Raw genomic sequence first — 144,179 nt, forward strand, 5'->3', positions numbered from 1 at the left:
GGCCTGTAGTTTGCAGCGTCTTACCTATCACCCTGGCTGAAAATAGGAACTGCTATCGAGGATCACCAGGAGATCGAAATAGTCCCTGTTTTTTTTTATCTCAATGAAGTGGGTATGCAAAATGTGGGCCCATTTATCAGTGTTTTTCTTCAAAGTGATATTGTTTATTCCATCAGGGGCTGCTGCATTAGAATTACTTGCTGCTTTAATTAGTGTCTCTATGGCCTCTCTATCCATTGGAAATGACCAGCCTCCTTTCATCTTACCCTGGTTAGATGTTCTCTCTTTATCTGATGTTAAAGAACACTAAAGTGTTTTATCCATGCACCCTCTGTAACAGCACTAGGAATGATAGATGCCTCAGAAACTATTTGATTGTTGAATAGTCTCCACATTTCTGATGTATTCTTTGCTGCAACTATTTTCAGCATTTGTTCGACGTCCCACTGGTGCATTAGCCACTTGTGACCTTTCAACCAATTTTTGTATCGATGGTTCAGTGTTTTCCTTGCGAGTAAGTTGTTAGGATCGTTATATAGGAACTCCTTTATTTGCTTTTTCAGTTCCTTCTTGTTAAGGAAAACCGTCATGTCAAAAGAGTGTAATTTTATAAAAGATGGGTGTGGGCCCTCCGCCCCCCCCTTCTTTAAACATGAGAATATTTGATTGAACTTTTAAGTTGCCAATGTGTGAGTCCCTGCGTTGAGTGCTAATAGGCACACTCTTAGAGATTTGAAGTCTGTTGCGCTCTTAATTCACAGTAAGCTTGGACAGTGTCTTCTTTTTATACGTCCTCCTCCTTCCCTTAAAGGTAACATGATCCATGCCATGATCACTAGCTTTGAGCTGCTTCACTGTCAAGCCAGAAATCATCTTCCCGGATGCAAAGATGTAATCTAGTCTTTTTGTCATCCCCTCTCCTCCATGAATCGAAGCAGGGATGTCTCCTTTCGTCTGGCCATTGGCCACATAAATATTCCTGTCCTCCAAGTCGCCCCTCCAGGTCTTGCCCCTAATTTCCTGTACAGTAGAGGAGTTGGAGCAGTCTGATATGGGCTTGGCACTTGTATCGAAACAGTGTATATTTAGGTCGCCACAGATTAGAATATCCAAGGTCGCCTAGGACCCCATTGCCTCTTCAATTAGAGACAGAACAGAACCAACAAATCCCTCTGTGGCTGGAGAGGTGGCATTCCAGTAGAGATTTAATAAAAGGAGTGGCCGCACAAGTCTTCCTTCAGTCACCCTTGGAATTATTAGAAATACTTGAATAAAGGGGATGGACACTTTTCTATAACTCTCATTGCAGAGGTATTTTTCAGTGCTATAAGAAGGCCTGCCATAGGACGGCCAGAAGATCCCTTGATGGCAGGGTTTACATATACAGTGAAGTCCTCTATGAGTGGTTTGTCTCTAAGCCATGTCTCCTGGAGAAACACAGTATCATGGTCTTCACAGTTCAGCTCACACCCATTGAAGAGGTGGGTAAAGCCTCTTGTGCCCCAGGAGACTATAAAAATTTCACAAGGCGGTTCTTCCTTGGAGATATCAGCATTGCTAGATGGCAGCGATAGACTGATTGTTGATTATCTACCAACGCCCCTGTCAACCATGTCCAAGGTGGTTCTTCATAGCCTCTCCTTAAGATGTCCCTTCCCTGATGTAAGTGCCTCAAGGGCCAGGTATTTTCAACTGTGATTTGCAGGTTGCCTTTCTGAGCCTTATGGTTTTGGTTCCACTGATCTCTGAGGCTCGGCGATTTCTGGACCACCGACATCAGGTTTGCCATGTTGTGCTTGTTCACTCTTTTCCGTCTGTGATCTTGGCAATTCTCTGTCTTGAGTTCAGACAAGTTGTGCCCCCTATCGTAATTTGACAGGGGGAATCCCAGAAGCAGTAGTCTTTTTCCCTCTCGCATTAGAAGATTTTTATTCTGTAGTGTAGAAATGTACAGAACAACCTTATCGAGTCGTTCCTCCTCTGGAAAATTGATCAAGTAAAAGTCTGATGATTTTAGACATTTTAAAGGATGTACACAATGCAGGAGGTGTAGTTTATTTGCCCTGTTTAAAATCAGTTCATCCTTAAATAGCATGAATCTTCGGAGGAGCAGACAGTGGACAGTGAGGTCTTTAAATTCTTCCCCTTGAATTCTCAGCCTTCTACCATCCATCCTATGACCTTTTTGGGCTGATCCAGTCTCATGATTTCCACAAGAACCTTTAATGCTGTTTCTTTTTTGCTCTAATGTTTGAAAGCGGAGAGTCAGTGTTCTAGCAGACCTTGAGCACTTTAACGGAATAAAGGGGCAAGGTTGTTCATCGACATCATCTTTAGTAGCCAACAGCAGATGCCTCCTTTGTTTTCCTTGTGCTGCCGGTGAGTGATCAAACTCAATGATTTTCCTTTTATTTCCTTTTAGGGGTGCCCCTTCTGGAGGTGACCCTTTCGACTGGTGATGGGTCTTCCTCTTCCACTAAACTCTCCTCCATTCCTACATATTTGGTTTGTTCATCCTTATGGAGGTGGTAGTCGTTTTGCAAATATCTACATCCACACTACTTGCATCACTTTCCGCGAGGGTATATGTCGAAAGATTGGTCAAGTCTTCCGTATCGTCTTCAGCGTTGGTGTGCTCGGTCAGGGGCTGATGATTGAGATGATGGACCTCCCAGGCTTCAGCCTGTTCGGTAGGACCTTCATCCAAGCCTCTAGCCTGCTATAGCAGGCCACCTGCGTTGGGAGCCAAGATATTTATGATTACTAGTCTGGGCTTGCCTGCACTTTTTATCTGCCCCCTTTTACATGGTGGTTTCAGTGTTTTATGTTGCTTATAGTGCTTGGTCACGGCCCCTTTTAGAAGTGTTCTTTTGGTTTGGGGTGAATGTTCCTTGTTTGCTTCCGGTCCCAATTTGAAGAAGATCTCGTATTTCTTCTGAGGATCACATGAGCATGTGACCTTCCCACATGACCTGCACCAATTCATTATTTTTAGAGACAGGTGAGGGAAGAGCTGACATGACAGTATCCTTATTTGCACTGTCGCCCTACTGGGGTACGGTATCCAAGATCAGTGGCAGTACAACTTCTCCCTCCTCTAGTGCATCAATGGACAGATGCCCTTTCTCTTCTTGAGCATTGTGAGTCCTTGTTTCTTTGAAGTTTAATTGCTCCTTCACCAGCATACTCGGGTCCGAAAACTGACCTATTGCAGTGTCTACTTCTTTTGCCACTTGTCGCAGCTTTTCCAGGTTGGCCTGTCTCTTTATTTTATCTCGAATGATTGGGTCTATAATGCTATGAAGGCTCTCTTTAATATGTTCTGTGTTTCAACTTTTCCAAGTTGCCCTGTCTCTTTATTTTTTCTCAAATGATTGGGTCTATAATGCTATGAAGGCTCTCTTTAATATGTTCTGTGTTTTTGTCTAAATTGGATTGTATAGCAGTTACAAAGCCTTCTAGGAACACCATCTTGGAGTTAATCATCATGAGGAGTGTTGATTGGTCCCTGATTTGATCATTTAGGGACTCTATATCGGGAGAGTGTTAACGTAAGAGTCGCTATTAAGTTAGTATCAACCTGTGCCTTACTAGATGCCTGGTCCTCCATTTGTGAGGCAGCCATGTCCATTAAAAGATCTTCACCAGTTAAAGGTTTTTCCCACTGTTGGATTAGGGATCGGTTTGTGGGATTTTGCAGATTTTCATTTGTCTTTGGACACATCGAGCTCACTGGCTGCTCTTGTTGTGAGCTATTGTCTTCCTCATGGATTCCCCTATCAATATTTCTCATGGTCCTCCCACTTTGAATAGTTATATTTTCCCTCCTTCCTGACATCAAAAATCAAAGTATCCAAGCCGCTTCTAGTTGTTCTCGAGGTTGGCTCTCGTCTCTCAGTCATATCTTCTTATGGACTCCGTGGGAAGGTATCATCTGTCCTCTGGTAAAATAACCTTTGATTGGAGACCAAGGATGCTGGAGTGAGACATGGGGGTTTGCAGATAGATGTAATTGAGGGTTGGTTCGACTTTTCATTTGACAGATCTTGATGGGGTTTGCCAAACCTGTAAATTGTGTGAGATCTGGTAGAGAGGGATTTGTCCAACCCCTATTAATTGAAATATTTTCTCCCCCAACCCCCCTCCCCTCCACTTCTTTTCCCATGCCGTTCTTCGTGCCTTCGGTAGGTGTGGGGTAGGCAGCATCTGGTCTTGCCCCTGTACCCCTTTGAAGATTGCAGTGTCAGTTTGATCCACAAGAGGGGTGAGCTGTGGGTCGGGTTGAGGATATTATCCGACTGCAGTATATTTTCAGAGGAGGATGCTGTGCGACCTATTTTCACCACTATAGCAATATTAGGAATCACTGCCTTTATTGCCTCCAATGGCCTCCAAGCCGAAACAGCTCCTTCTATAAAGCAGTCTGAGCCTAAAGGCTCGTCATTTGTGGCTGCCTCCCAACCCCCATGTGATGAGATATCTATGTCCTCACCCTACCTTGATGACATTTCCCCAATGCTTGCATCTCTTTTTACCAAGATTCAACCAATGTTTCTCGAGGCCCTTGGTTCACGTGGCAAAGAGTAGAGTTTCCAAGCAGCAATTGGAGATGCCAATTAACGCCACAGCCTTCCTGTCCGTGATGGTAGTGCCAAGTTGTTTTAGTATCCTGAGTGAGTGTACGTTTCTTTTCTGACCCCAAAGTTGGGAACGCTGCAGCTAGAATCAAAGAAGTTCACTCCCGCACTCTTACAGCAGTCTTCCAGCAGGTTGTCTTACACCAACAGTATCACATATCTCGTACACTTACTTGCATGTCAATGGACCGGGGGCAGGTGCTCCAATGGTTTGTAAACACACAATGGGCCTCATTACGAGGTAGGTGGTAAAGGATTACTGGCACCGGAAAGGACACCGGTGCCGGTAATCCCTTACCACCCTATTCCGAGGTGCCTTAGCGGGTCAATTCCTTAATGCCTGGTTTTACCAGGCGTTATGGAAGGGACCCGTTAAGGGACTTCAGAGCTAATAACGGTACCGTTATTAGTTCCATCCCCATTCCCATTGAGCCCTATGGGGGCTCGAATGGGAATGGGGAATGGTTCCCGGAATGGGGATTTATCGGGTCCTCCAAGGTTGGAATGGCCCAGTAAGTCCCTATTTCGGGACCCCGGACCCGGAATGCAGTAAGGGGGTAGCCATGGTGCTAATAGCACCATGGCTACCTCCTACCTCGTAATGAGGCCCAATGACTCCCTGGAAGGCTCCTAACATCACGCTGACACCTGTTGATAACAACGTGGAGGGCCCTTGAGGGCTCCCAAACACGATCTCTGGCAAAGTCCAACAAGGCCCTTGCGCGAGGCGGGTGCCACAAAAAGAACTTCTCCCTTCGTGTATAGGTTTTTGATTTGACTGATTTAACTGCAGTAACTGCTCCCACTTAGCCAGCCACTTAGCCAGCCACTTCACGGGTGCTTCGCGGAGTGGCTGCAGCTGAGTATGGGAGGTAGGGGGTGGATCACGTCCGCTCGACACTTCGCCCCTTTGCTTTTTTTCCCCTTAAAGTGATATCGGTCTTTTCACTGAATCAAGCCCGATCACACTGATGTGAGCAGTAATGGAATTGGCTCCCACTTAGCCAGCAACTCACTGGTAAATCACACTGAGCTGCACATCAACAGGACAGAATAATGTTGCAACTGCAACACTGTGACCACACAATGTACATGTGACATACAAATGAAATGCAATGCAACAACCGTATCATTCTGCCCATGTGCCATTGCAATGGTTTTAAAGCGCTGTACGTGAATACCTGTGCAGGCCCCACATGTGAGAAATCACAAATTGTACTGAGTCACATGTAATGCATCTCTGCATAGTAGCCCGTACAAAGGAATGAAGTCAGTGAGATAGGCATTCAGGGGTGGCAAAGACCCTGCAAGTGACACATGTTCAACTGGCATGTGGCTGAGTGATGTGAAGGCTGTCTGAGAATGTGCAAGTCAAAAAGATGGATAATATACACTGGAAGACCAAACAACAAATAATCACTGAATCCTGCATTTCAGTGGCTGATGTGCAGCATGAGGTAAGACCACGTAGTTTGTGATTGCAGATGTGTCTGTGTGTTGTCTATGCCTTGTGCGGTATAGAGCTACTGAAGAATGAGTGCACACGCGATGAGTGCAGCACATACATCTACAGTGAGTCCCCAAACCACATGACAGTCATAGTTGAAATGCAATACAAGATCATAGTAAAGGTAATTTGGCACATAGACAGAAAGAGACTGCAATAAGTGTGTGATCATGAAACATAAATCTGTATTACCAAATGCACACAACAAAAACAAAACATAGGGAACAGTGAAATGTCCAGGGCTGAAACTAAATTTAAAATCCAAAATGAAACCTCACACTAAGAACCATGTACACAGGCAGTGGGCATACATGTCCTTTAGTGCATCCTCAAGGTCAGAGTCAGACTCAGCATATTCCTCCTGGAGGTGGGCCTCAGTTCTTTCCTGGAGGTCTTGCAGGCCCTCCATCATCCTCCTCTCCTCCTGCCAAATGTATCCCTGCAAGCTGCCTACAGTATGGCAGCCCACCCCAATACCTGCCCCTCTGACACCTTTGCACTGGCCCTTGCAATCTTTGCTTCCCTAGCCCGCTGCCTCTCTGCCATCAGCTGCCTATAGTAAGTTGACTTTACGCACACCAGATTACAGTGCTGCCTATTCTCCTCCTGCCATATGCCAATCATGTCTTGCCCCAATTGCTTCTTCTGTGCAGATTTGACCTAAATGGAGTGCCTCTGAACACTGCTTATTTGCTGATGCCTGGCTGTGTGTAAGCTGCACAGGTACCCCTGCCGTCTGGAGGACACATGTCGGGTGGTACATTGCCAGCACGGGCCTGAAGTGCCAGCTGTCCAACCACTGCCTGTCTCGTGTTGGTGCCTGGGCAGGCACACTGACCACCTCATCTGTCACACATGGGACTTCCAACCAGAGGCAGGGACGTACTCACCACCAGACCAGGCAGTGGGGTTGGGATTGGTGACATGGTGCTGTATTGGAATGCGGCAAGGAAGGCTTCCTGGGGATGGTTAAGGCACAGATGAGGAAGTGGAGGAGGGGGCAATTCAATGTGCCAGTGTGCATAGATCACCTGAGAATAGTGTTCTTTCCAGCTGGCCCAGGTTTTGGTTCATCGACTTGTGATGCTTTGCCAGGTCCTCACGTGTATCTGACATAGAATCACAAATCGTTACTGTCTGTCTCACCAGACCAGTCAGCTGGGCCCGCACCAAAATTCTGGTGATCTCCTCTAGCACAAGGGGGACTCAGTCTTGGTGAAGGCATCCACAAAGGCAGTCACTGCCACAGCAGATGGGCCAGGGACAAGATGTTAGGCAGCAGCCTCCATGGTGCACTGCATATCCTCATGTCCCTGGGCCAAGGGTGTGGACTGGACTCTCTCCTGGATGCCCCCACCAGACCATGGGCCTCATTACAACCCAGGCGCTAATGGGTTAACAGCGCCATAAAAGGCTGCGGCGCCGTTAACCTATTAGCGCCTAATTACGAGGTCCCTTTGCGGGACCCGACCGTAACGGCTGGTGTAGACCAGCCGTTAAAGTAGGGACCCGCAAAGGGACCTTGGTGCTAATTACGGTGCCGCAATTTGCATGAGGCAGCATTATGCTGCATCTCACACCTGCAAATATGCTGCATACAGAATGGGACACCCACAATCATGCATGTCATATATACACTGTAGAGCAGTGCTCCACATGAGTACACATCAGCAGCTTCCAGATGTCCTCTCCATGCACATATCTGGACGTGAAGGTCTGGGTAAAACTTCAAGGACCCACAGCTGGTCCTGCAGCAACAAGTGGCAGCCTGATTGGTACTCCTCCACAGTGGGCTCCATGCTGAGGGTAGCCTCTGCCTTAATATGGCTATGGGACTTGAAGTTATTCCATCTCTTCCTGACGGACTCCATCGGACGGTCTGCCACCCCCACCGTGTTTATGGCAGCGTGATGGCATCCCAGGGCTGCTGATGTGTGTCAAGACCCAGCTCTGTAGCAAGGTTGAAGAGAACAGCATAGGCACCCTAGAACCGATGTACCAGGATGCCAACTTCTGTGGGGGTGAATTTGACAGTCCTCTGCCTCGCTTATGTTGGGGTGCCGGTCTCTCCCGAAGAGGTTGATGGTCCCAACATGGCAACACCCGAGGCAGATATGCCTTCTCTGGATTCTGGATAGGTGCTGTGGAGGTTTTGGTAGGAAGAGGTGGAAGTCCCCAATTACAGATGAGGTGGTCACAAGCCCAACACAGGACTACAGACAGCTAGGAGAGCTGGCATTCCAAGACAGTGCTGGCAGCAAGCAGCAAGAAGGCAGTCACACTTAGACAGCAGCAGATATGGAGTGTATGAGTCAATGCAGGGCCGGAGGAGGAAAAGCAATGGCAAGCAGGCAGGAGGAACTTTGGTGCGTGTCACCCATCTGAGCAGCAGAAAACCGAGTAAAGGATCTTAGCACATACGTTACGTGCCACGCACTGGAAGGAGCTCACTATGCAGCTCACAGCAATGATGCGTTTGGGGGTGCTACGCAAACCGTTTCCTTCATGTGACGCGTGCCACATTTTTCTTTTTGGGGGTTGTCTCTGCACATATGTGCATGTTTTAGTCCATTTTGTGGCCTATGGTCTATAGCATACACAATGTTTGTTTTTGGAGTGCCTCTGCACATCTCATACTGCTTATTTCAAATTTGCAAAGCTTTCCGGGTATCACATGTACAATTTCTGTTTTTTGGGTACTTCTGCATATCACGTAGCAATTATTATAGCTTTTGGAAGCCTTTCTGGGATTGCATACTCACTTTTTGTTGTTGGGGTGCCTCTGCATATCGTGTAGTGGATATTTTTGATTTTGGAGCCTTGCTGGACCATGTATCTGCGTAGAACATCACGTAGACTTTTCCCTTCCTCAAATTGCCCAGAACAATACATTGGTGTGCATTCCATTCATCCATAAACAAAAATGTGAGGGGTGAAAGGTTTTGAATTAATCTGAACCACTGGCATTGCTCTGGGCAACCTTCCCACCAATGTTTTAGCTTGTCTGCGCCATTGCAAAAGGGGTCCAGCCAAATGAAAATCAGCCAGGTCCTGCCACCAATGGGAGCAGCCCTGCCTAAACTGCTAGGCCAGGCTCTCTCTGCATGGAAACACAAGCAACCCCAGACATGTTTCGGCCTTGTTGGGCCTCCTCAGTGAGGTGCAACCTGGTTCCCCATGGTGCAGCGAGCAAGGGACCCACATCTGGGCATACCCTCTCTTCAGTCACTTATCAGCAGTTTAACTTCACTTGCTTCTCTTATCTCACGCGTTTTAACAAATCTTAATTCCAGCACTGTATGGGCATTTACAGTTGTTAACGTCACTGCAGAGGGCCCAACTACATTAGCATCAGGCCCCAATTGTTAGACAATCCTGGCTATGCCTCTGGCTGCTTGCAACCTTGGCTTCAACAAAGACCAGTCTTGTATCAGTCTCCCCAATTTACCGGCTGTGTTGATTTCACAGAAGCGGCTTTGTTCTTGGAGCCAAGGACAGTACCACAGTGGCTGGTGATTCTCCCCACCTTGATTATTGACGTGGGTGGGCCCGGGTATCTCTGACACACAATGCAGGATTATTCAGCCTGTTTTCTTAGTTTTATGCATTCCAATTTCAATCTTTCTTCTCTCGTTAAACTGCCATCTTGCAACTGCTGTTTCCTCATCAATTTTGCCTCGTTCAGATTGTGCTCTTGTGCTCCACCTATTATCCGTGTTGGGAAGTGTAATGGGAGTCAGGTGCGAGTGATTGTCGATAATTGCCTGACCGCGCCTGACCATAGTATTTGGACATGTCAGGCACATGACTCGGGTGTTAGTCTGTTTTACCTTAGAGAAGGCTGTCAGAGAGAAAGTGTTTGTATTTTAAAAGGGGGGTACAGTTCCTCAATATCCTACCAGGAGGATGGGGTAAAGGTGTTACAAGTAAGGGGATACTTGGTCTCACCATCCGGTGTGCCACTCCTTGAAGACCCCTCACCCAGGTGATTCTCCCGCACTGGTCAACCCACAGGAACTGGATCCAAAAATGATGGCCGTGTCCTAGCCACCTGGATGAAAGATCCCTGGGGACTAGTGGGTGAGACACATTCTGGTTTCTCACATAGTACAGCTGGCTGCAGTTGTTAGCCGTCCTTGGGCAATGCATGTTTGCTACCATGTAGACTTCTGTCACATGGCCTGCGTTCAGGGATGTAGCTGTGTGGTTCTCATGTGTGGAACATGTTAGTGTGACAGTACACATCACTGTCTTCTGGCCTTCCTGGCTGTGCCAGTATTTGCATGCAAGGTTTCAATGTCCAAATTATGTGCATTTTTCAAGACCCAATGATGTGCACCCCTGACAGACAACCACAAGGGAAACCTCTGTGACCCGCCACAAAATGCCACATCCCCATGTATTGATCTTTGTCACATTCTTGTGGACTATCATTTTGCATTGTACATGAGGTACATGCAATATATGTTGAACACATACATCCTTTGCTGCTGAGTTGCATGTTTGGACTGTCACCTGCTCTTACGGGATGCCATGTCAGAATGCATTTCCAAGCTGCCTGCCATGACACACAGTGGTGTGACCAGCCTTCTGGGGCATTAGTATCCACAGACCACTGACCTTTGTAGAAGGCATTCTGTAGATGCAACCTAACTTGTATATTCGAAGGGCCAACAGATGAAACATAGTGAAAAACAGGTAATTGTGGGCCATCATGCCAAGGTTGCCAGTCTGGTACACTCCAATTGAAATGTCTGTATACAGCCCATGCAGAAAAGTTACAGCCATAAATAATGCCAATGAGTGCCAGTCTGCATTGCATGTCATATATGTAATACAGTTCATATTAGAATAACCAGTCTGACATGGCCTGTATGTGTTCATCGGTCGATGCATGACAGACACATGCCTTCTTCCACGTATCATTGTGCATGACACTTGTGCGAACATTAGTCTATCTGTGTACTTGAGATGTGCATACTTATCCAGACATGTGTAATCTGTTTGAAATGTGACATGGCAGCTACAATGCCCACTCATGTGTGGCATGAAGGCGCTGCTGCTCCTTGTGTCATTGGATTTTTAGATGAGGAGGTGCTGGGTCTCCATGCATGCCCGGTCAAATATACCGACACATCAGTGTAGGATGAAGCTCATAGACAGGGACTGATGCCCCAACAAAATCAACTATACAGGAGGCCTAAATGTAGGAAATGATTGTTGAATCTGCGTACTACTCCCAGATCGCAAATTACCTTTACCAGTATGCATGACAAAGGTGGCTCAGGATATGTTGTATGGGGTCCACAATCACACAGACATAGCCTCCTCACCATCAGGTATGCCTCATGGGTGAATCGTGCACAAAAGAGCAGGGTCACGCTACGACTGACAGCGCTGGCATTAGCGTCTCCACTCAGCGCTGGTCTGCAGCAAGTGAACACCTAGTTGAGGTGGTGTGGCAAGGTGGTTTTGTTCTTTGGAGTACAGAAATTGAGGAGTATCCTGTGATTGATCCATGTGATTGAGTTTGAGTTCAGCATGGCACATTCATAGTAGATGCATATGTCAGCGTTCCTAGTGCACTATTGAATGTGCAAGTGGGAAAGAGTTGGCACAAGGGACTACCAAGATGTGCGGTCACACAGGGCAAGGGCGTTTATAGTGCAGATCAAACACACACAGTGAGCAGTGCCATGTTGCATTGTGTGAGTTGACAGAGCCCGTTACATGACAGTGTCATACAAAGAGACAGTAAATGACTGTCAGTCACTCACTCATGGCCAGTCATCGCCTGCCAATTCACATGACATTGTCATGTGAATGGCACTGTCATCACACACAATGTGGTTTGACAATGCATATCCATGAATTGTATTAGGCATACAGCAGGGGATTCACAGCCACTTGAATCCACACATAGGATGCTGGAAGATCTGGTGCCATCATTGATGTGACACACCAGATGGGAACAATCATATGTGTAGTCGCATTTTGGCACAGCACAGGGAGGCATTCACTGAGAGGGTTGTGAATTGACCTGTGCACACATCATTGATTTGCACATATCACAGCACTGAATTTACATGTACTACACTCTGCACAATGATGGAGTCGACTGTGCTCTCGTGATCAGGGTGCAGAGTCACATTTAGGCAAAATGTGGTAGTGGTTGGCATGTTGGGTGGATGGTGAAGATGCCCATGGTTAGCGAGTGCATGTTGGCCATGTCCCAATGCATCCAGGGGAACACATTGGCAAGGGAATCACTGTTTGGCTTCTCAGACATGCAGCATATGTAGGAATGGAGAGAAATGGATGATCAGTCTACATATGTGACTTTACATGACACGGTTATCAAGTACAAATTTGTATTCATTTATTGTATGTCATATTTTGATCTTGGTAGTATCTGTGAATTCAGCTGACTAACTGATGCCATGTGCCATGTGCCATGTGCTGGCCTTCAGCATTGCAATGTGCCATGTAGATTATGTGTTCCTTAGTTGTGTGATGAAATGCTTGTTGCATGACAAATCAGTCATTGGGTATGCCACCTTTGCACCTCTATGTGTCACTAATGGCATGGACAGGACCAGGGGTTGGGGTGGCATGCATCTTTGGCTTACAGCTCACAGTGTGTCAAGTCACAATGTTGGATGTATGGGTGTCCAACCATTTCGTGTCCGTTTTCACTTTGATGCACATGTGCATGTTTTCCAGGAAACACATGACTTAAAATGTCGTTCTGTGTCCATGTGCGGGTGATGATTCAGTGGGTATAGAGGAGGAGGAAGAAGAAGAGCTGGGAATGTCAGTCCACTAGTGGGGGCTGTGTTGTTCTTCGCTACTGGCAATTATCAGTCATGCTCCTGCCCCTTCAGGCTCTTCTTACTCTGCTTATTCCAGAAGTAGATGACTCGCTGAGGGAGGTTAGTGCTCCAAAAGGGCAGATCAGATGGGGTCATTGAGTGTGCAGTGGTAGAGCTGGCTTCACATGGCCAGTCAGTGGGGAGCCCCACGTCTGCAGTGGTTATGGCTACAAGACCTCCCTCACATGAGTCGCGGTCAGGTTTTGTGGCTGATGTCCAATGGAGGGTTGCAGAGCTGCAACCAACGACCGAGGGCCCGCAGCAACAGGCCTGGTCCCTTGCATAACACGCCTGTGGGCCCTGCACATGTGGTGCACGTGTACAAGCTGGAGAGACAGTTTGGGAGCAGCAAATGTTGCGTACCGCCATCTGGCATGGTGATGTTTTGAGTTGCATTGCAGAGGGCATGGATCGCCAGGTCGAGAACTTGTCCACACCAGCGGCCCGGGATGCGCAACAGCAACAAATCATGTGGTCCTCCAACCGTTCCCACAGACTGGCCGTTGAGGTCAACATCAAGGGCCGACTTGCTGATCTGAAGTGTCTGATGAACTCCCTGCATTCAGATGCTAAGTCACACAGAGAGGCCCTGAGGTGGGTTTGTTGGCATCTCATAGATCCAATCTCTGTGAGATGGAGAGCTTGAGGGCTTCACTGCACTATGAACTCTCAGCCACAAGGACACAGCTCCACAAAGAGATGGATGCTTTGAGGCAGATGCTGTCCCAACAACTTTAGGCATCACTAGTGAGCAAACATACAGACTCTGTTGCCATTCAGGATGAAGCTCATTGTGACCTCACCACCTTTGGGATGACGGTGCATGTATCTGTGTCATGGCTGGCCCTAGTAAGTGAAGACCAGGCTTTGGGACTGCGTGGACTGGATCTACCACCACCCACACAGCCACCCAAGGATCCACCGCATGTCACCTCAATCACCTCTGCCGTTATGTCCATGAGCCTATGGAAGGTTTTTAAATGTTTTCATTTTTTTTTGCTGGTTGATTTGTTTGGTCCACTCATGTGGATATGGACATGCACCCTCACTCTACCCCCTCTAGGGTAAATTATTTTTAGCCCCAGTCCAGGATGGACATTATTTTTTTGTTTCGAACATGGCCAACGGGGTTTGATTTTTAGGTTTTTTTGTACCCTTGATCGAGATGGGCACATTCTTCTGATTTTCTATACACCTGTCTGGGATGTAGTGTGAGAAACCTGAGGGTATTCTTACTCCTACTCCCCCTGGATCCTCTCCTCAGGAGGCCAGGGAAGGCCATCGCTCTTGTATCCTGACCCTGGTAGTGAGAAACGAGTGCGGATCACCTGGGTGTTGGGTCCTTGGGGATTGGGAGTGGGATGCTCAAAGGTGAGATATGATATCCCCCTTTCCCTATTGAAGACCAACATAACACTCCCCCGGCATTATAGGCTACTGTAAGACCTCTCCTGTCTTTTCCCCATCTTTCACCTCTGACAGTACTAGGATGAGGAAGAGGCAACTAGGAGTGATGAACACTAACACTGCATTTCACCACTCGGGTACTGGGAGGAAAAAGATGCCTAGAGAGTGTCTTAAATGTTAGGCATGTCCTTTTTATTATTGCCAGGCAAGGCTGATTGAAAATCTACTCCAGCAACCTGTCAAAAGCTTGCAGTTGTATAAAAAGAGACCAAAAGTGCAGCAGAGAGAGCAACAGGGTGTCTGATGGGGCAGAGACCAGCAAGGGACCCGTGTCATGAGGAATCAGCCATGATGGGACCTGAGAGGAAGCCAGGATGCTGGCAGAGATCCAAGAGGTCCTGCGGAGACCAGGCCATGCTGACCTGGAAGCTACCCCAGGCGTGGGAGCCTCCGTGTGGGAGAGACAGCAGCTGGAGCTGAGAATCAGACTGGAGTAAGAGAGGGCGCCATCTGCTTTCAAGCCGGGGCAGCAGGGCAGCCGGCGTGTGGAGGACGTCATCCAGAATGCGCGAGGAACTGAATGCAACTTTGATATAAGGTTGAATAACATTTATTGAAACTTTAAAAACAAAGCTGAAATACATTTATTGAAAGCCGAATTGAATGAAACTTTGAAACATAATTGTGACTCAATCACTGATCAATCACTCTCCGACACCGAAGGAACTGGAGCCTCACCTCCAGCATATTTCAAGGGTGGCCCCCTGGGCTTGCTAGATCCCTTTCCAAGCCCGCGCATACCCGCCGAATTAATGCAGCTTTTCATCCTAACGCACGACTTCTACTACGATCCACAAGAAATTGCCACTTCACAGCAGCATCCCTCCAGACACCAGCGCGACCCCCTTTGCTGTGTACTGGGGCTGCCTTTCCAAGATGGCCACCCGCCATGGCCAAGTTTTACTCTCACTGGTATGAGACCACCCAGGCTACCAGCAGCGCCCTCATTGGCCTTGCCTGTCACTGTCACTGCCTGATCACCTGGCCCCTGCCCGAAACGCTGCTTGTGCCCTACACGGACTATAATCCAAAAGGTACTGTACTAAATGCAAACACACTCTTTCTGACCCCCGCCCTGGTACCATATAGCCTTAGCCATACTACCTGCTCCTACGTGTAGGCTCACTTAACCATAGAATGCCGAGGGAAACTGCGATCCGACTCGTGGCTAAGGTAGACTTGCAATGATCATCATCCAACCCATACAGGCATACACGCCTACACTAATCCATAGCGTGGCTCCCATGAAGCACACGAAATCTCGTTATGTATCCTGCATAATGTCGTTACTGCCAATCCCAGTATGTGCTTATCTTGCTTTGACCATGCCTTTGGCGCCTGCTGCATAACTGTACTTAAACCAGCGCATCCTAGGCTGCCGTAAGCTCTCAATATAACTATCACAATTGTCTTGTCCACCCTACCCACAGCACAGTGCCTAAATATTAATTGTTGTGATTGGTTGGATTGCCCTATGGTCGCTCCCAGACCACTTTTTAATTGTGTTGTGCCTTAGGGTCCCTCCCAGAACACATTTGAATTGTGTTGTGCCTTATGGTCACCCTCAGACCACATTTTAATTGTGTTGTGCCCTCTGGTCACCCTCAGACCACATTTTAATTGTGTCGTGCCCTCTGGTCACCCCAGACCACATTTGAATTGTGTTGTGCCTCATGGTCACCCTCAGACCACATTTGAATTGTGTTGTGCCTTATGGTCGCCCTCAGACCACATTTGAATTGTGTTGTGCCTTATGGTCGCCCTCAGACCACATTTGAATTGTGCTGTGCCTTATGGACACCCTCAAACCACATTTGAATTGTGGTGTGCCGTATGATCGCCCCCAGACCACATTTGAATTGTGTTGTGCCCTTTGGCCGCTCCCAGACCACATTTGAATTGTATTGTGCCTTATGGTCACTCATCAGTGATCCTCCTGGTGCCTCTTGCTGCGCGTAAGCCTCTCTGATACCTCCTAGTACCCCAGGATGCCCTTTAGCCCACTCTGAACCTATCCACTGCCTACCTCAGGCTAGGTCCACCCCACCCAACCTGACAGTGCCCTCCTCCACAAACAGCCCCTCCCAGCATACATCATGCGCACAGCGTCCTGCAAGCTTGCCACTGCCACCACCACACTGCTCACCCTCCTGGCAACACTCACTGCCCTCCAACTCTATACACCTATTAATCCCCCCATACCCACATGACCTAGCCCACTCCCCTACCCAAAGCATCTCGCTACCCCGGATACCCCACAAAGACAGCCACCTCGCACACCCTGCGCTGCAATTATGCAGAGACTAGAATGACTTAGAGCTCGCAAACAGACCACAGAACTCAGCACACAACCGCCGCCCACTGTATACAGAAAGTATAGACTGAGTTCCCACCACAGCCCACAATACCACCACACAGAACATATCAGATACGACCTCCACTCGCACCGCCACAAACAAACCACACACACCTCACATCAAATGTGCCCTCCTCAATGTCCGATCACTCCCAGCTCATGCTTCAGATATTCATGACCTCATAACCAACAATAACATTGACATACTAGCCATCACAGAAACATGGTTACACGAAGCATCAGGCCCTGCCATTGCACTTGCACTTCCACCTGGCTTCACCTTACTCAGACAAGACAGGCCAGATCGAATAGGAGGCGGAGTAGCCTTCATTTAAAAGGAGAACCTCCAGCTCCGACCTGTCAGTCACCCCTCTACCAACAACGCTGACCTCCTATCAGCTAAACTCACACTGTCTCCCAACAGCACCATCAACATTCACCTACTATACCGCCCCCGGGCATCACCCCAGACTCCCAGGAAAACATTGTTCACATGCTCAGCAATAATATCAAAAGCTCCACTAAAACCCTTCTACAAGGAGACCTCAACCTCGGATTCAATGATACTAAAGACAAATCCGTAGTCACCCTCACTAATGAACTTAATGACCTGGGCTTCACCCAAAAAGTAGAAAGTCCCACTCAAGCCAAAGGCCGCATTCTTGATTGGATTGCGGAACATAATTGCCTCTCCACTATCACCTCTAACTCCTCACTGCCTTGGACTAACCACAACTGTATCGAGTTCACTATTCCCATCACCAAAAACTTCAAAACTCTGACCCCTGCTATCGCTGCACTAGTCAGAAGCTGTAAAAAACTCACAGAGGATAACCTGCGCCCATACCTCAATACCCCCCAGTTAGCACCCCCATTTGCTAATGACCCCAAAACCCTAGCAGACATCTACTAAGATGCCATCACCAAAGCTATCAATGAAATAGCAGCACTCGAATGGAAAAAAGAGAAGAAATCTCTACACACCAACTCATGGTTTACTGAAGAACTGCACTCAATGCGATCCCGCAAAAGAGTAGGACTAAAAAACTGGCAATCTGACCCCTGCATCAGTACCAAAAACAAATTCAATTTAATTTCCTGCCAATACAAGATATCTATCACTGATGCCAAAGCCAATGCTTTCAACACTTGAATCTCTAATGCCAAATCACAGTCTAAAGAGATCTTCGCCATCTTTAACAAGCTCATCTCCCCCCCAAATACACCGGATGAAATAATCAAAGATGAAGCCTGGTGTACCAGCATTCAAGCTGCCGTGCTACACAAAATTGACCTTCTCCAAAAGAAAATAAAAGACCACTGCAAAGCACTTCCTCAACAGACAGGAACCAAGCCTACCAACGCCCCACCCACCTCGTCCAAGCCCGCCATCCCTGACTTCTTCTTCAGGGACGTCACCGAATCAGAAGTTATCAACCTACTAAAAAACCTCAAACCCTCCCCTTGTAAAGACGGCATCTGCCCGCCTAAACTCGTCAAAGATTGCGCAGACTGCTTTGCGCCGCTCTTTACGGCATTCATCAATGCGTCCTTCAAAACAGGCATCATCCCAGCTAAGCTCAAAGAGGCCTGGGTCCTAACAAAAACCTACTTGCGACCCCTCACAACCCAACAACTACAGACCAACAACCACGGTGCCATTCCTCCTGAAATTACTGGACAAAGCCACACATTGCCAAATCCAACACTTTCTAGAAACCCACTCTATCCTCAGGACCAGGCAATTAGGCTTCCGGAAAGGACATGGCAGAGAAACAGCCCTGGTGGAGCTGAAGAGTCAGATCACCCAAATCATGGGCAAAGGCAAGTCTGCTCTTCTTCTCCTTCTAGATCTCTCAGCCTCTTTCGATCTGGTTGACCTCAAGACTCTCACTTCACACCTCACACACTCAGCCAACTTCTCCAAAGAATCAGCTCTCTGGGTCACATCCTTCCTAGAGGGAAGAGCAATGAAAGTCTTCTCAGACATCGGCAATGCCACTCCCATGACAATCCACTGCGGGGTCCCTCAAGGATCATGCACTGCACTCACACTCTACAACTTGTTCACTAATCCCCTCTTTGACAAACTGGACTCATACGGTATCACATACACGAACTACGTGGACGACACACAAGTACCTTTACCCCTCTCAGGATCATACAACGAAGACGCCAAGGCACTCCACACAATTTACTCCATCATCAAGGCCTGGATGGCAGTTAACGGCCTCTGCCTCAATGGAGACAAGATCGAAATCATGATATTAGGTCAACAGAACACCCTAGACAAACTTGACAAACTGTACCCTAACTTCTCCATTGACAACTCCATCATCCCCATATCCACAGCTGTAAAAACATTGGGAGTATACCTAGACTTCTCACTATCTATGACGAGACAAGTCAGCGCAATCACGTCCTCATCTGCGCATACCACCAAACTCATAAACACCATCAAGCCTTACCTCTCTAAACCCAACTGCCTCTCTATAGCTAGAGCAACCATTGGAGCCAAACTGGGCTACTGCAATGCCCTCCTAGCAGGAACTTCAACCAAAAACCTAAACAGACTCCAAGTCACGCAGAACAATGCTCTCTGGGCCGCTCTTAGCATCCCAAGAAGAGAGCATATCTCACCAGCCAGGCAATCAGCCCAGTGGCTTCCCGTCAAAGAGCGGATCACCCTCAAAATCCTCACACACAAATGCCTCTCTCTCTCTGCCCCGTCCTATCTGTCAGAGACCATCCTCAAACCACCCTCTTCCCGTCCCTCTAGGATGCAAGACTCCAACCTACTCTACATCCCACGCATCAAAAAAGCCAAAGCCGGAGGTCTAAGTTTCCCCTACATTGCAGCCAAGACCTGGAATGCTCTTCCTACAGACATTAGAGCGGAAAACTCACTCCCGATTTTTCACAGGAAACTGAAAACCTCATTCCTCACAAACTAATAGGAAACTCTCAGGATTCTATGTAAATATACTGCATTGTAAATTGGGACAAACGTCCATGGTTAATGTAAATAATGCACTTGTATGTAAATATTGTATCCTATGTAACTAAGATATTGTCTGTAACAAGCGCCACGATGCCCCCGGGCTGACGTGCGCTCTACAAATCTGAATAAATCAATAAATACTCAGATATCGAATATCAAACTTAATGAAAACATTAAAACTGAGCTAAAGTAAGCTTATTGCATACAGAACTGAATAACACATTATGGGCAAAGTTAACAACAAATGATAACCAAAAGGGAAAGTGCCCATTTACAAGTAACTTTTTGAAAAGAGTAAATTTGTGAACGAATACCACAGAAAGGTGGGGTAGGGAAAAGACTGCCATAAAGTTAACTTTCTAAATGAATATAATACGGCAGGGCCAAATGCTGGCAAGAAGTGTGTAACACGTGGTGACAAAGCCAAGAGGCTAACTAGGAGAAATTAGGACAGTGTTAAATGGCAAACAGAGTCCAAAAGGCAGGTAAAGAGAAACAAAGTGAATGTGAATCTGTACACAGCGACCAGTGCAGAAGAACCTGTGGAGGCTGGAGAGCCAAGGGTTCTTGGCTGCAATGTGGACCGTGTGGTCTGACAGCTGTGCCTAGACCACTGAGCCCTACATATTTTCAAGGCAAAAGACATTGGGCCTCATTCCGAGTATGGCGGTAAGGGATAGCGGCCACCGGTAACGAGACCGGTGGTGGTAATCCCTTACCGCCATACTCCGAGTTCCCTTAGCGCCCTCACCCTTAACGCCTGCTTTGAGCAGGTGTTAAAGTCGAGGGCGCAAAGAGGCCTCCAAGCCAATAACGGTGACAGTAATGAACGGTCACCGTTATTTGCATCTTCCCCATTCCCATTGAGCCCTATGGGGGCTCATTTGGGAATGGGGAAGAGCCTTGGTGAATGGGGAATTACCGCCCCGCCAACCTTGGAATGGGGCGGTAATTCCGCCAACCACCAAGGCGCTGCCGGTCCGGGTACGGCGGCAACCAAGGCGTTAATAGCGCCATTGGTTAGCGCCGTACTCGGAATGAGGCCCATTGTGAAATAAACCAAGGAGCACTGTGAGTGAACCAATTAAGTCAACCAGAAGCATGGTCAAGTGAACTTATTTCGTGTTGAACATTGAAAGATTGAAACAAGTGTGAGTGCTACATTGAAATCTTGGGGGGGGGCTAACCTGAGATTTGAGAAACTACAAATACTGTCTTGAGGACCGAGCCTCAAGACACTTCTTTTGTGTGAACTTAGTTACATTGAACTTGCGGAAGGGAACCCTGATGATTCTGTGGAACTGTATTACCTTGAACTGGGAAAAGGTAATCCTGAGACTTTTCTGAAAGTTCTTGAGCTTGGCGAAGGGGAGCTGAAGAGAAAGCTAAGAGTTGGAAGAAGCTCAGAATTGTATGTTGATCACTATTTCTTAAATGATTGACATCCCTATACACTGTTTAGCTTTAGTTGTGAGGGCAAGGATAGGTTTTGGACAAATACAGGCTTTAAGTCAAACTCTTTGACTCAGACTTTGCTTAGTTTTGTTAAGGTAGGAAATACCACTTTTGTTGAACTGTATTCATATAATACCGCCTTGTTATGAATATTGGCATGAGCCCATTCGCGTTGCACAGAAAACCGCGTTTGAAATTCTCCAATTTCTTATCAACTTTGCAGCCATTTTAAGAACTATCTGCCATATTGATTTTAACTCTTGCTTTGTGTCCTAAAATAGTGCAATGTGTTTTCAACTGCAGCCGAGCCGAACAACCTTTGAGTTGTGTCAACATTCAGGCTGACTGAGAGCAGACTGTTCTGTGCAAAGAAACCTTGTGACTCGTATGAAATGCAATCCAAGTGTTGTCTGGGCTCACAAGCCTCATCCTCATCTAAACAGTGGAACAATGTAGAGCAAACTCAATTTGTGTGCTCTGGTTGTAATATATTGTGTTCTTTCTTGAAACTAGGCTTACTATGAGCCGGAGACCCAATACTGCCATTGTAACTTCATGGACATGTAAACTTGTTCAATGTGTTAAACAATATTCTCATATTTGTCATGTGATCTGGGTACGAACCCTAGTATGTAAATTATTAGTTTGGAGAGGGGATGGACAATAATCAGGTAAATGTATAAAACAGCTTGCATTAAGATGTCCAGCACCCTCACCCCTCACTGTGTCTGCTGGTACACACTGTGAGATGTTGGGAGCCAGATAGCTATCTGTTTTACTTTGAATTCTGTACAGAAATAAAGATACTTCATATCCTTCGACACATGATTGGCGAATTTCATTTTGTGGTACAAAGTCTCGATATTTCTTTGGTCTTTCAGATGGTGCCTGAATAGGGACCCTCAAGATTGATGTTTCCTCGCTGAAAAGAAGACGCGGCTATCGGGCTGGGATCGGAGAGTGAGAAAAAGGGGGTCCTTTGTATGAGACGGGACATTTCGACAGTACTGCACGATCCAATCCCTGGACGGTGAGCAAGAGTTTCAAAGGGCATCTTGAGAAGGGTCTCCATGTTGAGGCAGGCTCATTGCTGAAATCGCCACCCATGAGGATTCTTTTTAATCCGATCGGACCTCCTTAGTCTTTGAAATCAGGTGAGTCGTACCCCGATTCCTAAGAATCCGAGATTGGATGCAGCTTTGCACTCGCGAGTACAAACAAAGCCAGGTAAAACCAGTAATCTGACATGCCTGGAAAATTGTCTGCCTGTTTCAGGGGTTTATTCCACAGAGACAGACAATCTTTCGGACAAGGTCAACTGGAGCCACCTGTTGGCTCACTGGCTTGTTTAATGTACTGTAAGTACGGCCGCAATAGTATTGTATTTAACAATATTTGGCACATACAATCTAGACATGTTTCCAAATTTCAGTGGTCAGTTCATGGTAGTTTAAAATTTCCTGTATAGAATATTTAGAGTCTAAATTGTTGAAGAAAAAGGCTAGGCCTGCAGCATTTGATGAAATTAAAGATTTGAGAAAGGAAGCTATGCAGCAACTTAAGAGTAAAGAGAAACACGTACGTTGACATATGTACAACTCTGAAAACGCATTATTATATTATCAACAGAAACAGTCGGAATCTATTAGAAGTATGGATAGGGCTTTTCAACTTGGAGTACAGAAAATATATCCGTCTCAGGATTTTCATACCTCAGACGAGTTAATCGATAAGCTATTGAATGAGCATAGGACTGTTGCCACTGCACCACCTCCTTATGTAACTCTCCCTGTTGTTTTACCTCTTCCCGCTGTTGCACCTCCTTCCGTTGTTGTTACTTTTCCTCCCGTTGTTGCTCCTCCTCCAGCTGTTGCTCCTCTTCCTGTTGTTGTTTCCCCTTCTGCATCCTCACCTTTACTGACAGTTGCTGTTCCCTTGATTCTGTCTTTACCGCCAGCGGTAGTGTCTCCATTGCCTGTTGTACAAGATTTGTCTGAACTTTCTTTTCCAAGTGGTTCTGCTCCACTTGTAGTGATTGAAGGGGCGGGTGCTGATTCAAGAATAGTGACTCGAATAGTGACTCGTGGTACAGTATCTAAAGCTAGAAAAAGAGAACTTTATGCAAGATAGTATATAGAAGAAGGTGAAGAATCAGTTGTTTTAATTGCGATCTCTGTCTAAGAAAGTATTCCCGAACAGGCTATTTTGATAGAGGGGATAGGAATGCATTTGGCTGATATTTGGCGTGATTTGACGGACATGAATGTCCCAGAGGGGTTGAGGTATTTGAATGTCCCAGCTCGCTCAAGGGACACTGCGGAGAAAGTACATGAGCATGTTGAGAGGGTTTTTGAGTTGAAGAGGGCGTTAGATCGGTTACAGAATGATGAAATAAATGGTAATAGAGTGGAAGCCTCAAATGTGCAGAAACAATTTCTTCCTTCATGTAAACCAATGAGTGAAGAGACGCATATCTGCACAAGAGACATGCTTTGATGGATTTAAGACGTTTCAATTTCTCCCATTAAAGTATATGGCCCTCATTACGACCCTGGCGGAAATCGAAAAACGATGGCGGAAATGCAATACCGCCATCGAATAGCGCTCGGTGCGACTATGACCCGTCACCGCAAAGTACGAAGCCATTAGCGACACCGTAGTGAACGCCAACGCTAACTGCACCAAGCACGCGCGCGCGCGCCATGCCAAACCGCAAACACCACCATGGTGCAACGGTACGCCAATTCCGACCCTAGCGGACATGTACCTAACGCCATCAGGCATGGCGGAATGTACCATTCCGCCATGGCGAGAAGTACGGCATCGCGAATCAACCGTAAACGGCCCCACTGAGTGCCTGTACACCGCTCCCTGCCCACAAAGTACAACTCCCGGTAGGTGCAATGAAGTCACAATGCAACCATTGAAATGTACAAAGCACCCATGCATGCCAACGAACAAAAGCAACACAAGAGGGGCCAATGGGAGCTGCAGGTCACAGATGGCACGAATACAGAAGCCATCCCAATGGACATGACCACAGTCCCCCACCAAGAAACGCACGCAAACACAGGCACCTGTGCCCAGCAATATTCCGAAAATCACATCATTCCACCAGTCCACCTGGCTGACCGGCATCTGTTACACAAAACCCAATCCCCCGCCCCTGAGCATGACAACATTCAAACTGTCATATAGGCAGCCCCCATCCCTGACCTCACGGGCTTAGTAGGCAAACGCGCCCAGTACAGTACCACGCAACTAAACCCCGAAGCTGGAACCCAATGCAGATCTCCTCACAATACATCGCCCCCCAAATAGGCATATGCCACATCACTTGCAAAGAAAAACGCTACACGGGCCAAATCAGAATAGCAATTTATGCACATCAAAGACACCAAGCCCATACAGCCATCAGGCCATGAACTCCAAAACACTAATCACCATTGTGGGCTGCATCCGCAAGAAATGACCAGCCACTACTTGTGTGTCGCCCTGTACCCCCATGGTACACAGAGCCACATTCACGTACGAAAAGGCAACATGGAAGCGCACAGAACCGCAGGGCTGTCCCAATGGGGAGGCACTAGTCCAGCTGAAAGGCCGAAATGTTGCTCCGAGACACCAGTACTGCGTAAGGGCATGTGGGCCATTGGCGATCGTCCCATAAGATCGTAATGCTGCTCCACCGATTAACACGAAGCAGCAGGTGTCGGGAGTAAAATCCATCTGCAGGAGTGGCATACAGATGGCAGTGGCAAAAGGGGAGGAGATACCTGTCAACCAAAAGAAAAGAAAAAGAACAGAATGGCCATCAGAACTACATTCGAACAACTCACTTCAATGATCACACGAAATCCACAGCCATATGCATGCTAGCCCACTCAAAAGGATCATCACCACCCCAAAACCACTTGCGACTCATAACCATCTATATCGAGGTGCAAACACCATCACAAACAAGTGTACCTGTGCATGCGTCTGTCAAAACAGAATCCATCAGATGGGAATGTCAACGTGCATGGACACAAGTGTCTGAGGGCGCCTCGAGACAGGGAGGGCTCAACAAGGCCAGATAGACGATGGTCCCACTATGGCAGCCCTGCATCACATAGCGTAGGGGAGGCGGATAGATCCCAAGAAGCCCTGTACATGGCAAACTCTGTATCAAATCACCTGCCCATGCATCCATTCATCATTCCCTCATCCCGGGATCAAAACGCCTGAATAATTACTCACATGACATTAGAAACATCCATTGAGTCTGTGCGTTATGCAGCCTGCAAAATCCACAGTGCCCCAGCCCGTAATTCCAGTGTTGTGAAGTAACATGTATTTGGGAACGGCCGGCCTCATCGCCCACGTAGCTAATGCGCATCCCAAACTATTCATATCAATCATTGCTCCCTCGCCATGGGCCCTGTCTCAAGGACATTGAACAATAGAACGTTATATTTGCAGTCAGACCTGTGGGCATCTCCTCGCCGCCAGCTGAAGACCGAAAGCGCCGCCCTTCGAATTCCTCATTTGCAACACCACGTCGGAAAGGCATCTGTGGCCGTTTGAAATCACTAATTATTCCATCGAGTGCGGCTGTGTGTGAAAATGGCAACTGCCTTCACCCACGAATGGGACGCCCCGCCCGTCGTTGCAACTCGGTACAGTGATGCATGAGGGCCCACCGTTACTCGAGTACTACGTTCCACTGACCCTTCACAAGTCTGTTCGCGACTGCACAGATAGAATGGGAAACAATGGGACCATAGCCGAATGAACATAACAACCAATCCAACACGGCCATCGGGTACAAATACATGATAGCAATAGCAAGATACCATTCCCCGAATTGCAGCGTTGTGCGCGTGACGTGCTCGGCCAAAGGGGAGGGCAGTTTGCACAGGTGGAATGAATCACCACAGGTGGAGGCCATACAGCCTGAAAACACATAAATTGCACAGCCAGTCTCCTCCCACAACCACACCGAAATGCTACCGGCAGGACTCGCGATGTTGGCCCTGGGGGACCTGATAGCACTGCAAGTGCTCCAACTCCAAGAGGAAGACGAACACCAACTACAACCGGCCGCACGGAGGAGACGCAGGAGGAGGAGGAGGGCAAGGCAGGGCCAGCAAGGCCCACCAGCACAGCCACTACCACCACGCAGGCAGCCCGCAATCCCACGCCTCCGAGCACATCCGTTCAACCTCACTGATGAGCAGATCCACACCCTCTACCGTTTGGACCGGGACACCATAGCCGCCATTGTGGACATGACACAGGCTGACCTTGTCAGCATGATAGATAGCCCAACCGCCATCCCACCCCTACTGAAGGTGGTGTCTGTACTCCACTTCCTGGCCACAGGCACCTACCAGCACACAGTCGGACAGTTGCATGGCATTTCTCAGCCACTGTTCTCACGGACACTATTGCAAGTGCTCGATGCCCTCCTGCAGCACGCAGACGACTACATCTCCCTACCACGCTCGGAGCAGGAAATTACAAACACGAAAGTGGGATTCCATGCACTTGCCGGCATACCGGGTTGCATTGGTGCCATCGACTGCACCCATGTGGAATTGGTCGTCCCACATGCCATGGAGGCCCAGTACCGCAACCGAAAACAATTCCATTCCCTGAATGTACAAATGGTGTGTGACTCCAACAGGATCATTACACATTGTTGCGCCCGATTCCCTGGATCAACCCATGATTCTATGGTCTTGAGGAACTCTACAATACCACGCTACATGGAGCGACACGCAGGGAACAGATCCTGGCTACTCGGTGAGTCTCATTACATGCATGATGATGTGGGGTATGTGAATTGGCAATGACCTGGCAGGAAGGGGGGGGGGTGTGCGTACGTATCAATGGCATTCCACATCATACGTTTCTCGTCCACATACAGGTGATGCTGGATATCCACTGAAGAGATGGCTCCTCACACCAGTCCGGAACCCACGGGACCAGCATGAGGAGGACTACAACCATGCCCACTCACGTACCCGTGTAGTCATAGAACAGGCATTCGGCCTACTGAAGGGCCGTTTCCGCTGCCTCAGCAGGTCTGGCGGGGCACTCCTGTACCGCCATGAGAAGGTTGCAAAGATGGTGATGGCATGTGTCATGCTCCACAACATGTGCGTACGTAGAAATGTGCCCATGCCCCCTGACGCAGAACTGCAAGCACCTGAAGATGGTCATGATGAGGGTGGGGATGTGGCAGCACCTCATGGAGTCTGCGAGGCACCGGAGGCCCGTGACATTCGTCAGCATCTCATTGATGTATGCTTCTAGCACTCACGCCTGGTGGCTGATACATGGACACGGGACTCGTGGCACTGCGTGTGTCTGGGACATGCACAATATGGACTGTACGCCTATGATGGCCTAGTACACAAAGATCAATGTCCACACATCTCATTGGTTGATCGTGCACTTTTTATGGCATATGTGATGTCATGTTGAACACCCTATCGACCCGCCACCCAAGTGAGCCCAACACACCCCCTCCACCCCCCTACCTCCCCCCCGAACACCAGTGTCCAAAGATGCTCATTGTCAGTGGGCTGTCACTATTGCAAGCCCCCTCTGCGGGTATCAGGGGCACCCCTGCCTGTGGAGCGCAGGTTCCTTCCAGATCTACATTGGGGGCTGCCCTGGACGGAGCTTGCAACGGATGATGTGTCTGCCTGCTCACGTCCATGCATGTCCCTAAGGGTTTGCGAGAGCTCAGTGAGCACACGGCGCACTGCGGCAAGTTCGGCACATACGTCCTTGGCCGTCGCATGCAGTTCCCCCCTGAGGCTCTCGGTGCTTCTCTCCATTTGGACTCTCAGGCTCTCGGTGCTTCTCTCCATTTGGACTCTCAGGCTCTCGGTGCTACTCTCGATTTGTGCCCTAAGTGTCTCAGTTGATGTTTCTATGTCTGCCTTAGTGCCCCCACATTCATCAGCATGGTCCTTGAGGAGCGTGGCCAGTTGCTGCTGTTGTTCGATCAACTGGTCGAGGGACTGTTGCCTCTGCTGGGCCAAGGCCATTTGCGGGGGTGTCACAGAGGGGCTGTTGTCCTCATGTTGCATTGCCACAGGGCTTGTGGGGGATGGCCAGTCGTCGTCTTGTGGGTGCCCCTGCGTGGTATCCTCATGTTGTACGGGATGGGACAGACAGGGGGATTGGGACAGGTCATGGATGGATCTGACTTCGGCATCCCCGTTTTCTGTGTCGGAGCATGCTGCCATCAATGGGGTGTCACCTATGGTGCTGCTGCCACCGGAGGCAGTGCCTTCTGTGGCATCCATTGGGGGGACCTGTGGTGGTGGTGTTGTGGGCATGCTGGCTGCTGGGGTGCCTGTTGATGTTCCCTCCTCTGTGCTGCCACCTGATTTGTGCTGCTGCCGTGTCTTGATGCGTGCAGCTGAGGTGGAGGGTCTCTGGCCGTTGGTCTTGGCCCTCTTTGCAGGTGTGCTGGTAGGGGTGTCCTGCAGCTCGTCGTTTGGATCGGACCCTGTGGTGGAGTAGAGGAGGGCGAGGGTTATTGGTGGGTCTGTGGGAATTGGAATGGCATTGTATCACATGCATTGGGGTGGTACCTGAGGGTGATTTGGGCCGGGCCCTTGGAGGTGCTTTGATTTGTGTGTGGAGTGAGGGTGCAGTTGTTTGGCAGCCTGCAGTTAGGGTGTGCCTGCTGCACGTGTAGTGCGTGTATTAGGGGTTTTTAATTATTTATGTATTTATTGTGGGTTTTAACGTGCGCTATCAGGCCGATGTGTGTGGACGTTCTCCTGGACATGTGTTTCTGTTGCACTATGTGGACGCATGGTACTTCACATGGATGGACTGTGTGGATTTGGCATTGTTTTTTCTGGCCCACCTACCTGTATCTTCGGATGTCTGCACTCCTTTCTCCATCCCTCCGACTCCCTCTATGCTCTCCATTCCGATGGTGGAGGCACAGATTTCTTCCCAGGGGGTCAACTTGATGGGTGATTCAGGACCTCCCCCGGTGGCTGTGGCAATGTTGCGGTTGGCAGAGAGTATGCTGCGGACGCGTATCCGCAGGTCGTCCCATCGCTTGCGTCATTGCTGTGGGGTGCGGGGTGCGGTCCCCACCGCACTTACCCGCTGTGCCACCAGAGCCCATATGGCCTTCTTGTTTGCAAGTGCCGTCCTGGTCATTTGCGTGCAGAAGACGACGGCAGCATTCTCCTGGAGGGTCTCTGTTAGCACGGTGAGTTCCTCACGGGAGAAGTGGACCTGCCGCTTGCGGTCGCACGCTTTCTTCGCTGCTTTTCCCATTATTCTTGGTTTCGCTAGGATGGTTGACGGGTTGGGGTGTGTTTCAGGGTAGTGATTTTAGTGGTTGTGTGGTTTTAGTGTATTTATAGGTGTACGCCGGGATGTTTCCCGTTCCGGGCCCATGTTTTAACTTGCGTTTCCGTATATTTCCGGGCACCGTACTTTCCGGTAGGCGCACACTGCGGTGACCGCTAAGAGGGGTGGCGGTATTGCACCTGGGGCGCCGTACGGCGGCGGTGTGGGCCGTTTTGGGGTCATTTCCGCCATCGCGGACTTTGCACTTCCGCCATGCCGTGGTGCTCGTGCCCGATGGGTCGGAATGGGCCGCACTTTGCTCCTTCGTGCAATGGCGGAAACGCTATTTACGCTGTGGCGCTCCGGTCAGTCGCTTTCCGCCAGGGTCGTAATGAGGGCCTATGACACGTTTAGTCAGTATGCTCGGGCAATGCAAAGGAAAGTGTTACAGGTAATGGCAGAATACCTACAGGATGAGTTTATGAAGAAAAATGTTTGTTGTCCCACATATTTGATGGTCATTTATAAGAGAGCATTTTTGCCCGATACTGCTTTTGCTACTTTGTCACTTGATTTAGCCTTGTCGCTTAATGAACGTTCAGAATTGCCTACTTCTTAATAGCCAATGAGGGAGGTTCGTCCAACATTTGTTTCTAAAGTAGAAATTCCAGCTAATGCCGTGAGAGGTGCAGCAGCCGCTACTATTGAAGCTCCTTATGTCTCACAGTTTATTCATGTCCCATTTTCTAGACAGGAAGTGAATACCATTAGACAAACGATTCCAGATATCAGGAAAAATCCAACAAGATTTTGTAAAGAAATAAAATCTGTCTTGCATTTGTCAGTTTTCCAGCACAGGTGATATTGATACTGCCAGGCAGAATAGTAACTAAATTGTAAACTTTGGTTCCAGAGAGAAGAATAGTTTGGGACAAGCTTACAGCTTGCATCCAGGGTAAATCTGAGGGTGCTAACAAATTTGTTTAATCGGTTCAAACTAGTGTTTTCAGATTTTAGCGGTCAGGACATAAGTACTGAGTCAAGAAAAAGACTGTTTGTAGACAAATGTGTGCATGATTGTTGCCTGATATCCAATCACAAATTATGACTTGCAAGCTAAATCGCAGTCTGAAGTATTGCACATGGCTCAGTGTAATGAGAATAGGGTTAATACTGAAAAAAGAAGAAGAAGAAGAAGAAGAAGAAGAAGAAGAAGAAGAAGAAGAAGAAGAAGAAGAAGAAGAAGAAGAAGAGAGACTTGAAAACAAAAGTATTTTTGCAGCAAATAGTAAGAGGAACTAGAGGTGGGAATACACGGTTTAGAGGTCAGTTTGCACCACAGAGTAATGCACAAATGGGTCCTGTACACATGAGCCAATGTGCATATTGCAGTCAGGAAGGTCATTGGCGATCACAATGCCCAATCCTTCAGCAGTGATCGAATAACATGTATGGTGCCATGGGTCGACGATCTTGAGGCCGTCCTGGGATAAGGGGTCCTGGTAGAAGTCAGTTCGCTCAGAATCAACAGTCGTTTTCACAGGATAGTCAGCAGCATAGTGCAAATAATGGGCACATTTTTGATAATCTGTCAACTGTCTATTTTTCTGAGGATCTTGAATTTGATGATGTAGTGTTCCGTTAGGACAGCCGAAGCAGAGTCTGGAACCAGTACCTATTCCTGTCGATCAGAAAGGGCCCTTTGTTGAGGTGAAGGTGGGGAATAGGAAGCATCTATTTCTGATAGATACGGGAGCACAGAAGTGTTCCGTTGATCATTTGCGGGTTCCAGATATTCCACAGTCAGGGCAGAACTACATTTATGTAGGGTTCTCTGGTACGCCAGTGGTAAGTCCGGTTTCTCAGCCAGTACAGATTTCACTGGAGCCATTCACCGATTCATGTCCATTTCTTTTGACGATGAATTGTGGCAAAAATGTGTTGGGGTTGAATCTGTTAAAATAATTGAATGCTGTAATTTACTGTTCTTTGGATGGAGTGCATTTAACGATTTCACCCCAACGAACTTATGCTGTACAATTCTTGACTATGCCTATACAGACTGAATTGGATAAGGTTCTGGCATGTTTATGGGCAGTTGATGATAACGACGTTGGAATTTTGCAAATTGAGCCTGTTAAAATTGTGTTAAAACCAGGTGTTAAACTACCACGTATTTCACAGTATAAGATTTCAGTTGACGGTGAACAAGCTTTAAAGAGTATATTTTCTGATTTTGTACTTCGAGGAGTGATTGAGGAAATTGCAGGTAGTTTGTGTAATAGTCCGATTCTACCGGTGTATAAGAAAGGGGATCATGCAATTCCTTTCCATTGTATTATTGATTTACAGGCTTGTTATGCTCACCTGATATCTGTGAAGGCATTGGGGCACGGTTGCAGCCCTCCCGGGGGTGAGGTCGCTCTGGTCCTACTTCGCCCTCTGCGCTTCTGTGGTGACTGGTGGTAATTGGTGATGCTGCTCGGGACTGCTCCTGCGTGGAAAATAGGGGGCGTGAGTATGCCAGCTGGTGCGCCTCATCCCCTTCTAGACCCCTTCTCCCAAACCGTGGTACCCGTGGGATGCTCTGTCCCTGGAAAGCTCACCTGTTGATTAGTTTTGGCGAGCACTCTGCCCATCCGCTTCTTGCAGGGGCGCTTGTATGATCTGGACCGAGTTCCTTCACTGGTCCCTTGCACGTGGTAGTCCAGTTCTGCTGCGACTAAGCCACTATACTTCAGGTATATGTTCCTGTTTGCATTTGTCTTTCCTTGTTGATTTTTGTTGTATTGTAAAGTTTGTCTTGTATTGCTGTCCATTCCACTTTTGATGTTTGCTCTTTTGCTTTCTTCCCTTGCATGTGATGTTGCCGGCCTGGAAGAAGCTGCAGAGCTCGAGACGGCAGCGGAGGGAATGAGGAACGAAGCTGCAGTGGTACAGTAGCTGGTAAGTTGTTAACTAGGGGGCGCGCAGGGTTCAAATGCGGTGCGGCCCTAGGACGGATGTTCTAACCTTGTCTTTCTTCTTCTTCACAGGGTCCGAGTTTGTAGATGCAGAGTGCGATGCTGCGGCGTCGGGAGCAATATCAATGGATGTCAGGAGATGAGTCTGCAGATGAAGCGATGAAGCACCAGTTTCCTGGAGGTGAGTATGCAGGAAAACACCTGGTTTCAATGGTAAGGAAACTGGTCCAAGCAGCGGTGAGTGTCACCTTGCATGCAAGTGCACAGTAACGCGAAGCACCGGCCTTAAGGATGGAGCATCTTATGTAGCTGAGCCTCTGAAGCCATGCCCACCAGGTTCAGCCTGCCTACCACACCCGATGAGTCAGCACACGAAGACCAGGCCTAGGGAGCCACACCCAATGAGTCAGCACATGAGGATGTTCTCTGGAATAAAGGCTTTCAGCTCCTGGAAAGTTCTTGTAAATTAAAAACACTCCTGCACTGGAATAAATGCTTTCAGCTCCTGGAAAGTCTTTGTAAAATAAAAACACTCCTGCACTGAAATAAAGTAAAAGCACTCCTGCACTGAAATAAAGTGTTCCTGCTCACATTTCTATATGAGCCTAGTACCAAAGGCGCCAGGACTGAATCCAGCCAGGGCCCCTGTGTTTATGGGTCCCAAAGGGACATAAGTGAGTCAACTGACCCATTGCCCCATCACTAGATGGTGTGGTTTTTGTGTTCTGGGGCCTGTGGCCATGACAGCGCTATCAATAAGATTGTTGCTCCACAATTCCCGATTGTGCCTGATGTGACTACTATATTGACAATGATTCCAGCTTCAGCTATTCATTTCAGTGTTGTGAATCTAAAAAATGCTTTCTTTAGTATTCCTCTACATTTTGACAGTAGATATTGTTCGTGTTCACCCTAGGGGGATGCTCGTTTACATTTACTTGTGTGCCACAAGGGTACACTCAAAGCATTTATAGTAGAGCTTTGAAGGAAAAGCTTGATACACTTAAGTTGCTTTCTACTTGCATGTTGTTGCAGTATGCTGACGATCTTATTTTAGCTGCAGATTCAGAAGTTGCTTGCAAGGAGAGCACCATGTTGCTGCTTATTCATCTAGCAGAACATAGGTGTAAGGCTTCATTTAAAAAGTTTCAATATTGTCAACAGGAGGTCGCCTATTTAGGCTGTCTCCTGTCAAAAGAGGGGAGAAGACTGACACCTGAATGGATACAAAGCATCTCTAGCTTGTCTGTCCCAAATAAACAGAAAGAGGTCAGAGCCTTGATAGGCATGGCTTCAGACTGTAGACAGTGAATCCTTAACTTTTCATTAATGATAAAAACCAATGTTGGCATTGTCATGAAGGGCATTTCTTTGCCTTTACCGTGGAACATGGATTGCCAGAAATCTTTTAATCTGCTCAAGGCTGCGTTGTTTTCAGCACCAGTTTTGGGCACACCAAATTACGACAAGGCTTTTGTGTTGTATGTGCATGAATGTGATGGATGCGCTTTGGCTGTGTTAACGCAGGAACATGGGGGAAAGAATACACTGTGTGGTTATTTTTCCCCCACGCTTGACCCTGTTGCATGTGCGTTGCCGAGATGTTTGTGAGCTGTTGCTGCTGCTGCTGCATCTGTAAAACAAAGTGAGGGTATGGTTCTGGTCACTCCTTAACCGTAATGGTACCTCACTCTGTAGATGTTCTATTAAACAAAACGCAAACAAAACAATTCACATCAGAACGATTAACAAGATATAAGCTGATTCGATTTGCACTGCATATCCAAATGAAGAGATTTTGCTCATTAAATCCTGCTGAGCTATTGCCTCTTCCGCAAGAAACTGCTTGCAGTGATGAGATGTCACATGACTGCCTCTATACCGCAGAACAAGAGACTAAAGGCAGAATTGATTCAAATGATACACCATTAAAAGATCCACAAGGGGAGCTGTTTTGCGATGGCTCTTGCTTCAAACTTCCAGATGCTACATCCACTGCTGCTTATGCAAACACTACATTAAGCACTATTGTGGAAACCAAAATAATTCCACATAACTCTGCACAGGCCGCAGAGATTATTGCATTGACTAGAGCTTGGGAACTTTCCGAAGGGCTTAATGTGAATATTTTTACAGACAGTCAGTATGCCTTTGAGGTGGTTCACAACTTCGATCGATTATGGGCAGGGAGAGGTTTCTCGACCTCGCATGAAACTAAGATACAACATGGCACTTTGATAGCTCGGCTACTTTCAGCACTTGCACTTCCTACCCAGTTAGCAATAATGAAGTGCGCAGCACACCAGAAAGTAACAGATGATGTGGGCAAAGGAAACGCTTTTGCTGACAAAATAGCCAAACAGACTGCCACCGATTTGCATTTCAAAATGTATATAACAAAAGAGGTCACTAACACTTGCGTGATAGACGTAGGAATTGGTTGTATAAAAGACATTCAGGCTGATGCCACTCCGGAAGAACTTAAACAGTGAACTGATGGTTCAGCTAGTTTAGACGATGAAGGTTGTTGGGTAGATAATGGAAAACAAAAATGGATGTTGCCCGATGCTTATGTCATCGCTATGGTTACGATGGCTCATGGTCCAACCCACATATGTGCTAAAAAGATTTGTAAACTGTTAGAACCTGTCTGGGTTAATGTAAATATCTTGAAAACTGCTGAGCATTTTGTTCAAAATTGCATGGTATGCTTACAGCATAATGTTGGGAAGGTACATGACACTGAGGGGTAGTTTTGGTCCCCCCTCTATGCCTTTTGAGGTTATACACTTTGATTTTATTGAAATGGAGCGCTGTCAGAATTATAAGTATGTTCTAGTAGTTATTTGCACTTTTAGGAAATGGGTCAAAGCTTTTCCTCTAAAAGATGCCACAGCAAGGACGATGGCGAAAACCATGCTGAAGGAATATTTTCTAGGTTTTGTTTGCCGAGAATCATTTGGTCGGACAATGGTCCACATTTTATCACTGCTGTTATCCTGCAAGTATGCGCAGGATTGCAGATCGATAAATGTTTCCATTCAGCCAGACACACTCAGAGTGCAGGACTTGTAGAACGCCACAACGGTATATTAAAGAATAAGATGGCAAAGATCTGTGCGAATAGCAATTTGAAGTGGCAAGATGCCTTACAAATATCTCTATTGTCAATGCGGACGACCGCACAGTCTAAGACAGGACTCTCTCACTTTGAGATAATCATGGGAGACCAGCCAATATTTGGAATGTACCTAAACCCAAGCGGCTAAAAGATATAGAGCATTTGCTCCTTTCTGAGTACTTTGAGCAGTTAACTCAAAACCTATATTTCATTTATCAACAGTCCTCCCAGTAAAATACGAGGGCCCAGGTCATCGACTCCGAACTGGCAACTAGGTGCTCGTTAAATCAATTGAAAGAGCCACCTGTGCTCGCACCTCGCTGGAGAGGACCGTACCAAATCCTCTTGGCCACACAGACTGCTGTACGAGTGGAAGGGAAATGACACTGGATCCATGCAACACACATCAAGATACCTTTTCCTCTGCCCCATGACAAAGGGGAATAGAAGGAAATTGCTCACTTTGATGCTCATCATAAACCTGTTTTGTCTCTGGAAATCTTTCTTGAGCACATGGGGCCTGGGGAGACTGCTGCTTTGCCTTCAAGTTCTTCTTTGGATCTTTCTGCACCGTTGAGCAACCTTGCTTCTGCTTCATCACTTCCTTCAGGAAGCGACAACACTCTGTTCGCAGATCAGAATGTACCTGGAGTATATGCGTCCGAGACACCGGACATAGAGCACAGCATCAGCTTGCCCACAAGGAATCATCATTGAGCCGGTCCCTTGTCACTCTTTTGTTAAAAAATAAATAAGAGGCAGGGACCGGCAAAGTTACCTTCAAGCAAGATAGGCCATGTGGTCAGGAGTCACCGACAGATAAACTAAAAGAGCCTAATGGAGAGGCTTCTAAACAGACTCTGAGAAACCATGTCCGTTCCTATATCCACTCGTGCAGAGCAAGCTATTGGTCTTGTGGCTGACAAAGAATCTGTTCATCAGAGATCATGGTCCTCGAGGACCCACAGTATTTTAATCACAGTACTGGTTGGTTTATTAATTATATTTTTGCTTGGGTTCTGGTACATGGAAAGGGTGCATCCGCTTGAGACTTTGTTACCCACTGAAGTTATCTCCACTGTGTCTCCACCTTTCGTGCATCTGCACACTTTTCACCCTCGAGACTCCCAACATAGACAGGGTTATCATAATAACACTCTCCTAATGATCATGAATGCAACCCATGCGATTCTGAACAGAGGAATTTCTGAGTGTTTTCATACTTGCCACAACACGGGGAAAAGGGACTGGGCTGGTATATTCATCCTCTCCCTTTAACTACTGCATGCTATGCCTCGCTCAAGGCATTATTCTTTGGTCGTTGGAACAATAGTATTTCTGGGAACTTCAATGAGACTAATCTAAATGAATTTGAAAAACGAGTCCTAACACCTCTGGGATGTTCTCTCTTTGCAAATAGAAGTAAACTCAATGTTGCTTATATTAGGCCTTCTGATAGAATCTCTAGACCTTTTCAGTCACTGATTTCCTTTAAGATGGCTCCTGTAGTCAACCGGGATGTCATACCTCCTTCCTATACTATTAATCATAGCCCCAACTGGAAAAAGGCAATTAGACTAGTGGCCCTCCAAAATAGGATGGTGCTAGACGTCATCCTAGTTGTGTGTGGTCGGGTATGTAAAATGGGGGATCCACGTGCTGTGTTTTTGTACCTGACTCCACCCCTGACATATTCAAGGCAATACAAAATCTGCATACCTTGAATACTGAAGTACATGTCGCAGAGGGAAACTGGAATCTTAGTGCTTGGTTCTGGGACTTACTATGATCATGGTGTTGGAAACTCTTTGGAGTCCTAATGATAGTTCTTGGTGTTCTATTCTTTTGTTGTTGCTGTGTACAATGTCTCCCTGCCATATGTTCAAGGTTAGGAGGGTGTTGTGCACAAACGAAAGGTACACTAGGACCTAAGGTACATGCGCCAAAGAAAACTACTAATGCTTTTGTAATGAAGGATATTACTATCAAGTATCTTATGGCGATTGATATTTCTGAAGAACGTGATTCAGGATGTACGGACACTGAGGCATGGGTTTTTGAGTAAAGCAAATGTTTGAGTAATGCTCTTGGCTTAGGCCAAAAGGAGGCTTTGTTAAACTGCTTTCGTATAATACTGCCTTGTTATGAATATTGGCTTAAGTCCATTCGCATTGCACAGAAAGCAATATTTGAAATGCCCCAATTTCCGATCAACTTCGCCGCCATTTTAAGAACTATAACTCTTGCTTTGTGTCCTAAAATGGTGGACTGTGTTTTCAACGGCAGCCAAGCCGAACGACCTTTGAGTTGTGTCAACATTTAGGCTGACCGAGAGCAGATTGTTTGTTCTGTGCAAAGAAACCTTGTGACTCGTATGAACTGCAATCCAAGTGTTGTCTGTGCTCACAAGCCTCATCCTCATCTAAACAGCGGAAAAATGTAGATCAAACTCAAACCGTGTGCTCTGGTTGTAATATATTGTGTTCTTTCATGGAACTAGGCGTACTATGAGCTGCAAACCCAATACTGCCATTGTAACTTCATGGACATACAAACTTGTTAAATCTATTAAACAATATTGTCATAGTTGTCATGTGAACTGGGCATGAACCCTAGCATGTAAATTATTAGTTTGGAGAGGGGCTGGACAATGATCAGGAAAATGTATAAAACAGCTTGCATTAAGATGTCCAGTACTCTCACCCCTCACTGTGTCTGCTGGTACACACTGCAAGGTGTTGGGAGCCAGATAGCTATCTGTTTTGCTTTGAATTGTGTACAGAAATAAAGATACTTGCATTTTTCGACCTGAGATTGGCGAATTTTGGTGATACTAAGCCTCGATATTTCTTTGGACTTTCACTTTAGCATAGTGAAAGTTAGGCCTTCTACCATCCTGACATTTGAGTTCATAAATAATTTTATTTTAAACTTTGAAACTATTGTGTGTGTCTTGCTTCAGGATGCCTTCACAGTAGGCACATGTTGTTTTTTCTCCTGTCCGAGATGAACTGTTATTTTAGTTTTTTTTCTGACCTTGAGAGATTTGCTGTTGCCCTCTGAAGGGAATAGTAAATGCAGTACTGGAGAGGCAGCCATGCACAGTGGTATGAACTGCCATGGTTGACTAAATTACAACAGCATAACATGTGCAGGTAACAATGGGTTGATGGTCTCTTTGAACATATGTGCAGCATGCATGATTTACTACTATGGCTGGTGACGTACAATGTCCCATGTTGTTGCAGTGACCCTTATTCCTCCAGTGACTGCACTCCATAGGAGGTCCGCCCTTCACCCTCTCACCTCACTAGTCCCAATTCCCTCTGCCAGGCACTGGCCCTCCATTCACAAATGTGGAGGTACACTTTCTGGTGGAGGTGATGAGGGAATCACATTGGGCCAGCTCTGGCAGCAGGTAAGGATGAGCACTGTCGATCATGTAATATCATGTTATGATAGCGGAGTGTGTCGGAGTGTGTTTGGCCGTGGAAGAGAGAGCATCTACTGCTTCACAGTGTTACTTTGGACTTGTACTTTGATAGTTCTTTTATTGTTTCTACAGCTTCCCAGTGGACGCTCTTGCCGCACCCTGCACTCTTTATAGCCATAGCCAACCACGCAGAGCATGAGTGGAGTGTGGCAGAGTGTGTTTGGCAGGGTTCAGTGTGAGTTTGGTGTGTATATCACACCTTTCATACTTTGAGGTAAGCACTGATTTAATTGAATTGACTATGCCTGGGAAAGCCTTTTCAAAGTCTAAGCATTACAACCTACGCAATAGTAAACCCTACAGCTATCGACTCAGCTATCTGATAATGTAGATGATAATTCCCTACTTGAACTCTGTTACCGCTTATGCAATACTAATAGAGAAACAGCTGAATCAGAGTTAGCCATGGCTGAGTGGATGCATGATAAGTCTGCAATCATACCTGAAAATGTATCTCTCCCCAATACCCGAACCTTGCCACGGTTATCGAGCGCTCCCTGTTTGCTCCCATTTACTAGTCTGACCAGCTATCAGACTAATGAGCAAGGAGTTTGGAAGGAGGTAATCGATATAACTGACCAAAGTGAATCGGGCTCTGGAAAAGAAAGAGAAAAGTCTACTTGTAAAAATGTTCTGTTCCCTTCTATTGGTTTGCTTCATTTTGCACTAAAGATTTTAATCAAGCTGTCTGACCAGACTTATTATCAATCGTTACAAAATGGACAGATGCTACAAACTATCATGCAATTGAAAGGGAATGCCTATGCTACGGCCAATGATAGGGAACCTATTGCTACTCATGTAGAAGTGTCTGTGGAAACCGTACAAATGACTGATGTGGTTGTGGATGGTGTTGTGGGTATCTCATATAACATATCTGAGTCACCACAATCGTATCCCTCCTGCAAAGAAAAGAGGTTGTGCACTAAACAACGAAGGCAATATACAGCTCAAGCTATATTGGTCAATAGCATTGATGATGGGATTCTTAATGATAGCCAACCTCTAAATTCTACTGTGACCACATTTGCCAATACAAAATGAGGACAAAACAGGCACGGAAACGTGAAAATAGGAAGAAGAAAAAGAAATCTAGTAGAACTAGGACCCTGACCAGTTGGCTTGCGCCGAATGGAAAAATGGCTAAAGTAAAATCTCATGTTTGCACTGTCTCCTTCATTGATGACAGCACACGACACGCAAGCCAAGTGTACAAAGAAGGGAGGAAAATAAACTCTGATAATTCCCACAATGAAATCGAACCTCCTAAAGAATGCAGAGCCAAGCTGGATATAAGAATAGTGACCATACATGAAAAAATAGACAACCGCACAAAGAAGCTGCTAAATAGGTCACTGTTGCTTGAACTTTGCTAAAAAATACCTGCATTGCGCATTTTGAAATCTTGTGATTACTCATTTGTCAAACCTTTAAAATGTCAGTTTGGAGCAATTTCCCAGGTCCACTGTGTGCTCCCTGTGACGGCTGCCCTCATACGATCACATGGAGACTCATTGTACTTTTTCAGATTTGAATTGGATAATGATGTGTCTGCAGTCATGGACACACACCCCTGTGAACATTGTGGTACTACAAAATCCAAGTCTATGCCCACGCCTACTATGAAAGCAGAACAGAAACTTGACAACCAGGCAGGATGCAAATAGCTTAAGAACCCATTGATCTATTTATATATACATATATATTCAGTAAAAAAACTTTGTTAAAGGGACGTTAGGGTTCCAAGTAAAATCGAAAAACTCCTGAAATTCGCCAGTTATGGTAAGCTAAGCAACCATGCCACCAGCGTGCACTGCTAAGACTAACAACCAGGACATCAAAGATGACATCACAAATGTCATTGATGACATCAATGATGACATCACATGTCTGGCTCCCTCTTTTTCTGTTCACTGACATATCTAAGCTAGGTGGTTTTCTTCACTGTCAATCAGGAATTAAAAAAAGTACAAAGTGCTATATTTGTAGACCTTACCCTTCTCATACATATATTCTTACAATACTTTCCTTAGGGTACAGTTACATCATATGATACATATACACAGCTGAAGAAGGAATCCTGAAACACAAGAATCTTTTCTGTGCATGAAGTTAATTAGTTCGGTTATGAACACTTTCTGGTAATACTGCAGTTTTTTTTTTTTTTGCTTACTTTACACTCCCTGTATATGCTTCTATTTGTATGCATTGTGGTCTCTTTATGTTTTGTGTGTAATAGTACAATTATGCAGTAAGGGAAGCATTTGTATATACTTATGTTTCACAGTATGCAAAATTCTGTAATGGAAGCATTTATCAATTTAGTATCCAAAATGGGAAGATTTCGAATATTGCACCTCGATAGCGCATGCTGCAGGCAATGCCTACGTTTCTTCATGCGTGCGTTCATGTACTGAAAGAACTCAGTAACGCAATGGAATTTTTTAGCAATGCATTGCCTAAATAACTATTTGGCATATGATAGTTCTTCAATGATCTCTGATACGTTTCTGCCAATATTATAGTGACAATCCCTTGTGGAGGCTCTGCATGAAAACTAAATGCACATGTGATGTCATCAGTGATGTCATCAATGACATTTGTGATGTCATCTTTGATGTCCTGGGTGGTGGCGCGAGTTATGGTTGCTTAGCTTACCATAACTGGCGAATTTCAGGGTTTTTTCGGTTTTACTTGGAACCATAACGTCCCTTCAACAAAGTTTTTTTACTGAATTTCATAGGTTTTTAGAACCGCAACTTAACAATAACGTCCCTTTAACAGCGTTTTTTTACTGAATTTCATAGGTTTTTAGTAGTGCAACTTAACCATAACATCTCTTTAACAAAGTTTTTTCACTGAATATACATTTTCATAGTGTAAATTTGATAGATGTGTACTAAGGTTCCTTTACTTTATATACAATTAACTTAGAACATACCAAAAACCCTGATAATGATTTTGATGTCCGCGGACGGTCACGGACGACATCAACACTACCCAAACATGCAGGGGGTATCTGAAATTGTTGTATCATAGCATATAAACACTATGCAAGTTGAAAAAGCAACACATATAGACATTATAAATATTAATAAATAATCAGTGGAACCTACATATTTAACACATCAACCAGCCATTGAAATACAATATGTAATAAAATGGATCATACCATAACAAAAAAGACATACCTCCAACATAATTACCTCACAGAACCTGCAGAGCTAGAAGCAACAATAGACCTACACAGCACAACGAATACAATTTACCAGAAACTAGTAAGTACATTTAATTTTCTGTATATATTGCTCTACTGTTTCTGTGATACAGTATGGTATGCCTCATTCTGTTCCATCTCTTTCGGCTCACTCTTCACACGGTACACAGAGTATTTCCTCTATGTTTATACGTGGAACCAGCTGCAGCGGTCTAGGCTTTGGGGCTATGCGGAATGGAAGACTAGCCATGCCGCTACCTCTTCTGACCGCATATCCAGAATCCGCGCCTCAGACACATCGCGCTGCTACTCTCATTCCGAGTCTGGTCACGCTCCGTAAGTAAACCTATCCTACTCTGTACTACTATCTTGGAAAACCTTGTTTACTTTTTTTATCTTCATTCCCGCTATTTCTTTTCATGTCTTACCCATTCTTTTCCTTTAGCCAAACTAAAATTTACTTGTTTACTTCCATTCGCAGAAGCCGTCATCCCAAACTGGGTTTTGACAAGAGGCTTTAGGTACGCCACACGGCAAGTCGTATTATTGCTTGTTTCTGTTCCGTGTGTTGCAATCTTACCATTTGTGCTCCTTTTCCAGGCGAGTTCACTTTAAGACTCAGACACTCCCTGCGTCTGTAAGAGATCAGCTATCCGTAGTCTTCTGGTTTGGCATCCTCACCGGTACCTTCTTACAAAGGCCCTTTAATCCATCCTGCATAGAATAATTAGAACTCTCCATAACTGATAAAACTGACCTCTTTACTACCTCAGGTATTTGCCCAGGGATTCCGTCTCCTCCTTCAACGGATCACCCTTTCTTTGAATCATAGGGTAAGCCATTCTTTATTCAACTCCCTGTCAGTTTCCATTCCTCTTGATTTCTATAAATAACCCTCTCACTCTCTGTCCATACCATCCCAGATTTCATCCTGGTAATCATCCTCATCAGGATACATTAACGAGTCAACAGCATCCCAGAATTCCAGCTGCCTTCTGGAGTCCTCGTACTTAAGCAGCACTTCACAGGGTTTTTTCACCTTCGGGGGTTTTTCCTGGAGACTCCACTCTGTTCTCGGTTCATCGAGCGGGACCATTGAGGGGTTTCTAGGCGAAACCTTATTACTTCAAAAACACAGACCTCCGTATGAAAGAAAGAAGCATGAAGGTGGGTGTAAACTTGCATGCTGAACCCTGAGCCATATTGTTTACTCCTTAACGTATGACAGATCTTACACAGTATAAGTAATATATTTTTGTTTTCCACGCAGAAATGTGCAGTACTTTGGAGTGGCTGGAAGAACATTTTCCACATGAGGAAATGTCTGAAGACAGTGATAATAATTGTAGACACTTGTCTATACAAGGAAATTAATATTCATTACCTAATGTGTACTTAACATATATATGTTTATTTTTTACAGACCATACAAATATTGAAAATGTGACTCCAAAAGACACAATGGAAAAGACTCTCGAACGCATTCAACAGAAAGTAGACATTCTTAAGGAAAATTTCAATAGATTAAAACAGTAGTGGAGGACCACATCAAAGAAAAAATTAAGTACCATTGTCCCACCTGTACCTGTGCCCCCTCTCCATGTCCCAGTGAACTATCCCCAAACCGTGAACAACGAAATAACGTTTTGATGAGATTTTCATCTCTTCATCCCCTCCCATCCATCCTCTCCAAACCCCAAATTCCCTTATTGTTCTATCAGTTTCTGCTTCCCCCTCTCTTTCATAATTTGTGTATATGTATATAAATTAAAAAAGTTATTTTTCTTGTAATGAAACTCTTTGTATCTTATTTTTAAAGCAATTAAAATGTCGACGGACAGCGCGCCTGTCTGGCCTGTCCATAATTAACAAAATGTGAATGTCCTAAGGACACTATACCTGCAGCAGCAGGTTTTACGGACATCACCACATCTGTTGTCAATCCTGATGAAGGCCAACACCCAGACAGGCTCCAATCCAGCCCAAACATGGCCGAAACACACCTGTGTCGATCTCCTGCGACACAACTGCAAAAACTCCCCTTTGTGTATGTTCTGTAGATTTTGTTGCGTATACCTTGTGTTAATTATACCCTGGACTACTTTCCGTCCTGGGTACACCTTGCTTCAACTGCAGGTCCATCCTACTATCATATGTGACTCTGCCCTTGTGTGGATTTTTACTTCTACACTATAGAGGTTGATATTCATTTTGTATTTCCACTGTATATAATCACAACCTGTCTGTTGTTAACTTTCTTTCGTGCTTATCGAAAGTTCTGTAAGAAGACGACGGCAGCATTCTCCTGGAGGGTCTCTGTTAGCACGGTGAGTTCCTCACGGGAGAAGTGGACCTGCCGCTTGCGGTCGCACGCTTTCTTCGCTGCTTTTCCCATTATTCTTGGTTTCGCTAGGGTGGTTGACGGGTTGGGGTGTGTTTCAGGGTAGTGATTTTAGTGGTTGTGTGGTTTTAGTGTATTTATAGGTGTACGCCGGGATGTTTCCCGTTCCGGGCCCATGTTTTAACTTGCGTTTCCGTATATTTCCGGGCACCGTACTTTCCGGTAGGCGCACACTGCGGTGACCGCTAAGAGGGGTGGCGGTATTGCACCTGGGGCGCCGTACGGCGGCGGTGTGGGCCGTTTTGGGGTCATTTCCGCCATCGCAGACTTTGCACTTCCGCCATGCCGTGGTGCTCGTGCCCGATGGGTCGGAATGGGCCGCACTTTGCTCCTTCGTGCAATGGCGGAAACGCTATTTACGCTGTGGCGCTCCGGTCAGTCGCTTTCCGCCAGGGTCGTAATGAGGGCCTATGACACGTTTAGTCAGTATGCTCGGGCAATGCAAAGGAAAGTGTTACAGGTAATGGCAGAATACCTACAGGATGAGTTTATGAAGAAAAATGTTTGTTGTCCCACATATTTGATGGTCATTTATAAGAGAGCATTTTTGCCCGATACTGCTTTTGCTACTTTGTCACTTGATTTAGCCTTGTCGCTTAATGAACGTTCAGAATTGCCTACTTCTTAATAGCCAATGAGGGAGGTTCGTCCAACATTTGTTTCTAAAGTAGAAATTCCAGCTAATGCCGTGAGAGGTGCAGCAGCCGCTACTATTGAAGCTCCTTATGTCTCACAGTTTATTCATGTCCCATTTTCTAGACAGGAAGTGAATACCATTAGACAAACGATTCCAGATATCAGGAAAAATCCAACAAGATTTTGTAAAGAAATAAAATCTGTCTTGCATTTGTCAGTTTTCCAGCACAGGTGATATTGATACTGCCAGGCAGAATAGTAACTAAATTGTAAACTTTGGTTCCAGAGAGAAGAATAGTTTGGGACAAGCTTACAGCTTGCATCCAGGGTAAATCTGAGGGTGCTAACAAATTTGTTTAATCGGTTCAAACTAGTGTTTTCAGATTTTAGCGGTCAGGACATAAGTACTGAGTCAAGAAAAAGACTGTTTGTAGACAAATGTGTGCATGATTGTTCCCTGATATCCAATCACAAATTATGACTTGCAAGCTAAATCGCAGTCTGAAGTATTGCACATGGCTCAGTGTAATGAGAATAGGGTTAATACTGAAAAAAGAAGAAGAAGAAGAAGAAGAAGAAGAAGAAGAAGAAGAAGAAGAAGAAGAAGAAGAAGAAGAAGAAGAAGAAGAAGAAGAAGAAGAAGAAGAAGAGAGACTTGAAAACAAAAGTATTTTTGCAGCAAATAGTAAGAGGAACTAGAGGTGGGAATACACGGTTTAGAGGTCAGTTTGCACCACAGAGTAATGCACAAATGGGTCCTGTACACATGAGCCAATGTGCATATTGCAGTCAGGAAGGTCATTGGCGATCACAATGCCCAATCCTTCAGCAGTGATCGAATAACATGTATGGTGCCATGGGTCGACGATCTTGAGGCCGTCCTGGGATAAGGGGTCCTGGTAGAAGTCAGTTCGCTCAGAATCAACAGTCGTTTTCACAGGATAGTCAGCAGCATAGTGCAAATAATGGGCACATTTTTGATAATCTGTCAACTGTCTATTTTTCTGAGGATCTTGAATTTGATGATGTAGTGTTCCGTTAGGACAGCCGAAGCAGAGTCTGGAACCAGTACCTATTCCTGTCGATCAGAAAGGGCCCTTTGTTGAGGTGAAGGTGGGGAATAGGAAGCATCTATTTCTGATAGATACGGGAGCACAGAAGTGTTCCGTTGATCATTTGCGGGTTCCAGATATTCCACAGTCAGGGCAGAACTACATTTATGTAGGGTTCTCTGGTACGCCAGTGGTAAGTCCGGTTTCTCAGCCAGTACAGATTTCACTGGAGCCATTCACCGATTCATGTCCATTTCTTTTGACGATGAATTGTGGCAAAAATGTGTTGGGGTTGAATCTGTTAAAATAATTGAATGCTGTAATTTACTGTTCTTTGGATGGAGTGCATTTAACGATTTCACCCCAACGAACTTATGCTGTACAATTCTTGACTATGCCTATACAGACTGAATTGGATAAGGTTCTGGCATGTTTATGGGCAGTTGATGATAACGACGTTGGAATTTTGCAAATTGAGCCTGTTAAAATTGTGTTAAAACCAGGTGTTAAACTACCACGTATTTCACAGTATAAGATTTCAGTTGACGGTGAACAAGCTTTAAAGAGTATATTTTCTGATTTTGTACTTCGAGGAGTGATTGAGGAAATTGCAGGTAGTTTGTGTAATAGTCCGATTCTACCGGTGTATAAGAAAGGGGATCATGCAATTCCTTTCCATTGTATTATTGATTTACAGGCTTGTTATGCTCACCTGATATCTGTGAAGGCATTGGGGCACGGTTGCAGCCCTCCCGGGGGTGAGGTCGCTCTGGTCCTACTTCGCCCTCTGCGCTTCTGTGGTGACTGGTGGTAATTGGTGATGCTGCTCGGGACTGCTCCTGCGTGGAAAATAGGGGGCGTGAGTATGCCAGCTGGTGCGCCTCATCCCCTTCTAGACCCCTTCTCCCAAACCGTGGTACCCGTGGGATGCTCTGTCCCTGGAAAGCTCACCTGTTGATTAGTTTTGGCGAGCACTCTGCCCATCCGCTTCTTGCAGGGGCGCTTGTATGATCTGGACCGAGTTCCTTCACTGGTCCCTTGCACGTGGTAGTCCAGTTCTGCTGCGACTAAGCCACTATACTTCAGGTATATGTTCCTGTTTGCATTTGTCTTTCCTTGTTGATTTTTGTTGTATTGTAAAGTTTGTCTTGTATTGCTGTCCATTCCACTTTTGATGTTTGCTCTTTTGCTTTCTTCCCTTGCATGTGATGTTGCCGGCCTGGAAGAAGCTGCAGAGCTCGAGACGGCAGCGGAGGGAATGAGGAACGAAGCTGCAGTGGTACAGTAGCTGGTAAGTTGGGACGGATGTTCTAACCTTGTCTTTCTTCTTCTTCACAGGGTCCGAGTTTGTAGATGCAGAGTGCGATGCTGCGGCGTCGGGAGCAATATCAATGGATGTCAGGAGATGAGTCTGCAGATGAAGCGATGAAGCACCAGTTTCCTGGAGGTGAGTATGCAGGAAAACACCTGGTTTCAATGGTAAGGAAACTGGTCCAAGCAGCGGTGAGTGTCACCTTGCATGCAAGTGCACAGTAACGCGAAGCACCGGCCTTAAGGATGGAGCATCTTATGTAGCTGAGCCTCTGAAGCCATGCCCACCAGGTTCAGCCTGCCTACCACACCCGATGAGTCAGCACACGAAGACCAGGCCTAGGGAGCCACACCCAATGAGTCAGCACATGAGGATGTTCTCTGGAATAAAGGCTTTCAGCTCCTGGAAAGTTCTTGTAAATTAAAAACACTCCTGCACTGGAATAAATGCTTTCAGCTCCTGGAAAGTCTTTGTAAAATAAAAACACTCCTGCACTGAAATAAAGTAAAAGCACTCCTGCACTGAAATAAAGTGTTCCTGCTCACACATCTATATGAGCCTAGTACCAAAGGCGCCAGGACTGAATCCAGCCAGGGCCCCTGTGTTTATGGGTCCCAAAGGGACATAAGTGAGTCAACTGACCCATTGCCCCATCACTAGATGGTGTGGTTTTTGTGTTCTGGGGCCTGTGGCCATGACAGCGCTATCAATAAGATTGTTGCTCCACAATTCACGATTGTGCCTGATGTGACTACTATATTGACAATGATTCCAGCTTCAGCTATTCATTTCAGTGTTGTGAATCTAAAAAATGCTTTCTTTAGTATTCCTCTACATTTTGACAGTAGATATTGTTCGTGTTCACCCTAGGGGGATGCTCGTTTACATTTACTTGTGTGCCACAAGGGTACACTCAAAGCATTTATAGTAGAGCTTTGAAGGAAAAGCTTGATACACTTAAGTTGCTTTCTACTTGCATGTTGTTGCAGTATGCTGACGATCTTATTTTAGCTGCAGATTCAGAAGTTGCTTGCAAGGAGAGCACCATGTTGCTGCTTATTCATCTAGCAGAACATAGGTGTAAGGCTTCATTTAAAAAGTTTCAATATTGTCAACAGGAGGTCGCCTATTTAGGCTGTCTCCTGTCAAAAGAGGGGAGAAGACTGACACCTGAATGGATACAAAGCATCTCTAGCTTGTCTGTCCCAAATAAACAGAAAGAGATCAGAGCCTTGATAGGCATGGCTTCAGACTGTAGACAGTGAATCCTTAACTTTTCATTAATGATAAAAACCAATGTTGGCATTGTCATGAAGGGCATTTCTTTGCCTTTACCGTGGAACATGGATTGCCAGAAATCTTTTAATCTGCTCAAGGCTGCGTTGTTTTCAGCACCAGTTTTGGGCACACCAAATTACGACAAGGCTTTTGTGTTGTATGTGCATGAATGTGATGGATGCGCTTTGGCTGTGTTAACGCAGGAACATGGGGGAAAGAATACACTGTGTGGTTATTTTTCCCCCACGCTTGACCCTGTTGCATGTGCGTTGCCGAGATGTTTGTGAGCTGTTGCTGCTGCTGCTGCATCTGTAAAACAAAGTGAGGGTATGGTTCTGGTCACTCCTTAACCGTAATGGTACCTCACTCTGTAGATGTTCTATTAAACAAAACGCAAACAAAACAATTCACATCAGAACGATTAACAAGATATAAGCTGATTCGATTTGCACTGCATATCCAAATGAAGAGATTTTGCTCATTAAATCCTGCTGAGCTATTGCCTCTTCCGCAAGAAACTGCTTGCAGTGATGAGATGTCACATGACTGCCTCTATACCGCAGAACAAGAGACTAAAGGCAGAATTGATTCAAATGATACACCATTAAAAGATCCACAAGGGGAGCTGTTTTGCGATGGCTCTTGCTTCAAACTTCCAGATGCTACATCCACTGCTGCTTATGCAAACACTACATTAAGCACTATTGTGGAAACCAAAATAATTCCACATAACTCTGCACAGGCCGCAGAGATTATTGCATTGACTAGAGCTTGGGAACTTTCCGAAGGGCTTAATGTGAATATTTTTACAGACAGTCAGTATGCCTTTGAGGTGGTTCACAACTTCGATCGATTATGGGCAGGGAGAGGTTTCTCGACCTCGCATGAAACTAAGATACAACATGGCACTTTGATAGCTCGGCTACTTTCAGCACTTGCACTTCCTACCCAGTTAGCAATAATGAAGTGCGCAGCACACCAGAAAGTAACAGATGATGTGGGCAAAGGAAACGCTTTTGCTGACAAAATAGCCAAACAGACTGCCACCGATTTGCATTTCAAAATGTATATAACAAAAGAGGTCACTAACACTTGCGTGATAGACGTAGGAATTGGTTGTATAAAAGACATTCAGGCTGATGCCACTCCGGAAGAACTTAAACAGTGAACTGATGGTTCAGCTAGTTTAGACGATGAAGGTTGTTGGGTAGATAATGGAAAACAAAAATGGATGTTGCCCGATGCTTATGTCATCGCTATGGTTACGATGGCTCATGGTCCAACCCACATATGTGCTAAAAAGATTTGTAAACTGTTAGAACCTGTCTGGGTTAATGTAAATATCTTGAAAACTGCTGAGCATTTTGTTCAAAATTGCATGGTATGCTTACAGCATAATGTTGGGAAGGTACATGACACTGAGGGGTAGTTTTGGTCCCCCCTCTATGCCTTTTGAGGTTATACACTTTGATTTTATTGAAATGGAGCGCTGTCAGAATTATAAGTATGTTCTAGTGGTTATTTGCACTTTTAGGAAATGGGTCAAAGCTTTTCCTCTAAAAGATGCCACAGCAAGGACGATGGCGAAAACCATGCTGAAGGAATATTTTCTAGGTTTTGTTTGCCGAGAATCATTTGGTCGGACAATGGTCCACATTTTATCACTGCTGTTATCCTGCAAGTATGCGCAGGATTGCAGATCGATAAATGTTTCCATTCAGCCAGACACACTCAGAGTGCAGGACTTGTAGAACGCCACAACGGTATATTAAAGAATAAGATGGCAAAGATCTGTGCGAATAGCAATTTGAAGTGGCAAGATGCCTTACAAATATCTCTATTGTCAATGCGGACGACCGCACAGTCTAAGACAGGACTCTCTCACTTTGAGATAATCATGGGAGACCAGCCAATATTTGGAATGTACCTAAACCCAAGCGGCTAAAAGATATAGAGCATTTGCTCCTTTCTGAGTACTTTGAGCAGTTAACTCAAAACCTATATTTCATTTATCAACAGTCCTCCCAGTAAAATACGAGGGCCCAGGTCATCGACTCCGAACTGGCAACTAGGTGCTCGTTAAATCAATTGAAAGAGCCACCTGTGCTCGCACCTCGCTGGAGAGGACCGTACCAAATCCTCTTGGCCACACAGACTGCTGTACGAGTGGAAGGGAAATGACACTGGATCCATGCAACACACATCAAGATACCTTTTCCTCTGCCCCATGACAAAGGGGAATAGAAGGAAATTGCTCACTTTGATGCTCATCATAAACCTGTTTTGTCTCTGGAAATCTTTCTTGAGCACATGGGGCCTGGGGAGACTGCTGCTTTGCCTTCAAGTTCTTCTTTGGATCTTTCTGCACCGTTGAGCAACCTTGCTTCTGCTTCATCACTTCCTTCAGGAAGCGACAACACTCTGTTCGCAGATCAGAATGTACCTGGAGTATATGCGTCCGAGACACCGGACATAGAGCACAGCATCAGCTTGCCCACAAGGAATCATCATTGAGCCAGTCCCTTGTCACTCTTTTGTTAAAAAATAAATAAGAGGCAGGGACCGGCAAAGTTACCTTCAAGCAAGATAGGCCATGTGGTCAGGAGTCACCGACAGATAAACTAAAAGAGCCTAATGGAGAGGCTTCTAAACAGACTCTGAGAAACCATGTCCGTTCCTATATCCACTCGTGCAGAGCAAGCTATTGGTCTTGTGGCTGACAAAGAATCTGTTCATCAGAGATCATGGTCCTCGAGGACCCACAGTATTTTAATCACAGTACTGGTTGGTTTATTAATTATATTTTTGCTTGGGTTCTGGTACATGGAAAGGGTGCATCCGCTTGAGACTTTGTTACCCACTGAAGTTATCTCCACTGTGTCTCCACCTTTCGTGCATCTGCACACTTTTCATCCTCGAGACTCCCAACATAGACAGGGTTATCATAATAACACTCTCCTAATGATCATGAATGCAACCCATGCGATTCTGAACAGAGGAATTTCTGAGTGTTTTCATACTTGCCACAATACGGGGAAAAGGGACTGGGCTGGTATATTCATCCTCTCCCTTTAACTACTGCATGCTATGCCTCGCTCAAGGCATTATTCTTTGGTCGTTGGAACAATAGTATTTCTGGGAACTTCAATGAGACTAATCTAAATGAATTTGAAAAACGAGTCCTAACACCTCTGGGATGTTCTCTCTTTGCAAATAGAAGTAAACTCAATGTTGCTTATATTAGGCCTTCTGATAGACTCTCTAGACCTTTTCAGTCACTGATTTCCTTTAAGATGGCTCCTGTAGTCAACCGGGATGTCATACCTCCTTCCTATACTATTAATCATAGCCCCAACTGGAAAAAGGCAATTAGACTAGTGGCCCTCCAAAATAGGATGGTGCTAGACGTCATCCTAGTTGTGTGTGGTCGGGTATGTAAAATGGGGGATCCACGTGCTGTGTTTTTGTACCTGACTCCACCCCTGACATATTCAAGGCAATACAAAATCTGCATACCTTGAATACTGAAGTACATGTCGCAGAGGGAAACTGGAATCTTAGTGCTTGGTTCTGGGACTTACTATGATCATGGTGTTGGAAACTCTTTGGAGTCCTAATGATAGTTCTTGGTGTTCTATTCTTTTGTTGTTGCTGTGTACAATGTCTCCCTGCCATATGTTCAAGGTTAGGAGGGTGTTGTGCACAAACGAAAGGTACACTAGGACCTAAGGTACATGCGCCAAAGAAAACTACTAATGCTTTTGTAATGAAGGATATTACTATCAAGTATCTTATGGCGATTGATATTTCTGAAGAACGTGATTCAGGATGTACGGACACTGAGGCATGGGTTTTTGAGTAAAGCAAATGTTTGAGTAATGCTCTTGGCTTAGGCCAAAAGGAGGCTTTGTTAAACTGCTTTCGTATAATACTGCCTTGTTATGAATATTGGCTTAAGTCCATTCGCATTGCACAGAAAGCAATATTTGAAATGCCCCAATTTCCGATCAACTTCGCCGCCATTTTAAGAACTATAACTCTTGCTTTGTGTCCTAAAATGGTGGACTGTGTTTTCAACGGCAGCCAAGCCGAACGACCTTTGAGTTGTGTCAACATTTAGGCTGACCGAGAGCAGATTGTTTGTTCTGTGCAAAGAAACCTTGTGACTCGTATGAACTGCAATCCAAGTGTTGTCTGTGCTCACAAGCCTCATCCTCATCTAAACAGCGGAAAAATGTAGATCAAACTCAAACCGTGTGCTCTGGTTGTAATATATTGTGTTCTTTCATGGAACTAGGCGTACTATGAGCTGCAAACCCAATACTGCCATTGTAACTTCATGGACATACAAACTTGTTAAATCTATTAAACAATATTGTCATAGTTGTCATGTGAACTGGGCATGAACCCTAGCATGTAAATTATTAGTTTGGAGAGGGGCTGGACAATGATCAGGAAAATGTATAAAACAGCTTGCATTAAGATGTCCAGTACTCTCACCCCTCACTGTGTCTGCTGGTACACACTGCAAGGTGTTGGGAGCCAGATAGCTATCTGTTTTGCTTTGAATTGTGTACAGAAATAAAGATACTTGCATTTTTCGACCTGAGATTGGCGAATTTTGGTGATACTAAGCCTCGATATTTCTTTGGACTTTCACTTTAGCATAGTGAAAGTTAGGCCTTCTACCATCCTGACATTTGAGTTCATAAATAATTTTATTTTAAACTTTGAAACTATTGTGTGTGTCTTGCTTCAGGATGCCTTCACAGTAGGCACATGTTGTTTTTTCTCCTGTCCGAGATGAACTGTTATTTTAGTTTTTTTTCTGACCTTGAGAGATTTGCTGTTGCCCTCTGAAGGGAATAGTAAATGCAGTACTGGAGAGGCAGCCATGCACAGTGGTATGAACTGCCATGGTTGACTAAATTACAACAGCATAACATGTGCAGGTAACAATGGGTTGATGGTCTCTTTGAACATATGTGCAGCATGCATGATTTACTACTATGGCTGGTGACGTACAATGTCCCATGTTGTTGCAGTGACCCTTATTCCTCCAGTGACTGCACTCCATAGGAGGTCCGCCCTTCACCCTCTCACCTCACTAGTCCCAATTCCCTCTGCCAGGCACTGGCCCTCCATTCACAAATGTGGAGGTACACTTTCTGGTGGAGGTGATGAGGGAATCACATTGGGCCAGCTCTGGCAGCAGGTAAGGATGAGCACTGTCGATCATGTAATATCATGTTATGATAGCGGAGTGTGTCGGAGTGTGTTTGGCCGTGGAAGAGAGAGCATCTACTGCTTCACAGTGTTACTTTGGACTTGTACTTTGATAGTTCTTTTATTGTTTCTACAGCTTCCCAGTGGACGCTCTTGCCGCACCCTGCACTCTTTATAGCCATAGCCAACCACGCAGAGCATGAGTGGAGTGTGGCAGAGTGTGTTTGGCAGGGTTCAGTGTGAGTTTGGTGTGTATATCACACCTTTCATACTTTGAGGTAAGCACTGATTTAATTGAATTGACTATGCCTGGGAAAGCCTTTTCAAAGTCTAAGCATTACAACCTACGCAATAGTAAACCCTACAGCTATCGACTCAGCTATCTGATAATGTAGATGATAATTCCCTACTTGAACTCTGTTACCGCTTATGCAATACTAATAGAGAAACAGCTGAATCAGAGTTAGCCATGGCTGAGTGGATGCATGATAAGTCTGCAATCATACCTGAAAATGTATCTCTCCCCAATACCCGAACCTTGCCACGGTTATCGAGCGCTCCCTGTTTGCTCCCATTTACTAGTCTGACCAGCTATCAGACTAATGAGCAAGGAGTTTGGAAGGAGGTAATCGATATAACTGACCAAAGTGAATCGGGCTCTGGAAAAGAAAGAGAAAAGTCTACTTGTAAAAATGTTCTGTTCCCTTCTATTGGTTTGCTTCATTTTGCACTAAAGATTTTAATCAAGCTGTCTGACCAGACTTATTATCAATCGTTACAAAATGGACAGATGCTACAAACTATCATGCAATTGAAAGGGAATGCCTATGCTACGGCCAATGATAGGGAACCTATTGCTACTCATGTAGAAGTGTCTGTGGAAACCGTACAAATGACTGATGTGGTTGTGGATGGTGTTGTGGGTATCTCATATAACATATCTGAGTCACCACAATCGTATCCCTCCTGCAAAGAAAAGAGGTTGTGCACTAAACAACGAAGGCAATATACAGCTCAAGCTATATTGGTCAATAGCATTGATGATGGGATTCTTAATGATAGCCAACCTCTAAATTCTACTGTGACCACATTTGCCAATACAAAATGAGGACAAAACAGGCACGGAAACGTGAAAATAGGAAGAAGAAAAAGAAATCTAGTAGAACTAGGACCCTGACCAGTTGGCTTGCGCCGAATGGAAAAATGGCTAAAGTAAAATCTCATGTTTGCACTGTCTCCTTCATTGATGACAGCACACGACACGCAAGCCAAGTGTACAAAGAAGGGAGGAAAATAAACTCTGATAATTCCCACAATGAAATCGAACCTCCTAAAGAATGCAGAGCCAAGCTGGATATAAGAATAGTGACCATACATGAAAAAATAGACAACCGCACAAAGAAGCTGCTAAATAGGTCACTGTTGCTTGAACTTTGCTAAAAAATACCTGCATTGCGCATTTTGAAATCTTGTGATTACTCATTTGTCAAACCTTTAAAATGTCAGTTTGGAGCAATTTCCCAGGTCCACTGTGTGCTCCCTGTGACGGCTGCCCTCATACGATCACATGGAGACTCATTGTACTTTTTCAGATTTGAATTGGATAATGATGTGTCTGCAGTCATGGACACACACCCCTGTGAACATTGTGGTACTACAAAATCCAAGTCTATGCCCACGCCTACTATGAAAGCAGAACAGAAACTTGACAACCAGGCAGGATGCAAATAGCTTAAGAACCCATTGATCTATTTATATATACATATATATTCAGTAAAAAAACTTTGTTAAAGGGACGTTAGGGTTCCAAGTAAAATCGAAAAACTCCTGAAATTCGCCAGTTATGGTAAGCTAAGCAACCATGCCACCAGCGTGCACTGCTAAGACTAACAACCAGGACATCAAAGATGACATCACAAATGTCATTGATGACATCAATGATGACATCACATGTCTGGCTCCCTCTTTTTCTGTTCACTGACATATCTAAGCTAGGTGGTTTTCTTCACTGTCAATCAGGAATTAAAAAAAGTACAAAGTGCTATATTTGTAGACCTTACCCTTCTCATACATATATTCTTACAATACTTTCCTTAGGGTACAGTTACATCATATGATACATATACACAGCTGAAGAAGGAATCCTGAAACACAAGAATCTTTTCTGTGCATGAAGTTAATTAGTTCGGTTATGAACACTTTCTGGTAATACTGCAGTTTTTTTTTTTTGCTTACTTTACACTCCCTGTATATGCTTCTATTTGTATGCATTGTGGTCTCTTTATGTTTTGTGTGTAATAGTACAATTATGCAGTAAGGGAAGCATTTGTATATACTTATGTTTCACAGTATGCAAAATTCTGTAATGGAAGCATTTATCAATTTAGTATCCAAAATGGGAAGATTTCGAATATTGCACCTCGATAGCGCATGCTGCAGGCAATGCCTACGTTTCTTCATGCGTGCGTTCATGTACTGAAAGAACTCAGTAACGCAATGGAATTTTTTAGCAATGCATTGCCTAAATAACTATTTGGCATATGATAGTTCTTCAATGATCTCTGATACGTTTCTGCCAATATTATAGTGACAATCCCTTGTGGAGGCTCTGCATGAAAACTAAATGCACATGTGATGTCATCAGTGATGTCATCAATGACATTTGTGATGTCATCTTTGATGTCCTGGGTGGTGGCGCGAGTTATGGTTGCTTAGCTTACCATAACTGGCGAATTTCAGGGTTTTTTCGGTTTTACTTGGAACCATAACGTCCCTTCAACAAAGTTTTTTTACTGAATTTCATAGGTTTTTAGAACCGCAACTTAACAATAACGTCCCTTTAACAGCGTTTTTTTACTGAATTTCACAGGTTTTTAGTAGTGCAACTTAACCATAACATCTCTTTAACAAAGTTTTTTCACTGAATATACATTTTCATAGTGTAAATTTGATAGATGTGTACTAAGGTTCCTTTACTTTATATACAATTAACTTAGAACATACCAAAAACCCTGATAATGATTTTGATGTCCGCGGACGGTCACGGACGACATCAACACTACCCAAACATGCAGGGGGTATCTGAAATTGTTGTATCATAGCATATAAACACTATGCAAGTTGAAAAAGCAACACATATAGACATTATAAATATTAATAAATAATCAGTGGAACCTACATATTTAACACATCAACCAGCCATTGAAATACAATATGTAATAAAATGGATCATACCATAACAAAAAAGACATACCTCCAACATAATTACCTCACAGAACCTGCAGAGCTAGAAGCAACAATAGACCTACACAGCACAACGAATACAATTTACCAGAAACTAGTAAGTACATTTAATTTTCTGTATATATTGCTCTACTGTTTCTGTGATACAGTATGGTATGCCTCATTCTGTTCCATCTCTTTCGGCTCACTCTTCACACGGTACACAGAGTATTTCCTCTATGTTTATACGTGGAACCAGCTGCAGCGGTCTAGGCTTTGGGGCTATGCGGAATGGAAGACTAGCCATGCCGCTACCTCTTCTGACCGCATATCCAGAATCCGCGCCTCAGACACATCGCGTTGCTACTCTCATTCCGAGTCTGGTCACGCTCCGTAAGTAAACCTATCCTACTCTGTACTACTATCTTGGAAAACCTTGTTTACTTTTTTTATCTTCATTCCCGCTATTTCTTTTCATGTCTTACCCATTCTTTTCCTTTAGCCAAACTAAAATTTACTTGTTTACTTCCATTCGCAGAAGCCGTCATCCCAAACTGGGTTTTGACAGAAGGCTTTAGGTACGCCACACGGCAAGTCGTATTATTGCTTGTTTCTGTTCCGTGTGTTGCAATCTTACCATTTGTGCTCCGTTTCCAGGCGAGTTCACTTTAAGACTCAGACACTCCCTGCGTCTGTAAGAGATCAGCTATCCGTAGTCTTCTGGTTTGGCATCCTCACCGGTACCTTCTTACAAAGGCCCTTTAATCCATCCTGCATAGAATAATTAGAACTCTCCATAACTGATAAAACTGACCTCTTTACTACCTCAGGTATTTGCCCAGGGATTCCGTCTCCTCCTTCAACGGATCACCCTTTCTTTGAATCATAGGGTAAGCCATTCTTTATTCAACTCCCTGTCAGTTTCCATTCCTCTTGATTTCTATAAATAACCCTCTCACTCTCTGTCCATACCATCCCAGATTTCATCCTGGTAATCATCCTCATCAGGATACATTAACGAGTCAACAGCATCCCAGAATTCCAGCTGCCTTCTGGAGTCCTCGTACTTAAGCAGCACTTCACAGGGTTTTTTCACCTTCGGGGGTTTTTCCTGGAGACTCCACTCTGTTCTCGGTTCATCGAGCGGGACCATTGAGGGGTTTCTAGGCGAAACCTTATTACTTCAAAAACACAGACCTCCGTATGAAAGAAAGAAGCATGAAGGTGGGTGTAAACTTGCATGCTGAACCCTGAGCCATATTGTTTACTCCTTAACGTATGACAGATCTTACACAGTATAAGTAATATATTTTTGTTTTCCACGCAGAAATGTGCAGTACTTTGGAGTGGCTGGAAGAACATTTTCCACATGAGGAAATGTCTGAAGACAGTGATAATAATTGTAGACACTTGTCTATACAAGGAAATTAATATTCATTACCTAATGTGTACTTAACATATATATGTTTATTTTTTACAGACCATACAAATATTGAAAATGTGACTCCAAAAGACACAATGGAAAAGACTCTCGAACGCATTCAACAGAAAGTAGACATTCTTAAGGAAAATTTCAATAGATTAAAACAGTAGTGGAGGACCACATCAAAGAAAAAATTAAGTACCATTGTCCCACCTGTACCTGTGCCCCCTCTCCATGTCCCAGTGAACTATCCCCAAACCGTGAACAACGAAATAACGTTTTGATGAGATTTTCATCTCTTCATCCCCTCCCATCCATCCTCTCCAAACCCCAAATTCCCTTATTGTTCTATCAGTTTCTGCTTCCCCCTCTCTTTCATAATTTGTGTATATGTATATAAATTAAAAAAGTTATTTTTCTTGTAATGAAACTCTTTGTATCTTATTTTTAAAGCAATTAAAATGTCGACGGACAGCGCGCCTGTCTGGCCTGTCCATAATTAACAAAATGTGAATGTCCTAAGGACACTATACCTGCAGCAGCAGGTTTTACGGACATCACCACATCTGTTGTCAATCCTGATGAAGGCCAACACCCAGACAGGCTCCAATCCAGCCCAAACATGGCCGAAACACACCTGTGTCGATCTCCTGCGACACAACTGCAAAAACTCCCCTTTGTGTATGTTCTGTAGATTTTGTTGCGTATACCTTGTGTTAATTATACCCTGGACTACTTTCCGTCCTGGGTACACCTTGCTTCAACTGCAGGTCCATCCTACTATCATATGTGACTCTGCCCTTGTGTGGATTTTTACTTCTACACTATAGAGGTTGATATTCATTTTGTATTTCCACTGTATATAATCACAACCTGTCTGTTGTTAACTTTCTTTCGTGCTTATCGAAAGTTCTGTAAAATAATTGAGAGTTCATTCAAAAAAATTCTGTGTGTTTGAAATAAATGTATATGTTCAGAATCACACAACCGCTTGCAGTATCTCTCATCCTGATTTATTGCTATTTTTATGTGTCCTAAGGACACTACACCTCTCCCTACCGTGCGCAACCAAGACGGAACTGTTCTTAGAACACAACAGCTGTCCCGGATGTCCATAAATCAACAAAATGGAGGTGTTCTAAAGACACTATACCTATCTGTACCGTTCACAACCAAGATGGAACTGTCCATAGAACAGGTGCGGTGTCCGGGATGTCTGTAGTCAAACAAAATGGAGGTGTCCTAAGGACACTATACCTGGCCGTACAGCCTGCAGAACATCTACGCACATGCGCACCATACCCATAATTCCTGCGAACATCGCGCCTGTCCATAACTGTCCGTCTCAATTGTGTCACACTTTTAATTAGTTTCAGGACCCGAACACTGTCTGTAGAACACTCGTGCGCATGTGCATTACCGCTCCTGTGCATTTACTGTCCTGTGAACATCCATTTTCTTCGCGGATGTGTTCCCGATGTGATCATGTGACCGCACCCACGCTGAGCGTGTGCCCTAATTTGCAGACTTTGTCGGGATGCGCAACATTTTAAAAGAACGTATTCAGACAATCCAAATTATTTGACAGTAAAAAAATCACCATTTCACATGTCCCAGACAATGGCCCTGGCTTTCCACATATTTTCTATCACTTTTGAATGCTTTTAAGTGTTCGATATGTTCTCGAGGCACACCCCTCCACCCTATAAAAAGCCACACCCCAGAGCTGATCTTCATTGTACTTCTGGCTATTGCAGATTGACTTTTGGTGCCTTTAGTGCTCTAGCTGAGATTACCTCAACAACCCTAATGGCATCCATGGCTGCTGTTGCTACATCAACCTCAGCACCACCCCCAAACCCTCCACCGCCACCACCTCCCCAAGGGCCTGCAGAGGGGAACACGCGTGAGGATGTAGAGAACGAGGATGAAGAGGATGAAGAGAATGAGGTGGAGGAACGCCTTACTACCAGCACTCGCCGGGAGTCTTGCGTGTGACGGTTGTTTACAGTTTATGGTAACGTACCAAAAGCACGTGCGGACAAGGTCCTCTGTAACCAGTGCAAATTAGTGCTGAGTCGTGGGAGACGTGGTGCATACAGCTTTGGTATGACATCCATGAAGCGACACCTAACTTCGTTCCACGGTACGGACATTCGCACGGTTGTACATTGTGATGAACATAGTAGGTTGAGTTCCTCCACAGCATCCTCCGTTTCTGCTCCTCTCACCACAAGAGACACGCCTGTGGGTTAGCGCATCCCTCCAACTGATTCACAGGCCATTCACGATGCTGTTGTACCTTACCTTTCAAGGATCACAATATTGTGTATGTACTGTGATGCAGTACTCTGCAGGGGGGAGAGTCATCAAAGTGCTTTCGAGACTACGGTCACAGACCACCAGAAGACCTGCTACCTACCTAAATAAGGCTCACCCTACATCTTCCTCTCTCCACCTGCCCTTTCTTATCACCGTGGTTGGTGTCCCTTCCTTACCCTCCTTTCCCCTCCTCTCCTAGTGGGTCGTGTCTAAAAAAGCCAAAACAATATAAAACAATAAAAATCCACAAAAAAAGGCTCTTATCAGAGCCGCCTTTCTCAGTTTAAAAATAGAACTATCAAATAAAAAGTGGATGTCCTTGCGCATTTTTTAAAAGTCCGCAGACAGTGCTAGGACAGATACAATTTTGGGGTGCAGCCCTATCAAAACCAATGCACTTTTCTCTGGCAGTAAGTGGTGGCTCTGAAAAGTACCTTTTGATGGTGTTTTGTGTGTTTGAAAAACTTTAATTCGTCAACATCTAATGCAAAATAGATGACTATGATTTCAAAAAAGGTTGCAATGCATTTTGTACATTTTGAAGACAAATCTGATTGCCAGCATGTGTAAGATGGACTCCATCCATGCGAAAAATGAATGTGCTACGAAACATAATATTTTAATTGTGGAAAGAGGACATGCCAACATCTCTAATAAAGGCACAAACAGCCTTATTGACATTGCACCTAGCTTTCTCCATTTGTGGACCAAATGAACAAGAACGCAGCCACATTTGTCTTTGCGCAATACAAGAAAAAATTACTTGGGAATTTGGAAACATGTCCATGACCTTCTCAAGTTCTTCTTTCATTGCAAATTGCAAAGAAATTCCAGACACATGTCCTAAACTGTTCCCTCCACAATGAATTATAATTATGTCAGGATGACACTCTGTCTGTAAAGTAGCACAGAGTGGTACCAAGTGCAGCCACTTCATTCCACGCACTCCATGCCAGTGCACTTCCACATGAGGGAATCCAAGATCTGCAGATACACCACAATGTTCTGCATGCACCTCCAACCAATGTATCCATGAGTCTCCCAAAATGCAGATGATCTGTTTTCGAAAACACACAGCCATAGCTATCTGTTCTTCTCTCAGGAAAAAGACGTCCTCACTAAATCTCTCCTTACACAACACACCCACTAAACTTTACTGACCAATTCCTAGCTCCGCTCATTCTCATTTGCATACCTCTCCACCCCAGAATACCTGTATGTAATAGGCGCTGTCCGCAGATACCACCATGTCCGCGGACATGTAGAAGATCTGAGCGTGGTGAATGTACATTTAAATAGTGTTCCCCATTTCCCCATTAAGGTGGGCTCTGAAAAGAGCCGTTTTTTTGTTTTTTTTGCAGATGCCTGACAGACACCTGTTATTTTGTATTTTTTGGGGTTTTTTTCTTCTTATTTCACACCTACAATCTTCACATAACCTGTTCCAAAGCAATCCTAACATTTCAAAAGAACATGGCATTTCCAAAAAAAGATAAAGAAACACCATCTGCTTCAAAATAAGCAGCATTACTCGAAACAATATTCTCGTTGTTGCAGAAAAACATACCAGCTCTTAGCATGAAAGCACGCATGCCTCGATTGATTGCACACCTAGCAATGTTTTGCTAAGGACAAAACACAGAACTGTTATCCCATATTGTTCTAGGTAGTAATCCAGAAAAAAATATTTTCGCATTTGGAAGGATGTTGATTACTGCTTGAACCAACTGTTCCAAATCTGCCAACAAAGTAGTTGGACTCACATAGCCCAAATGGAAAGCACCGTAGTGCAAAACTACCACATGGTGACTGTTCATCCGACACATATCTCTGCAAACTTGGAGAATTGCCTCTGCATTGCAGTCAGTCACAGCGCTCCACACCACCTCCACTCCTCTAACATCGAAATTGTTTGCCACATGCCTGCATAGAGAATACTGCTGTAAACCATGGACAAACATATCTCCGTGCACCATCACCCTGACTTTCTGTACCTCTGCCATCTTCACTACACACACTCTCTTTCTACACAAATCAACAACGTCAACATCTGATTGGCTGATCCCTACAGTCCCCTTTCCATGCTAGATTTGCTGGAAAACCCTGTATGTGGCACGCCCTACCTGTAGACAGCCGAGGTGTCCGTGCTGCACGTAACTCTTAGCCAGCCCTTCTACCCTTTCCACATCACTGTCGGTTCCATTCCCTCGTTGGATACAGCTAAGCAGTCACACAACCATCCACCAATCACATCCAAGACCTCTAAATCTAACTCCATCATCAGAGTTCCTCACTTCAAATATACTGTTGATCACTCTGTATACAAGTCACATATCATTGGAAAGCACCTACTACAAAAAGTACTGTACAAGTCTCGAAGATTTCTACTTACAGCTCCATGCATATCCACATGCATGATTACAAAGTACAGGTCTGCATATTTTGTTCAGAGTACATGTACAACTCTTATGATTCCATATAAACAAAGTAATGCCACTAAATCTGCATAGCCAATACATACATGCCAACGCTCCCGATTTAAGCGCAAGACTCCCGATTTTTCATGGAAAAATCGCACTATTTTTTACTGTCTCCCGCATAACCTATACATACATGCCAACCCTCACGATCTACGTGCAAGACTCGATTTTTCATTGAAAAATGTCACCATTTTTTACTGTCTCCCGCCTAAATTAATGCTAATCCCAATGCAATCGTATGAGAAAAATAAATGTTCCCAATTGCTGTGGTGAAATCTCCCTCTCAGGTGCTCTGATTGTTGTAATATGAAATTATTGACATTTTTTCCATCTACTATAATGACCTATCACTTCCAAACCTTTCTGCTATCTACAACACAGCTGTAAAAACTCACAGGAATTTCATGAACTTAACATTGTACTCATTTGCGAAGCATGTTGAACTAACATACTGTAAATAACATATAGAGGCTGCACATAGTGAAATGAAATGCATGAATACACTATGTTGAGATATCAAACAAGAATACTACCACAAAAACATAACAATCAACGTGTACATTAACATCAGTGCTATAAACACACAAAATTACTAACTTCTTCCTTTTACAATTGCAGTGAAGACCACTCTTCAAAAATCAGCAGCATCTAAACTACAAACAACATATCCGAAGAAACCTGCTCATTCCCCAAAAGAAATTAAGTACAATACTACCTTTATATTCTTTCTGTTCCTCAAAGACACTGTGTGGCTCATTCATGTAATTTGTGCACCAAAAATAAACTTTGATTTCTGAACCATTCTGCCCACAAATCCCCATTTATTAAACAGAGATTAGCAGGCAGAATGGCACACAAATCCCTGTTTTTTTGGAACACAAATAATATACTCAACCCTTGAGAATGTTAGTACTACAAAACAAAGAACTATTTTAATTTTATACCCTTACGTTTACTATTAATGCTTCTCCTCACCACTAGTTCACTTTGTACTCTCATCTGAACCGCAGTACAGTAACATACAAACAGAAGAATAGCCTTCCCAACTCATTGTAACTGCCCAATGCACAATCACACACCACCACATACATCTTTCCCATCAAACTCATACACACATGCACACAGCACACATACATTACAAAACAGACCAATCCATAGCTTCTTTTTTTTTCAACAGACCCCAAAGAATGCCTAAAAAAAGCAAGTCCGTAGAAAGCAACGCATAAATAGAGCAAATGAAAATAAAAGTGTCCAAAGTAAGCATCCATCTCTACCAGAGTTTGTACAAAACGTTCAAACAAAACAGCTAATGCAGTCATTTAGCGAAACAAAAGAAGCTTCTAGTACAGAAACTTTGCCTCTTCTATCAAAATGTAAAACAAAACATAAAGTGTTTAACAAGAATTCAGCTACCACTACTGCTAACACTGCTCCTATAAATCTTGATGTAGTGGCAAGTAACCATACCAAAAAAAGTATTTTAGCAAAAATGTTCCGCCACAGAGTCCTTCAGAATCTTATAAGAGCAGGAGCGAAATCATGCACAACCCTTAAAACCTACCATAGAAAATGAATCCTAGAAGTTCTCGTAGACAGTGAAATCCTTCTCAAAAGGCAATTATTTATTTTAGTTTTAAACAGGATGAAACCACTAACAAAACTAAGGACTAAACTACAAAAAAACTTCTCAATAAACGCAATGTCAACAAAAATAACTTCTTAAATATCTGTGGAGGTGAATGGAGTCACACCACGACCACAGAACCACATTTTAATGAAGAAGCATACAAACAACACCAAACAAACACAATTGCCATCCATAGCAGTGGACGTGGTTATGAAAGAATTAATAATACCAAAATGGAACAAGAAACACTGCTTACAAAAATATCCCCAGAAAACTCAGAATTACCTCTCCATTCGACTGATCCAGAACATCCAGTATACAAATGGCCGTGCACGTCAATGTTTAACATTCCCAACAAATCTTTCACATCTTTATGCCAGTTCTTCAATCAGTATGTGAAAGCTAAAGACAAAATCAAAATGAAAGTGCTGCAAAATATGGATACCTGTCCAGTGCACAAATACGCAGGACTACAAGGACATTCATTAACCTGCATTTCAGGACCTATTTGCAAAAGCACCTTCCATGATATCAAAATGATATCAACACATCATTCAACTGTAAGAAATCTAGTCTATAAACTGTACTATTCTAAAAGTCATGCTTTAGAACTAGACAATTTAAATAAGACTCTTCTACATGGTACAGCCAAAGACATCCTCAAAGAAATCAACCATATCCAGAGTAAATATTTTGGAAGTGAAAACCACTTACAAATTGCAATAGCTTTACAACAGACTAGCAACAATTCTGCACATGGCAACCTTGTATTACACACATACAAAAAAGAAATACTAACATTTAAAAGTACATCCGCTGAAGTACCAAACCATGTGTGTGTGTGTGTTGCCGCAGAACTTTTCACAAAAGCAACACAAAAACTATAGACGTAACATACAAAATAGAAGACAACGAAGATTCCAAATGGTTTCATTTAGCTCTCTACCTTTTAGCAGAGAACAAATACGAAAAAAGTGACCCCTTAATAGTTTGAAGTTACTGCACTACAAAACTTGACAACAACCAAACTCCTTCACGTGCTATCACAAATAACTTGGAATTATTTCCACTACCAAAACCCCTGCAACAACTCAATTTGTATGAGAACATCCTAATTCAAACAGTGCACACATTTCAAGCAATAATACGCCTTCAACCAAAAACAGCAAAATGACCTCGCTCTGAATTGGTCAAAGGCATTTGTGGCAAAGTAGTTTATTACCATTAGATCTGACAGAAAATGTGCGCACTTTAGGAGTGCAATGTCCAATAGAGCAATCTTTAATTGTCTTGGTAAATGGTGTTCCAACAAAAGACAAAATAATTTGGCAACAACTCGTGGGCTTACATGAAGTTAGACAAGCCTTGCAATATCTGAAAGACAATAATGAATACTACAAAGAAAGAAATATTGAAGAAAACCTAAGAGAAATAACTGAAATAATTCAAGAGTCAACAGAAACTGGTCAATTTTAACTTCTGGATCCTGCTGCAGTATCCAATATTTTGGACCATTATACAATTCATCCATTGCACTCTAAGGACAGCACAGATGATGCACTAGAAACGTACCAAATGCGACAAACCAAAGGTTCACAAATGAGCATGTGGGAAAAAATTATAGAAGCAAATGCTTTTCCTCTACTATTTCCTACTGGCAAAGGAGGAAGGTACGATGATAGGCCTACTCAGATAAGAGCATCAGAATACCTCTCATTACAAATGTATTCTGAAGATCCCAGATTTAAACAAAATGTGGAATACATATTCCACCTACTCTTTGAAAGTGAACTAGCAACTCTATGTTACGGAGTTGCACACATATTGAAATTGCAAACCCACTTTCAAAATATGTCAGCTATGCAATTAATACAAAAAGTGCAAGAAAAAGATGAGGTTTTACAATCAAGCATAACAAATCTGTTTGCAAATATGCGTGGTACGAAAGAATACTGGTTCCGACGTCACAGAGATGTACGTTGTATGATCAGAAACCTGGGACCACCCACTTGGTTTTTTACATTAAGTTGTGCAGAATATGCATGGGAAGATTTACATGATTTCCTACTCATATCAAACAAAAACAAAACAAACATAGATATACTAACACCTGGAGAACGTTGCTCTCTAGATCCTGTTAATGTTTCAAGATATTTCCACCATCGTTTCATTGCTATGCTACACTTTATTTTTAATAAAACTGTTCCTTCCCTCTGAGAAGTGCAAAACTTCTTTTGGAGAAAAGAATACCAAGCCAGAGGAGCACCATATATCCACATGCTTTTATGGATTAAAGATGCTCCTAAATTTGGTCAGGACAGTGATGCCACTGTTTTGCAGTTCATCCAAAAATATGTCACTTGTGAAATCCCTTCACAAACAAGAGTGACCTTCATGCACAAATTGTGCAATTTCAAAGACACAAATGTAGCAAATATGTCGTTGCAAATACAAAAACAAAAAGGAAATACTACACCAAATGCTGCTTTGGTTTCCCTAGACCAGTTACAGAAACAGGTGAAGTGAACAACTTCATGTCTTCAGTTAGACATAGTGTTAAAGGTAAATCACCTAAGAACACGTATTGCATAAAAAGAACAGAAGAATCAAAATATATCAATGATTACAATGCAATCATTGCCCGATATGTTACAGCCTACTTAACAAAAGCAGAAAAACAGAGCTTCAAGTCCTGTGGAATGACCTAAAATCAGACAAAACACTATCTCAGAAATTTTACAGCTTAGGCATACAAATGCTCTCTCATAGAGAATGCGGCGCCTACGAAGCTGCAGATCGTTTAACCGGAACTGCTTTGTATGGAAAATCTGAACATATAGTATGGCTAAGTCTTGGTCCTGCTAAATCTAGTAAAAGAGTTCTCAAATCATATGAGTGTAGAGGAGGTCCCAGACATGGCATTCAGCCCTGCCCCTATTTCGAGCTACCAGGAGTGTACTCGCCAAGGTATGTGACGTATGAGGAGCAAATGAACCAACAGAGAGCAGCACTCGGGCTTTGCCCAGTGTACATCAGAAGAGCAATACCTGTTGAAGCACCCATAACTAGACAACCATGGGCTGCACGATACCCTCTTAGACAACCATACCAGCAACTGAGACGTAATGAAGAGTACCTACAGACGGTCCACGAAGAGACCCAAAGAGCCTTAATGGATGGCGAGTGGAAATGACACAAGGGCCCGGATAGACTTGCGAATTAACAAAACGTCTGTCAAAGATAACACGCCAGTGCAAGCAGCTGTGAACATAGATGTAATGGACACAGGAGAAGAGACGATGTTGAAACGTAAGGAAACATTGTTACTAGGCAAGATGGAAGTAGCCAACCAGTCAACGCATGTAAATAGGCTTGGAACACAAGAAGCTAAGAAAACAGTACTGCTTGCAATGCTTAGTAGAAGAATAGAGCGGCAAACGCCAACCATATATCTACCTCGATAAGGCACGCTGTACAAGTGCGACTCCATTTTGTAAAGCAGAAGTATGCCCAGGCGATCAGAGGCCTAACAGGCCAGGTTTCATATCCCAGTGAAAGCCAGGAGAAGGAGCGGAATCGAAACTCAACAAAGAGCAGCTCATGCCTCGGAATTCGAGGTCAACCCAAGGAAGGGGGAGAGCGTCAACGCTGGAGAATCGAAACTTCAGAGCATACCAGCCTGCCCCGTGAAGGTCAAGAATAGGGGGGCCTAGGCAGGTGGCGAGGCTAAAGAAGAATCAAATACACAAAAAGCTGGAAACTGAAGCAGATTCACAGTGAACAGACATGTGACCAGTCAGGCAGAAGAGTTATCAACGTCTGATGTCACCCAGATCCAAGGATGCCATAACTTCTCCAGATAAGAGGCTACAGTTTCGAGGCCATACCCAGCCAACTAATTGACACATAGCCTCAAAAGCACTGATTGATGGAAGGGAGGCAGGGTGAATCTTGGGACATGAGGCACCTGGGTGTCCATTCTGCATGCTGCTAATTAAAATGGAGATTTATGTCTAGGGGTGTAACCTGCCCAATCACAATGGACCAAGTTATCTAGGGTCCTATAGATAGTAGAACCAATAGGACGTTGTACTTGTAGTGATGTCTATCACGTGTGATGTAGAGGGAGGGGCATAGATGCTCACCCGATAAGACTTATGCAATCCGCATGCTCTGTTACCAAATACAGGTATAATACCTATACTAAAGTTACCTTTTCCAACCAATTATATTGCATGACAAACTTGTAGAGTTAGACGTCATTAATGATGAATTTTGACTATAACAGTTGCTGTTTGAATGAGGTTTGTGGAAGTTGAAGCGAGACAGGTGATCGCAACGCTGCTGCTTTCCAATTGTTTCCCTGTTTTCTGTGCTTGTCATTAAACAGACTTCCCTTTGCCAAACTAATGAATCCTCGTTATTGAGTCGTGTTGGAGTAAGTGAATCCTGCACTCCCATTCCTCACATGGTGCAGCTATCTTGTTTTACAGGTACTAGAGAGTGTGTTCTGACCTATGGGACCGTCAGAGGACAATCCGCCTCTCCAGTACACTTTGTAGCAGAGGATGGTTACGGCTATCGATTATTGATTATATAATTCTAAGACACCTATATACCGACTGCACGAAGTAACTCTAGGCCTTCGGCAATATCACAAGTCCTTTTGCCATTCCGGCTGAGTAAACTGAGAAGCTTCCCGTGGACAATGATAGAATAATTTTGAAAAATTGAAGGAACCTGCTTTCCAAGCATAACCCTTCTCATTCCCACAGGCAGCCAATCGGATGAAAAGACCGCAAGAGGCTGAAGAGGAAGGGGTGGTGATCCCGAGGTTCCAGAGAGGAAAAGATGCAAGTGGTGAGTGAAACAATAAACTTGTTACTTTGGCAAATGTCTTGTTGGCATTAGAACAAGCAAGGGAAAGGTAACAGAGTGTGGCGGAGAACAAATAAAATAGTCAGAAGTAGAGAAAATTGTATATATATATAAGGGGTTAATGACTCAAGTATAAGAGATAAAAAGTGGTTACCGGGATTGACACCCGAGATAAAAAGTGGTTATCGGGAACCAAGCTGAAACTCACTGAGGAGGCCCAACAAGGCCGAAACATGTCTGGGGTTGCTTGTGTTTCCGTGCATAGGGGACCTGGACTAGCAGTTCGGGCTGGGCTGTTACCATTGGTGGCAGTACCTGACTGATTTGCATATGGCTGGATCCCTTTTGCAATGGCGCAGATGGGCTAAAGATGTTGATGTGGAAGGTTGCCCAGAGCATTGCCAGTGGTACAGATTAGTTCAAAACCTTCCACCCATCACTTTTGTGGTCACGGTTTGTCTCACTATGTGAGAGAGGGTATGCCCAGACGTGGGTCCCTTGATCGCTGAGCCATCGAGAACCAAGCTGCACCTCAATGAGGAGGCCCAACAAGGCCGAAACATGTCTCGGGTTGCTTGTGTTTCTGTGCAGAGGGGACCTGGCCTAGCAGTTCGGGCTGGGCTGCTACCATTGGTGGCAGTACCTGACTGATTTGCATACGGCTGGACCCCTTTTGCAATAGCGCAGACGGGCTAAAAAATGGTGGTGTGGAAGGTTGCCCAGAGCCTTGCCAGTGGTTCAGATTAGTTCAAAACCTTCCACCCATCACTTTTGTGGTCACAGTTTGTCTCACTATGTGAGAGAGGTTATGCCCAGAAGTGGGTCCCTTGCTCGCTGCGCCATAGGGAACCGAGCTGCACCTCACTGAGGAGGCCCAACAAGGGCAAATCATGTCTGGGGTTGCTTGTGTTTCCGTGCAGAGGGGACCTGGCCTAGCAGTTCGGGCTGGGCTGCTACCATTGGTGGCAGTACCTGACTGATTTGCAAATGGCTGGACCCGTTTGGCAATGGCGCAGATGGGCTAAAAAACGGTGGTGTGGAAGTTTGCCCATAGCATTGCCAGTGGTACAGATTAGTTCAAAACCTTCCACCCATCACTTTTGTGGTCATAGTTTGTCTCACTATGTGAGAGAGGGTATGCCCGGACGTGGGTCCGTTGCTCGCTGCGCCATAGGGAACCAAGCTGCACCTCACTGAGGAGGCCGAACAAGGCTGAAACATGTGTGGGGTTTCTTGTGTTTCCATGCAGCATGCAGAGGGGACCTGGCCTAGCAGTTTGGGCTGGGCTGCTACCATTGGTCGCAGTACCTGACTGATTTGCATATGGCTGGACACCTATTGCAATGGCGCAGACGGACAAAAAACGGTGGTGTGGAAGGTTGCCCATAGCATTGCCAGTGGTACAGATTAGTTCAAAACCTTCCACCCATCACTTTTGTGGTCACAGTTACCGGGGTAGACACCAGAGATAAGAAAGTGGTTACTGGGATAGACACCCGAGATAAAAAAGTGGTTACCGGGATAGACACCTGAGATAAAAAAAAGTAGTTACCGGGGGGACACATGAGAGAAAATTAGTGGTTACCGGAGGGACACCCGAGAGAAAACTAGTGGTTACCGGGGGGACACCCGAGAGAAAACGAAGGATACCAGGAGGGACACCTGAGATTAAAAAATCAGGATTTGCCTTGTTCCTGTGCTTTAATACAGCGGTCAGAAGAAATGTGAACCCAGACATCACATAATGGGGACAATTAGACTAAGGTGACGTTTAAAGATGGCATCAAAGGAGTTCATTTAAACTCCATGGCGGGGTGTTGATTAGAAGGCAGGTATATGCATGACCAGCTGGTGTCCGTCTAGTCTGTCAAGTGTCTGTCATATGTGTACGGATGTATGTCAAATGTGAAAAGAACTGTATCATTGATTGTTTGAAATAAAATCTGGTTTTACGCGATTCTGTAACTGAGAGGGAATCGCCAATGAATTGATGGATTGGAGCTTGTGTACTTACTGCTCGCTCATGCTGGTGAACGTGGTGACACTGCATAAGTATTGTTGGTAACTAAATTGAGAATGGAGGAGGTTACCCCACTTGCACATCTGTGTAAGCAGTTACCCAAGCATGAACCTAAGCTTAAAAAGTACAGCACGGAGTGGGTTAAGGGTACCGCCCACAAGATGTGTATGCCTTGCCCACAAAATGGGTCCTTATCTAAAGCCGTCTTACAACACATGACAACTTAGCTACACTCCACATACACAGGCAAAAAAATTAGAGAAACGCCTCACTGTTCTAGAACTTTGGAAGATGTTCGGACAGATGAAGGAGGAATGACCACCCTCAGACTGGATATTAAACATATGCACAGAGTGGGGAGAGATGCCTCCTGCGCCACCAGCCCTGCCTGAGCCAGTCATCGAGGGAAGTAAGTCAGAGGGACTTTACCCGCTAAGAGAAATAAAGGCAGCCACAGGGTATAGCAACCCCGCATATGAGTCGCATACGTATAGTAGTGACGACAATAAAGGGAAGGACCAGGAAATTAATCTTGCCTCCTCAGTCCCGAGGGACAAGGAGAGATGCGATGATGAAGGGAAGGACCAGACACAGAGTTGTGCACCTCTCGTTAAGGAGGGAGAGGGAAAGAAATGGAAAGGGAGTGAAGACAGAACAGATGAGACAGCATTCGCAAAAGACAAATGGATGGGAGTACAGATATTATTGAAACTCGAAGGAAAAGGAAGTGATGATGTGAGACCGAAAGAGAAGTCAGATGAGATGCAAAGAAGGCATAGAGAAATGGAGAAGGAAATGAGAGACGAAAGGATAAGAAGGAAGGATAGGCTGAAGTGAGAACAACTATATCGCGAAGAGCAAGAGAAGCAGCTCGATCGCAAACAGAAGGCAGCCTATGACCAGAACAGACAGAATAAGCAAAGGTTGGAAGAAGAGCAAAAGGTATGTGAGAAGAGAAGAGAAGAGAAGAGAAGAGAAGAGAAGAGAAGAGAAGAGAAGAGAAGAGAAGAGAAGAGAAGAGAAGAGAAGAGAAGAGAAGAGGAGGAAATTAGAAGGGCAAAGGAACGTAGAAACAAAAGGATGAGGGAAGTAGATAAGGCTAGAGAAGAAGCGAGGAAGCGCAAGGAAATAGATGAGGAAATAGAATGTAAGAGCAGACAGAGGACACGGGATCTTGAATATTTGGAGCGGAAAGTTAAAAAACCCAAACCTATTGTAAAATGGGAAGACATCGAAGAAGTTTTTCCTGCTAATGACTCAGTACCAGGTACGAGTGGGAGGAATATTGAAGATGACTTCGACACCAGAAGCATCGGAGAAACAATCGATAAAATATATGATGAGATGGGGCTGGAACAAATTTCGCAATGGGGAAGGGAAGATGAGCGCTTGGAAAGCACTCAGCTATATGACACTGAGCATGTCACCAGAAGTAGTGGGAGCAGGGACTGTCCCTAGAAAGGCTGGAGATTGGTCAGGAAGAAGAAGATGCTAGGAGTTGCGTGAACTAGGAGCAATTAGCGTCCGACTCTGGTGAAGAGAGAGAGGACGAGGCACATGCAGAAGGGAGACAGGGCGAAAAGCGGCTCCCAAGGAACCAAGGGGTACGATGGTCAGATGCTAGTGAGCCTGCGCCCAGGACATCAAATCTGTCGCGCAGCCTGGCCGACATGAGGGAACTCCCCACGGTCAGAGGGGAGTGCCAGCACCTACCTATGCAGACAGATTAAGGGCATTGCCAAGTAGACGGCGATGCGGGAATGCTACCCCAGTGACAGACAGGAGAGCTATGGGGAAAGAGAAGGAAGACTGCGCATTCCCATTCCCGCTTCTTGAAAAGGGGGGAGCAAGACCGCAATATATTCCATGGCCACACATGGATCGAGAAATCCTGAAAAACAAGCTTCCAATGTTGTCTTCGGGAGCCTGGAAGTGGAAACATGAGTTTGCGAAAAAGCTCCTTAGCTATAGGAGACATTAAGGGTCTCCTAATCGCCATACTTGGTGAAAGGGCAGACGATGTATGGAAACGAGCTGGGTACCCTAGGGTAACCATAATTAACACTTCCCATGACGGAGCACCATTTAATAACTGTAGAGCAGCAGTATGGAAAGAGCTACGAACGCTGTACCCAGACACTTCCGATATGGGGGCTATAATGACTCGGAAAATGAAAGAGTCAGAGGATCCGTTGATTTACATCCAGACTTTTCAAGGTGTGTGGGTGCTCCAAAACACATGAGTCTTGGACGAAATCTATCCCTGTATTCTACCATATATTGTGCCAAGGGTTGCCTGAACCAGTGCAAAAACAGCTCAAGAAATTGGTAGAAATAGAAGCCAAACCATGGGCCGAGATGCAGTTGACAATTGCACACTACTGTAGATTGTTGCAAGAAAAGAACTGGAAAAAGGAGGCAACTCGTAAGGGTGAGGAAGCGAAGCTGGTGCAAAAGAAACTCTCAAAATATGCTCTTGAAGGAGCCATGCTGACAAGCCCAGTTGAACCAAGCGCATAACTAGCAGTTAACCCATCCCAGAATAACCAGGGTAGCGCGGGATTTTACCCGAGGGGTAGGGGATTTAGAGGTAGAGGATGGCAGAGTAATCAGGGAGGGTTTCAAAGTAATCGGAGGTTTTCAAAGTAATCAAGGTGGCTTTCAGAATACGCAAATGGGCAGTCCAGCTACGCTAGTTGGACAGATGGCCCGACCACCGCCGGTGTGTTGGCTGTGTGGAATGATAGGACATGTGGCGCGCGTGTGCAGAAACCAAGGCATGTGGCAAAATGGCCAAGGAATGGGTACAGGCATGGTGAATCAGCCTGCCGTCCCACAACAAGGCAGTGCACAGAATCACACAGTGCAGCAGCAGGCGCCAAGCTTGCAGCAAGGTGTGCAGCAAGGGGTTCAACCCCCGAACATGGGGAACTTGCCGCAGAGACAATCCCAACAGGCACCACCGCAAATGTCTCAGGGCACTAACTCCAGAGGGGGAGTCAACCTGAAAATGGGGGAAATCCACAAGTATACAGTGGGCCGAAACTATATATGAAATAGGACAGCTCACGGGGGATTCTGATGTGCTCTATCCTATCAGTGACACCAGACCCTAATAGGGAACCTAGGGTGAATGTCTCGTGCAAACGAGAAGGCAAGTTTTCCTTGTCCGGCAAGGCCATAGATACTCAGAGTTTCACAGGAGCTCACAGTAGAGTTCCCTTTACAGAAGCACTCCCAGTCTCTGTAGGAAAGTGTGAAATGAATGTACCCCTATTGTATTCACGTCAGACCCCGGTAAACATTCTGGGTCGAGACTTAATGATGAAGTTGAATATTACTATCTCATTCACGGAGGAGGGCATAGTATGCTCTACTCCAGGAATGCATTATTCAACGGTATGCAAAATTATCAGAGCATACTCCGGACCTATAGCCATTAGGGCTATACCGTTAGAGCCAGAGGTTTTTGCATATGGCGTGTGGGTGCTTATGGCAGGATTGCCACGCCTCGCAGAGAGAACAATGAGAACCCCTGATGAGTTTTTATTCAACCAAGAATACCAATGCATGAAGAAGAGGGACAAGTATTTCCCTTAATGATACAATCTGCCGCAGTGCGAGGGAAAGTAGCATTGGTCGAAGGATACGATGACGAAGGTAGACAATGGTGCGTGATTATCGCCATTGAAGAAGGGTATTGAGTGACTGACGTCACTGATGACGATCTGTTCGAAGAACACCCTGACCTAGAAGAGACAAGGGTGGAAGTGAGTCTCATATTTTGGGTCAAAATGATCAAACGGGAGGTACCTCAGAGAATGATGTTGGCACTGATACGTCCAGAGTACTTTGAAAAGGACATGGCCCAAGTGCCTGTCACAGTATGGACTACAGGGCCCTATGACGTAGGCCTCCTGAAAGGGGCAGGAGAAGTGAAAATTAAACTGAAACCAGGAGCAATTTTACCAAGAGCACGACAATATCCCATGTCCAGAGAAGCGGATGAAAGGATTGCAAAGACAATTTCCGCCATGATGGAGCAGGGTATCCTAGTGACGTCAGAATCACCCTGTAACACGGTGATTTACCCCATCAAGAAGTCGACGGGAGGGTCTTGGTGTTTAATCCAAGATTTAAGAGCATTAAATGATATTGTTGAAGCCGGGTCCCCTCTAGTCCCTAATCCATCTACAATTCTATGCAACATACCCACTGAGGCAAAATATTTCACGGTAATTGACTTGAAAAATGTGTTTTTCTCAATCCTGTTGCACCATGACTCACAAGATCTGACGTCATTTACTTTCAGACAAATGCGCCTGAAAGGCACGAGGTTGCCACGGGGGTATTGTGAGTCTCCTTCCATTTTCAACCGAGTCCTGCAAATTGACCTAAGCAATATTGCAGTAGACAGTGTTGTCTTGCAGTATGTAGATGACATTCTGATCTGCAGCGTCACTGAGGAACAATGCAGGTGCGATTCTGTCCAGCTACTGACTATACTGGCTGAGAAAGGATATAAAGTTGACAAGGAAAAGTTACAAACTGTCAACAAGAGGTGTTATACATAGGTCAACTAATCTCACACGAGGGGAAACATGTAACCCCAGAAACGGCTGAAGCTATCATGAACACAGCTAAGCCGCTCACAATAAAGCAAATGCAAAGCTTCTTAGGCCTATGCAATTATGTCAGAGCATGGGTCTTCGATTACAGCTCGTATACCAAGCCCTTGCTTCAGGCTTTGAAGAAAGCTCAGGCAACAGAGGAACACATTGAATGGACTGAGACAATGGAAAAGGGGTCTGCAGAACTCAAGAGGGTGATTTGTAAGGCTCCAGTTTTCGGGATTCCAAATTATGCTGAGGAATTCTACCTGTTTTCACATACTGATGGCAATTTTATGACGGCAGTACTCGCTCAGCGAACCTCGCTGGGGTATAAGCCCCTAGCGTATTACAGCAGAGTCTGGACCCGGTTATGAGAGGCCACTTCCCATGCAAACAAAATCTAGCTGCCGCCTCTTTCGCCATCGAGAAGGCATCATCCATTATAATGGGGTGCTCCATGACTTTGTACGTTGAGCACTCATTATTCGCCATACTAGAAAAATCTAAGGGCACACTGACATCTCAGAGAGCATCCACCTATGAGGTGATTATCTCTAACCCATCAATCAAAATAGTTTGATGTAATATTGTAAATCCAGCTACGTTCATAGCTGAGCCAGTCACAGGGGGAGAACCTATACAGGACTGTGCGAATTATGAGGAATTCTATGATGAAATCCCCAGGGTAAAAGAAAATGCCCTGGCAGGTGGTGAAATCGTTTTCATTGACGGTTCATCAAGAATTGACCACGAGGATGGACTAAGACATACAGGCGTGGCGGTGTAAAACACCTAGCGAATGGAGAGTTTCAGGTACTCGTCAGTGTGCGAATACCATCTCACTATTCAGCACAAGCTGCAGAACTGTTGGCACTGATACTCGGCATGGAGAATCATGCAGACCAGGAGGTAACGGTGTACAGTGACTCCGCCTATGTTACATCTACCGTGCACACAGGCTTAGCACACTGGAAAAGGAGGGGCTACCTCCGGGCAGACGGCATGCCAGTGCAGCATTCAGCTTTATTGGACAGATTGATAAAAGCACTACAGCTCCCAGTGGGCATAGCGGTCTTGAAATGCACCGCCAACACCAAAGGGACAGATTTTGTGCCACGTGGAAATCATGAAGCGGACACGGAAGCCAAGCGTATGGCATCCAAGAGTGAAACAATCATGGACGTGGAGGTGGCACATACCCATGAGAGGATGATGGTAGCACGAGCCACACCTGAGGCCTATAGCAACATGGGGCAGACTCAGCTAATGGAGCTACAAGGGGAGGCACCTCAGGAGGAGAAGAATTTGTGGAAGCATCGAGGGTGCTCCTTAAGCCCCTCTGACAGATTGTGGAGGCAAGACAGCACTGGTAAACCAGTAATGCCTGTCGCTCTACTAAAGATAGCATTGGAGTAATTACATTACCCTATTCATATGTCAAAAGAAAATCCTGCTGCAACGCTCGCAGAAGACTGGTGTACACCGAATTTGTGCATAGCATGTTGCATTCTTCATGGTGAACTGCATAATATGCCAGCAATTCACCGCTGGGCACACATTGAAAGTAGTGAGAGGAGTTATCCCCCAGCCCAACGGGCCATTCCATCACTTGCATATTGATTATGTCGACATGATTCAAGTGTGCAATGGGTACAGGTATTTAATTGTGGTGGTGTGTCTATTCCCTAGATGGATAGAAGCAGGTCCCTGTACACACCCAGACTCTACATGTGCTGCCAAATATCTTGTGAGAGAGTGTTCCCTAGATTGGGGTTGTGCGTGGAGTGAGGTCAGATAACGGGGCTCACTTTGTCAACACAGTCTTTGAACAGATCAGCTTTTTGCTTGGTATAAAGCACAAGTTCTCGTCGGCGTATCATCCAGAAGGAAATGGCATATGTGAGAGGTTCAACGGCTTGCTAAAGGAGAGGATAGCCAAGTTGAAAATCGCATTATAAAAGGGATGGCTGCACTGTCTACCACTGGCATTGTATGCCCTTCGGAACCAACCAGGCTCCGGCCATCACCTCACGCCACACGAGATAGTCACGGGCAGAAGGATGAGGACCCCTCTTACCCCCCGAAATAGAGCTAGATGTGATGCCCAGCCAACTAGAGAGGTCCTGGGGACCGAGATACAGGAGCATTTGAACTGCATGACATCCAGCATCTCTCTCATTACAGGCGAACTGCAGCAATGGTAAAAGGGTAGAAATGCAGCACAAAGCGCATCAGGATGTGCTGAAAGAGACACCACTCAAGGTCTATGTGCGCCTCTCATCTTCCCTGGTGATGCTGTTTTAATCAAAAATTATACAAGGAAAAGGTGGGACGAACCAAGATTTAATGGCCCTTTCATCGTGGAGGACTGCACTCCTTCTGCTGTCAAAGTCCAGGGCAGAAGGACATGGCTCTTCCTAAATGACATTAAACCATTTATAGGGGAGAGCTCTCTAGCTGCATCTAAACGCAAAGAAACCACAGACAACAGGGAAGAACCTCAGCATGTGCAGACAAGATCCATGGTGAGGAAGAAGGATGCATGAGCACCAAAATCAAGGCAAAAGAACCCTGTTTTAAAATCGAGGCTTCCAAAACTGGACATTATCACTGGAAAAAAGAGAGAAAGGTGATAAAGGACAATGAAACAAACACTCTGTGCATTACAAGTTGCAGGGTAAAGAGAAGCGCATCCGAAGCCACAACAACGTTGATAACACAAACTTTCGAATAAAGTCACCCAAGCAGTGCGAAAACCTAAGACTCTGATAAATTACAGATAATACTTTTCTGAGAACTTAACACAGTATCCTGAAGCAACCAGTGTCAAGACATTGTTTACAGAACTTATGGTATCTCCCAGCAGAAATCTCACGTGGGATGTATGTACTCACTTATTTCCAGTTAGTGGTAATATCATATCCGTCACTCGTAGAGAGAGCAACCGGTGTCACAGACTTCATTCGAGATCCTGCTAATAAGAAAGTAATCAGGCAACTGCTGACTGTCATCGCGGAAGCCTTCGCCGAGTTACCCGAGCACAGTGAAAAGGACACAAATGCTTCCACCGCAGGCAGACATTGATGAACTCACCTTCACGTTATTCTTTCAAATAATCGAGAAGTGCCCGGCACTTGTCGGAGGAACCACGGACACACACACTTTTATCAGAAACCCAAGAAACCTAGAACAATTGAACCAGCTGCGGACTAAGCTAAATCCCCTAGTGGCAATCCACACAACAGGAAAGTGCAGAGACTGTTCGAATCAAAAGAAAAGCTTGTGATCAGGACCCAGCAAAGCAGGACAAATTTCCCTATCACCCGAGGACACCCAGCTGCCACATAATGTCCTGTTCAGACTAGTCACAGACTATCAAGAAATGGTGGGAAGGCCTGCAGAAGTTGACGTTATCACCTTCCTCAGAGATCCAGCCAATATATCACACATGGGCACATCCTCACGGCTATCTAACTTCCAGCGAGAGTACCTAAGGAGGTTCCAGTGAGACTTTCTGCCTTGGGACAGATCGAGGCGACAGAGAGACAGTGCTTTATCTTTCCTCCGTGGGACAGATCGAGAAGAGCGGAAACGAGAACTCCACCATCTTGTTTTTCTTTTTACTTTTATTTTTCTTATTTTTCTTATTTTTAATTTTTTTCATGTTTATTTTTATTTTTATTTTTTATTTTTATTTTTATGACATTCTATTTTTGTGTGATTTTTTGTAATACCATCTTTCCATTCCTTCGCATTGAACAGGTGCCAGCATGGCCTCAGGACCTGAGCAAATTCGAGGAGTGCACTGGGATTTTGCCTATGCATAATGAATGTGACGTGCTAAAGATGCTAGCCTAACCTTTTTCCATAATCTAGCAAAAGAACTCTACTCCAAACCGAGAGACTACCGTCATCACCCCCAAGAGGGGGGACACTTGAGAAGCATACATCACTTTAGTAATTCACGAACTCTTGAGCGACGAAATTGGAGTAAGAAAAAGAATTAAACACTGACAATTGACTTATGTTCTATATGGGGGCCCAGAACAGTAACTTGGTTTTACCACCAGCAGAGGTATGCTGCCAGAGGAAATGCTGCCAGCTATGTTATAGATCTATTATGTGTATATGCATAGTAATTAGCATTGTGTTTCAGTCATTGACCATCAGAACTGCATTTTTTATCGGTGCACGAAGGGCCCCAATTTCAGTGCACCCACCAGACAATGAATGCCTGGGTCCCACGAAAGCACCCAGACCCTATATAGTTATTCCAGCTCTAAGAAAACCTGATGGTAAAGTTAACAAACTAAAATTAAATGTAATTAACAGTGATTCATACACATTTAAGGTAACGAATGAAGAGAAAAGCTGGAGACAGGGTAAGCACGGAATGAATGAAAACGCAGCACCCACATACAGGATGCACACAAACAAGGGCAAGTGTCAATGGCTACAGGACCCCAAACGAAGGCAAAAGAGACATTGAGACTGCCTACCGAACATTGACCATCAGAACTGCATTTTTTATCGGTGCACGAAGCGCCCCAATTTCAGTGCACCCACCAGACAATGAACGCCTGGGTCCCACGAAAGCACCCAGACCCTATATAGTTATTCCAGCTCTAAGAAAACCTGATGGTAAAGTTAACAAACTAAAATTAAATGTAATTAACAGTGATTCATACACATTTAAGGTAACGAATGAAGAGAAAAGCTGGAGACAGGGTAAGCACGGAATGAATGAAAACGCAGCACCCACATACAGGATGCACACAAACAAGGGCAAGTGTCAATGGCTACAGGACCCCAAACAAAGGCAAAAGAGAAAATGGGACTGCCTACCGAACATCCAGCCCCAGAAAATAGTGGAAGTAACCAAGAAGAACCAAGTGAGAAACCAAAGAGAGAGGGCATAGAAAAATCCCTCAAAATAGCAGAAGAAGGCACAAATGCTGATAGATCATTTGTTCCCGTTCATCGTTAGGGCAAAGAAACTGCACAAGGAGCTGAAAAATAGAACTACAGAGACTATAACAACAAGCACTCCAGCTCCAACGCAAGAAACAAGCACCAGGCCCACGACACAGCCACGCGTTGGGAAGTTGGTGAGCCAATGGTGGTTAGAGAAAATCTATGAAAGATTACAAAAGGAAAGGAAAAGAAACGCTAAACCTTCTCCTACCACAGCGATACAGCCAAGGAAACCTGCTCCACCGAGACGCCCAGAGTGGAAAGCAGCACAGACGCATTCAAGGACATAGTTATCGCAAACTACAGAAGAACGCTGAGAATCAAGAAAAGCCTGCACAAAGATAACAATGAACTCAATGATTACCTGGACAGCACAGCCCATCTCGGAAACAACATATGGTACAAACACATGAAGGAAGTAGGACGAAGATAATCAGAAGGAGAATGCTTTGGCTTTGCACTTCTACCGTACAGCATGTGAAAATCCAAGATCTTCGTGGCAGTGGAAATTGATGTCCCTACCGCACACTCTATGTCACATGTAGCAATGTGTAACACCAGAGGACAATTAATGGGAAGAGAGGCGTCACTGATATGGGCCACTGAAAAGGATTACCCAGATGAAGATGGCTATGTCCTAGACATTAAAACAAGAAACAGGGTGCATACCAGGAATCGCGTAATCAGATATGAGAACTCTGAAGTTAAAGGATCAGGAACGAGATGGGAAATAAACCCGAGACTGAACGTTCAAGGAAAAACTGCAGAAGAGGCTCAAATCTGGAAGAACAGAGGCCAAATGCAGACAGGGGAACAGTAGTTTCCCCAAATGAATGAGAAGAAGGGGTAGTAATCTGCCGAGCATGGATGGTCCTTGGAGCCTGCCAAGAAGCAATAGAGAACTCGCAGAGGTTATGCAAACCTATATGGCCAAAATTGGTAAAGCTGCTAACATGGGTCGAAGACAAAGGAGGACCCCTGCAAATAGTACCACTGGAAAGCCCGAAAGTATGCTTCAGAAGTAATGGCACAAGGAAGATAGGAGAGAATGTAAACTGCGGACAAATCTTTGAAGCCCCAGGAATGACACAAGGAACCGCAGTCATTATGGAACATTACTGGGCATGTGGATCCAAGGCATATATAAGACTACCGAAGAACTGGGGAGGCATATGCACACTGGTGAACGTCCACGTTCCCGCACTAGTGATCCCTAAAAATGACCTGAATTTGGACAGTTTCCCGAAAACAGATGCTCATCTAAGAAAAAGGAGATCTGTGGAACTGGTATCCAGGATGAAGAGAGAAAATTACTTTTCTGCCAAATCAGAAGAGGCATTCCATGCAATCCCATACGAACACAGGTTGCTCAGCCTCACCTCAACAGTATTCACCACAATGCTCTTGCCACACATCCAAGTTGGAGTGAATGCTAAATGGCTGCAGATAACCAGATGGGAGATATTGCAGACCATCAACACTACCATAAAAGGATTTAACGCAATCAAAGAGGAACTAAGAGCAATCCGTTGATGACCCTCCAGAACAGCTATGTACTAGACATGATCACAGCGATGGATGGAGGTGTTTGCGCAACAATCGGTGTAATAATTCAGACTGTTTACGAGAGATGTGAATGACCGAAAGGTTACCTTAGAGAAACACTCGTCGTTCTCCCTCCTTCGCCTCCTTCTTCGGAAATGGTTCCGACAGGGGTAGAGAATGAGTGCCTCCCTGAGACCCTTCCTCCGCCTCAAATACAAAGATTAAGGAAGGGAAGGATTCCAGGGAAACCCTCTGGGGAAGAAAACCCTGTGTCGATGTCCACTGGATGGATGTCGTCTGTCCGGAGAAGTTCTTGGTAACCAGAACGTCTGCTGGAGTGGGCCTTCTGATTGGAGACAGAGGAAAGCGGTAAGTTGGAGCAAGGAAACTAGAAGGCAGAATATAGGTTGAGGAAATGAGGAGTACCTGATGGGAAGGGGGAAGCACCTATAAGGCTATATTGCAGGTCTTCCGAAGAGCCGCGGACAGAAGTAACTTCGAGGACGTTCCCGAAAGAAAATGGTTCTCAGATTTCTCTGCACAGGTAAGAGAATATTAGGTGTAACTTCTGGTCTATTTCTAACCTTTGATATATTACGGATTGAATGGCAATATTCACGTACCGCACGCCAGGGAGGGAGTCTCACTAGCGAACCGGTCAGTGAGCTTCAATTCGGAACGAGTGATGCAGAGGGAAACCACTCGAGACTTAGATGTCGTGTATGAGTTGGGAGAAGGAAGCGAGCCTGAAAACAGGGGAGAGGAAAGGGTAGAGTTATACGGAAGACATTACAAACAAACGAGCCTATAATAGATCCTAGTATCGAACTCACGAAGCGTTGTTGTTGAAGAGTAGCAACGCATCCGCGCGTTGTTCGCAGGACCAGATGAACCGGCTCCGGAGTCGGGGGGCGGTCCTTCCAGCGCGCGGCAATGGTGCAAGCCTAGACCCACACATTCTGTAGCGGCGGCCATCTTGGGAGTAAAGATGGCCGCAACCCGTCTAATCGACCATCTATGCCAGAGTGACCAAGGTCTCCGTAGGGGCGTGACAGTATGCCCCCTCCGAAGGGCAGGGCCCCCCGGCTTCCCCGGATGATTACGGAAGAAACGGCGAATAAGGGCCGGTGCATGCACTGCAGATGCAGGTTCCCAGGAACGGTCCGCCGGAGAATAACCTTGCCAGTCAATCAGAAACTGCAGGCGACCCCGAAAGATGCGAGAGTCACAAATACCCGCCACCTCATATTCAGGACCCGACGGGGTAGACACCGGAGGAGGGTGAGCATTCCTTAACCTTGAAAATCGATCACACACATCCTTCTTAAGTTGGGACACGTGAAACACGGGATGAATACGGGACCAAGAAGGGGGAAGCCTGATTTTGAAAGCAGAGGAGCCCAGCACCCGTAAAATGGGAAAAGGTCCGAAATATCTAGGAGACAGCTTGGACGGGACCAGATGCCGTGGTAAGAAACGAGAGGCAAGCCACACCATATCTCCCGCCTTCAGGGAGGGTGCTGGAGAACGGTGCCTGTCCGCAAACCGTTTGACTCTATCCTGAGCCTCAAGTAGCGAAGATTTCGCCGCCAAATGACCTGTCTGGATAGCTCGAAGTAGGTTATCCGCATCAGGAAATCGTGACGAAGAAGGAAGTCCAGTAGGAAAACAGGAAGGGTGAAATCCATAGGAACAAAAAAAAGGACTGGAACCCAGGGCGGAATGACGGGAGTTGTTGTAGGCAAACTCCGCCAATGGTAATAGAGAAACCCAGTTGTCCTGTGAAGCTGAAATGTAGCAGCGTAAATAGCCCTCCAATGTCTGGTTCAGGCGTTCCGTCTGGCCATTAGTTTGAGGATGGAAGCCAGAACTCAAAGCCCGGGAGATTTTGAGGCTTTTACATATCTATTGCCAATAACGTGAAGTATATTGGGGACCACGATCGGAGACGATAGTTTCTGGAAGCCCATGGAGCGTGAAGATCCGCGAAAGGAAAATTTTCGCCATCTGAGCTGCAGTGGGAATGCAAGGTAAAGGAATAAAGTGTGCCATCTTCGTGAAGTAGTCTATGGTAACCATGATTACTGTACAACCTTCCGAGATAGGGAGTTCGACTATAAAATCTGTCGAAATTATCTGCCAGGGTCGATCAGGAATCGGCATCAATGATAGGAGACCCACTGGGGCAGACCGAGAGGTCTTTGTCTGTAAACAAATGGCACATGCCGTCACATAGTCTCTGATATCTCGGCTCAGCTCTGGCCACCAAAAATGGCGTTGAATCAATTCCTTGGTATTAGCCATACCGCGATGTCCAGCCATCGGAGAATCATGACAGAGTTGAAGTACCACTTTTCTCAGTTCTTCGGAGGGAATGAATAACTGTTTGTTTCTATAGAAACATCCCTGAGATGAGTTAAGCTTCCAGATAGCGGCAAACCGAGGATTAGTCTGTATAAATCGAGAGGTCTCCGTAGCTACTAGTTGAAGAAAGGTGGTGACTTCCTGCAAAAATCTGGCCTTGGGAAACAAGGGTTCAGAACGGAAAGGATTAGTAGAGTTGTAATCCTTTCTGGATAATGCATCTGCCTTGAGGTTAACTCTTCCCGGTATGAAGGAGAAGATGATATTATAGGGTGAAAAAAAATGAGCCCAACGAGCTTGGCGACTATTTCGTGTTTGAGAGTATTGTAAGACTCGGAGATTGCTGTGATCGGTCCGTACTTCGATGGCATATTTGGCCCCTAGCAGCAGATGTCGCCACTCCTCAAAGGCTCTCTTAATAGCCAATAATTCTTTTTCGAGGACCGAGTAGTTGATCTCCGAAGGCGAGAGCGTCTTAGATAGATAGGCCACAGGACACTCGTCTCCTTGTTCATTTTCTTGCAGTAGAACGGCACCTATAGCATGATGCGAGGCGTCTGATTCTACGATGAACTTCTTGTTTTGGTCCGGGGTCAGGAGTATAGGTTCCTTGGTGAATTCTTCCTTGAGACTCTCAAAGGCTATTAGAGCCCTGTCTGACCAAAAGAACCTTGCATTCTTCTTAAGGAGAGTCGTCATCGGGAGAATCTTCTCCGAATAGTGGGGAATGAAACGCCTATAAAAATTGGCGAATCCTAAGAATCTCTGCAGATCTTTAACACATAGTGGAATTGGCCATTCCTTTATAGCAGAGACTTTTCGGGGATCCATGGCAACTCCTTCAGCGGATAGTATATAACCCAAATACGCCACTTTATCCTTGTGAAACTCACACTTGTCAGGTTTACAAAAAAGATGATTCTCCTCCAGTCTCTGTAATACTTCCTTCACATGTCGGATATGGTCCGACTTGGAAACTGAGAAGACCAATATGTCGTCCAAATAGACAATGACGGTGTGTAGAAGGATATCCGAGAATATGTGATCCATGAAACGTTGGAAAACAGCTGGCGCATTGGAAAGTCCGAATGGCATTACTTTATATTCATAGTGGCCCAAGGGAGTACGAAAGGCGGTTTTCCATTCATCTCCTGCGCGGATTCGGATAAGATGGTAAGCTCCGCGTAGGTCTAGCTTGGTAAATATCTTGGCTCCCTTTACTGCCTCAAGAATATCTGGGATTAATGGCATCGGGTAGCGATCTGGAGTAGTGATCTTGTTCAAACCCCGATAGTCTACACATGGTCTGAGTTCTGTCGAATCCTTCTTAGGAATAAAGAACAGCGAAGCGCCAGCAGGAGAAGTGGATTCCTGAATGAGGCCGTTATGTAAGTTCTTCTGGAGATACTCCTTCAGGACTTCCCGTTCGCGTGCTGATAGTATAAACATGCGACCAAAAGGGATTGGAACACCCTGATCTAGTTCTAGGGCGCAATCATCTCTACGATGGGGAGGTAATTCAGCGAACTCTGAATTGGAGAATACTACTTGGAACTCTTGGTAGTCAGGAGGAATCTCCTGTATGTTATGTAACACTGAAGTAGTGCTATTCCTTTCTTGGACGGGGTGTGTAGAACAGAACCCCAACGCTCCACCAGAAAGGCAATGTGTAATGCAATGTTCTGATCCTAGAAAAATGGTGCCGGCCTTCCAATTTATGTATGGATTGTGGGCTCTAAGCCACGGTAAACCCAGTATTAAGGGGTAATGTGCGGTGCGAATGACATCGAATACGAGGGTCTCGTGATGAGACGCAATCTTCATTCGAATAGGTTTTGTTTGTTCCCGGATAGGACCGGAAGTCAATGGACTTCCATCAACCGATTCTACTGGAACAGCAATGGTCTTAAGGGAACATGGTATACTTCTGTCATTCTTCCAATGGGTGTCTACAAAATTCCCTGCAGCTCCGCAATCAATCAATGCTGGAACCAAAATTGGTTCGGAGGTGCCCCATTCCATTGAAACCTGTATGACAATCATGAGAGGATCAGGAGTGTCTGTGACTTGAGAAGACACTGACATGGATGAGGAACCCGTTATTGGCTCCCTAGCCGCGGTTCCCCGTGTGGTTGGGAAGAAGCGTTTCCCTGTCGTTTGATAGGGGTGATGGGGCAGTCCTGTACTCGGTGATCCTTGGAACCACAATACATACACAAGTCTTTCGCCCTCCGTCGATTACGTTCTTCCAAGGTGAGTCTACCTCTTCCTCTTGTGATTCCTATCTGCATAGGTTCATCAATTGGGGTTTTCATAGGACTAGAAGGCTGCATAGTAAATGGTCTCACAGAACGATTACGACGTCGTTCTCTGAGTCTTTCATGTAGACGGTAGTCCATCTGCATCACTAAGGTAATCATTTCCGCTAGGTTTGGGGGTCGAGAAACCCTAGACACCTCGTCTTTAAGTTCCTCATTCAAACCCCTGCGAAATAGTGTTATCAGAGCATCATCAGCCCAAGAGGTTCCAGCAGCAAGCTGCTTAAAGGAGGTGATATACGACATTAGATCCTGTGATCCCTGTTTGAAGTCTAATAATTGCTCTTGGGAAAAAACAGTGATCTCTTGTCTATTAAACATGGACCTAAGACTGTTCAGAAAGGCAGGATAGGAGTCTAGCAGAGCATTGTTTGTCACAACCAGTGGTGTAGCCCATGCTAATGCCGGTCCAGTCAGGTTAGCTATCATATGTCCCACCTTATCTCGATCGTTCGGAAAGAATGCCGTTTTAAATGAGAACTGGACCGTACATGCTTCGATAAAGGCCTTAAGCTTGTGAGGATTCCCATCATATAAACCCCCTGGAATGGGACCTGGAGGTAGTTCTGAACAACTAGGTACCCTTCCAACCTGTTGCCGCAAAAAGGCATTTTCCTGCTTTAATGCCTGAACTTCCGCAGTCAGAGACTGGACTGCAGAAACCAATTGCTGCTGTTGGGCAGCGTCCATGGTATCACCTAGAACTATCGAGTTCTCCAAGGCAACCGTTCAGCACCGGGGAAGCCCCAGTATTCCTTCTATATTTTGGGCGTTGCTAACTGTAATAATTCAGACTGTTTACGAGAGATGTGAATGACCGAAAGGTTACCTTAGAGAAACACTCGTCGTTCTCCCTCCTTCGCCTCCTTCTTCGGAAATGGTTCCGACAGGGGTAGAGAATGAGTGCCTCCCTGAGACCCTTCCTCCGCCTCAAATACAAAGATTAAGGAAGGGAAGGATTCCAGGGAAACCCTCTGGGGAAGAAAACCCTGTGTCGATGTCCACTGGATGGATGTCGTCTGTCCGGAGAAGTTCTTGGTAACCAGAACGTCTGCTGGAGTGGGCCGTCTGATTGGAGACAGAGGAAAGCGGTAAGTTGGAGCAAGGAAACTAGAAGGCAGAATATAGGTTGAGGAAATGAGGAGTACCTGATGGGAAGGGGGAAGCACCTATAAGGCTATATTGCAGGTCTTCCGAAGAGCCGCGGACAGAAGTAACTTCGAGGACGTTCCCGAAAGAAAATGGTTCTCAGATTTCTCTGCACAGGTAAGAGAATATTAGGTGTAACTTCTGGTCTATTTCTAACCTTTGATATATTACGGATTGAATGGCAATATTCACGTACCGCACGCCAGGGAGGGAGTCTCACTAGCGAACCGGTCAGTGAGCTTCAATTCGGAACGAGTGATGCAGAGGGAAACCACTCGAGACTTAGATGTCGTGTATGAGTTGGGAGAAGGAAGCGAGCCTGAAAACAGGGGAGAGGAAAGGGTAGAGTTATACGGAAGACATTACAAACAAACGAGCCTATAATAGATCCTAGTATCGAACTCACGAAGCGTTGTTGTTGAAGAGTAGCAACGCATCCGCACGTTGTTCGCAGGACCAGATGAACCGGCTCCGGAGTCGGGGGGCGGTCCTTCCAGCGCGCGGCAATGGTGCAAGCTTAGACCCACACATTCTGTAGCGGCGGCCATCTTGGGAGTAAAGATGGCCGCAACCCGTCTAATCGACCATCTATGCCAGAGTGACCAAGGTCTCCGTAGGGGCGTGACAATCGGAGAATTATGTTGCACATTTATAATACCACACGATGAAGAAAATGGAACCCTAACAGAAGCCATGAGTATGTTGACAAACCTAAAGAACCAGATGATCAATAAAGGGGATGAAGTGGACGATGACAGCTGATTTGGAGCCCTGTTCTCATGGGTCCCACAATGGATGGCAGATATATTTAAGTTTCTGGGTGCCTTACTAGCAATGGTACTGCTAGGATTCTGTGTTATCAAGATAATCATCACACAGTGCCAGAAAACTGCGAAGAAAGCCATTGGGATGAAAATCATGGTGGATGTCAAACCAGGATGGAAGCCCAGAGACCTGACTGATGAAGAAATAAGAGACTTTGTGAAAGCCAGTGAATTTGCGTCAGAAGGAACAAAGTTTACATATCCCAGGAAACGAACAAAGTATGAAGGAAAATGTATCTATTGCAGCCCAAATGGACAATGCCAGCTAATGACCTGGAACAAAGACGAACATGTAAAAACAGCAGGAAGTTTGAAAGGTATGATAGAAATATGTACTCCCAAGATGCACACATTCACACCATCATGTACAAACCCTGAAGACGATGAACAAGACACCGAAGAATCAAAGGAAATAAATGCAAAAGAGGAAGCAGAAGTAGTCGATGAACCGAACAGAGGGGAGAGTGTAGAGGAGGTCCCAGACATGGCCTGCACTCCTGCCCCCCATTTCGAGGTACCAGGAGCGTACTTGCCAAGGTATGTGACGTATGAGGAGCAAATGAACCAACAGAGAGCAGCATTCGGGCTCTGCCCAGTGTAAATCAGAAGAGCAATACCTGTTGAAGCACCCATAACTAGACAACCATGGGCTGCACGATACCCTCTAAAACAACCATACCAGCAGCTGAGACGAAATGAAGAGTACCTGCAGACGGTCCAAGAAGAGACCCAAAGAGCCTTAATGGATGGCCACAAGGGCCCGGATAGACTTGCGAACGAACACAACGGCTGTCAAAGATAGCACATCAGTGCAAGCAGCTGTGAAAATAGATGTAATGGTGCTACGAGGCAAGATGGAAGTAGCCAACCAGTTAACGCGTGTAAATAGGCTTGGAATGCAAGAAGCTAAGAAAACAGTACTGCTTGCAATGCTTAGTAGAAGAATAGAGCGGCAAACGCCAACCATATATATACCTCGATAAGGCACGCTGTACAAGTGCGACTCCATTTTGTAAAGCAGAAGTATGCCCGGGCGATCAGAGGCCTAACAGGCCAGGTTTCATATCCCAGTCAAAGCCAGGAGAAGGAGCGGAAACGAAACTCAACAAAGAGCAGCTCATGCCTGAGAATTCGAGGTCAATCCAAGGAAGGGGGAGAGAGGCAACGCTGGAGAATGTAAACTTCAGAGCATACCAGCCTGCCCCATGAAGGTCAAGATAAGGGGGGCCCAGGCAGGTGGCGAGGCTAAAGAAGAATCAAATACACAAAAATCTGGAAACTGAAGCAGATTCATGGTGAACAGACATGTGACTAGCCAGGCGCGAAGAGTTACCAACGTCTGATGTCACCCAGATCAAAGGATGCCATAACTTCTCCAGATAAGAGGCTACAGTTTCGAGGCCATACCCTGCCAACTAATTGACACATAGCCGAAAAGCACTGATTGATGAGAGGGAGGCAGGATGAATCTTGGGACACAAGGCACCTCGGTGTCCATTCTGCATGCTGCTAATTAAAATGGAGATTTATGTCTAGGGGTATAACCTGCCCAATCACAATGGACCAAATTATCTAGGGTCCTATGGATAGTAGAACCAATAGGACGTCGTACTTGTAGTGACGTCTATCACGTGTGATATAGAGGGAGGGCCATAGATGCCCACCCGATAAGAGTTATCCAATCCGCATGCTCTGTTACCATATACAGATATAGCACCTATACTAAAGTTACCATTTCCAACCAATTATATTGCATGACAAACTTGCAGAGTTAGACGTCATTGATGATGGGTTTTGACTATAACAGCTGCTGTTTGAATGAGGTTTGTGGAAGTTGAAGCGAGACAGGTGATCTCAACGCTGCTGATTTCCAATTGTTTCCCTGTTTTCTGTGCTTGCCATTAAAACAGACTTCCCTTTGCCAAACTACTGAGTCCTCATTATTGAGTTGTGTTGGAGTAAGTGAATCCTGGACCCCCATTCCTCACATGGTGCAGCTAACTTTTCTTACAGGTACTAGAGAGTGTGTTCTGACCTATGGGCCCGTCAGAGGATAATCTGCCTCTTCAGTACATGAGGACATAGAAACAATAGCCAAAAATGATCCCATCAGCCAAGACATTTTGAAAAACAGTTTACTAGACACATACTACCCGAACAGGAGTACCACTATGGAAACCATGCGTCTATACCATATAGCCCAAAACAATGCATACAAAAATAATGTAAAACCTGATGAAAACAAAGTTAGATAAAGAGTAACAGATTGTGAAATCAGCTTAGTGAAACTTACCAAACAAAGCTTAATTAATCATATCAAATTGTCATTAAAAACTCCTCAACAGAAAGAACTATATTACATGTCCCTGCTACAACTTTTGAAACCATGGAGAAAAGAAGAAGAGATACTAGATAACTATGACTGCTATGAAGACGCTTTCAAAGCAAATGAAAGCACTATCACTGATGTGAACTTTACGCAGTACAAAACAATGTTGCACAATGAACAGCAACACAAAGAAGAACTCCAGGCCCAACTAGATAAGGACACTTCCGACAATAGTCAACCTTCTGTAACAGGAAGCCAAGAACCACTGGGACAGCCACTAATAGCAAATGAGGCAGAATTAGCTATGAGGGAAGTAGAAAACACCATGTGTCACAATGAAGAAGGTATAGAAGACTTACCTGTACTACAATCAAAACATAACAAAGACCATCGCACCATTTTTGAAGAAGTAACAAAAGGAATTGCACATGGTGTACAACATGAAAATAAAGAATGTGCCTGCCAAAATTACAATCCTATACTGCTATACGTCAGTGGTGAAGCTGGTTCAGACAAAACATTCCTAATCAAAATCATCAGCAAGTTCTTCAACAATTGACAAACAACAAACTGTCAGCTGTTGTAACTGCCCCCACACGTTTAGCTGCCTACAACATAGGCAGTGTCACTTTACATCGATAACTACTCCTTCCAGTAAAACACCAAAACAAATTAGACTATTACAAACTTTCAACAGAAGCTGCAATGGAACTACGCAGAGTATTAAAACCAATGAAAATGCTACTAATAGATGAAGTGAGCATGGTCTCCAACCTAATGTTGGCTTTGATTCACCTCAGATTGCAAGAAGTACTTAAAACAAACTACAAAGAACTCTTTGGAGGAAAACACATTATGGTTTTCGGAGATCTTCTTCAATTGACACCATTGAAAGGTGAACCTATTTTTAAAACCTTAGGACACAAACTCTGCCATAAAACTATTGGCAGCATAGGAAATGTCAACCTTTGGCAACATTTCCAATACAGAGAATTAACAGAAAACATGCGCCAATCTGCAGACCTCACCTACTCCAACATTTTATAAAGTATTAGAGTTGGTGTACTATCTCAAGAAGCACAAGCAATAATAAAAACCCGGCACATGCATGCACTTTATGGCGATAACTCATGAGCTAGTGATGTTATGGAACAATTAGCGCACAAAAATGTCAATTGTATGGCCTTAATACCAACTCTTGCAAACTGTTCCAAATTCAATAAAACAATGTTGAAAAAAGAAATGCAACTAATAATTGAAATTTGCTCCACAGACAAACTGTACGTACATGGTATGACACTACCCATGTGTCAACAAGCCACAACAAGGCTAAATACCTTAGAAAATTCTATCTCCAACACAGCTGGGTTGGAGATAATATTAAAATCATCCTTAAACAGTAGAGTAATGCTTAAACGTAACCTTGACGTGGAGCAAGGACTAGTTAATGGAGCACTTGGTACAGTTGTTGGCTTTCAAGCATAACCACGTGACAACAACATTCAGTTTGTCAATATTCTCTTCGACAAACTTTCAGAAGTAAAACGGATAGTGCGCTCAACAGCTCGATTCCTTCTCTTCAAAGACGTGTATGTACGCAGAGAACAATTTTCTCTAACTCTTGCATATGCAGTCACCATTCATAAATCCCAGGGTCTTTCCCTAGACAAAGCATTGATAGATATTGTTAACACAGTCTTTAAAGAAGGCATGAGCTATGTAGCACTATCACGCTTACGTACACTTGACGGCCTATTTCTAATCAACTTTGATGCAAGTAAAGTGAACGCTGATATTACTTGCATTTTAGAATACAATAGACTACATTCAATATGCACCCCCCACCTAAAATCATATCCTGTTCCACAAAAAGGAAAACGTTCTAAAAGAAAACTAATTCAAACTGAAATTCAACAGGATCTGACTGCAAATCCTCCAAAGAGAGTAAAAGAAGCTAGTACTTCATCAAGTACCACAACCTAAGAAGAAGCTATTAGTCAAAGTAACTCAGGTACTTCTTCAAAGAAGCAACACACACTCCGAAAAAAGGACTTGGACACAGAACTCTCTGGTCCATTCAAATTTTCAAATGTAACAGGTGTAAGTTGCTACACAAATGTAGCAATGAATGTTCTATTTCAATTGCCACCAATTGTTGACAACATTTACTTACACAGTACAGACCAATTGTGTTTGCAAATGTTAGTCCTTCATAGAAACGCAACAAACAATCCTGACAACAGGTATAGTGTTCATGGAATAAGACAAGAATTGAACTACTGTGCTGGAATGGTGAAATTCACTATAAACTCACAAGAAGATCCACAATAATGTATAATTTACTTACTACAAGTACTGGAAAACAAAAACATACTTATAAATGAAATCTTCCAGATTTCATACATGTGGAAACATACATGCACTCTCTGCAACAATGTGACACAGGAACAAATCCCTAATGAGCGCTTTGTGTATGTATCCATACCTAAATATGAATCCATTCCATTTCAGCAACTTGTACAAAATGCAAACCATGGCAGATTATGTACTGCCTGCAATTCAGATAATCGCTCCACCTTACTAATACAAACACACAGTAACTACGTAATACTAATGCTTCTATGTTACAATGCAGATGGTACCAAAAACAACTGCAAGCTGACTTGATTCACACACGGTCAAGTGTCACTTCGTAAGAAAACGTTCACAACAATAGGTATAATCTATCACGCAGAAGCCACAACCAATGCAGGTCACTACACTGCATATATTAATTAAGCAATATGACCCAAGCAGCGGGGGCATTACCAACTCAGGTAATGCCCCGGGGCCCATAGTTATAGTCGAGGGTCATATTGCTTTTAGTACCCCGGCCCGCATTATGTGTGTGAAAGGGGCACTAAAAGCATTTTTTTCTGTCCCGAAAAGCCGCAGCGTTTCGGGAAAGGAGAAAATAAAAAAAGACCAAGAAAATGGCCGCCGGGAAAGGGAAAACGGGAGTCTGTTTTCCCTTTCCATGGCGGCCATGGGGAGCGGACGCGCTGGGAACACAAGTGTTCCCAGCGCGTCCGCTCCCGAAAAAAAAAGAAACAGAAGGTAAGTAGGGTTGAGAGGGCGGGAGGCAGGGGAAGGTTGAAAAAAAAATACAAAAAAAAACGTACCTGCGTCCCTGCTAGGGGACGATGCAAGCCTCCAGCCGTGTGTCTCCACAGTGCTGGAGCCTGCAATCGTTCCCCAGCGGTGATGCAGCACCAAAAAGGTAAGTGGGGCGGGGAGGGCAGGGAGGAGGGAGGGAGGGTAGAAAAAAGGAAAAAAAAAAGAAAAAGCTTACCAGAGTCCCCGGGTGAAGGCAGCCTCTCAGCCGTGGGGAGGCTCGCAGCCGGGATGGCCCCGCTTTGAGCCTCCTCATTGGCTGAGGGGCTGCCAAGCCCCCCACCGGGGACAAAGGCCGTGGAATCCCAACAGAGGGATTCCCGGCCTGGTAATGACTCGGCGAGGGCCAATCAGAATGGCTCTTGCATTCTGATTGCGCCCTCGCCGGGTACTAAAAAGAAATGTGGATGGTTTGAATGTAATGATTGTACCATTACTCTAAAGCAGAGATTACCAGCAAATCTTACAAACGCTTATTTAATCTTCTTAAAACCAAAATTTAATAACTAATCTGTACTTCAACATTAACAAAAATTCAACTAAAAAACTATAAACAGTTAGAATACGCCAACAGGTATCTAACTCGCCCAAGATTCTATAACAACCAAACAGATAAATGTATACCACTAAATTGTAACAAAAAATAGACAGTTAGAATATGCAAACAGGTATCTAACTGCTTCAAAAATCTGCAACAAGCCAACAGATAGGACATTAACCAGAAACAACAAGTGAACACTGAAAGGAAACAAACAGAATGTAGCATAACGAAAAAAGGTTTTTTTTAATCCGACAAGGATTTTTTTTTTTCCACAGACCCAATACCCAATGATTTGAAAAACAAACACAGAAACTGGGAAAAATGCACAGTACACTGGTTTGTAAACCAAGTATGAGGGTCCAAAAAAAAGCTGAAATGTCTATTATGCAATGTAATAAGTATTTATAGAATACATACACTAACATGCTCTTTTCTTTTATCACAGAAATTGAAAAGGAATATTTCCTCCAGGTACCAAACTCATGTAAAAAATACATTGAATCTCAACAAATCAAACAGTAAGTATAATTCCAGACATTTGATAGATATTCAAATCTATAGGTCTGATATATGACTGTTATATGGTGCAGTGGTTGTGGCCAGGGTCTAGAATCTTGGGTGTATACCCTACTGCCTACGGCCTACAGCCATGTACCCAAGACTCTACGTCCTTACCACAACCACCACAGTATATCAAACCCATGGTGGCTTATAACTTCACTGCTTATAACTTCGGACTCGGACTCTAGGTCGTGGACACAACCACCACACCAGATCACACCCATGCTGACTTATAACTTCAGTGCTTATAACTTCAGTCTTGGGTGTATGGCCTTCTGCCATGCACCTAAGATTCTAGGTCCTGGACACAACCACCGCAGTATATGAAACCCATGGTGTCTTATAGCTTCAGTGATTATAACTTTGGTCTTGGGTGCATGGCCTTCCCCCATGCACCCAAGACTCTAGGCCCTGCCCACTAACACCTGATAAATATTTGAGTCTATGGGTGTGATAATGAGTTATAAGCCACCATGGTTGTGATATGCTGTGGTGGTTGTGGCCAGGGCCTAGAGTCTTGGCTGTATGGCCTACGGCCTACGGCCTGCAGCCATGCACCCAATACTCTAGGCCCTGGCCACAACCACTGCAGCATATCACAACCATGGTGGCTTATAACTCATTATCACACCCATAGAATCAAACATTTTAACTGCAGCATGTACTCAATTTGCACCCAAGTCTCTAGGCCCTGCCCACAACCACCTGATAGATATTCCATTCTATGGGTGTGATCTATGAGTGTGATATGCTGCGGTGGTTGTGGCCAGGGCCTAGAGTCTTGGGTGTATAGCCTACGGCATGCGGCCATGCACCCAAGACTCTAGGCCCTGGCCACAACCCACACAGCATATCACACCCATGGTGGCTTATAACTCAGTATCACACCCATAGATTGAAACATTTTAACTACGACATATACTTAATATTTAAGTCCACTGACACCACGCTTGTTCTTAGAACAGTTTCAACTTGCCTGCGCACAGCACGGATGGAAATACTAACTTTAGAACACCCCTCATTTTCAGTAATTATGAAAATGCCGGACAGCACAGGCATGAGTAAAACATCAGTAGCACCTGCCACCTAAACAAATACAGTATTTCACCCATCTCTTCCTCCCTAAACGTCCCCAAGCACTCTTGCACACCAAAACAATCCCCAAAACTGCATTTCACCTCTGTTCGCCGCCGTGCTGTCGGCGGATCCAAGATGGCGGGCGCATCAGAACAATCTGACGCACATCACGCCTCACTTCAGCCAATCGGCGGACATGTCGCGTGTCCGTGGACATGATGCGAGGCCATTAGCCAATCGGTGTCCTACCCGCGGAGCGAACAGGGAAGTGTCTCTGCGGAGCGGCCATAGATATCACTCATTTTTTTAGACCTACTTTTTCATCGTTTTAAAGAAAACTACTGGACGGATTTTCACCAAATTTACAAAAGCATGCGTTTGGGACTAAGCCCCTGCTCCTGGCGCAGATTTGGTGAAAATCCGTCCAGCGGTTTGGGCTGTAGGCATGCACAAAATGTTTCACCCATTCAGTCTATGGGAAAAAAATAAGTTTTGGGACCCCCCTATAAGTTTTCCTCCCTTGGACCAAACCTCACCATAAAAATTCAGAGTGGGCCATATACTTTTTGTTGCAAAGTTTGGTGAGGATTCGTCCAGGGGGAGCAGAGTTATAAGCCGCCCAAAAAGTGCTCTTCCTGTGGAAACAGCAACTTAACCATAACTACACAGCCACTGCGGCGGCTGTGTAATGAACCGTGAGAGTTAAAAATTATGTCATGGAATACGTGAGGCCACAAGCATTTCATGTCCATGGTGGATCTTTTTATGGAATTGTAGTGCTTCTAGTTTTTCTACTTCAGGAAACATGGATAATGAGTGAGTTGGATGTGGACACACACTGTATATTCCAAGGTCATGCTAAAAAAGGAGATAAACGACAGCCCTTTGGAGGTTTAATGATAGGGATAAGTCATGACTTTCAGGCATTTGATATTCCTCTCCTCCCTGAAAATGACTATGGGGCCGATTCATGGAACAATCGTGCGCCGAATTCAGTGGCACGCAAGCGATTCATGGAAGTCTGTGCGCGTGTTTTTCCAGGGCGCTGCACCGAAACCGTGCGTCGCATAAACTGGTGCACACGTCACTGCGACATCCGAACGCCTCGCGCGACGTGCACAGCGAAAGTGCACAATGCGTAACGCACACACCAAAAAGAGGGCGGAACACGCGGAATGAGGAGCAATGCGTGAAAATGAGGGCGTAACTGGGGAATTACTGCTGGGAAATACACAGAATGCTCACATGCTGGAGAATAACACGTATTCATGGAATGGAATAGGGGAAACCTGCGCACATCAAAAGACATGCACAGGCAGAAACACGTCCTCAACATGAAGGCAGGCGGAGCATCCCCCGGCAGTATAAAAGTGCGCGCAAACAAACACGTATATATAGAGCTACGATTAATGTCACATTTCTCACAGCAGTGATGGTGGGGCACCGCAGGAGGAGGAGAATAGCCAGGACCTGCATTTATTTGCCCAGGACCAGCCTTTTTGGGATGCCTGGTGACCAGGTCTCTGGTCGGTGTAAGTTTCCACCTCATATCATGCTAGACCTGGTCACTGAGTGGGAGGATGAGCTCACATCACCCACCTTGTGCTCCCAAGCACTGGGCCCCTTGGAAAAGGTGCTCAATGTCCTGCATTTTTTGGCCAGTGGGTCATTTCAGCAGACAACTGCCATAGTTGGGGGTGTCTCACAGGCCACACAGTCACGCTGCCTACACCAGGTGTTGGCAATCATGACTGCGCGCCCCTCAGTCCGCAGGCACATATACATGTCCAGAACACCCGCAGAAAGGCAGGCCGTGGACCAGGAACTTTACAGGGATTCACAATTCTCCAAAGTGCTTGGTGCCATAGATTGCAGCCATGTGGCCCTATGTCCACCTAGGGCCACTGAGAACATCTACCGCAACCGCAAGCACTGGCATTCCATCAACGTACAGGTTGTATGCAATGCCCATGGAATCATCACCTCTGTCTATGCAAAATATCCTGGGTCTATGCATGACAGTTTCATATACAGAATGTCCACCCTGAACCGGGACCTGGAAGCTGGGAAACATGGTGACACATGGCTCATTGGTGAGTACAGATGTCTGTGCACCTAGATGCATGTCACACACATACAAATACACAAACACAACTAATGACAAGCACCCTCACCTCCCCAGGGGACAGTGCCTATGCTCTGAGCAACCACATGATGACGCCAATATTGAACCCCACCACACCACCCCAGGTAAGATATAACGCAGCCCATATTGCAACCAGGGGCATAGTGGAGCACACATTCAGAGTGCTCAAGTCACGCTTCCGCTCCCTTGACTGCTCTGGCGCGAAGCTACTATATGCACCCCCAGTAGTGTGCAGGATCATTGTGGCAGCATGTGTCCTGCACAATGTTGCAATACGGCGGGGTGTACCAGTGGACATGGTGGTGCCCCCACATCCCCAACCACAGGCACATGCACTGCTCATGGGAGGGGAAGGGCATGTGGGGAGGCAGCCCGGACCCAGCTTGTGGCTACATTTTCACCTAAACTCCCACCCCTGCGGAGTGCACATAGGCCTGGCACATGCCAGGTGACAATCGATGATGACAAAGAGACAGTCAACTGTCACAACCTTACCTCTCTGGGAATGTTTCCACGGAAGTGCTACATTGTGTGCATCCCTGGCTACTTAAATATAACCAATCCGATGTGACCAAAAGGAAAATATGCAACGTGCATTTCACACCACCCCCCTGCAAAACAGGCCATGGAAATCACTAGTATGTCACCCAAACCCTCCCAACCCCCATCACCCTCGTCGGCCACACCATGACTTGGCATGCAACAGAAAAAGAGCAAACCAAAAGCACAACACATGACAAATTAGATACGAAGTGCCATTTGATAAATGGAAAGAGGCCTGAGACAATCACACCTGACATGAAATCAGATGAAATGACTGACCAACAACCTCCCACACATACAAAGTCACACACAAATGCATGCCACCAGCGGTACCATCAACAAAAGACAGATGCCTGTTGGCATGCACATTGGCCAATCCAAATCCACAAATCCCAAAAACGTGTGCTGTGTGTGTCCCCTGCATCACACCGCTCAGAACACAGCACAGTGAGCAGCCATTATGTTGGGGATACACCTTGAGCATCATATAAAAAGGACAGGCAGCAAAAATAACCCAGTGACGCATGTACACGATCCCCAAATGGTAACTGATCATGCGCTGCAGGGACACAGCATGGCAGAGAAGGCAATCTGTGTGCACGTGTGGGCATGGAAGGGTGGTTGTATGTGTGGTTGTGCATTGTGTAAGTGTGTGTGTCAGTAGGGACATGCACTCAATACATGCAATGAAATGAAGTGACCCTCAGTGTCCTGCACACATCACATGTCACCCCAGTGTGACAAACCACACCAATCCCCTGACACCTGAAAAGAAAACCCGGCACAGATACAGCCATTGACCAGCAGAACACATCATGTACATAGTACCCCACATCGACAATGTCAGAGAGTGCCCAATCACTGTAGCCCAAGCATACTGTCCGACAACAAAAGCCCCTCCCTCATTTCCTCCTCACCATGCCCTTCGAAAGAACTGTTTCTGCGGTCCGTCAGCGTCTTCCTTCTAGTCTACCTGGCTCCAGGATCCCCATCCCCCTTGGTTGACTTGTTCTTCCTTTCGTGTAAATTGGGTCTAGCCCCCATAGAGGCCACCTTGACTGGTAAAAATACCAAATAGCTGAGAACTCCAAGGAGCCAAACCCCCAAACAAGGGAAAAGCCTCTAGGCACCAAAATCCCTGGAAGAGTCTCCAGTAGATGACTTGAAGTCACAGAATATGGCCAAGCACATGTCCAAGCTGAATGATAGAATAACTTCCAAGGTTGCACAGTTGAACAATGGTTCAACAGATTGGGTAGGAACTTGAGTACACAATAATCAATGAGGATGCCACAACTGATGGTTAGAGCTGGAACTTGAGTAGAAAATAACCAAGGAGGCTGGCAAACTGGATGGTTGAGCTGAAACCCAATCAATCCTTGATAGCATGAATGAAGAAAGGCAGAGACAGCACAAGTCTGGAAAGGCACAGTGAATGCGAGATAGTCGGAAACAGCTGACAGCAAGTTAAGAGCCACAACAGTTGAATAGCATTGGTAAAAGGCCAAAGTCAACATAAAGGTATGGATGTAATAGATGAAAGACTGGAGGAGCGAGAGAGAGATGCTGTGGAACAGAAGTGTACTGAGGCAAACCGAGGCAGTGTAAGAGTATGTGGAAACAACTGCCCGAGAGACGGGCGGACAGATCTGCAACAAGGACAGTAGCAGGAAGAAAAACAGGGACTAAAGGCACCAGAGTGTGAAAAACAAGTAAAAGAGCTGTAGTCCAGTAGGAAAACTGCTCCGTCCGGCAGCAGCGAAGTCCAAGAGGGAAGACAGAAACAATGTGCTGTCCAAACGAAATGGAGCGGAGAAGTAGTTTAGGCGGACATCTCAGGTGAGGACTGGACCGTGAGTTGAGCTTCTTGGGTCACATTCCTAATGCATCCTGCTTTGCCACAATCCCCAGGGGCTGAACTCAACACGTACCAAATTGACATTGTCACCACCCGGCCCCCTCCCACCGTCAGTGTGTCTTTGACAGCTAAATGGTGTAGGCTACCGTCTACAGCATGAAGTGATTCAAGCATGTATACAGGTAAGAAATGAAAAAAAACATCACAATCAACTTCAATAAATGGACAGTTCAAAAATGTACTCATCAAAATTGATTGCAGACATGCCGTGGAGAAAACATTTATAATACCCACTAGGGGTGTAAACACAAGTAGTACAGCAGCAGACAGGCAACAGATATGACGAAAGTCCAATGTCCTTGTATAAATTGTTGTCACACCGAACCATCCTTGTAAGCCCATGGAAAGGGGAAGCAGGAGTGGCATATGTGTCTGGACCCCAAGCCACAAACACATACATGAGACAAGCTTGAATGGGCCCAGCTGGAACAGACAGTGGATGCTTTCAAAAGCCAAGCCACAATGCACCAGACCGTCACATGAATGCACAATAGACAAACAATACTATAACAAAAAAAGAAATGGCTACATACGACCCAGGGGGGGCACCCAGGAGGGGGGAGGTACAGGGTGCACCTCAACACCCACATGCGATGATGTTGAGATAAAAAAAACCTCCATGGGCTCAACGCCTGCACCGCCTGACCTGTGTGGGAGATAAGTCATTGTCCTGCTCATCCTCTGGATGGAAATCAGAAGGTGGAGGTGGCACAGTTCTCTGACCACGCCTATGCGCAGCTGGCCCCTCAATGGCAGCAAGTCTGCGGGTCTGGTAAGCCCGGTCCTGTGTGGCGATGGCACGTAGGTCAGCATGCAGCACCTCATGTGATACGCGTGCTTCCTCTTGCAAGGTAGCACGTGTAACACGGAGTTCACCAGACATGGCCTCGCATGACATCTGGAGCACCTCCCAGCATGCACGTAGCTCAGCCGAGATAGTATTCTCAAGCTGTTCCAACCTCTCCTCTGACCGCTGCCTCTGGGACATGTTGAGCATACCCAGAGTAGCTCTGAGGGATTCATAGTCATTCCTCAGGGCCTCCATGAGTGCCTCTGTGTGAGCAGCAAGCGCTTGATCGAGAGACACCATTTCAGCCCAACGTCCCCTGTCTGAGGCCGCCATGCCCAGCCTGAGTGAGCGGGCCGTGGACTGCGCTGCCCGCTGCTGGAGCTCCACCTGCCTAGCAGGTGGGAGCACTGATTGGGCCACACATTCCATGCTCTGAGCGATCTTAACAGTTGCTACCACCTGTTGTTCGGAATTGGCATACATGGATTGCTCCCACTCAGTATACTCCTGTTGCGCACAGCCACCACGTTGCTGGACATGACACCTGCGGCACCCAAGGAGCCGTGGTCCTCGCTGGATTGGCACCACCCACGGCTGCAGGACTACATCCCTCCGTTGCCATGATGCCCCAGGCACATCAGCAATTGGTGTGGACGGTGACCATGCGTCCCGATCCACCACAGGTGGAGGTTCCACCACTGTCTGGCCCCTCAGTACAGGTTTTGAAGACAGAAGATCGTCCACATAAGGATCACTCACTTTCGACAAATGGACATGATGCGCATCCAACTCAACATTGTGCTCAGAGTGATCATCAGAGCTAGACTGATTGCCAGCCCTGGATAAGATATTCTGGAGTACAAGTGGGTTCTCGTGGTCTACCACCCCACGACCCCACTTGTGCCGGGTTGCTGATGTAATAGCAACCCTGTGTCTGTAATGACATCACCATCCTCTGGCTCTATTGCATCATCATCTGTAATGTGAAAAAAAGAAACATGAGTACACATGTTAGAAGCACATAACCCACACACACTTAGACATCACATCGACAGTCAATACATGAAGCAGACATGTCACACACAACTGAAATTCCGGCATGCATCCAGTAGCATTGATATGCAAACGCATCCCAAAAGCAGAAATGGATGTGTGTAAATAGCGAAGCCTACACATGTACTGAATGTAGTATATCACCTCCATCACACACCACCTCTGTCAGGCACATATCACAGGCAGAAATGGCAGATGGCAACAAAGAGATGGCACATACCACAAGAATGTGTGAACAGCCAAATGGCCACAGCTGCCAGTGAATCCAAACACACCATGACACACGTAATATGCATGTACACATGCTTCACTAAATCATCATCATCAATGTAGCTTCATCCATCTGCAGCTCGGCCGGTACCGGGCGCCATGGACCACGAAGACATATTGAATATCCCGAGCAAAGCGAGGGCCAGCAACCAGGCAAGAGGGACCATAACGCCCAGTACGGTCTCAAGCCTCCAGAACACCCCTCAGTGCCTGATTCAGCACATTGTGCATTGATTGTGCCCTAAAACATTATTCACTGTGTCAAATCATCAAGGCCAGGCCCCACCAGATTAGCTAAGTGGGCCTGGGCGTACAAGTACTGCACGACAGTGCACCTTTTGGATTGTGCCAGTTGAACATATCGGGCGCAATGCTGACATCTCAGCAGCATTGACCTTAATTAACAACATATTAGTCATTCAACAAAAAATCTGTAGAGAACACATGTGTAAATAAAAACTTTCACACACACATAAGTGAGTAGCTGCAATGTTGCACTACACAATGTTGAAGCTGCTTGCATATGTACATGTGAAGGTTTTCAAATAAACCCGTGTTCATATACACCGGTATGGTGAATATGAACAGCATCCTATACAGCAAAGCAAGCAGCTACAACGCTGCTTGCTTTGATGTATGTGAAAGTGTACACATACACACGTGCAGGCAGCTCCACATTCATTACAACCCGATTGGCAGGCTATAATCAATCTGCAGCCTATACCAGTTAGTATAGGCCCCTGAATGACCAATCAACTTTGCTAAACACCTGCTAGGGTGTTCCAATACTGAGTACATGTGTCACAGGATGCACCTTTGCCCGTGCCTTTCATGACAGTGAAGGGATGACAATCTGACCATACATGCCAGGTACTTTGACATTGTAGCAGTGAGTAGGCATGTAGAATGGTTTAACATGGCTCAGTAGTGGGTTGGTGCAGTGCAGAACATGTGTATGTTACCGACTATCTAAATCAACAAGTACATTATGATGCCAATCAATAAATATGAAGGCAGTGTAAGGGCAAGTTCAGGCATCATGTGCAATGTGCATGCAATGGGCTGCATGGCTACAGACAGCCCCCCTCCCTCTCAGTGAAAATGCAGGGAGGCATTGCATGGCAGTGAAAGGTTTACCAGAGAACCGTGTATTGGCAGACAGTGTTGAGTAGCGTCAATTGCATCATCTGAGTCAACTGACTCCACAGCAGATGAGAATGGGACAGTAAGCAGGACACATGATGAACCCTCTGTAGTACACCCATTTCTGCAGAAGGCACTACACCATTTGAAAAGAGTCAGGGAGCCTGCAACAGGGGGAGGCCTGTGCCCGACACAGAATATAACACCTTAAACATGTGCGTGATGCTGGACTGAGGCAGAGTGAGCATGGAATTCATGAGGAAATGCCATCATATGTATGTCATCCTGGACACGTACTACAATGCTCATCCTGCCAAGGACACATAGGAACATGCATGGAATGCACATGGAGAATGAATGGGCACTCATGTCCCTGGGGAGCATCTGCCATCTGCACAGTCCGAGTGAGACACCCTGCATCAAGGACAAAGGATGTACCCCACAGTATGTGTCTATCTGGTTGGCAGGGGGAAGTGTGCATGTACACAGGAGCGTGCAATAGGCCATTGCAGTAGTCCAACATGTTACCCACCAGTGCCATGGTAAAAATGGGGTGCAGGGGGTGGAGGGGTAAGGGAGCATGCCCGCGTGGAGTACCCACATGCAGGCAGAACACACATGCAGGCAGTCATGCGATGACATAGTCCGAGTGCTGAGTGGAAAGACACTCCACGCTACATGCAGAAGGGCCAGTGGGCTGGAACATGGACCGGAGGGGCAGCCAGGTGACTAGCATGTGAGTAGGGTGCAAGCGTAGTGATGAGGACAGTCCTTGTCTGCTCTACATGTCCAGCATGCAGCACAGAAGGCATACATTAGTGAAGCATTGCATGACTCGCACATGAGAACCATGTACACATAGCATGTAGTGGCAGTCAAGCACAACACATCACACAAGCAAACCACACATGGGCTGGACAAACACGCAAAAACACTCACTGGATAGGTTATCAAAATCCAGCATCTCTCCCACTGCTTCGACCAATTGTGCCGGGATGAACTCTGCAGCGATCACCTCATGTGGAGGGAGTTCTTCCTCCTCAGGGGCTGGCCCACTGCCAGTCACCTGAGTCATGGCACAATTGGAGGCACGTTTTAGCTTAGCAAAGCATCAGGGGTCATCCCAACGCTTTTTGCACTCCTGAGCTGCGCGCACCTCATGTCCAAATGCACCAACACTCTTCACAACATGTTTCGAGTCGTCCCAACGCTGGGCAGGCATAGTGTGACAATTTGGGCCGACTAGCATATCACGGATGTGTTCCGACACGTAGCCCACAAGGAAGTCCAGTTCCTGCTTGCTGAAAGGATTCTTCCTCGACGTGCCGGAGGCCGGAGCCGTGTCTTGGGTTACAGCCTCCTGTGCAGGAGCAACCTTCCTTGCAGTGGTCCGGACCCTGACTGGCAAATGCCACCCTGATCAGTAGAGGCAGTGGCGCTGGTGGACTGGACCAAGGGAGTGGCAGGTGGAACTAGGACGGAAGCCCTGACTTGCGTCAGTGGCTGCTGGGTGCTCTTGACTGGACCTAGCGCAGCAACAGCCGCTGTGCCAAGGTCTGTGACTGAGACTGTCCTGGCTGGCAGACTCACAGCCGGGGTGGTGTTGGCTGCATCTGCCCATGCAGTTGCCAACACCGGCTGATTGGGGCAGCAGATGACAACACTGCCCCAGGGACATTTGCCTCTGTCGGAGCAGCCCAGCACGCACATGGCCTGTGCCTCCTGACCACCTGGAAATCCACCTGGGAGTCGTCCGGTGCCAATGCATCATGTGTTGGCCGACCCTGAGTCTGGGTGGTGGTCGCCACAGTTGCACCTGCAGCTACCACTACCATTGGACCCATGGCAGTCGATGAAACTGACTGCCGGGTCACATGGGCACCAGTGTCAGATGCAAGAGCTGCATCTCTCGGAGCGGCAGGGGGTGGTGTCATGACTGCACCAACATGTGGCAGAACATCCTGCCGAAGTGGCGCACCACTGTCTCTTCCCCCTCTTCAGCCAAACTGGGTACTCTGGACTCCCCTTACTCCCTGGTCACCCCGGCCACGTCCCTTACCACGGCCACCATGTGGAGGACGCACAACTGAGGCGCCCCTCACCTTTCGTAGCCTCCCAACCATGGCACAGATGTAGTAGTGCCAATGGGAGGTGTACACGACAATTTTCCTGGGCAATTGGAGTGAATGGGGGTGGGGTACTAGATGTAAACAGCACCACTGTGCGCCTGCAAGGCTGTATGTCACCCCAGTGAGAAAATGATGGGTCACGCAATGCTCTGGGACCCCAAAACTGGAGTAAAACTGTGCACGCCACCTCGGTGGCCCATCTGTGGAATTAACCTGCCGCAGTACGCGGTGGCACCCAGGGACACAAAATATGCGTATGCGTGGGACACACAGGCTACTATGACCTCGAAAACGGATAAGCGATACACAAGGGGACCCGCAGTGGGAAAAATAGCATGCGCGACTCACCGTCTGATTAGCGTGGGAAAGAAAAACACACGTAGGCAAGACCCCGCCAAAAGAAGAGGTACGTCCTCTATCTGCTGTGAAGTGATGGCGTGTGAAACAACAAGAAGTAGCAACACACGCGTCGGTCTCCACGAAAAGCACGTATAGCAAACTGCTGGGCCGCGTTCACCTTTAACCCGTGCCAAGGGAAACACCCACGCGCGTCATGTCACCTATGTGCTTAGGCCCTATCCTCGAATTATACGCATTCACATTCGGACGTGCTGTTTTTGCACATGCAGATTCACTATGCACCCATACCGAGGGAAAAGCCTGCGTGCATCACGTCACTTATGCGCTTACGCGCTAAGGCCCTTTCCTCGAATTACACACTGACATGCTGTTTTTTCACGTGCCAAATCACTCTGCATCAAGCTGGCAACGCGACAACATTTGGAAGACCACGCTCCTGCCCAGATGGCCATTTTCCTGCCCCCCAGAGTCCCGAGCCGCCTCCCACAAGCCGTCTGCTGCTGCATACCTGCCTGCCTGCTGGCCAGGTGCCCTGCTATTTAGTGCCTGCATGTCAGCTATCTGCAGGGGTCCAGTTGCTGCGACCACCCCTGCTGGAACAGAAGACTCCTGACTGCAGTTCCATCACTTCACAACCCAGCACCAGGACCCAGTTACCCACCCACACCTGCCTCGGGGGTTGCCATGTCAGGCCAAAATCCCTCTGGGACCAGTGGCGACCCCCCGGCAGAGAGGCAGAGGGCTGCCAGCTTCACTGCAGGAGAAGTTGGCATCCTGGTGGAGCAAGTCCTGTTGCATCATGATGCCCTCTTCAGACAACCACTCGCCGACAAGGATGAACGGAAGAGGATCTGGATGGACATTGTGGTTGCCATCAACGTGGAGGGGGTGGCAAACCGTGACCTGCAACACGTCCATAAGCGCTGGGAGGACTTCAGGTCCAGGACCCTCAGGAAGGCCCGGCGCCTCTTGAACGCAGCGGATGCAGTGGGGTGCCGGGTCTGCATTACCACCGACCAGATGAGGGTCCTGGAATGCATTTGCTCAGTGCTTCACCTCCAGGTCCTCGAGAGGCAGACCCGTCTGGAGTTGAGCGATAAGTGTCCATGTGTACTCATTGGGCACAGTGCATGTTGAGGTGTGCCTGGAGTGTGCAGCTTGGACATATGTCTGAAATGGTCCATGTATGGATGTGTATGTGCAGGGACATGACAGTGCTGCATGTGAGTCCAGTCATGTGTGATGCCCATCAGTGGTGTATGTGTTCCAATGCATGATGGCCAACTGCATGTGGAAATGCACACATGTTTGCATTTCTGTGTATGTGCTGTGCCATGGTTGGGGTGTGACACATGGATGATGGTTCCACCTTCATGTATGTGCGCAGTGTACATGTGCGTGTGTGTGTTTGACATGTGTGCGACTGTGAAACGCCATGCATGCATGTGACCCGGACATGTGGGTACCTGATTGGCAGATGTGACTTAGTTGCCGATGATTGCACTGTGACAGGTGTTGGAGATGTACAGATGCATGTCTGTCTGGTGTCGTGTGTGCATGTGATCGGCACTCCCCATGTTGCTCATGACGTAATGCCAAGCTTTGGTTGTTCATGCAGTTACGTGTGTATGGATGCTGATGCCTGTTCCACCATACCAGTTTATTTGTGCATGTGTGTGGGTTCAAATGATATGAGTGTTGGGGAGTGTGATGCCATCTGTGAAGTTTGACATGCCACTCATGTGCAACTGTCATGTGTGTACCAGACCATTGTACAATGCCCTAATGCCTCTGTTCTATCTCTCCCTGTCTGCAGCATTGACTAATGAAGAGGGCGGAGATGCTGCTGTGGAGCACAGCGGCAGGGATCACGCCAGCTGGAGTCGCAAGGCCCAACTCCCCTCCAAGGTACGGATATCTTCCAGGAGTGAGGAGTCTGGTGCTGCGCCCATGGCCGTAGCTGCCGAGGGAAGGTCCAAGAGGCGGAGGTTGGAGGTGGACTCCACTGTAGCAGAAGGGGCAACTGAGCACCTACAGGGGCCTAGGGAGGAAGATGGCACAGAGTCATCTAGGTTGGGGGGGGGGTTTGGTTGATGAGGAGTGCGTGGAAGCCCCATGCACGAGGTCTGGAAGGGGGGATTCCACTTGTGCGAGTGGTGCAGTCCAGGGGAAGGGACAGGAGGCAGTACAGACCGCCGCAGAGGTGCCTGTGTGTAATCCTGTCCCTGATCCTGTGACTGCATCATCCGGCACGAGCAGGGATGCTTCCGTCCAGACCTGTATTCAGGGAGGGGATGCTCATACAACTGGCCTTCCTCTCCCTGCGCACGTGGCAATCCGTGACTGGATTGAGCCTGTCCTAGCTGGTGTGGTGTTGCGCCAACGTGGTATTCAGTATGACGTGCTGGGTTCTCGTGAGGACAATGGACGTCATTTAGAATACCTGTTTGGCCGTGTCGCACTACTAACCCAGGTCGTCGGCGCTGGGTTCCTCTATGTGCTGGATCTTCTGGCGCCCCCCTGCTCAACTGAACCCCCTATGTGCCAGTCATCCTCTGTGCCATCTTCCTGCCCTAGTGTCACCTGGGCCCCCTGTGGAGCTGCCCCTGAGCCAGCAGCCGGGATGGTGGAGGTTGCATCCCTGCCACAGTCGGGAGTCGGAGGTCCAGCAGGAGTGGCCACCCTACCAACTGGACCCCAGCAGATAGAGGACGTGCAGGCATCATCAAGCAGGGCACGTGCACGGTGGCACCAGAGGATTCTATCAGCCTGTAGGCCATCGTGGTGCCAGAGGCAGTTGAATTGGAGGCAGCAGCATGATGAGTGTGGGAGCGATCATGGTTCGGGGCCATCAACATCCCAGGGGCAGGCATCGGCCGGCGGGCAGGAGGACCCAGGATTGGGAGTGTCTTCCATGTTGCAGCAGTTGGGCCAGCAAATAGATGCAGAGTGGTGGCAGGCGGAGAGGGCATGGCTCACAATGGTCAGGCCAGAGAACTCCATACACCTGGCTTTGAGGCGGGCTGAGTGCCTCGAGGCAACTTGCAGGGAGTTGGAGGAGGCCATGGCTGCATCCCTGCGAGACCTTGAGGCCAGGGAACAGGCCCGCCTCCGGAACATCGACATGGAGTTCAATGATGCCCTGGCCCGTGACATCAATAAGTGAGCTGTCGGACTAGCCCGCCGCCTTTGTATATTGCTATTTAGGTTTAGGTTTCATTTGGTTTTTATTATGATTTGGAGTCCACAGACTTTGCTCCACTTTTTGTATATAGTTGTATTTTAGATAGGGTTTTTGGTAGGTTTCCTTTTGTTTTGGGATATTGGACCCTTCAGTCTTTCTTTTTAATATTGCTGGACATGTACATACTTTCTTTTTTTGATGTTCACATGGAGTAATGTTTCTTTCTATGGACTTTGGGGATGGGCCACTTTTATTTTTTCATGTTTTGGATTTTTATTTTTCCTTGGATTTCACTTTCTTTTTCATATTGAAATCATTATTTCTTCATTTGCATGTGTGGTTTTCATTTTGTCATTTGGTTTTCATTTTAATATATTCATTATTCTTCATTATTGGTGTGGTCTACTATGATTTATTTTGTGCATGTCTCCCTGAGCATTGGCTAAGTCAGGTGTTGCCACTGTGTGGCTCTGTCGGACATTTGTTGATGGGCATGCTGATTCTTTTCAGACTCTCATGGCATGGGTCATTTACTAGGGAGTGGGTGCAGTGGATCATTGGGTGTTTGTACTGGGTGGTGGGGGGGATTTGGGTTGGCATTAGTGCCATGGGTCTATATAGTTATGACGTGGTGTTTGGGGACACATGAGTCGGGGCCTGCTGGCAGGTGCCCGTCACTGGTTGGGGGTACATGAGTCTGGGCCTGCTGGCAGGTTGCCGTCATTGGGGGTGGGGTGGAGGGACATGAGTCGGGGCCTGCTGGCAGGTTGTCATCACTGGTGGGGGGGACTTATATTGGGGCTTAAAAGTGCATGGTGCCATGTGTGATGCCTGTGGGGCATGTGCAGGGGTGATGAGCTGCCTGCGGGGCATGGAGAGGGATGATGGGGTGGCTGCACGGCATGGTCAGGGGTGTAGGGAAAGGCCTGTGGTGTGAGCTGCCTGTGGGGCATGGGGAGGGGGGAGGTCACACCCGGGAGGGCACACACTGCCAAATGGCATGTAATTCTCACTCCCGTACCCCGGAATACACATACCCCGCTCGCACAAGCAAAATCGTGTGTAATTCTCACTACCATACCCCGGAATACATGTACCCCGCTCGCGCAAGAGAAATTGTGTGTTTTTCTCACTCGTGTACCCCCGAATCCATGTACCCAGCTCGTGCAAGCAAAATCGTGTGTAATTCTTACTCCCGTACCCCATATTCACGCAGCAATGGGGTGAGGATAACATGCACCCCCTGCAGCCAGACCACACCACAGGGGTCCACCCTACACTCCTCCCCACGCCCTGCAGGCAGCCCATCCATCCTCCCCATTCCCCACAGGCAGCCCATCACCCCTGGACATGCCCCGCAGGCAGCCCATCCACCCTCCCCATGCACCGCAGTCAGTCCATCTCCCCTGCATATGCCCCACAGCCAGCACACACCAAAGGGGGGATTTTTTCCACGCTATTTGCCTGGCGCGAGCGGGGTACACATATTCTGAGGGGTGCGCAGGGAGTTTTACACATGATTGGCCTGGTGCGAGTGGGGTACGTGTATTCCGAAGGGTGCGTGGGGAGTTGTACACGCGATTGGGCTGCTGCGTGCTGGGTACACATATTCCAAGGAGTGAGCTGGGAGTTTAACACGGGATTGGTCTGGCGCGAGCGGGTTACGCGTATTCCGAGGGGTGCGCGGGGTGTTTTACACACAATAGGCCTGGCGCGAGCGGGGTACACGTATTCCAAAGGGGTGTGCAGGGAGTTTTACACGCGATTGTCCTGGTGCGAGTGGGGTACGCATATTCCGAGGGGTGCACAGGGAGTTTTAAACGCGATTGGCCTGGCAAGAGCGGGGTACGCATATTCCGAGGGTTGCGTGGGGAGTTTTACACGCAATTGGCCTGGCGCGAGTGGGGTACACGTATTCTGAGGGGTGCGCAGGAGTTTTGCACGTGATTGGGTTCTCGCGTGAGGGCTGAGTGGCGTTTTTAGTGCTTTTTCATTGTTGGGGGGCTGTATGCTGGTCCACTGGCCTTTGCGCCATGTAGGGGATTTGTGCGTGCAAATGTTTTTGGCACACAGGGCGTGGTTGGGGGAGTAACTGACGCTGCTGCAGGGTTGCTACACCACGCTGCACCGCGACTGGTTATGGATGTAAGTATACATGAATACATGGTGCGTCAAAATGGGTTTTGGCACAATCTGGCGAACGCCCCTCTGTGCGCCAGCCACTTGCGTCACTTCTGCGCTTGATTCCATAAATTACCCTCTATGTCTTTGGTAGTCCAAATAAATGCTAAAGAGGGCTCCAACACTCCTTAAATTCTTGTGATTAATGTGTATGCTCCCTCGTCTAAAGTATGTACATCAGAAATTCATGATGCCATTGACAGTGTATTAACCAATTGGTTGTTGAATGCGAGTAATGAGATTGTGATACTTGGAGGAGATTTAACTGCTTATTGTGGAACATCCTCCATGAAGGTATTGTTTGACAAAATATCTCAAACGAATGTAATGATAAAAGGAAGGAGCAATGAAAAGGGTAGACTATGGATCAAATATCTACAAGATTGGGAATTATGGCCCCTGAATGGAAGAACCATTAGTGATACCCCAAGTAAATATACATGGAGTAGTAGTGGTAAATCTGCTACATTGGATTACTTGTGTGGAAATATGATTGCATTGGACCAAATAAGTGACTTTGAAGTCCTTGCCCCGTCCTTTAGTGATCCCTCAATGATTGTGATCACTATGAAGATGAGTATAATCTCACATGGTAGGGGTGGCCCAATCAACATTAGTGCTTCCAATGGAGTTAATAAAATAACATGGAATGCCACTAAAATCAAGAAGTTGAACAAAAGAATCTCTAAATTGACTTCCTATGATATCAACTTAAATGGCGATGAGATTGAGAATGTGAATTGTCAATGGACCACTGAGGTGGCTTCTATCCGAAGCAAGCCAACTATTGCGTTCAGTAAAAACCATAATTTACCATATGTAAGGGAATTAGTAGTGATCAGGGGAACTCATCGCTGTGCACTCAGGAAGTTAAAAGCACTCCCGATTGCATGGGATGAATATATTATTCGTAAAAAACAGTCGAACAATTCCTATAGGGTATGGTGTAAGCCTCACCGATTAGGGAAACTTAATTCGAAATGGCAATTGTTAAAAGGCACTCTGCAAAAAGGGGACGGGAGATCAATATGGAAAGTCCTGACTAAAGTTAGAGGCAATGGCTCCACCCAACATCTCAAAGCAATTGGCGAACACATATGGGTCGACTATATAACTGAAAATCTGTATGATGAGAAAATCCTTGATATGACGGTTCAAACTCCCAAGTCCTAACCTTATGCTTTGGAAGAAGTGATATTATTCTGATTATCCACTAATTTAATAATTCCAGAGCACCTGGGCCGAATGGTTTAGCATGTGTTGTTGTCAAATCTGATCCTGTAACTTGATCTCTTATACTCATGTTGCTTTATAAACGAGTGTGTCTGGAAAAAAGGATACCAGTATCTTGGTTGAAATCAATATTGATTCCAGTATATAAGGCAGGCTCTCGTCTACACCCTGAGAATTATCAAACTCTGTCCCTTCTAGATACTACTAGCAAAACGTTTGCTGCTACCCTCTTGAATCATTTACAATCTTGGACAGAGTCTAATCAGATACTTCATCACTTTCAATCTGGCTTCTATACTGGAGCCAGTACGATTGATAACAGACTTCTTGATGCGATCATGACTAAAGCCAAACAATACTCGAGCCCATCCATTTATGTAACCTTTGTTGATTTTAGCTGCGCGTTCGATAAGGTAAATCGGAACAAATTGTGTGAGATTCATCAGGCCCTTGGCTGCCCTAAGTGGTTATTGGAGATCCTAAAAAAACTCCACCAGAACAATATAGCCTGTGTATGTCTAGATAATAATTGGAGACTATCATGCCCTATAATAAGGGTGTCAAGCAGGGTTGCCTGCTTGCTGCCCTTCTTTTTAACTTGTACATTGCTGAATTGATACAAAGATTAGAGAGACTCTCCCATAGCCCAGCTAGATTTGCTACCACCAAGATCACAGAATTATTATATGCCGATGACCTTTTGATTGTTGACCACACAATAGTAGGAATGAAAATCTTTTGGAGGAATTGAGCAGATATTACAGAGAACACGATATGTCGATAAACTTGAAAAAGACAAAATCTATGCTAATTTCTTCAAAACAAGTTAACAAGCCATGCATGGAAGTGAGTTGGGGTACTATTAACGATATCCAATCCTACAGATATCTAGGTGTGGAGATGGATTTAAATTGGGATATCTTCCACTAATTGATAGCAGAATCAAGAGAAAGAAGCAAATATGTCCTGGAATATGCGGGATACACTCTGAAAGGAATTCTGTTGTTATTTAAGCAGTGAGGGATGATGTTTGCAGATATCCTAGAGTACAGTACTGTTCAGTGCATGCACACAACACATCAGCAGAGTAGGCTGGTTTGTAAGTCTACCAAGGGGATGAAGGATTCATTCCAGGATGAAGCTGTAGCAGGCTCACAAGTGAAAGGTGTAAGGTGAGATGTTCTTCTTTCTTGTAGTGAAACTGTAAATTGTGCATTATGTGTGACTATTTTAATGTAGATGTGTACTATGGGCATTACTGTTGTAGGGAATGGGGTGGCCACTCAAGCTGTATATTGTGAGTCAAGCATAGGATGGTCGGGGCAGTCCACACAAGTGTTAGTTGTGGATTTTATATTGTGCAGTGCCTTCCTACTTGTGTTCTTCTGTGTGTTGTTGTGGGTCTGAATGCACTTTTGTTGGTGATGACCATGTGACTGTGGTAGGGGATTTTGTTGCTTGTGTTGTGTGCTTTGGTATATGCAGCATGGACACTATTGTTTAAAGTTCCTATGACTGTGTTAGTGTTTGTTGCAGTTGACTTTATGGCAATGCACAATTTGCCTCCCACAGACACACATTCTCCGGGTGTTGTTAGTGGCATGTAGGGTTGGCCCCAAGTCATCATTGAATGGCACCAGGGACGTGGCTTCACTGTGTGTGATCCGCAGGGGCCGATTTCCATGAGAAGTATGTTTGCACAAGCTGATTGTGTGCAGCCTCTAACTGTGTCCTTTGGCCAACCAAGGGCAAGGGTGGTGCCTGTGGCTGAGGGTGATGACCCTCATGCATATCGACTGGTATGCTATGCTGTGTGGCAACATTTTGTTGGAAAATGCTGCCAGGATGATTTTGCATACTACTGGTGGGGCATATGCCAATACCCCACCAGAGTGGCCATGGGTGCAGAAACGTGACTTAACCACACCAGATTTGTTCTACACTATGTAACTAGTGGTTATATGTGATGCATTGTATCTTACCTCGGCTGGTGTGTCCAGTCTGGATTCCTGAATGGTGTGAGCAGGAATCTTGATAGCGGGTAAGCACTGTCCTCTGCAAATGTGTAAGTGGTTGTTATTGCCATTTATTGTCATGGTCTGTTGTTCAGACTGTCACGTGCATGCATGATTGTGTGCACCAGTTCTTACTCACCAATAAGCCAGGTGTTGCCATCTTTTCCCGATGCCAGGGCCCAGTAGAGTGGTGACTGGTGGTAAAAGCAGCTGCCATGTGTGCTGCCGGGAAAATTGACATTGACTTACATGATGGCTCCGTTTGCATCATAGATGAGCTGCATATTGATGGAATGCGAGTGCTTCAATTGCGGTAAGTGTTCTCTGTCAACCGATGGGGTTTAGCGCAACATGTCCACAATCAATTGCTCCGAGTATATGTGGGAAATGTGCAACTGCATAGAACTACGGACACACTTACAACCTTTCCTGCAGTGTGCACGGCATGTGTATGTGCCTACGCACACACGCACATGATGTTATGCATGTCAATGCCTGGTGGAAACAGCAGGATTGTGTGGCCTGAGACATGCCACAAACTATGGCAGTGGTGGGCTGAAAGGAGCCTGTGGCTATGAAATAAAGTGATCTAGGGGCGTGAGAGCATGTGAGCAGAGGGTGGGGGAGATAAGGTCTTCTGGCCACTCCCTGACCAGGTCTAATATGATATGGGGTGGGAAAAAATAGCTTGCACATACCCAGTCATCTGGCATACCAAACAGCATGGTGCATCCTCTTCCTTCCGTGTCCATGTACGATGGCTCTCAGTATTCCTGCATGCATTGTGGCTGACTGACGTTTGAATGGTGTGCAATGCGTGCATTATATGTGTCTTTTCCTTTGCACGTTGTACGTGTGTTTTACTTTGCATGTAGTATCAGGTGACAGTGAGATCACGATGTTTGCACCTGACTTTTCCCGACGTGATGTGGAGCAGTGAAATCCATACTGTAGGTTATGTTTGCACAGGAATGGGCATGTGGTTTCTTTGCGTGACCCGTCCCTCAACAAGCCCACATTATTACTTGTTTTTCCTCATTCTGCGTAGGGGAATTGGAAATATGCATGTTCCGAACCCCTATTTATTTCCTTGCGTAGGGCAGTCCCACGCATTGCATGTAGTCTCGGGCACAGGAAGTTTACGCAAAGACGTGACGGGCCTGCATGAAGCCACAGAACGGCATACAAAGTACATTCCATGAATCGACTGAAGAAATGAGTTTTGTGTGCTGATTAGTCTGCAAAGTCACTATTCAGCACGCACACCATTCTATGAATCGGGCCCTTTGAGTTCCCGGCTGGCTGGCCGTCTCGAGATAATGAGAGGCTATTCATCCTATCTTTGTCACCATTGTAAAGCACGCACCCCACGGGTGCCAGGGGGAGGCCTTAACCACCATTATAAGGCCATCTCCTGCCTCACATGCAACATTACTCTCCTCTACTTTGTCATGCAGTGCTCTCCTGAAGCATACACTGTTTGCATTTCCCTGGCTACTTTCCTTCCATTCCCACTGATATTGACCCTTTCGTTCTCTCTTGGCTTCTCTTTGCATAATTGTCTCCTCTCTCTCCACCCGTGGTCTGTGAGCCACTATTTTCGCTCTCAGCATTGGGCACCCATCCATCAAGTTGAAAGGGGCCTGCACACATCTTCAGGGGGGCCTGGCGTGCAGCGATGCCACGCCCCAGAAGGACTTGAATGATTTAAGTCCTTCCAGGGTTCCCGGATGCTGCACGGTCCACAGCAACAACATGGTTGCCATGGCAACCCTGTGAGTGGCACGCTGCCCCACACAGGATGGTGCACCGCCCACAGTTTATTTAATATCAGCTCTGTCGTGCGCTCATTAGAAAACCTGTGAGTGACACGCTGTGCACAGCACGCCATGTCCGAGGTGATTTTTTTTTCAAATCAGGGCTAGTGCTCAGAGCACCAGCCCTGTGGGAGGCTGATGTGGGGTGCTTCAGGCACCGGTTGGGAGCCAGGGGTAGTGGACGCCCCCTGTGAAACTCCCCAGCGGCTCCTCCACTGCCACTAGCGTCATTCAAGCACATATATGACTATCGCAATTATAGTGACCCCTATGGATTCTGCCTGCGATTTGCAGTTGTAAAAAAGGAGAAGGATTCCATATGAATTCAAGAAGCGCTGTAATGCCTCACAATTAAATATGGGTGCACAGGCTGGCACGCCCTCTGCGTGCCAGCTGCATAAGGGAACGTTGGCCATGACACACATAAGATAAAAGTCGCAAAGAGCTTTTCTCCGTGTAATTTCTCCAAACCTTTCATTTTTTTTTTAAATCTCAAATAATGAATAAGCCAATAAATTAGAACCTGATAGAGAAGATCGTGTGCATTTGCAATCGCCCCATCGATAATGTGTATGTAGATCAGAGCTGTCACCATAGGTGTACTGCGAATAGATTCTCTTTCCTGCCTAAAAGCTGCACATTTAAAAGCCATTATTATTTCAGTAAAAAGAGAAGACTGCCAAATTCTAATAGCTTCACATTAACGTTCTGTTTTAGTCCCTGCAAGGACTTCCCTCACACAGACACACTGTGAAAGTCAAGTCAGTTCCTCAGCAAGCCAAAGGCCAATTACTTTCATGGCTGGCTTGATCAAGGACGCAATCTGCCAAGATGTGACTCCCTCAACATGATATGCACTCTTTCCCAGGACCTGGAAGTGACATGCAAGGCATGCGTGCCCGGGAAGCGTTCCTTTTGCTCTAAATCAAACGCCGATATGAATGATTTCGGCAACACGGCACCGCTGAGCAAATGTCCTAATAGTTTGAAACGCAAGCCTCGGGGGTCGGTTGTTAAATGTAAGAATGTTGTGCCTGCTCGCCATGCTAGTGTGTTTGCAAGGGTACACGATGAAAAGACTACCGAAATAAGATGGAAAGGGTAGAGAAAAGCGGCCCCTTTGACATGCAGTGGAAACGAGGCGTTAATGATGCAAGGGGGCTATTTGCTCTCAGCAAGGGCACAACTATTCCTGGCTTCAAGGACAGACGTGAGCAACATGTCAGCATGCTAATAATTAAGCAGGTGAATATTAAAACCAGTTAGTACCCATGTCAACACTATTAAAAATACAATATATTAATTTGTGACTGCATTCGGGTTATGGCATGGGGAATACTAGATTAACTGTACGATTTAAAAAAGTTTACATTTTTTAACCACACCCATCAGAATGTTGTTGCTAATTATTCAGTCCAGTCGGTGTGACTGAAAACAAACTCCTCCTTACTTCGAACATCTGAACCTCAACGGTCTTCCAGGTGGAATTTTTCAAATTTTAAATAATAACTTGTCATTCATATAGCACATATATTTAGCTCGGGAGGATAGCTCAGCTGCAATGTGCTCGCCTTGGAAGCAAGAAAACATGGAGCAACAGCCGGTTCGATCCCCAGGTCCCCGGTAAAAAGCGCGTTATAAATAACATATCATATCACTGTTATCCAAAGCAGCTTTACACATACAATTATTACTACCCAATCGTAATTGATACCGATTTCATTGACCTCTGAAGGATCAATGCCTGAGTCAACCTGCTGGGATTGGAAACAGCGACTTGCATATCACACACAGATCACAGCCACAAGGGCTCAATCTGCTGAGCTATCTTACCAGCTAAATCTGCTTTAATATAAATCAGTTAACTAAGTTCGTACTTAATGTATCTTGTTTTCTTGAGCAGATGTTTCTGAGATACTGCAAATAACACGTACAATAACAAATTATAATAGCTAATTATCAGACACGTTGTTAGCTATAACAAAATTCAGAGTCTGGACAGAGCAAAGCACACACAGTACAAAGTCTGGGTGTGATTACTTAAGATATTACCCACCAACCATGAACCTGACATGGCAGTGGAGTTCGCAAACTTAGATAAACTAGCAACTCAATCTGAGTTGCATTTGCAGGTGTGCTTTCCACACTGAATTCCTGGCTCTAAATGGGGTTGTCCTGTTTTCTCCTCGGACCAGACACAGGAGAGGTAGTTAAAGTGGGCACAGACATTATGTATTATTCTTTATTATCCTATCCCTCTGTCTAGGTTCAAATAGCCTGCACATATGAAGCTAGTCGACACAGGTCTTGGACTCACGATGGACCTCGCCTTCCCCTAGGTTCTCCCTTGCTGCACATTGCAGGAAGTGGTGTCCTATTACTTCAGGTCATCTTCGTTGCCAGGAAAAACAACGCTCTTAAAGCTCATTTACTTACTTCTCCACTGTACTTTTTTGTAAAAACACCCTTCTTTGTTTTGCATTAGTTCCATCAGACTCTCTGAGATATACTTCTCTCCTTCCTTATTGGCCTATTGCCTGGTCATCTACCACAAACTTGCCTTTCTCTCTCCTCTCATCTAACCAAACACACCCACACTCTTCCAAATCAGCGAGCGCGCCTGGACACCACGCAAATAGCAGTGAGGTACAAATCCTAATAACATAACATCTAATTCCTCATTTTCTTTTTTATCTTCCTTCATCCTCTTCTGTTCCCACTGGACATTATTTACCAATATGTGGTGATTTCAATTCTAGAGCTTCCAAATTACTACTTGTTCCCTTCTTCTAAGCTCTGCTCCCTCATCCCTTTCCACTTGTCATCTCATCTGTTCATCTTCCTGTTTTCTTCTGGTACATTCTTTTCCCTTTCTTCATGTTTTTTTAATTTTTATATATATAGTTGTGAAAATGGTTTTTGTGGTAACATTCTCTGGTTTTGTCCTTGCCTGAGCTCTGAGTGGCATTTCCTTCTTGAGATGTGAGGTGAGTCTCTGTAATGTTGCAATGTGGTGCAAAGGGCCAGATTCAGGGACAGCTTCACTTGACGGTCTTCTTCTTGGTGCCCATGAATCATGACACCATTTAATTTACTTGAGGCCATAGGAGTGTCATCCTTTTTGTGACATCCTACGGATTTAAAGAATTGTGTAAACTCACTTTTTATGAAGGGTGGACCATTGTCGCCTTTTAGCTGCATGCTGAGAATGCAGTTGAATGATATTGCTGTCTGTGGATATTGAATTATGATGGGGGGACTTTGAGAATACACATGTTATGACTAACGGGTATGTCTCTGATGTCAATGGCCCAAAGAAGTCTTCTGCCACATCTACCCATATGTATGGGAGCTGGTATGCCATTTGGAATAGCTCTTGTTTGTCAAGTTTGCTCATGAATTGACACAGATAGCATACCTCCATAACCGTCTCCAAGAGATCATTTGTACAGCATTAGCAGCTTGTGCCTCTTCTCCCTGTTTGTGTCACTTTGGTGTAGAGTTGTGGTAGCTGCAAGTAAAGGCTGTTTGTCCTGAGACTGTACAGGATGCTTAAGATTGAAAAAAAGGTAAATCTTTTGCACTTGCGCTTGCACAGTTCCGATATATATATAGTACAGAATACTCATACACTTGTAATTTGTTCCTCAGCACTTGTTTATTTCGTTACTCATTGAATTCATTTCTTTCCTAAATTCTGACTTTGTTGTTCATTGAATTAATTGCATTCATATGGTACAACGACTTGTAAACCTTATGGATCCTTAGTTCATTGAATTGGTTGATACTGTGTTTTTTTTAATTATTAATTTGTCTTTCCCAAATTGTACTTCCCATTCATATAGTGCACTTTATTCATTTAATTGATATCACTCAATTTGCTCAGTATTGGTAGATTGCTTGTCTTCCCGCATTCATATGGTACAGCGATTTGTGAACGTAATTGATCCTTAGTTAAATGGATTAACTTCATTCAATTGGTTGATAATATGTTTTGAGATTGCCTTCCCCAAATTGTGCTTCCCATTCATATGGTGCACTTTCCCAAATTGCCTTTCCCAATTACCTTTCCCAACACATGTTTCCCCGTCTTGATACTGACGGTTCTTCAAGGGATATATTGGTTAAATGTGGACATGTGGGGCTGATGGAGCAAAAGGAAGTTTTAGTCTCTGAATTGGTTTTGTTACCATATGTGGTTTCTGTGTTGTATTTTTATGTTCATTACATGCTACAAAAAGAGATAGAGATAGATGCACCATTTAGGGTTAGGCTGTGATAACTACAAAGCTTGCTATTCTATGGTCTGATGGGGATACTTATAACATTATTGACTGATCATTCCATTGGGGTTTTCAGGCTTAATAAATGAAAGTATTCTATTCTTACCAAAATAATTGTTCTAGTGCTCTTTGAATGGTCTGTTGAACTGTATTGAAAATAGAATTAAAATGCCTTTAATAGAATTCTATTATTTTATCATTCTCCTCGTTAGATAGAAATCAATTTTGTAGTGTCTTTATCGCGTAATTGGTGTCTATATCTTTGCAAAGGGCTATGATAGGATAGAATGGAAACATTCTATCATAGTTAACATTTTGTTACGTGTTCGGTTGGTGCTTGCTAAATCTTCATATTCACATTGGCAACATGGTTTGAATCATTATGCATTTCCTTATGTTAAGGATTGGTATTCGCCACTCATTGTTCATATTCCTACATTATAGTGCTCTCACTACATGCCCCGCTTACCTCTTTTGTTCATAGTGTTTGCTTTGCGTCTGGAAGTTCGGTTCGATTGTTGACATTTACAGATCGCGGAAGCTGTATTTTTATTAGACGCGATGACGTCACACGCTTGCAGCGTGGTTTCATCATGCGTAGCTGCCATCTTGGGTTGGGATATGTTTAACAATGTGTTTGGGTTCGTTTTTGGTTACTATGAACTCTGAGTGGCCATATATGTTGAACTATAGTTCCCTGTACATGCTAACATTTGACTTCACTGTTAATTGTTGTTTAGTAATATACCTAGAGAGTAAATAGTTTTTAATTTAGATTGCTTGTTGGAATTTGCCCTAAATATGTGGCTATCTCCACTTTTTTATTTTTCATTTTTGAAAGTGTGTATAAAGAGGAACTGAGATTCAAATTCGTTTGGAGGCTGGATTGTTTTTGTATGTCTCTATTCACCCTATGTGGTGGGCCCAGTGTGTGGTATTGTTAACATATTGCTGCATTGCGAGTCTAGTTTTGATGGTTTCCCATATTATGCATTACGAATAGGTCATATCATCAATACATAGATATATACATTTTTGAAAACAAATAATTACAAAATATTACAATTTTAGAGACATTTCAAGATGTTTCATTTTATAAAGAATGGTGCATCTCCTGGTCAATATTCTGGCCAGAGTGTCTGGCATCCATAGTGCATATCCAAAATGATTCTAGTTTGCGCAATCGTTTTTCCATGTTGCCCCCTCTTGGTGGGATCAATATTTTTTTGATTCCGAAGCACTTTATCTGGTTGATGTCTGTTTGCTGATGATGGTCCTGAAAAGGTGTTGCAATCGGTGATCTTGTATCTTTATTGGTATGGCTCTTAGGTGTTCTCCTATCCTGTTTTAAAACTTTCTGATTCTACCTCCGATATAGATGTTATGGCATGCACATTTTATGCCGTAGACAATGTATTTGCTGTTACAGTTAATGTGTTGTTTGATGATCTTTTTTGTGCCGTTAGGTTTTGAGTTTTCTTTTTTGGCATTTGTCATGTATGGACAGATCTGGCAGTTTCCACACTTGAAATTCCCTTGCTCTGGTGGTTAAAGCAATTGTTCTTTACCTTGGATTTCCAACTGCTTGAATTTCTGGTATTTGGTGGTGTCAAATAATGATGGACTTAGCATCTGTTTGAGATTCTTACATTCTTACTGGGTTGATTGTCCAGACAGGAATGCATGTCTGGGTCTGCTTGTAGAATGTTCCAATTTCTGTGCGGAATTTTCTTGATAATGATAATGATAATGATAATGATGTGTTATTTATATAGCGCCTTAATCCAAAACGCTTTTCAGAGCACATATTTACATACAATAGCACCCAACCGAAATCGGTATTCATGCTGTGGTTGGTGCTATAGGTTGTTATGAATCTGGTTTTGACTGTGTTGTTATTGGTGGTTTGTTCTTGCTAATGCGCAGGTCTGAGCTTGATCTTGTGGTGGTTCTCTGTAGTGTTTTTCCTAGATGGCTTTGGCTGTACCATTGTGTTCAAATGTTTTGATTGTTAAGTCACTGTGCTTTGTGAATTCTTTTTCAGTTGTGAAATTTATTTTTGTCCATAGTAGTTCAATGTAGGATATATTATGAATAAAGCTTTGTAGTTATCACAACTTAACCCTAAATGGTGTATCTATATCTATCTCTTTTTGCAGCATGTAATGAACATAAAAAAACAACACAGAAACCACATATGGTAAAAACCAATTCAGAGACTAAAACTTCCTTTTTTCTCGATTAGGAGCCCCGCATTTAGCCAATATATCCCCTGAAGAACTGTCAGTATCAAGACGTGGAAACACGTGTTGGGAAAGGCAATTGTGAAAGGCAATTTGGGAAAGTGCACCATATGAATGGGAAGCACAATTTGGGAAAGGCAATCTCAAAACATATTATCAACCAATTGAATGAAGTTAATTCAATTAACTAAGGATCAATTATGTTCAAAAATTGCTGTACCATATGAATGCGGGAAGACAAGCAATCTACCAATACTGAGCAAAGTGAATGATGTCAATTAAATGAACAAAAGTGGACACTACGAATGGGAAGTACAATTTGGGAAAGTCAAATTAATCAAAAAACACAGTATCAACCAATTGAATTAAGTTAATTCAATGAACTAAGGATCAATTATGTTCACAGGTCTTTGTACCAGATGAATGCAATTAATTCAATGAACAAAAAATTCAGACCTTAGGATAGAAATGAATTCAATGAGTAATGAAATAAACAAGTGCTGAGTAACAAATTACAAGTGTATGAGTAGTCTGTAGTCTATATATCGGAACTGTGCAGGCGCAAGTGCAAAAGGTTTACCTTTTTTTAAATCTAAGAGTCTATTGTAGGGAACCTCAACATGTCTCTTCTTTGTTTCTTTACCCTGCTGTGTTTTAAATGCTGTGTTAATTTCTTGTGTGGGCATGCTTTTGGGTATCAATTTCCTGGATCCACTGGAAACTTTTCATTTGTTGTTTTCTGACAGTTCATCATGCATGTTCTTGTATGCTTTAAGTTGCATTTTGGTAACCACTGTTCTTAATTTTGCAGCATGGGTCCGTGTTTTTTCCAGTGACCTTCCAGACCTCATGCTATTTTGTGGCTTTCCTTGTGTTTTGCTAATTCTGTCAGCATCACGCAAACTGCATTCCCTCCATGTGTAATGAAGTGTAAGTATTGTTCTGCCAGTGATCTTGTCATTGTCATATTTAGCAGGTATCGCAACACGAAATCTGATGGGTGGTATTATTTACCTATATTGCATATAGTCTTGAATGAATTAATATTCCAAGAGCCATAGTTACAAGCACTCTATGCTCCATTTATTATTTGGGGTTATCATAAATCCTCAGAAATGTCTGGTGATCTATTGCTGTTTTAAATCCCTTGACATATTTTAGCATCTGTTGTTTTGCACAGTCCCACACAAGAGGTATTTTATTTTCTGATTTTATGTTGGGTATTTAAAGCTGACCTGGCTTTAAGAAACACATGAGTGCTGAAGAACAACGTTAATAGGAATTCAAGTAAGCGGGCACAAGTTACAACAGTGCTGTCTTATATTAAAGTTAAAACAAGAAGGTTTGTCCCCAATTGAACCATTAAGAAACATGTTAATGGTTAAAGTTATTTGACCACACAATGAATGAGCCTGCAATCAATTGTGAGCTAAGTCAGATCAAATTAATGTGACATAGGATGAATATTTAATAAACAAAGTATAATATTCTATAGAATTTTGGACAAATGAATCATCCATTGAATAGGAATATTCAATAACTTGTACAAAACATACATAGAACACATTCAAAATTAATTAGAAAACTATGCAAGGTGCTTATTCTTTTATGAGCAACATAATACAAACTAATACAAACAGATGAAGAAAAGGCGGAACAGAGTTTCCCACATTAATTGCATACATGAAAATCAATAACACTTTCAAAATTACTGTCTGGATAATACCCTACCATAGAAAGGCATGGGAATAAGAAAGTAAAACATCCCCCATTCAAGTCCTAATCTAGAGAATAAGGAAGTTGTTAGGGGGTCCAGATGTTAAAGGGCAGTATTTTATTTGTTTGTTCACGGCCTAAAGACAAATCCCAGGTCTATGTCCCAAGAGGTGACACCAGGCACATCTATATGTGCAGGAGGTGCTTGATGCTAAATGTGGATGTTTCGATGGGTAGATAGATGTGAAGCCTTCTTCAGGACCCCAGGGAAAATTGGAGCACTGTGCATGTGGAGAAACAGACCATTTGAAGATCATAAAAATAATGTGTATCTAATCCATGTGGATAAAATAGACCCAATGTACAATTAAAAATGAACATGAAAAGCTCACTAAGTGTATTATTAGTATAAATGATCACAACCTTTGAATTGCAACAGTGTTCCAAATTAACAATACATGACAATTAAGTGTCTAGTGTATGCATTGACATTGTGTTTGTAACACTCCATTTGTGCTCAAACAGTAGCCACTCTTTGGCTTTATTGTATTCCTATAGATCAATGAATTCTTTTTACCTGAAACCTAGCACCCATGTGCAAATTAAATGTATAATGTTTTAATGCTATTTTAATATTTGTTTGAATCTAAATAAAACTGTATTTTTTTGTGAGGAATGATTACAACCTTGCTCTTTTCTAAATTGTAACCTGTCACATTAGCTCTATCTCTTATATACTAATAGTCTACTTCCTCCGGAACTAGATTGAGTTCACACTACAAACTCTAGTTTGTCCAGTGTACACCGGGATTCCTCAGTTATTATCAGCAAGCCCACTAGGTGTGCCATCACCAACAGGACAAACCATGCAAAAGATGATAGCATGTAGCTACCCAACACACTCAACACACACAGTGGGACACACCCAGGATCAACTATTCTCATGTCAATTAGAACTGGATATAGATAATTCTCTTCCCTTCTCTTGGACCGACCGCTGAGGCATCCATTTTCATATGACCATTGCCCAAAAAAAATAAATAAGAGTTAGCACTGTGATATCGATCCATTCCTGGAAATAATTAACCAAATAATTGATATTCAAACAGTTATCTGTCTATCCTACTAATCGGACATCAAACGATACGAATAACCCTAATAAAATCATTGAAAGTTTAGATCGTCGCACATTAGAGATTATAAATAGGATTGCTCCTCCAACAAAACACATCCACAACAGAATCAAAGAAAATAATGATTTGCGCCTGAACTAAATCTCTTTCATTGTAAAGTCAGAAAAACAGAAAGACTCAGGTGCCACACATATGATTGTGAACTTTACAGAGAACTCAGACAACATCACCTATTCTCCGAAAAAGAAATAGTAAAGGCAAAAAAATCTCCTATGGTCAAAAAATCAAAGCTGCTCAACATTTGGCATAAAACTATTTTCTGTGGTAAATGTGTTATGCAATAGATCAGAGACACCTATTATAATTCTATCTTTAACTAATAAATGAGCCCTCAGCTGTGTACAAAAGATTGATAACATCAGAAAAGACCCGATGAACCTACCCCTTGAAGCAGATATGCCAAAGCTACAATTGGCAGGGACAAGCTAACAGCACTAGAAGCCCTTGAGGCATGTAAAACATTTGATCAGGAATCAATCCTACTGTCATTAACAAATGCCAATTGCTGAGCTCTCTGCTCAACTAGCCCACCCGCCGGAAAATTAGTCTATAATCTATCCCCCCTTTTTCAGTAGGATATTCAACACCGGATCAACTCATCCTTATCCACAGGAAGTTTTCCATCAATATGGAAACATCCAATCATCAAACGTTTACTCAAGAAACCAACACTAGGTTCTTTGGCCACTGGAAATGTGAGCCTCATTTCCCAACTTCCTTTTGTATCAAAGCAATTGGAATGATCCATAGCATCAAAAAATCAATATTTAATTGGAAATTCGGGAATCAGAGACAATTCTCACTTTGTCTTTCACCAAACCCTAGTACCAAACAAATTATTACAGCAATTTTGCATAGATTGAGAGAAAAGGTAGCTAAATTGGGTGCAAGTGAATTGATTCTACAAGATTTGTCAAACGCATTTGATATGGTCGACCATAAAAATCCTCTCATCTAGACTTGAAGAATATGGTCTACAATGCACAGTGCTTAAATGTCTTCATTCTTTCCTTGCAGATACATCTCAACAGGTACGCCTTGGCCCATTCTCATCGCAAACAATATAAAATGGAGTAGGCTAGGCCTTTGCAGAAATTGAGAAACAAGAACACATCAACCCGATTTTAAGGACTTTGCAAAATGCTGCAACAAGGTCTCTGTAGAAATTGAGAAACAGTACCACGTAACCCGACTTTAATAACTTTAAACTGGCTCCCGGTGGAAAAATCGAGCTGTCTTCAAAGTATGTGCCTAGTTCTTAAAAGCCTACAAAGGCCTACTCTTTCACCTTTAAAAAAAATAATATTATCTACACCTCTTGTTACCTACTGAGATCAATTTAGGAAAGGAGTAAACCTATGCCCATCTAAAAGAAAGAAAGAATGGGGGGACAATCCTTCACAATACAAGCAGCATAGTTATGGAATTTTGCCCCACTACCATAATGCAGAGAATCTAAATTATTTACCTTATGCAGGCATCTAAAAAACAATTATTTTAATTTTTGCTAACTCGTTGCACTACTTGAGATCCTTCAACAGCGCCATGATACGTTGCAGTGAACGATGTGCTTAACAACCCCCACTAATGTAATATAACATACTATAGAGTCACTAGTTTACAAAGGCTCTTGGTGAAAGTGTCTGGGGTACTTGTCTTTGTGCTGAGTGCCCATACCAAATTCCCTTAAAATAAACTGTCATTAAAGATTGTTGCCATGGGCATAGAAACAGAGTCCCTTTTCTTTATCCATGATAATAGCTCTCACCAACAACTGATAAGGGAATGGATTACCTGAGAGGACCCTGGCAATGCGTGACAGCAAACCTAATAGTGTAACGCAAAGCAGGACGTTGGTCCTGAGGTTAGCTAACACTTCCAATGGGTGAGCGATGACTGATGTATTTTAGCTCTCACTTATTTCTTGGAATATCAGTGGTCAAAAAGCAAACTAGCAGATGCAGCAATCAAGTCTCTCCTTCTTAATTATTCTATAATACTAATGCAGGAAACATGGGAAGGAGAGTACCTGATTTTGTATGGGTTTTCAACCTATCAAATCAAGGCCAATGAAAGGAAAGGAGGAAGGTTTTTTGGAGGTCAATGACTTTCTTTAAATCCTCGATGGAGTGTAAGATAACAGTGTTGAAGAGGCATGTAGATGCCCCGATTCAACTGTTTCAGTAACACCCTAAGGAGGGCAATACTATGTACATTTTAAATATGTACAACAGCCCTATATCCCTAAATCTGTAGCTATCAATCACGTTAATAAAACATTTAATTGAAGGCCTCATCAAGCAATCACCTCATGGAGATTTGTTGTTTTTCGGTGCTGGAGATTTAAACATCAAATTGGGTTATAGCCCACCAGAGGGCCTGTTTAACCCCAAAGAAGATATTTCATTAGGTATTGATAGTTGTTTATTTATAAAGCACTTAGATAAAAAAGGAGTGCTTCAAAGCGCTCCAAGACAGGAGGGTAACATGGGAAACAATCATTCATAAGGCCTTGGAGAATTCCGAATGATATACTATAATAATAAGCATACTAGGGTTGATGATATTTCTGCTAGTTCAAGTGCATTAACAGATAGTGGGCGAAAGCAGGGAGGGGCGAGGAGAGGCAGGTACATGGATATTGACAGTAGTGCAATGCATGACAAGTAGTGAGGGTAGGAGGGAAGAGGGGGAGAGAGGTGGAGGCACGTAACAACTCAACAGCCATACCAGAGAACATTTATTGCTAGAATACACACAAGTAGACATTGACATAAGGGGATTGGATCGGGGGAGCGGAAGGGGAATGGTTAAGTTGGTTGGGAATTTTATAATGTGCCACTAACACACGTGTTTCAGGTGCACAATGCTGGGGGGGGCAAGGGGAGTCAAAGGAGCAGACAGACAACAAACATACTGGGTTGGGTGTATTCAGTTTGTGCAGGTGTGCTTACAGGAAGTGTGAGGTGTGGGGGAAGGGATACGTGGGCCTAGTCCAGGAGGGCCGGGTAAGTGCAGCAGAGGGTTATCTCTTTGGGAAGTGCATAGTGCAGCAAGTAGTGCGGGGGCCCGGAGGCAAGAGCAGGGACTGGTGTGGGTGCCTGGAACCTCTAAGGTTCTGAAGTGATCCAGGGCATCAGTCATCTAGCTGAGCAGAAGGAGGAGGTAGCAGGTAGGGAGCAGAGGTTAGCAGGGGAGAAGCAGAGAGAAGACAGAGGAGAAGAGGAAGGTCTTGAGGATTTTCCAGAATTTAAGGAGATCCGGCTCGTGATGGAGAGAGGCAGGGAGACTGTTCCAGAGAGGGACCCCTACAGAGGATAAGGATCTACCCCCAAGTCTCTGTTTGGAAAAGCGGCTCACTCTCAGAGAGTTGTACGAGGACAAGTGGAGTGCTCTAGAGGGAGTGTATTTGGGAAGAGTGTGTTGTAAGAAGTGCAGTCCCCGGCGCCAGTAAGACTTGTGAACAATGCAAAGGGTCTTTGACTTGATCCTTGCAGCCATGGGGAGTCTGTTCCAGAGAGATGTGGTCCATAGGCTTGATGCCAAGGATAAGTATTGTGGTTCTCTTCTGAGTGAGTTGCATAGGTCAGATTGTAGAAGTAGGGAGATTTAGAAAGAGACTGTTACAGTAGTTGATTCTAGAGAGAACAAAAGCTCTGGAGACAGTGAGTCTGTGGGGGAAAGTGAGAAAAGGTTGGATACCTCAGAGGTGCAGCTGGTAGTGAGATATTTTGGATATGCCCAAGATGTATGAGAAGGACAGAGTGGAATCGAAAATTACCCCCACATTTTTTTGCCTCACTGGTGGGTGTAGGAGCAGGGCCAAGAAAGGCAGGCCAGAGAGAACAATCTCTGTCTTAACTCCCCAAACGGGGGGCCCGAGAACTTGTGGAGAGGGCTAAATGTTTTGGCGTTTGCTAATCAAGATGAGGATGAGAACTACCACTGGCGGGACAATGGGATATATTCCTGGTGCTTTACCTTTTAAAGGGTCAAGGGGAAATTTCACCATTGACTACTTTTTGTTAGCACTCCAAATCTGGGAAAGGATTGAGCAGTTTGGGCTCATCCCAGCCTCTTCAGTGATCATCATGCAATAGTATTAACGATTTTCTGGGATAACTGTTGGCAAAATGGAAATATCATTCATCACCTGACACAGTTTACCTGCCAGGGTGAAATAACAAAGAGGCCAAGATGTGTAATGGTGAATAAACCTTTGATACACAAGCAGATATTTAAGTCTAATCTCTAGGAATTCCATATTTTGCTAAATGAGGAAGCAAATTCTGAGCTAACCCTTGCAACGAATTAGAAACTTACATCTGATCTATAAACGGTATTTATGATGCAGGCTATAGTTAACTGAAATGAACAGGAGAAAAAAGGATGGTTTGATGAGCACTGTAGAGTGGTGAAAAAGGAGTTATTGAGCTGATTGAAAAAGGGGCATACATCTAGGGGCGAGATTGCATTTGTCAGAGCACATTACAAACGGGCAGTTAATAACCAGAAATTATATTAGACAGATTCACGTGGAATGATCTGGATTCAGTGGGTTTTGAGAAAAGACTCCAACAAATGTTAGGAGCTAGAGAATCAGGTCCAAAATACAAAAAGCAATTGTCTGGTATGGAGCCAATGATACCTGACAATATATGGATGGCACAAGTCTACAAATGATATACATTCTCTGATGTCCTACATGGTGGGGATCAGAAGATTGGACAAGGTATTTCAATGGATAATGTCGAGAGTATGTCTAATCCCTCTAGTGATGTGACTCTCCAAATCACATATGTGGAGGTCAGAAAGGCTATCATGTTTTCAAAACTAAATAGATCACTCAGGATAGACTGAATCCCGGTAGACTATTCCCAGGACATAATTGAAATGTAGAGGCCGCTTTTAGCTATCCTCTTTAATGCAATATTTAAGTCCCATACAATTCCAGATCATTAGAAAAAAGACATCATTGTCCATATTTTTAAAAAGGGCATTAGAATCCGCCCCCAAGCCTAAAGGCCCATCTCTCTCCTGAACACATGTTTTACATTTTTTGGAGGGTGTCTTCTAAATGTTCTTGAAGATTGGGTTTCAACCAATTGTATCCTCACCCCAATTCAATTGGGCTTCCACCCCTCATTAGGAACCACGGAACAGATTTTAAACTTGTATATGGTTTTTGACAATTCCCTATTCATGAAACAAAAGGTGCCTCTGTAATTGGCGGTTATAGACCTAAACACTGCCTTCAACAAGGTTAACAGAGAGAAGTTATTGGAGGTGCTGAGGTCCTATGGATGTCCTGAAAATATCCTACACACACTTAGGGAGCTACACCATACTAGCGAGGCCTGTGTATGATCTGGCAGGGATGGTCATTGTACACCCCTCTTCCCTATTGTTACCGGGGTTAGACAAGGGTGCGTGTTAGCCCAACATTTATTTTCCTTGCATATAAATAACCTGCAAAATGAGCTATCCGAGTGTGGTGCTGACGTCCCAAAGATAGATGGGATGTGGCTTTTCTGATGAATGTACTAGAACTACAGGTAATGTCAGACAAATCAGCAGTAAGAATATATCCCCAAATAAACAGGAAGCCCAACTCCCACCACCCCCCTATGTGGTGCAACTTTATTCTAAATCCTAGAGTAAAATATTTGACTACCTGAAGATCCAATTTTCAGACACTTTTACGGAGGATCTCCATTTAACAACGCAAGCTGTGCAGATGAGACAATCTATTGGGGGCATTTTCCATTTCATCAAACAACATAAACAACAATCACTCAATATCATTAAGTCAATTTACACCACTCATACTCTTGTGCGGGGGTGGGGGGTAAAAACTGGGGCAGCATTTTGTGGATTATCAAAGAATTCAGAAGTGAAGACAGCCGAAAATCAATTTCTCAAGAACTTGTTAGCCCTTCCTAGTCCAGCGCAGAACTTCACAACACATAATGAAATAGGCCTTATTTATATTCAAGATGAGCTAGCCATTGAACACATTCTACTATGAATTAGAATGTGGTCCATTGCTAAGGCATCATTAACTCACCATACTTTGAAGAATTTACTTAGTAAAAAAAGTGGCACAGAATATTAAACGGCTTAACCATATAAAACAAAATCTAGATGGCATTAATGAATATCGCATATTGATGCCCTAACTATGTTTAACTCATCTTAGAGCCATGTCTATAAAGAAAGACTGAAATATATGTTGAGCGAGTCAAGGGAGATAATGGAAATTATGAAACCAGAGAAAAGTCATTTTATGATTCTGGCAACTGACACCATTAAGGATTATCTTGTTTGTAGTAACTTGAAAGTCCAAAGGTGCCCAATAACTAGAGCATGTTTTAACTGTTTACTTTTAAATGCTATTCTAGCTAAAACAGCAGGGCCTGATAATCAGGTAAGATGCCCAATGTGCTACAGAGAGGTGGGGAACATCCCTGGGAACAAGCTTATTGGTCACAGTTTTTAAGGAAAGCAGTTTTACTCAATATCTTCCGGCACTCTATTTTTTATTGAATGTGGAGGCTCCTTTAACCCCTTAAGTGCCAAGGATGAACATGCTCGTCCTTTTTGCATAGACTTGCATAATAGCCTGGCACTTGCATGGGCCTCGTCCCTTTAGATATGCAAAGCTTGGCTAATAAGAGGAAATCACCTTAGGGGTGATGCCCAAGAGATCTGAATGGATTTGGTAAGAGGTTTTAGCTTAGGACTAATGTTTTAGCTTTTTTATTTTAATTTTAAATTATGATGAGGTTTTTATATCCACTTACAAGAAATAAAATGCCCACAATTGATATAGTTCAGGACTGTAAGTATTGTAACTTATATTCTGTCAATTCTCTGCTCAAAGCAAATACGTTTTAACATGTGTATAGTTTAGTGAGATAACTAATACACTATTAATTCTCAATTCTCTTCAGAGAGAAATTCAGAAATGCATATACATCAAATTAAATAAGAGCTTGATGCGTTTCGGGAAACAAGTCCCCTTCATCAGTCGCACAATTCATCAATGTAATCAATTTCGGAGAATTGATCAGTCGTCTAGCTTCCACTTTCCTACATTATCTAACATGCAAATTAAACACTATTATACACTGTTTCTCACTGATTTCTATGCATTATTCGGGGTTATCATAAATCCTCAGAAATGTCTGGTGATCTTTTGCTGTTTTAAATCCCTTGACATATTTTAGCATCTGTTGTTTTGCACAGTCCCACGCAAGAGGTATTTTATTTTCTGTTTTTATGTTGGGTATTTAAAGCTGACCTGGCTTTAAGAAACAAATGAGTGCTGAAGAACAACGTTAATAGGAATTCAAGTAAGCGGGCACAAGTTACAACGGTGCTGTCTTATAATAAAATTAAAACAAGAAGGTTTGTCCCCAATTGAACCATTAAGAAACATGTTAATGGTTAACGTTATTTGACCACACAATGAATGAGGCTGCAATCAATTGTGAGCTAAGTCAGATCAAATTAATGTGACATAGGATGAATATTTAATAAACAAAGTATACTATTCTATTGAATTTTGGACAAATGAATCATCCATTGAATAGGAATATTCATTAACTTGTACAAAACATACATAGAACACATTCAAAATTAATTAGAAAACTATGCAAGGTGCTTATTCTTTTATGAGCAACATAATACAAACTAATACAAACATATGAAGAAAAGGCGGAACAGAGTTTCCCACATTAATTGCATACATGAAAATCAATAACACTTTCAAAATTACTGTCTGGATAATACCCTACCATAGAAAGGCATGGGAATAAGAAAGTAAAACATCCCCCATTCAAGTCCTAATCTAGAGAATAAGGGAGTTGTTAGGGGGTCCAGATGTTAAAGTCCAGTATTTTATTTGTTTGTTCACGGCCTAAAGACAAATCCCAGGTCTATGTCCCAAGAGGTGACACCAGGCACATCTATATGTGCAGGACGTGCCTGATGCTAGATGTGGATGTTTCGATGGGTAGATAGATGTGAAGCCTTCTTCAGGACCCCAGGGGAAATTGGAGCACTGTGCATGTGGAGAAACAGACCATTTGAAGATCATAAAAAAATGTGTATCTAATCCATGTGGATAAAATAGATCCACTGTACAATTAAAAATGAACATGAAAAGCTCACTAAGTGTATTATTAGTATAAATGATCACAACCTTTGAATTGCAACAGCGTTCCAAATTAACAATACATGACAATTAAGTGTCTAGTGTATGCATTGACATTGTGTTTGTAACACGCCATTTGTGCTCAAACAGTAGCCACTCTTTGGCTTTATTGTATTCCTATAGATCAATGAATTCTTTTTACCTGAAACCTAGCACCCATGTGCAAATGAAATGTATAATGATTTAATGCTATTTTAATATTTGTTTGAATCTAAATAAAACTGTATTTTTTTGTGAGGAGTGACTACAACCTTGCTCTTTTCTAAATTGTAACCTGTCACATTAGCTCTATCTCTTATATACTAATAGTTTACTTCCTCCCGGAACTAGATTGAGTTCACACTACAAACTCTAGTTTGTCCAGTGTACACCGGGATTCCTCAGTTATTATCAGCAAGCCCACTAGGTGTGCCATCACCAACAGGACAAACCATGCAAAAGATGATAGCATGTAGCTACCCAACACACTCAACACACACAGTGGGACACACCCAAGATCAACCATTCTCATGTCAATCAGAACTGGATATAGATAATTCTCTTCCCTTCTCTTGGACCGACCGCTGAGGCATCCATTTTCATATGACCATTGCCCAAAAAAAAAAATAAGAATTAGCACTGTGATATCGATCCATTCCTGGAAATAATTAACCAAAGAATTGATATTCAAACAGTTATCTGTCTATCCTACTAATCGGACATTAAACTATACAAATAACCCTAATCAAATCATTGAAAGTTTAGATCGTCGCACATTAGAGATTATAAATAGGATTGCTCCTCCAACAAAACACATCCACAACAGAATCAAAGAAAATAATGATTTGCGCCTGAACTAAATCTCTTACATTGTAAAGTCAGAAAAACAGAAAGACTCAGGTGCCACACATAGGATTGTGAACTTTACAGAGAACTCAGACAACATCACCTATTCTCCGAAAAAGAAATAGTAAAGGCAAAAAAATCTCCTATGGTCAAAAAATCGAAGCTGCTCAACATTTGGCATAAAACTATTTTCTGTGGTAAATGTGTTATGCAATAGATCAGAGACACCTATTATAATTCTATCTTTAACTAATAAATGAGCCCTCAGCTGTGTACAAAAGATTGATAACATCAGAAAAGACCCGAAGAACCTACCCCTTGAAGAAGATATGCCAAAGCTACAACTGGCAGGGACGAGCTAACAGCACCAGAAGCCCTTGAGGCATGTAAAACATTTGATCAGGAATCAATCCTACTGTCATTAACAAATGCCAATTGCTGAGCTCTCTGCTCGACTAGCCCACCCGCCGGAAAATTAGTCTATAATCTATCCCCCCTTTTTCAGTAGGATATTCAACACCGGATCAACTCATCCTTATCCACAGGAAGTTTTCCATCAATATGGAAACATCCAATCATCAAACGTTTACTCAAGAAACCAACACTAGGTTCTTTGGCCACTGGAAATGAGAGCCTCATTTCCCAACTTCCTTTTGTATCAAAGCAATTGGAATGATCCATAGCATCACAAAATCAATATTTAATTGAAAATTCGGGGATCAGAGACAATTCTCACTTTGTCTTTCACCAAACCCTAGTACCAAACTAATTATTACAGCAATTTTGCATAGATTGAGAGAAAAGGTAGCTAAAGTGGGTGCAAGTGAATTGATTCTACAAGATTTGTCAAACGCATTTGATATGGTCGACCATCAAATCCTCTCATCTAGACTTGAAGAATATGGTCTACAATGCACAGTGCTTAAATGTCTTCATTCTTTCCTTGCAGATACATCTCAACAGGTACGCCTTGGCCCATTCTCATCGCAAACAATATAAAACGGTGCAGGCTAGGCCTCTGTAGAAATTGAGAAACAAGAACACATCAACCCGATTTTAAGGACTTTGCAAAATGCTGCAACAAGGTCTCTGTAGAAATTGAGAAACAGTACCACATAACCTGACTTTAATAACTTTACACTGGCTCCCAGTGGAAAAATCGAGCAGTCTTCAAAGTATGTGCCTAGTTCTTAAATGCCTACAAAGGCCTACTCTTTCACCTTTTAAAAAAAATAATATTATCTACACCTCTTGTCGCCTACTGAGAGCAATTTAGGAAAGGAGTAAACTTATGCCCATCTAAAAGAAAGAAAGAATGGGGGGACAATCCTTCACAATACAAGCAGCATAGTTATGGAATTTTGCCCCACTACCATAATGCAGAGAATCTAAATTATTTACCTTATGCAGACATCTAAAAAACAATTATTTTAATTTTTGCTAACTCGTTGCACTACTTGACATCCTTCAACAGCGCCATGATATGTTGCAGTGAACGATGTGCTTAACAACCCCCACTAATGTAATATAACATACTATAGAGTCACTAGTTTACAAAGGCTCTTGGTGAAAGTGTCTGGGGTACTTGTCTTTGTGCTGAGTGCCCATACCAAATTCCCTTAAAATAAACTGTCATCAAAGATTGTTGCCATGGGCATAGAAACAGAGTCCCTTTTCTTTATCCATGATAATAGCTCTCACCAACAACTGATAAGGGAATGGATTACCTGAGAGGACCCTGGCAATGCGTGACAGCAAACCTTATAGTGTAACGCAAAGCAGGACGTTGGTCCTAAGGTTAGCTAACACTTCCAATGGGTGAGAGATGACTGATGTATTTTAGCTCTCACTTATTTCTTGGAATATCAGTGGTCAAAAAGCAAACTAGCAGATGCAGCAATCAAGTCTCTCCTTCTTAATTATTCTATAATACTAATGCAGGAAACATGCGAAGGAGAGTACCTGATTTTGTATGGGTTTTCAACCTATCAAATCAAGGCCAATGAAAGGAAAGGAGGAAGGTTTTTTGGAGGTCAATGACTTTCTTTAAGTCCTCGTTGGAGTGTAAGATAACAGTGTTGAAGAGGCATGTAGATGCCCCGATTCAACTGTTTCAGCAACACCCTAAGGAGGGCAATACTATGCACATTGTAAATATGTACAACAGCCCTATATCCCTAAATCTGTAGCTATCAATCACGTTAATAAAACATTTAATTGAAGGCCTCATCAAGCAATCACCTCATGGAGATTTGTTGATTTTCGGTGCTGGAGATTTAAACATCAAATTGGGTTATAGCCCACCAGAGGGCCTGTTTAACCCCAAAGAAGATATTTCATTAGGTATTGATAGTTGTTTATTTATAAAGCACTTAGACACAAAAGGAGTGCTTCAAAGCGCTCCAAGACAGGAGGGTAACATGGGAAACAATCATTCATAAGGCCTTGGAGAATTCCGAATGATATACTATAATAATAAGCATACTAGGGTTGATGATATTTCTGCTAGTTCAAGTGCATTAACAGATAGTGGGCGAAAGCAGGGAGGGGCGAGGAGAGGCAGGTACATGGATATTGACAGTAGTGCAATGCATGACAAGTAGTGAGGGTAGGAGGGAAGAGGGGTAGAGAGGTGGAGGCACGTAACAACTCAACAGCCATACCAGAGAACATTTATTGCTAGAATACACACAAGTAGACATTGACATAAGGGGATTGGATCGGGGGAGCGGAAGGGGAATGGTTAAGTTGGTAGGGAATTTTATAATGTGCCACTAACACACGTGTTTCAGGTGCACAATGCTGGGGGGGGGACAAGGGGAGTCAAAGGAGCAGACAGACAAGAAACATACTGGGTTGGGTGTATTCAGTTTGTGCAGGTGTGCTTACTGGAAGTGTGAGGGGTGGGGCAAGGGATACGTGGGCCTAGTCCAGGAGGGCCGGGTAAGTGCAGACGGTTATCTCTTTGGGAAGTGCGTAGTGCAGCAAGTAGTGCGGGGGCCCGCAGGCAAGAGCAGGGACTGGTGTGGGTGCCTGGAACCTGTAAGGTTCTGAAGTGATCCAGGGCATCAGTCATCTAGCTGAGCAGAAGGAGGAGGTAGCAGGTAGGGAGCGGAGGTTAGCAGGGGAGAAGCAGAGAGAAGGCAGAGGAGAAGAGGAAGGTCTTGAGGATTTTCCAGAATTTAAGGAGATCCGGCTCGTGATGGAGAGAGGCAGAGAGACTGTTCCAGAGAGGGACCCCTACAGAGGATAAGGATCTACCCCCAAGTCTCTGTTTGGAAAAACGGCTCACTCTCAGAGAGTTGTACGAGGACAAGTGGAGTGCTCTAGAGGGAGTGTATTTGGGAAGAGTGTGTTCTAAGAAGTGCAGTCCCCGGCGCCAGTAAGACTTGTGAACAATGCAGAGGGTCTTTGACTTGATCCTTGCAGCCATGGGGAGTCTGTTCCAGAGAGATGTGGTCCCTGGGCTTGATGCCAAGGATAAGTATTGTGGTTCTCTTCTGGATGAGTTGCATAGGACAGATTGTAGAAGTAGGGAGATTTAGAAAGAAACTGTTAAAGTAGTTGATTCTAGAGAGAACAAGAGCTCTGGAGACAGTGAGTCTGTGGGGGAAAGTGAGAAAAGGTTGGATACCTCGGAGGTACAACTGGTTGTGAGATATTTTGGATATGCCCAAGATGTATGAGAAGGACAGAGTGGAATCGAAAATTACCCCCACATTTTTTTGCCTCACTGGTGGGTGTGGGAGCAGGGCCAAGGGAGGCAGGCCAGAGTGTGAGCGGGAAATGGGAGCAGGGGTTCCAATGAGAACAATCTTTGTCTTAACTCCCCAAACGGGGGGCCAGAGAACTTGTGGAGAGGGCTAAATGTTTTGGCGTTTGCTAATCAAGATGAGGATGAGAACTACCACTGGCTGGACAATGGGATATATTCCTGGTGCTTTACCTTTTAAAGGGTCAAGGGGAAATTTCACCATTGACTACTTTTTGTTAGCACTCCAAATCTGGGAAAGGATTGAGCAGTTTGGGCTCATCCCACCCTCTTCAGTGATCATCATGCAATAGTATTAACGATTTGCTGGGATAACTGTTGTCAAAATGGAAATATCATTCATCACCTGACACAGTTTACCTGCAAGGGTGAAATAACAAAGAGGCCAAGATGTGTAATGGTGAATAAACCTTTGATACACAAGCAGATATTTGAGTCTAATCTCTAGGAATTCCATATTTTGCTAAATGAGGAAGCAAATTCTGAGCTAACCCTTGCAACGAATTAGAAACTTACATCTGATCTATGTGCAGGCTATAGTTAACTGAAATGAACAGGAGAAAAAAGGATGGTTTGATGAGCACTGTAGAGTGGTGAAAAAGGAGTTATTGAGCTGATTGAAAAAGGGGCATACATCTAGGGACGAGATTGCATTTGTCAGAGCACATTACAAAGGGGCAGTTAATAACCAGAAATTATATTAGACAGATTCACGTGGAATGACCTGGATTCAGTGGGTTTTGAGAAAAGGCTCCAACAAATGTTAGGAGCTAGAGAATCGGGTAAAAAATACAAAAAGCAATTGTCTGGTATGGAGCCAATGATAAGTGACAATATATGGATGGCACAAGTCTACGAATTATATACATTCTCTGATGTCCTACATGGTGGGGATCAGGAGATTGGACAAGGTATTTCAATGGATAATGTCGAGAGTATGTCTAATCCCTCAAGTGATGTGACTCTCCAAATCACATATGTGGAGGTCAGAAAGGCTATCATGTTTTCAAAACTAAATAGATCACTCAGGACAGACTGAATCCCGGTAGACTATTTCCAGGTCATAATTGAAATGTAGAGGCCGCTTTTAGCTATCCTCTTTAATGCAATATTAAAGTCCCATACAATTCCAGATCATTATAAAAAAGACATCATTGTCCATATTTTTAAAAAGGGCATTAGAATCTGCCCCCAAGCCTAAAGGCCCATCTCTCTCCTGAACACATGTTTTACAATTTTTGGAGGGTGTCTTCTAAATGGTCTTGAAGATTGGGTTTCAACCAATTGTATCCTCACCCCAATTATATTGGGCTTCCACCCCTCATTAGGAACCACGGAACAGAGGTTAAACTTGTATATGGTTTTTGACAATTCCCTATTCATGAAACAAAAGGGGCCTCTGTAATTGGAGGTTATAGACCTAAGCACTGCCTTCAACAAGGTTAACAGAGAGAAGTTATTGGAGGTGCTGAGGTCCTATGGATGTCCTGAAAATATCCTACACACACTTAGGGAGCTACAGCATACTAGCGAGGCCTGTGTACGATCTGGCAGGGATGGTCATTGTACACCCCTCTTCCCTATAGTTACCAGGGTTAGACAAGGGTGCGTGTTAGCCCCACATTTATTTTCCTTGCATATAAATAACCTGCAAAATGAGCTATTCGAGTGTGGTGCTGACGTCCCAAAGATAGATGGGATGTGGCTTTTCTGATGAATGTACTAGAACTACAGGTAATGTCAGACAAATCAGCAGTAAGAATGTATCCCCAAATAAACAGGAAGCCCAACTCCCCCACTCCCCTATGTGGTGCAACTTTATTCTAAATCCTAGAGTAAAATATTTGACTACCTGAAGATCCAATTTTCAGACACTTTTACGGAGGATCTCCATTTAACAACGCAAGCGGTGCAGATGAGACAGTCTATTGGGGGCATTTTCCATTTCATCAAACAACATAAACAACAATCACTCAATATCATTAAGTCAATTTACACCACTCATACTCTTGTGCGGGGGTGGGGGGTAAAAACTGGGGCAGCATTTTGTGGATTCTCAAAGAATTCAGAAGTGAAGACAGCCGAAAATCAATTTCTCAAGAACTTGTTGGCCGTTCCTAGTCCAGCGCAGAACTTCACAACACATAATGAAATAGGCCTTATTTATATTCAAGATGAGCTAGCCATTGAACCCATTCTACTATGAATTAGGATGTGGTCCATTGCTAAGGCATCATTAACTCACCATACTTTGAAGAATTTACTTAGTAAAAAAAGTTGCATAGAATATTAAACGGCTTAACCATATAAAACAAAATCTAGATGGCATTAATGCATCTCGCATATTGATGCCCTAACTATGTTTAACTCATCTTAGAGCCATGTCTATAAAGAAAGACTGAAATTTATGTTGAGAGAGTCAAGGGAGATAATGGAAATTATGAAACCAGAGAAAAGTCATTTTATGATTCTGGCAACTGACACCATTAAGGATTATCTTGTTTGTAGTAACTTGAAAGTCTAAAGGTGCCCAATAACTAGAGCATGTTTTAACTGTTTACTTTTAAATGCATTTCTAGCTAAAACAGCAGGGCCTGATATTCAGGTAAGATGCCCAATGTGCTACAGAGAGGTGGAGGACATCCCTGGGAACAAGCTTATTGGTCACAGTTTTTAAGGAAAACAGTTTTACTCAATATCTTCCGGCACTCCATTTTTTATTGAATGTGGAGGCTCCTTTAACCCCTTACGTGCCAAGGATGAGTATGCTCGTCCTTTTTGCATAGACTTGCATAATAGCCTGGCACTTGCATGGGCCTCGTCCCTTTAGATATGCAAAGCTTGGCTAATAAGAGGAAATCACCTTAGGGGTGATGCCCAAGAGATCTGAATGGATTTGGTAAGAGGTTTTAGCTTAGGACTAATTTTTTAGCTTTTTTATTTTAATTTTAAATTATGATGAGGTATTTATATCCACTTACAAGAAATAAAGTGCCCACAATTGATATAGTTCAGGACTGTAAGTATTGTAACTTATATTCTGTCAATTCTCTGCTCACAGCAAATACGTTTTAACATGTTTATAGTTTAGTGAGATAACTAATACACTATTAATTCTCAATTCTCTTCAGAGAGAAATTCAGAAATGCATAAACATCAAATTAAATAAGAGCTTGATGCGTTTCGGGAGACAAGTCCCCTTCATCAGTCGCACAATTCATCAATGTAATCAATTTAGGAGGTTTGATCAGTCGTCTAGCTTACACTTTCCTACATTATCTAAATTGCAAATTAAACACTATTATACACTGTTTCTCACTGGTTTCTATGCATAAAGTAAATTAATGTGTCAATATATGCATATGTAAGCAAGATCACCTGAATGGTTGTCCAGAAATGCTATTCTGTTTGCAAGAG

This window comes from Ambystoma mexicanum, chromosome 8, assembly GCF_040938575.1.
Source record: "Ambystoma mexicanum isolate Mex_15411 chromosome 8, UKY_AmexF1_1, whole genome shotgun sequence".
Taxonomy (NCBI): Eukaryota; Metazoa; Chordata; class Amphibia; order Caudata; family Ambystomatidae; genus Ambystoma; species Ambystoma mexicanum.